Genomic DNA, 144,179 nt, shown 5'->3' with positions numbered 1-144,179 from the left:
ATTGCAAAACTTGCAGTGACATCGTTGATGACAGACATGATGATTGAGCGGGACTGGATAGGGAATGCAGCAGTTGCTGTTTAGGGTTTAGTTGGAGAGCGGCACAGTATGCCTTAGGGTTTTTTCAAATTCACGCTGCACATAATTGGTCACTAATCAGTTAGTGATATCCTTTATAGAGTTGACCTGTTGCAAAGCCTAACTCTATTAATGTTATCAGTGTTTGCAAGGAAGGGGAACGCTTATATGTATTTCTTCAAATAGGTGTAGCTAGTCTGATTCCTATGGTATTTGCAGTAGAAAAAGGGACAGGACACATCGTTATACTCTATACAAGACCTCACATACAATATGTTCTTTAACCTTGGCAAGGATATGGAATAGCCATGGCTTTAAGAGGATATTTTCTATGTACACTTTGACTAGTTTCTTCAGTCATGTCTAAATCCTTCCCTCTTGTTCCATCAGGCAAAACCCAATCAAACTTGTGAATTAAATTTGGTAAAGTGTTTTTTTTTTTTTTTGACAAGAAAATTTGCTAAAGTGTTAGTCATGGCAAACTGAATTCCTGGACCCTTCCTACCAGCCCCAACTGGAATAAATTGGAAACCATCGTTCCTTTTTATAATCTATGGCATTGTTCATAAATCTTTCTAGTTTAAACTCTTCTGGATCTTTCTTGAACCTGGGTATATTAGCACTTAATTTTCGATTGTCGCTACAGACTTCCAATTTCAAGCTAATATATGTAGTCATATACACTTAGAATTATGCGTTTGACAGACTTACAATTTCTATGTTTTGTTTTGTTTCAGATTTTAGTATGGAACTACGACGGCCCCATGGCGACTTTTGATGGTAGTGTTTAAGAATAAGTGAGTTAGAGAGAGATTGATGAGAGAATTGTGTCTTTCATAATTGAGAATATGAGCCCTATATATAGGTATTACAAAGTACATGTTCTAATGCTACAAGGAAAACTATCTTGAATAGGACTTGGAATTCTAGAACATTCTCTCCTATTACAATCATGGAACTACTCCTAGTTTCATTAGGCACACAAAGCTGATTTCCTTCAACACTCCCCCTTGTGCCGCTCAAACTTGGAAGTGACGCTTCATCTGTTGCCTCGTTAAAAACCTTGCTCGAGTGAAAAACCATGTGGGATAAAAACAAGCTCGAGGAGGAGAAAAAGAGTACAACACGTCCTTCACTCTTCGAGATCGAACATGTAGACATCATAACTCCCCTTGATGTAGATATCTCCCCCTGATTGCTATAATCATGGGAGTTCGGATAACTTTCTCAATCCGTTGCTCTTCACATGTTTCTCGAAGGTGGATTTAGGTAACGACTTAGTGAATAATTCAGCTACATTATCCTCTGATCGGATTTGATTCTCTTCAATCTTTAGAAGTGATTGTTGTTGCTGATTATAAAAGAACTTAGGCGATATATGCTTTATGTTGTCGCCCTTGATGAAACCTAACTTCATTTGCTCAATATAAGCTGCATTATCCTCATAAATTCATGTGGGTTCATCCATGGTAGACTTCAAACCACAACTTCCTCGTATATGTCTAATTACAGATCTTAGCCATATACATTCACGCACAGCTTCATGTAGAGCAACAATCTTTGCGTGATTTGAGGAAGTAGCAACAAGGGTCTGCTTTGTAGACCTCCAAGATATCGCAGTGTTTCCCATGGTAAAGACATAACATGTTTGGGAGAGACCTTTGTAAGGGTCATAGAGGTACCCTGCATCAGCAAAACTCATCAAAACATCATTATCGTTTTGATGGAGTGGAGGAGGGTGAGGCCGGTCACCCTTTGTAGTGGCAGCAGCAATGTTGCCGGCCATGGCATTTTGGACGGTGGCTCTTGAGCCAATTTGGTCCAATCTCATCCTTCCGTCATTCCTTTTCTCTTTGTAGGGATAGAATAGGCACAAATCAATCGTACCTCTTAAGTATCGAAAGATCGTCTTTACACCAATCGAATGGCGGCGTGTTGGCGCAGAGCTATGACGAGCTAACAAGTTCACTGCGAATGAGATGTCCGGTCTTGTGCATTGAGATAAGTACAATAATGCACCTATTGCACTTAAATGGGGCACTTCGGCCTCTAATAATTCTTCGTCCTCATCCTTTGGACGAAACGGATCTTTTCTGGGCTCAAAACTACGACCTATCATGGGAGTACTTACAGGCTTTGCTTTATCTTCATTAAAGCGCCTTAGGATTTTCTGAGTATATGCAGACTGATGGATCAAAATTCCATCACTATGGTGCTCGAGTTCTAAACCGAGACAAAACCGTGTTTTACCAAGATCTTTCATCTCAAATTCGGATTTCAAATATGTAGCAGTTTCCTTTAACTCATCTAGAGTTCCAATTTGGTTCATGTCATCAACATAAACTGCTACGATTGAAAATCCAGAACTTGTTCTTTTAATGAACACGCATGGGCATATTTCATTATTAATATATCCCTTCCCAATCAAATAGTCACTTAGACGGTTATACCACATCCGTCCGGATTGTTTTAATCCATATAGTGAACGTTTTAATCTGCTCTTCATTGACATTCTTCAATAGAGCGAGGTTCGATATCATCATATTCTATAATTCCTTTTGCAACATGATATGCAAATGCATCATCAATAGCCACAAAATTCCTATCCATCATCTCATGTACACTAGTGTAATTCATGGAGATCTCCCTATTCTCTGGAATTGGTTCTGTCATTGGAACGTCCCCCAATGATGTCTCTTGGACATAACCATAATCCGGAAAATTCTCATGAGATGGATTATTTATGTCGATGATTAATGGATTATTTTGTGCCAAACATGCTTTCTTTCTTGGGCGAGAATCCATCGAACCTATGGGCCTCCCGTGCTTCCTGGCAGGAGCTGTGGGCCTAGCCACAACGTCACCAAGGGAAGGGACGTTGGTTCCATGCTCAGGTATCCTTGAGATGGCATCATGTCCTCTAATTTTAGGGACATTAATCCTTGCAGGCACGTTTGCAGCAGGAATGTGTGATCTCTTCACTTTAGCGATATCAGAAAACGCATCAGGCATCGATTCTGCTACATTATGAAGATTGAGAATTCTCCGCACTTCAATTTCGGACAGTGGGATTTAGGGATCAAGATGAGACAGAGTGGGGACAGACCACGACAATTCCTGTCGTTCCTGTTGAACATTTATGTTCTTATCTCCCTCTAACGACTGGAAGACTGTCTCATCAAAGTGACAATCCGCAAATCTAGCTGTAAAAAGATTGCCTGCCAAGGGTTCTAAGTAGTGGACAATCTTTGGAGAATCATATCCAACATAAATGCCTAATCGTCTTTGAGGATGCATTTTGGTGCTCTGTGGCGGTGCAATTGGCACATAAACTACACACCCAAATATGCGTAAGTGTGAGACTTCTGGCTCATACCCAGTCACCATCTGAGACGCAGAAAAGGGTTGAGTGATAGTGGGCCTCAGACGAATAAGCATAGCTGCATGCAATATTGCGTAGCCCCAAGCAGAAATAGGGAGATTGGTTCGCACTACCAATACCCTACCGACCATTTGTAGTAGCTTAATAGCGGCTTCTGCGAGATCATTTTGGGTGTGAACATGAGGAACAAGATGTTCAACATCAATCCCAATGGACATGCAATAATCATCAAAAGTTTTTTATGTAAACTCCCCAGCGTTGTCTAATCTGATGGACTTAATAGGATGATCAGGGTGGTGAGCCCTTAACTTAATAATTTGTGCTAGGAGTTTAGCAAATGCAACGTTCCTTATGGACAAAAGCATGACATGTGACCAGCGTGTCGATGCATCAACCAATACCGTAAAATATTTAAATGGTACGCAAGGTGGTTGAATAGGTCCACAAATATCACCTTGGATTCTTTGCAAGAATGGTATATTTTCTTTAGTGTCCTTTGCATATGATGGTCTCGATCCTAATTTTGCTAAAGAGCAGGCTTTGCAGAACGAATGATGGGCTTTAGAAACAACCAATGAGGATTTTGGTTAAGCCATGAAGTCACAATGGACCTTAGAAGTAGGATTTGGAGACAAAAGAGTTGTGGTGGCGTCAAAGCCACCTTTGGGCCACAGGGGGACGGCGGTGCAGGCCATGGATGGTCGGTTTTGGAGGTCAACGGCACCGTGAGGCGCAGAGGCTCTTAAGGGTCCAAATCTCGATTTTTACTTCTTTTCGTTCTGAAAAATGGATGTCCGTGCGAAGTCTTTAATATACGGATCATCATGTCACGACCTGGGTGTCCCAGACAGTCCTGCCAAAGCCTATATGTGTCAGAATGTCATAAATCATCTCTCATAACATGATTGGATTCAATTATTCGAATAGTGGTTGCATACAACCGACTAGAACGAAACATAAGTTTCTCTAAGACTCTTTTATGTCTGTAGTTATTAGAGGTGATGCAAAGGAACTCTTGTCCATTCTCACAATGTGTTTCCACATGAAAACCATTGGCTCTTATATCTTTGAAGCTCAAAAGGGTTCTTTCAGCCCTAGGAGCGTAGAGAGCTTCAGTGACATTAATGATTGTGCCATGTGGCAATAAGAATTGAGCTGGTCCTCGACCATGAATCAATTTAGATGACTCTGCCGTCATAGTCACTGAAGATCGAGTAGGCATCATCTCAAGAAATAAATGCCTATTTCGAAGTATGGTGTGCGTAGTAGCACTATCCACGAGGCATTCTAGCTCTCCGGGAAACATACTTGAATGGATAAAGTTCAAATCAAAATCGACACTTTATTTCTATGAAAGCCAATGATTACGTCAAAGTTTCTAAATTTAATCCAAAAAGGATAATCAAGCTTAGACAAGTAGTAGTTACTCAATCCGTTTGGTAATTCCAATTTCGTTGTGACCAGGTAAGGTAAGGCGAGATTTTGGTGGAGCATTGCTCACTTTTAAAACCGTTGTCTCAGTTCAAACCTTTCCTAGACATCACAATTACTCTTGAGTACACCTAGTGAGAAAGAGTTATAACCACTGTCTTTGTTGATAGTTTTCAAATTTTTGGATTTGGCTTGAAACCAATGACGTTTATACGGTCAAATTTTTATGCTTACGAACGCTCTTAGTTCGAAAAAATCGATGCTCATGGACGCTCTTAATCCGAAGATCACGAATGCTCTTAGTCCGAAGATCACGAACGCTCTTAGTTCGTATGTAGCATGAATCCCCACGATTCCGCTTTTAGCAAATCTAACCCACATTACAGAAAGGGGGATGTAGAAGAAGGGATTTTGTAAGTCCTCCGAAGACAAATAAAAATAAATTTAAATTTCAAAAACGGGAACAACTTACTAGTGAAAACTTACTCATGAATTTCGGAACTTGAAATTCTCAATACACGCGCGTGTTGATGCAGGCGTGTAGGATTGCAGACTGCTATCGATCCTGGGTCGGGGATTGCAAACTATCTTTCAATCCCTGCTGTGTGGCCGAGATGTGCAGGATTGCAACGTCGGTTTGAAAAACTTGTTTCTTGAGAAAAGGTGGCCGGAAATTGCTAGGCTCGGCTGGAGGTGCTGCTTGCTTTGTCGGAAGAGTGCAGGTCTCAAAACAACTCCGATAAGGCTGAAATTAGGAGGTCATATAGAAGAGACAGAGACGAACAACTTTGATGAAGGAAGGATTTTGATCTGAGGTCCCGATCAAGACATTTCGGGGGGTGCAAGCAGGATGATCTACACAGGAACGAGTGTCCTGCTGTTTTGCAGGGGCAGTAGGCGGCACGCGGGTGCGTAAGAGCTGCAGGGGAAGTGTGCGGCACACGTGGGCAGCAGTGGCTAGGCTAGCTCGGGCTAGGTGCAACGGTGAAAAGGTGATGTTGAAAAGAATTTCGGTTTTTGGATTTTTGGTTTTTGTGGTTAGAACTCGTGTTGATAACGTGTTTAAGAATAAGTGAGTTTGAGAGAGATTGATGAGAGAATTGTGTCTTTCATAATTGAGAATAGGAGCCCTATATATAGGGATTACAAAGTACATGTTCTAATGCTACAAGGAAAACTATCCCGAATAGGACTTAGAATTCTAGAACATTCTCTCCTATTACAATCATGGAACTATTCCTAGTTTGATTAGGCACACAAAGCTGATTTCCTTCAACAGGTAGCTAATCTTCACTTAACGTAGAAAAGTTTTCAACTTTCAGAAAACATACAACCCAAGTAAGTCTGTGCTTTCAGTTCTTACATTTTACTCAGAAGTCAGAACCAATATTTAATGTCTCAGTTTGATATTGAATCTTTGTTATATTTCGATCAATTACTTGTGAATGAAACTTATAAAAGATCAGCAGTAAATAGTATTCTCACACAGTTCAAGTAGATATACAGAGTATTAGATGGTTAACAGTTAACACACTGAGTTTTAGAAAAGCGAACCATGGTTTTCCATCAACTGTATTCCACCACTGCTTCGAGGAAATAATAATTTATCGTGCCTCTAACTCTGTTATACTCATGTCATTTACTGAATATGATTCCAATTGGCTTGATGAAGAGTTCTCTGCTTCAAACGGATTCCTTTCAGTGAAGAAACCAGGTTGCTTTGGCACAGGCAATGATCCCTCACCGCCCAACATTAGGACCACAGATGCCATGTTTGGTCTATCTTCTGGTTGTTGTTGCACACACAACAGAGCTATGTGAATGCATCGTGACACTTCTGTTAGAGCATAGGAGCCATCCAACTTCTTATCCATTACTTCCAATGATCTTCCTTCAGTCCATAGAGTCCATACCTGAAATTATAATGAAATTATTTGTGTTGAATTAGCCATTCTGAATCTCTTATGTCTTTTGAAAGAGAACAATATCTGTAAAGCCATCTTCAACTTCACATAATTACAGAATAGTGTTGGTTGTTGAATAAATTAGGACAAGTTATTCTTTCAGCTTACATGTCCTATAAGGTTAAGTTGGTGGTCTGGATGAATGAATCCCCTGTTCTTCTTCCCACTCACTATCTCCAATACCATGACACCGAAGCTATAGACATCAGATTTGATTGAGAAGAGTCCATCAACCACGTACTCAGGAGACATATAACCACTACAAGATGGAATTGCTAAGATATGTATCGACTAACTAATTAAGATAGACTAGAATACAAGTTGAGAGTTACGTACTATGTCCCAACCACGGTCTTAGTATTTTCCGCAGTTTGATCTCCTACGAATGCTCTAGCCGTCCCAAAATCAGATATTTTTGGGTTCATATCCTTATCTAGTAAAACATTACCAGTTTTAAGATCTCTATGGATGATCCTCAGTCTAGAATCTTGATGAAGATAGAGAAGGCCTCGAGCTATTCCACCAATAATGTTGATGCGTTGATCCCAACCAAGCAATCTACTTCTTGTATCACCTACCAAGTTACTTACAGAAGTTAGTCCAATCTACAATAAATTCTAGACAAAATTTTAATATATATGGAGTATGATAAGACTGAGATTTGTATGGGTTAATAGAAGGTCAACCAAATATGAAGTAGTCCAAGCTTCTATTGGGCATGTATTCATAAATTAACATTTTTTCATCTCCTTCAACGCAGCAACCAAGAAGCTTTACAAGATTTCTGTGCTGGAGTTTAGCAATCAACATTACTTCATTCATGAATTCTTTTATTCCTTGTCCAGAACATTTTGAAAGCCTTTTCACTGCTATGTCTTCCCCTTCTTTCAACGTGCCCTAGAACCATCGTTTAAATAAGTTGAAGTATATATATATTTTCAGAGGAAATAAAAGATGCTAATCATAATATATATGTTTTGTTAGTTACTACCTTGTATACTGGTCCGAAGCCACCTTCTCCCAGCTTATAATTGTCTGAGAAGTTATCCGTTGCTTTAGATATGGTGCCCAAATCAAATTTTAGCAACTCTATATCTTCATTACCACCTTCAGTGTTTCCATGGATGTTCTTCATATATACTGAGGCAGTAGAACAGTGAAGAATTAGTACTCAATACCAATAGCTTCATGATTGTTTTCCACTGAAGAAGAAAATAAATTCTCACCTTTCAATATTTTTCAGTTGACAGTACAATATAAATCTAGTTATATCAACAAACACAGAGATCATTTCTACCTGTTAATTTCTTCTTTCGTATGTAGAAAACCAATCCTAGTATAAGCACTCCCATGACTAATAACCCAAAGCTGACTATGATAGCCACCCGCTTCTTCATGCTAGATCTCTTGTTTGTCTTTATGTCACCTGAAAGAGAAGTAGATACGGTGTGAACAAGTTTCATGATTTTGAGCATATATAACTTTAGAGTATAATCAAGTCCAGATTAAATTTCTGTTCTTTTGTATTTTGCTTTGTTTTACACTACATCATCTTTATGTGTAATGATGTGGGAAAAAGTTGAGACAAGATGTAAATGTGGATCTTGGTGTATGCATAGCTCAAAAAACGAACAAAACTTGAGAAGAAAGTTACCTAATTCTGAGGTAGCCATCTTTACAAAGAGGTCTTGCCCACCAGTATCAAATTCGTGTATGTCATTGAGTTCATCAAACCAGAGCAAACAGCCACTTCCTCCTTCCCTTACATCCAAATTTGCATAAGCAGTGCAAGTGCAGTTCTTCAAACAAGTTTTCTTACAGTCCTCAAGGGTCATTGTCAAGTCAAACCAGGACGAAGATGTGTCCGGCAATTTCACCCTTGTGAACTTCTTGAAGCCATCTTGGTAATCATTGCAACTCAATGGAGTTCTACGAAGACACCTGGTGGACGTTGAAGAATTTGGTCCGAAACCTTGTAAGCATGCACATAATCGAGGAGAATCAACACTGCAGCGAGAAAATGCACCGCACACATTATAAGCGTCACACTGATCTGCCGGAGCTGAGTAAATGACGCGATTGATATTTGTTGTGCCACTCCACATGAAGCGTTGCAAATCGCCTGACCTGTTGAGCACTAATCTTGATTCAACTGAAGTGCTCAGGAGCTCATATTTGTAGTATACTTCATTCTCATTTGACACAAAGTCAAGTTTGAACAACTGGTTCTGAGATCTAAGTTGAGGAGTTCCTGTGAAGCCAAGGCCATTCCATGACCCCAACCTGTAACGTGCTATGGAACCATTCCTAAGAACTAGTTGGGGATACCCACTACGATCTAAAGAGAATGAAAATTGTCCTGGAGCAGGATCTTCTGGTTCTTTCCAAGATGACAGAAACCTGTTTAGGCCGGTTTTTAAGTCCCATCCGATCTTCATTCCTGGTAGTAAGGTGTCACTTGGATAGTCAAAGCTCTGCCACAGAACTTTTGAGTCCTCCTCTGATCCATCTTTCACCACGAAATTGCCCGACTCCAAGAGTTGAGCAACTGGGTTACTTATGTTGCTTGAAGTCTCGTTGGATGATGACCAGATAATACTATTTTTGCCATTGAACAGAACGAGAACTCCTTGGCTAGTGAGATTCAAAGCTCCCGAGTGATCAGTAAGGGGAGTTTCTTTGTTGCACACCCATACAACTTTCTGAGGAGATATGTTATTGTACCATATTCCCACGTATCGACTCTTCGAATTACCTGGGCTAAAGAATCCCAATTCGTAGCTTCCTCCAGCTGAAACTAGGGTACTCCCTCCATCTTTGATTGATACTCTTGGATTAATGGTAATGATGTCTTGTATACTGGTAGTGTAGGTACTTAGAAGGGAGAAGATAATTGATGAGAAAACCAAAAGCATTGGAAAGATTTCCATTAGAAATTAAATTTTGGAAAACATGAAAAGATTTAGGAATTTCTACTTTGGAGCTTCGTGTTGTGCTCTAGTGATCCTTCAAAGTTACTGTTATTAGTAGGAAAATTAGAGGTTGGAGATCACGACAAAACCTTAATTATACTCCAGGTAGAAAGTCATAGGCTTTTAAGTTGGAAGTTGGAACAGGGTAATAATGGTGATTTAAAGCAGTTCTAACTGACAGTGACGATCACTGCAGCTAGTTGTTTCTGTACCTTAAAATTAAATTCTAAAAATTGATGTGCACTGAGAATTGAAAGAACAACTTATCCGGCCATTAAATGACTGCAATAAGTAGGTGGAATCTTTTTTTTTTTTCAGAAATGTAGGTGGAATCTTTAGACTTCTAAGAATGGGAAAACCAAACCTTCACCACGAACTAATTTGGGGAGTGTATTGGATATTTGCAATATGAATAGATGTAACTTTTTTGATATTAAAATATATAAAGGAGTGGATTAGATGAGTGGCTGTTATTTTTCCAAGACTGCAATAAGAACTTGCATTGTCGGTGCATACAATCCTCTCCAGTTAATTTGGTAGACTATGAATCAAATTTGATTCTTTGTTTGGTGTATTTGAATCTTGGCTATAATGACATGAATTAATTATTTGGTGTATTTGAATTTTGATTTAGTGGATGTATGGAGGATTGGTCCATGCTTACATGATTCAGTTTTCTAGTCTTTGGTTTGAGAAGAAGCCATTCTTTCAAAATTTTAAGTCTTGTGTCGGTGGTGGATTTTTAGGCCGTCGAGTCGTTTCATGTCAAATTGAACTACTAACACCATGTTTAAGTATATTGGTATTGAGAGAGATTGATGAGAGAACTGTGTGTATTATTATTGAGAATAGGAGCCCTATATATAGGGATTACAAAGTGCTAGTTCTAATGTTACAAGGAATACCAATCCGTGTAGGATTGGGAAATCTAGAACCTTCTCTCCTATTGCTACTCCTAGTTTGATAAGGCACACTAAATCGATATTCCTTCAACACTCCCCCTTGTGCCGCTTCAAACTTGGTGGTGACGCTTTATCCGTTGCCTCGTTAAAACCTTGCCAGGTAACAAAAAACCCTGTGGGATAAAAATAACCCTGGTCGAAGGACAAAAAGAGCACAACACGTCCTTCACTCTTCGAGATCGAACATGTAGACATCATAACTCCCCCTGATGTCGATATCTCCCCCTGATTGCTACAATCGTGGGAGTTCGGATAACTTTCTCAATCCGATGCTCTTCACATGTTTCTCGAAGGTGGATTTAGGTAACGACTTAGTGAATAAGTCTGCTACATTATCCTCTGATCAGATTTGATTCACTTCAATCTTTAGAAGTGATTGTTGTTGCTGATTATAAAAGAACTTAGGCGATATATGCTTGGTGTTGTCACCCTTGATGAAACCTAACTTCATTTGCTCAATACAAGCTGCATTATCCTCATAAATGCATGTAGGTTCATCTTTGGTAGACTTCAAACCACAACTTCCTTGAATATGTCTAATTACAGACCTTAGCCATATACATTCACGAACGGCTTCATGTAGAGCAATAATCTCTGCATGATTCGAGGAAGTAGCAACAAGGGTCTGTTTTGTAGACCTCCAAGATATCGTAGTGCTTCCCATGGTAAAGACATAACCTGTTTGGGAGCAACCTTTGTGAGGGTCAGAGAGGTACCCTGCATCAACAAAACCCATCAAGACATCATTGTCATTTTGATGGAGGCAGATAGGAGGACGCTGGCCACCATGAGCGGTGGCGGCGCCGGCGCCGGCAACATGGCCAGCGGCCATTCCATGGACGGGGGCGTTTTGCCTTTTGGGGTCCGATCCCAACTTTCCATCATTCATTTTCTCTCTGTAGGGATAGAATAGGCTCATATCAATCGTACCTCTTAGGTATCGAAAGATGGTCTTTACACCAATCCAATGGGGGCGTGTTGGCGCAGAGCTATGTCGAGCTAACAAGTTTACTGCGAATGAGATATCCGGTCTTGTGCATTGAGCTAAGTACAATAATGCGCCTATTGCACTCAAATAGGGCACTTCGGCCTCATGGTTCTTCGTCCTCATCCCTTGGACGAAACGGATCTTTTCCGGGCTCAAGACTTCGGCCGATCATGGGAGTACTCGCAGGCTTCGCTTTATCTTCATTAAAGCGCCTTAGAATTTTCTGAGTATATGCAGGCTGATGGATCAAAATCCCATCACTACGGTGCTCGAGTTCTAAACCGAGACAAAACCGTGTTTTCCCAAGATCTTTCATCTCAAATTCAGATTTAAAGTATTTAGCAGTTTCCTTCAACTCATCTAGAGTTCCAATTAGGTTCATGTCATCGACATAAACTACTACGATTGCAAATCCGGAACTTGTTCTTTTAATGAACACACATGGGCATATTTCATTATTAATATATCCCTTCCCAATCAAGTAGTCACTTAGACGGTTATACCACATCCGTCCGGATTGTTTTAATCCATATAGTGAGCGTTTTAATCTTATTGAAAACGCGCTCCGTGGTTTAGAGTCACTTGATTTTGGGTAATTGAAGTCCATCTGGAACCTTCATATATATCTCTGAATCTAGATCCCCATAGAGATATGCTGTAACCATATCCATAAGCTGCATGTCAAGTTTTTCGGAAACTACCAAACTGACAAGGTAGCGGAACGTTATCACGTCCATTACGGGAGAATATGTCTCCTCGTAGTCGATTCCAGGGCGTTGTGAGAAACCTTGCGCCACAAGGCGGGCTTTGTATCTTACCACCTCATTTTTCTCATTACGCTTTCTAACAAAGACCCATTTATGGCCAACAGGCTTTACATTTAGGGGTGTCTGCGTTACAGGCCCAAATACCTGTCTCTTTGTTAGTGAATCCAATTCAACCTGGATCGCATCTTTCCATTTAGGCCAATCCGCTCTTCTTTGACATTCTTCAACAGAGCGAGGTTCGATATCATCATATTCTATAATTCCTTTTGCAATATGATATGCAAATGCATCATCAATCGCCATAGAATTTCTATCCATCATCTCATGTACACTAGTGTAATTTATGGAGATCTCTCTATTCTCCTGAGTTGGTTTTGACATTAGAGCGTCCCCCAATGATGTCTCTTAGACATAACCATAATCCGGAATGTTCTCATGAGATGGATTATTTACATCGATGATTAATGGATTATTTTGTGCCAAACTCGCTTTCTTTCTTGGGCGAGAATCCATCAAACCTATTGGCCTCCCGCGCTTCCTGGCAGGAGCCGTGGGCCTAGCCACAACTTCACTACCACTGTGGACGTTGGCGTCATGCTCAAGTGCCCTTGAGGTGGTGTCGTGTCCTCTAATTTTAGGGACATCAATCCTTGCAGGCACATTTGCAGTAGGTATGTGTGATCTCGTCACTTTAGCGATATCAGAAAACGCATCAGGCATCGATTCTACTACGTTCTGAAGATCGAGAATTCTCCGCACTTCAATTTCGGACTGTGCGGTTCGGGGATCAAGATGAGACAGAGTGGGGATAGACCACGACAATTCCTGTCGTTCCTGTTGAACATTTATGTTCTTATCTCCCCCTAACGACGGGAAGACTGTCTCATCGAAGTGACAATCCGCAAATCTTGCGGTAAAGAGATCGCCTGTCAAGGGTTCTAAATAGCGGACAATGGTTGGAGAATCATATCCAACACAAATGCCTAATCGTCGTTGAGGACCCATTTTGGTGCGCTGTGGCGGCGCAATAGGCACATAAACTGCACACCCAAATATGCGTAAGTGTGAGATATTAGGCTCATACCCAGTCACCATCTGGGACGCAGAAAAGGGTTGAGTGGCAGTGGGCCTCAGACGAATAAGCACAGCTGCATGCAATATTGCATAGCCCCAAGCAGAAATAGGGAGATTGGTGCGCATCACCAATGCTCGAGCAACCATTTGTAGTCGTTTAATGGTGGCTTCTGCGAGACCATTTTGGGTATGAACATGAGGAACAGGATGTTCAACATCAATCCCAATGGACATGCAATAATCATCAAAAGTCTTTGATGTAAACTCCCCAGCATTGTCTAATCTTATAGACTTAATGAGATGATCAGGGTGGTGAGCCCGTAACTTAATTATTTGTGCTAGGAGTTTAGCAAATGCAGCATTCCTTGCGGACAATAGCATGACATGTGACCAGTGTGTCGATGCATCAACCAACACCATAAAATATCTAAATGGTCCGCATGGTGGTTGAATAGGTCCACAAATATCACCTTGGATTCTTTGCAAGAATGGTATATTTTCTTTGGTGTCCTTTGCATAGGATGGTCTCGATCCTAACTTTGCTAAAGAGCAGGCTTTGCAGAACGAATGATGGGCTTTGGAAACAACCAATGAGGATTTTGGTTGAGCCATGAAGTCACAATGGACTTTAGAAGTCGAAATTTGAGTCAGAGGAGCAGAGGTGGCGTCAAAGCCACCCTTGAGCCGCATGGGGATGCCGGTGCCGGCTAGTGGTGGCCGGACTTGAAGGGGGAAGGCGCCGTGAGGCGCAGGTGCTCCTCCTTGATCCAAATTTCGAGTTTTACTTCCTTTTGTTCTGAAAAAGGGATGTCCGTGTGAAGTCTTTAATATACGGATCATCATGTCACGACCTGGGTGTCCCAAATGGTCGTTGTGATGCCCCAGAAATTCGTATTTATTTTCCAAGGATTTTCCGGAATCTAAATTGTGATTTTTGGACGTTTCGTGGCTCGTGGATGGAGCGGAAGTGTTTCGGGCGAATAATTATTTGAAAAGTATGGTTTTAGGGGGTTGCCAAAGGTTGACTTTTTATACGTTGGGATTCTCCGAAAACTTCCTTCACGAAAGTTGTAGAGCGCGTCGTTACGAGTTCGTGGACATGTGGAACGCGAGAATCGGAGTTCGTATGAGAAAGTTATGGCTAGCGGAAGAAGTTTCCATTTTAGTATATATAGGAAAAATCAGAAAAATATATTCATTTTCCCACTTTCCTTTTCCGGAAACCACACTCTCTCTCTCTTCTCTCTCGTCCGCGTCTTCAGAGTCGAAGTTTTTCGACTGACCCGACCCGGACCCGGTCGATCCGACCCGACGTTTCCGGCGAGCTCCGGCCATCTCCGGTGACGAAATTTTCCAGACAGGATCGTCTCTGCCGTCTGGTGGTCCCTGTGGTGTTCTCTAGCGCCGATTCTCGGTGGTAGCGGCGGTAGAAGGCGGTGCAGGTTGGTGTTTTCGGACCTGGCCGGAAAACACAACTCCGGCGACTTCATGGCTTCAACGATTCCTTGGTTGAGCTCAGAGCGGCCTCGTTGATCGATCCTTGGTGGTTGTTTGGATCGATTCACGTGAAACTTCGATCAACTCGGATTGGATCACTGTTCACAGCTTGTGAGGTAGTTTTCGATCCCTTAGGCTTGTTTTCTGACTTCGATCCAGTTATGAGAATTCACAAGCATGCTTAGATGAAGCTTTTTGATGTTGGGAGTTTTGTGAAATAATGAGTTTTTGGCCGGCGGCGGTGCACCACCGTCTGTGGCGGTGTTCCGGCGGTGTTCCGGCCACTTAAGGAACTGTTTTTGGTATTATATATGTTCTACTCGTTGATACGAGCGTTTCGATATATAATATGCAAATTTTGGAGTTCGTATGGAATTGTTAGGATTTTTACCGTTTCATATCGGTGAATTTATTCGATCCGTGAGGATTTGAGCGTCCGATCGACTTGTGGTTTGGTCACATCGATCGTGGGCGTATTCCGGAGACTTTGGGAGGTCTCGGATGTGGTTTTGCCTCGATTGGCGCCACTTTGGGGATTTTAGTTCAAAACAAGGGTTTCGGACTTAAATCAAATGTGAATCGTTACTGATTTGAGATCATTGGTGAATAGGTGCTTCTAGAAGGTGAATTGGACGAGTTGTTGGTGATAGTGTACTAGTTCGGTTCTATATAGAAGACGCAGCGGGATTCTGAGGTGAGTAATCTCACGAAGTTCATTTCACGAACGGGAATACCCTTATTGTTTTGAGAGTTATTTAGTTAACTGCAAACTATAGATGGTATTAGTGGCACTTTAGAGTAGATGATTACGTGTGTGTGTATATATATTATGGGATGTATATATATACATACGTATTCATGTATTAGTAGATATATGTTTACGTGAAATATATATGTTTTGGTGGTTTGTGGATTTATGAAAACAATATGCATGAAATGATGCTTTTTATTGTTTTGGGGTGTGGCTTTTGGAAAACAAATGATTTGTGGAAATGATTGATTTCGATTTGTTTTGAAAAGCGTTGAGATTTGAGAAAAGTGTTGAGATTTGGGTATGAAAACAATAGGCATGAATTGATGCTTTTTATTGTTTTGTGTTATGGCTTTTTCGGAAAACAATAATTATGGAAATGTTGATTTCGATTGTTTTCAAAAGCGTTGTGATTTGTGTAACATTTTGGGTCCAATGCGACTCCTTTAATGTTTTGCTCCAAGGGACATTGCGGCCCGAGGATCGAAGGTCTAAGACCTTGGGCAGAATCTCAGGTGACCACGTCTTTGGCCGGACGAGTGGTTACGTTTTTCAGTTAGAGCTCTAATCTGTCTGCCATATAGGTAATTCATGGGGTAACGGGAATTGGTTATTTACAACTCATGACATTACGTATTTTTAGGGAACAAGGTGTGAGTTGCTTCCTTATTAATGGTTTTTAAGGGGACAAGGTGCAAGTTGATTTCCTTATTAACGATTTGATAGAAATCAAGGTGTGAGTTGCTTTCTATGGTACGCTTATGGTACAACTGATAGAATTCAAGGTGTGAGTTGTTTTCTATGTTTTATTGATAGAATTCAAGGTGTGAGTTGTTTTCTATGTTTTATTGATAGAAATCAAGGTGTGAGTTGCTTTCTATGTTTTATTGATAGAATTCAAGGTGTGAGTTGTTTTCTATGTTTTATTGATAGAAATCAAGGTGTGAGTTGCTTTCTATGTTTTATTGATAGAAATCAAGTGTGGGTTGTTTTCTATGTTTCATTTTAAAAGGAAACAAGGTGTGAGTTGCTTTCTTTTATTTCGATTTGAAAGGAAATTAAAGTGTGAGTTATTCTCCTTTATTTCGTGTTTTAAGGAATCAAAGCGTGAGTTGTTTCCTTATTTTTGGCGTGAGTTGTGTGTGGTTTGAGTTACTCATACGGGCTTGCAAAAGCTTACCGGGTTTGTTGTGTGGCAACCCGGTACACTATTCAAACGGTGTAGGGGTTAATCCTGCAGGTTAGGATAATCGGGGCTGAAGCGGAGGTAGCGCCTTTGCGGCTTTACGGTAGATGCCATTTTTGTAACTTTACCGTTGATTAAGGACTTCCGTTGTATAGTTACTCTGAGCTGCATTTACGTTTTATTTTGTTGTTGACAATCTATTTCGTAAGCTTTGTAATATATAACTCTATGGAGCGAGTTTATATTAACTTTGAGGGTTCAGGGCATCAATATCTGTGTAAGTTAAAGGGAAAAAGATTCCAGGTATTTTGTATTGATGACTGGACGTTCACGCATATATAATTATGGGGTTATATATATCGATTTTCATGTGTGTAAAATCAGGGGCGTGACAGTCGTGCCAAAGCCTATACGTGTCAGAATCCCATAAATCATCTCTCATGACATGGTTGGATTCAATGACTCGAATAGTGGTTGCATACAACCCACTAGAGCGACACATAAGTTTTGTCTAATACTCGTTTATGTCCGTAGTCATTAGAGGTGATGCAAAGGAATTCTTGTCCATTCTCACAATGTGTTTCCACATGAAAACCATTGGCTTTTATATCTTTGAAATAATAAAGTTTGAAAAATATGTCTACGACATGAGATAAAATAAATCGATACTTTAATAATAATATCCAATGATGACACTAAAGTTTTGTGACCATAATCTAATCCAATATAAAAATCAAATCGTAGACAAATCGTAGTCACTCTATCCATTCGGTAATTTCAATTTAGTTGTGACCAGGTAAGGTAAGACGAGATTTTGGTGGAGCGTTGCTCACTTTTAAAACCATTCTCTCAGATCAAACCTTGCCTAGACATCACAAGTACACTTGAGTATGCCTAGAGGGAAAGAGTTAATACAATAAGTCATTTTATTGATTTAAGGCATAATTGCCATTACATAATTCTTGGAAAAGTAAAGGACTATACTAATCAAAATCTGTAGCATCCTTGTGCAATTCTTTGTCAGATTTGAAGTCCGCTATGGTGAGATTGACGTTGGCATCATCACCATCTTCTTCTATATTTTCGGCAAAATTGGCTTCATGCTCTCTGAAGTCTCTAAATGCCTTGTAATGCGCAGCCAATTGTTTGCTTGCTTTGCATTGTTTGAACCAGTGCTCACTAGATCCACATCGATGACACATGTCATTGTGATTTCCTCTCTTTAATTGAGGTGCATTGTTTGCACTTGGGTGGCGTCCCCTATAGGAGTTGGCGCCATTCCCACGGCCTTGGGTGGTTCCTCCACGTCCTGGAGCCCCACGGCCTCCTCTCCCACGTTGCCATGTATTGCCACGTGATCGTCCTTCATTCTGACGAGTACCTTCCTTTGTAGGGCGGTTATATGGACTAGAACGTCCGTTGTGTCCCTTATTCTTAGGGTTTCGCTCCTTGCGCCCTCCTTTGGGTGCATTATTATAATTCGCCTCATGAACGCTCTTAGTTCCGATAGGCCTTGAATTATAATTTCTCACGAGGATATTATCATGCTTTTCAGCTACAGACATAATATTAATTAGCTGATGAAACCTCGTGAGCCGTCCAGTATTGAATTCGGTTCGGTATTGCTTTGATAGCAAAATAGCTGAGACGGGGAAGGTGGAGAGAGTTTTCTCAATTAGTTCTTGCTCTGTGACAGTTTGTCCACAGAACCCCAACATGGTTTTGAGGCGAAGAACTTCTGAATTATATTCAGCTACAGACTTGAAATTAGTAAATCGTAGATTGTTCCATTGAACTTTCAAGTCAGGGAGGAGGGTATCCTTTACATTACCAAAACGCTCCTCTAGCGCAACCCATAATTCTCTAGCATCCTTGATTGCCATGTACTCCAATCGGAGTGATTTATCCATGTGGCGCCTTATCAAAATAAGGGCAGTGGCATTATTCGTAGCCGTACGCTCGAATAAGAGATCTGGATTTGGTGCCTGAATTACGGGTAGGATCCCTTTTGAAGTGAGATGATTCTCAACATCCGTGACCCAACTATGATATTCAGAGCCAGTTGAATCAAGGATAGGAAAGTCAAGTCTTGACATCCTGAAATAAGAAGAAGAAATATATTAGTCTCGGAGTTAAAACTTCCACGACGACTAAATATTAAGATTTCCGAGCTATGCTACCAAGAAATCGATTTCCAAGAAAATTGGATTAGACCGAAACAGTGATGTTTAAATGGTCAAAATCTATGCTCATGAACGCTCTTAGTCCGTAGCTTACGAACGCTCTTAGTTCGTTAAATTGCGTGAATCCCCACGATTCCGCTTTTCAAGAATCGAACCCACGTTATAAGAAAGGTGGGATGTAGAAGAAGGGAGGTTTTCAAGTCCCCGAGAAAAGAAGAAATATTTAAATTTCGAATTATAGGAACTTCAAAACTTACTCTTTTGAATACTTACTTGGTGAAAATTCGGAGCAGATTCTGTTCTGAACAGTTTGTACTTCGATTGGTGTACAGATCTCAATATAACTCCGATAAGGCTGAAATTCGGAGGTTAGATGGAAGAGACAGAGACGAACAACTGTGATGAAGAAAGTTTTTCGATCTGAGCTTCCGAACTAGACTTTTCGAGGCTTGCAAGAAGACGGATGTGCACAGGAACGGGAAAAAGATGCAGTGGGTGTGCGTTGGCTTGTTTGCGCAGCAGTGATGCTTCGATGGCAGCAGGCTGGAACGCAGGGCTGCAGGGAGGGGGCAGCAGGGGCTGCTGTGCAAGGTTGCAAGCGCACGGGCGCGCGGGCTGCAGCGAAGGCTCGGCTAGCTCGGGCTAGGGGCTGCTTTGTGAATGAGTTTTGGTTTTCTGTTTTGTGGTTAGAGTCGTGCTAATAACGTGTTTAAGTATATTGGTATTGAGAGAGATTGATGAGAGAACTGTGTGTATTATTATTGAGAATAGGAGCCCTATATAGGGATTACAAAGTGCTAGTTCTAATGTTACAAGGAATACCAATCCGTGTAGGATTGGGAAATCTAGAACCTTCTCTCCTATTGCTACTCCTAGTTTGATAAGGCACACTAAATCGATATTCCTTCAACACACCAGAATAATTTAGGGCTTTAACCCCAAGTATTAAAGAGTAAACGTCTAAACCTTGAGCCCCAAACGGGATCCAACCATGAATTATTTGAGTAACATAACATTTCAATAGATTTGGGGTTTTCTTCTAGTGGGGTTTATATTATTTTTAGGTTTAGATTTTAGCTAGGGGTTTAAGATTTAAGAATAATTAAGATGGAGGGATTTAGCCATAATTCCTAGAGACTCACATTCATGTTTCCTCATTCCCTTTTCACACCCTCTACCCATACAAAGAACACCCCTTGGGCTTACAGTAGTGATCACCACTACAACAAAAAACCTCATTTGCGAGAAACAAATTCCTCGCTAAAAACAGACATTTCGTCGCGGAAGTACTTCCGCGAGGAAATTCTTTTCGTCTTCAATTCGTCGGAGAATGCTCGTCAAGAAAAGGTTCAGCGACGAAAAAACAATGTCCTCGTCAAACCCTTTCCGTGATGAAATCTATTTGTCTCGCTGTTATTCTATAGCGACAATTTCTTTCCTCACTCAAACCCATACTTTTTTCTTGTTAAAAAGTTCAACGATTAGAAAATAGTCGTTAAATATATTTTCCGACATACTAGATTTCATCGCGAAATTAATTATTTCCTCGCCAATGATAACTAAAATTAAAAAATGTAAATAAATAAAATATTTAAACTACTTTTTCTGCGACGAATTTTCGTCGTTATAAGCTTTGGGTGAGGAAGGTTTTTCTCGTTGTAAACTTTTTTTAGCGAGGATATTTTGTTTCATTGTACCATGTATTCTTTCAGCGAGAAAAAGTTTTCTCATTAAAGATACTTAACAACGAGGAATATGTTTTCCATCGACGTTGGAACTACAATTTTTGGGACGAAAATATTTTCGTCGTTATAAATAGCTTTGGGCGACCAAGTTTTTTTTCGCTATAAATTGTTTTTAGCGAGGAAATTTTGTTTCTTCGTAAAATGTATCTTTTCAATGAGAAAAGGTTTTCTCGATAAAGATACTCAACAATGAGGAATGTGTTTTTCGTCGGTGTATGGACTACAGTTTTTGGGACAAAAATATTTTCGTCGTTATAAATAGCTCTCAGGTTTTTGGTCGCTAAACCTCATTGACATGCATATATTAGTGAAAATGTTGACAGACAGCTAACACATTGAACATCGAAAAGAAAATATAAATCTGCGAATAAAAAAAACAAATAGGCTTTCCAAGGCTTTTAATTTTGGTCTCCATTACACTTGAACATTTGTAATGAATAATCTTCAAAAGAACACCTAGCTAACAGAGATAGCACTAAAAGAAACCATATGTGAAGAACCCTAACTATTTGAGAGATGCTACAGTGCTGCACTTCTGAATTTTTACCACCCAGCACCACTCTGCAAATGAAAAAGATAAAGAAATATGATTTAATTTTAAGGAGAATACAACAAAATATACTTTAAGCAACTTCATTATACAAAGAGGCAACATAAACTTCTGAAAACAAGAAGTAAAAAACAAAAAGCAAAAAACACTAGCAACCGCTAGCGATGACAAAATAGTACCCAGCTCCAACAATTACAGCTCTCAAAAGTTCCATCCTTGTCTCATAGACTCTTAACAAATACTGTATCTGTAAATTTGATAAATAAGGAGGTTCAGGGTTCAAATATAATTCACTTCATACACTATGCATATTTAGCAGATTTGAAGGTAGGCAACAGAGTTTCCACTGCTTAGGTATTGAAAAGGAGAAAAGAGACCTCCTGACATGTTAAAAAGGACACGATATGATGCTAAAGAAAGATAACAAAATAGTCAATATGAGAATAAGCATTGGACTTACCATATCTGAGGAAAATTGTCCTGCATTTCCCTTTGCACAATCTCTGTCATTCATGAAGAAGAATACCATAGCCCAATTATCATTAGTCACTGAGAATTAACCCACCAAAATACCAAATCACCCAAACCACACCAAAATCATAAATCCAAAAATGCAGGCACCAAATTAGAGAGTGAGAATACGAACTGACCTTGTGAAAGTTGAGACCCAACTTGAATCATGGAACTAAAATATGGTAGCACAGACCCAATTGAAACCCAGAATAACAGAGCAATTGGTGGTGCAGCCAGAGAAAAGCTTGAATCAACAACTCCTTGACCTGGACTCACAAGAAAACCAGAACAATCTTTGTTAATTTAACACTAGTATGTAACTGCTGTTTTCTCTCAAACACTATGCAATTTTAACATGGATAATAATATTGGACAAAAACATGGGGGAGATAGAAAGCTTTTTTAGGCCTCTAAAACGTTGCCCTTTCATAAAACATATCCACAGTGCCACAACGTATTATTGAACAGAAATCTTCTAGCTGCAAACAATTTAGACCCATTCATTGCATAGCCCATCTGATGAACTAGAAAAGGATTTGGATTCTCCGGTCAAGATAACTGTTTGCAGCCTTACAATTAAGGTCACCACAATATACTCTCAAGTAATTGATGTGATCAGATTAATACATTTTCCTGTAGCACACAACGATGAGATAGCCCAGTAATTAAAGGGGAACAACCTTGGACCATTCTATTTAATGCAACCACGGACGGTAACAATAAGAAACTATACCTCTCACGCTTCTTGTCTTCTTCTCATTCATGGCAAGTTTGTATGAAGAGGCGAAGGCATACCCATCTGTGTAACTATTGATCTTGAATAGTTGCCCTTCAATCTGTGTAACTATTGATCTTCAATTGGGGTGCATTTAATTGAAATAAAACCAAATATATAAACCACGACATCTCACATTTAGATTTAGCAAAAAATAAAAAGACCTTGATTAATCAAGCTATACAAGAATGAGATTCAGGGAGGAAGAAAGATGAATCTAATCCTACTTACAGATATGAGAGCTTCAAATATGGTAGATTCAGAAAGGGAGCCAGAGACGGAGCTTCAACAGGAGAACGCCGTCAGAGATGGAATAGTGTGAAAAAGATAGAACTCTATCTAAAGATTAGGTTTTTTATCTTCGTTTATTTTTCCTTTGGATCAGTGCCTTTTCTTTTCTCCCCGCCTTTGATCAAATTTGGGTTTTAAGTCCCGCTTCTCTAATTCTTTTTATTTTTATTTTTCTCTAATCCTCAATTATGCCGTTTATAAAAAATAAAAAAAATAGAATTAAGGTTTGGGGTTTGGGGTTTGGGGTTTAGGGTTTAGGGTTTAGGGTATAAGGTGTCTATTCACAAACATATAGCTTAATGATTCGAATGTTTCCTTGTATAATTTATAACTAAATACTTAAATTAAACATAATTTGCATCGTCTAGTATGTATTGCATAATATGTCCAACGTATAATCTCTCAAATTAGTGGTTACATCGTCAGAATTATATTTTATAGTGAGTTTCATGTGTGGTCCCTGAAATTGCAAAAAGGAAGACTTCCATTATTGAACAACAATTTATCCACATACATACAATATAGGTCATGTAATGAGTTATTGTCATATTATTATCTATGTGGAATGTAGTGATTCTTATGTAGGAGAGAAACAAAGTAGAGTGAAGCTCATGCAATTGTAGAAAACTGAAGAGTGAAAATAAGTCATTCATATTAATGTTTACAAACAAACGTACCAAATTAGTATCATGAAGGACCATCGATGTTTATTAACTTGTTTAGTAACTATGAAATCATTCATACAGACACGCCTTATGATTTTAGAGAAGTTCATGATATTCAATCATATTTTGAAAAGCAAAAATATGAATAATGCTCATATATGTGAATAATGAGTGTGAAATCAAATATATCATATAGCACGTTTCACACTTACAAAGGAAAAAAAAAACTGATTACAACAAATACGAACACCTAGCACATGTGGTTCGTTATTAAACTTACTTGTAGTATAATATTATTTAAATATTTATTTATAGCAGGTCAATCTATTTCTTCATCTCAAATTTTCCTATTTATTATTAACAGGGTCCTTGAGGTGGTTCGGGTAGCGTAGTAGCAACAGGTCTCTGTTCCTGTAATTAGTCAAGTACTCATATAAAATAAAAAAAAGGTCTTACAAATGCAACATAAAAATTTCAGGGGAGTTGGTTAAGCAATTGGGTATTGTTGTGGCTATCTAGGGTTCGAGTCCCTTTTGTGAATTAACCAGGCCTTTTTTTTTTGTTTTTTTTATTCTTTTTTTTTGCATCCTTTTTATTTAATTGAAACTAACTAACGTTTTCTATTTGAGTATTGTGTGCAAGGTAAGTTTAAAAAAAAAAAAAAAAAGATATGCCCACTCTTTTCGTTTTTAATACCACAAATTTTTCCCCTGCAAAACCTAGAATGACTAAATAAATAGATCCTCGCTAAATGTATCAGGGGTGAGGAAATCATTCATCGCTTAAATGATACTGTTAGCAACGACTGCTCATATTCGTAGTCATTAAATTTGGCAGGTCTTACTAAATTTTCTGCCAAAACTAATAACGATGAAATCATTATTTCCTCGTTAATTGTTTCTTTTGATGAGGAAATTGTTCCTCGTAGAACATAGACTTTTTGCGAGAAAACTATAGCTTTGTCGCCGTTAAATTTGGTGGGTCTTACACAATTTTCTGCCAAACTAATAACGACGAAATCATTATTTCCTCACTAATTGTTTCTTTTGATGAGGAAATGGTTCCTCGTAGAATATAGACTTTTTGCGAGGAAACTATAGTTTTTTCGTCATTGAATTTAGCGGGTTTTATACAATTTTCCGCCAAACTAATAATGAGGAAAGCGTTATTTCCTCGCTAATTGCTGCATTTGACGAGGAAATGATTCCTCGTAGAACACAAACTTTTAGCAAGGAAAACTAGTTTTGTCGCCCTTGAATTTGGCGGGTCTTACACAGTTTTCCGCCAAAACAATAACGACAAAATCGTTATTTCCTCACTGAATGCCGTTTTCACGATGAAACAATTTGTCACCTAAGTCTCATATTTCCTCGCTAATAACATGACGTTTCGGGAGACCAACTTATGGTCACCTTTAATGATGAACTGAAATATTCGTCGTAGAAAGTGATATATAGTGAGGAAAATATATTCCTCGTAGAAAACTTAATAGCATTTAGTGAGGAACTGAAATATTCCTCGTAAAATGTGTCATTTATTGAGGAAAATAAATTCCTCGCAAAAAACTTAGTCGCTAAAAAGACTTTCTGTTGTAGTGCACAGTGGTATACAAACCTCGATTCTGTCTTTTTTCTTTTTCTTTAGTATGTTAATCTGACTTTTAATTCAAGACATGTTTTGTTGTGTTTAAGAGATTCGGAAGAATAGTTAGATGATTTCATTGATAATAAGAATTTCTTTATATATTAGATTACAAGTGCAAAATCGTAGAGTACAAATAAAACCTAATCAAACATTAATTAGGAGATCTAGAAGATTCTACCATATTACAACTGAAACAAGTAATTGTGTTTGGGCCAGGCAGGCACATTTCCTTCAACAAAATATCAACAAAATCGTATAGTACAAAAAAAAACATAATCAAACATTAATTAGGAGATCTAGAAGATTCTACTATAATACAACTTAAACAAGTAATTGTGTTTGGGCCAAGCAAGCACACGTAATTCGGATTTCCTTCAACAAAATATCAATTTTAGTTTAGACGAATGAAATTGAACACTATTATAATTTTTTTTTTTTTATCAAAACACTCTTATAAATTTTAAAATTTTTTTTCCTAAATAAACAACTACCAATGGGCTTTTTTTGGGGTCTAAAATAAACAGCTACCTTTTCTTGTTTTTTTGATAACCAACGACCCTGTTTTTGTTTGAAAAATGCTGACAAGACTTTATCAAATATAGGAGTCAACTCCTTCTCAATTATATCACAAATAAATATAAACAACTACCTTGATTGTGGCCCATTGATAGTTGTTTATTTCAGACCCAAAAAAAGCCCGTTGGTAGTTTGCCGTTGACCCTACACACAATGAGAATCAAAAGAGTAGAGAAAGTTTACTCAAAAAAAAAAAGAGTAGAGAAAGTGACTAGTTTCTCTTAAAACTATATCATAAAAGTTTTGTTCTATTTTATTACTTATTGGGATGTTTGTTTATGGGTAGTGCCTATTGGTAGTTTGCGGTTGGCCTTACACACAATGAGAATCAAAGGACTAGAGAAAGTGACTGGTCTCTCTTAAAACTATATCATAAAAATTTTGTTCTATTTCATTATGTACTAATTGGGATGTTTGTTTATTGGTACGTGTTGCTTGAACTTGCATATAAACTAAAGGCGTGGGATTCTAATTAAAAAAGACAACTAGAAGGACACCCCCTCTATATAATGACGATTTCTGTGGAAAATTTCATAGCTCGTTTTCCCAAGTATAAACATGTTTCAAATGTTCATGCAATTCCATTTCGCACTTGTCGGTGCTTTCGCTGTGATGCTACTAGGTCATGCCCAGGATCAATCAGGTACTAATATACGTATATTTTTTCTTTTCTCAATTTGAAGGAACAAAAAGAGAAATTTAAATGAAAATGAGGAATTTAGAATTTCAAAACATAAATTATTTCGTTTGACATTCTAAACTTAAAAATTATTATTTTCTCTGTGGAAAAAAAATGAAGGAATTGACTGTCTGAATTTCTCACTTTAATTTCCATCAAAATGGGTGTCATTTCAATTTTCCTGCATAAGTTTCTTCTTATCTCTTTATTAGTTTCCAAAACAATATATATGTTTTTTAATATTTTAGTTTGTTTCAAACTTTCTTAATTTATCACACATTCTAAATTCTAAAAATTTACAACTAAACAATGAAAATTGCAACTAATGGAATTTTAATTGATGGAGTTCTAGATTCTATCATTTCAAAATTTCTCAAGACTTTAAAATTTTCTTATCCAAACACAGCGTTAACTAATCAAAACAAATAGTTTAACCATATGCTTCCAACAAAACATCATATTTTGCAAAAATGTCAATGAAATTGGTATTGAGTGTCAATTATGCATTTATTGATGGTCAATATCAATAAAATTTCTTTCATGTTTTACTGAGAGAATAAAATTTTATATTAGGTTTTACTGAGGACCAATAAAAAAACACAAACCAAAAAATCTCAGTCTAACATTTTAACTAGACTGATGCGTGAAACAAAAATAAGGGCTTGTGAAGAAAAAAGTTGTACTTTTGTTCTTTTAGGTCAAGGACTCGTGTATAACTTTCTATTTTTCCACAATAGAATTCAAGGAGAGATTTAAACTTACATAGACTTTTCACATAATGAGTGCTATTTTCTCTTACATATTAAGTCAAGACATACATAAAACGAAGGTTTCTTATGTATAATTTTCTCAGGCTTCATTAGCATAGATTGTGGCCTACAACAAAAATGGGTTATACAGAAGGCCCAACAACCATTAGATACATTCTAGACACAAATTACATTGATACTGGTGAGAGCAAGACCATATCAAATGACCATGTTCGTCTACTTCCGCAGCAGTTTCGCACCATTAGGATCTTCCCTAAAGGAACCAGGAACTGTTACAAAATAAACGTTACTAGCGGGCAAAAGTATTTGATACGAGCAAGCTTTGGGTATGGAAATTATGATGGCGAAAACAATTTACCTGAATTCGAACTATGTCTTGGAGATAGTTTGTGGGATTCTGTGGTGTTCACTTGCGATCTTGTGAATTCTATCATAGCAAAGGAGCTCATACATATCCCTGTGCGAAATTACATACATATTTGTTTGGTTGACATAAATAAAGGGGTTCCATTTATATCAGTTATAGAACTCAGGCCTTTACGTGATGAAATTTATCAGTCAGAAGTTGGGTCTTTGGCACTTATTCAGCGATGTGACACTGGTCGAATGGTAGTGAGTGACACCGGTGGAATAGTAGTGAGTGACATCATATACAGGTGATCAAAATATATTATACATAATTAAGCTTTACCGTCAAATGTTCCTCTAAACTGTTGAGACAATTATTAATTTAGAGCATTTTTAGTAAGATTAGCTATTTTAAACCAATTAGCTAAGATATATGTAAATTAGTTTTCTATATTTTAGTTAATTTTAAATTATATATATATATTTTTTAATAAAATTTTATATCACTTTTTGAATAAAGAGAAATTGTTTAAGTATATTACATAAAAAAATAAAAAAAACCTAAAAAATGAATGTTTTAAATTAACAAAAATAACAAAAGCCTCCTCTCAGAGCATCTTAACTAGACTTCTATCTTAGGTCTTTAGCTATTTCAGATAGCATGTTTAATTTTTTATTAATTTTCAAAGCTGCCCTAGACTCCTAAGGGCATCTTCAACAGTTAAAGCTATTTTCTTAGCTAAATTATCTAAAAAAATAAATTTAGTTAACAAATTTTTAACTTTTGCTCCAATAATGTTAGCTAAACGAAAAAAAAAAAAAGTGAGAGCGAGATAGTTAAAAGGTAAAATGAAGAGCTACTTAGAGTATATCTAACAATACTAGCCATTTTTCAATCAAATTTTAGCCAAAGTAGCTAAAAAGTAATTTTTTTATAGCCACTTTTATGATACTTCTGCATTACTTTTCTTTATTTTAGCTAGTTTTGAATTTATATCATCTATTGATAAAAGAAAAAATAATTTAAATGTATTTATAAATTACATGGAATAACTTAAGATGAATGTTTTAAATTAACAAAAATAATAAAAAACATTATCTCACTCTCTATATTTAAGAGTCCTTCAAGTTGTTGCTGCTATTGTTGTTGTTGTTGTTGTTGTTGATGTTGTTTTAGGTATTAAGCAAAATGTAGAATTTACCCCTATCTCTGGGCCCACTTGTTGAGTTTGTGGTTGTCAGGTCACCCTTAACGTCCAATTTGGATGTCTCAGAAAAATTTGGGCACGACTGATTAAAATTGAGAGCATGGGGGGTGTTGCTGATCAAATTGAAAGGGGATTGACTAATATGATGTTAAGTATAAACCACAGGGTAGTAAACTGAAATTTGTCCAAAAAGTTAAGGATACAACTAAATTATTTTTGTTTCTTTATCCAATATATGTGTGTAAGTGGAGTAAATGACCTTTGAAACATTAATAATTTTGTAGTAGTAACATATGTGCATATATATTTTGGCATGAGCTTATGATAATTTTGATGTTTAATGAACTTTCATTCAGCAAAATATGCATTTTCCGTTCCTTCCAGTTTTCTGATGAAATATATCTATTCAGGTACCCAGACGATGTCCTTGATCGTCTCTGGTATCGTTGTGACGAAGGTGGTTGGAAACAACTAAGTACTTCGTCCGTCATCGACATGGATGCGGTTTACCAACTCCCATCTCGTGTCATGAGTACCGCTGCCACGCCAAACGATATTTCAAGCAAATATCTGAATTTCTCCTTTACGCCTGTCATCGGTAAAAATGTATCATATTATATATATATGTGCACTTTGCAGAAGTTGAAGAGTACAGCGCCAGCTGGTCTAGAGAGCTCACTATTACCATGGATGGAAAGCTTATTTCTACGCCATTTGATCCACATTACTTGAGGACAACAACGACTAACACCACGTTTACTGCGGAAGGAGGAAAGTATTATTTTTCAATATCTACTCCGGGGACAACGTATCAACCGATCCTGAACGCCTTTGAGATTTATATGGCAAAAGAATTTTTAGTATCAGAAACAAACCAGCAAGACGGTACATAATTCTTCCTCGCACAATCTTTAATTTCAGTGTTTCAGGTGAACGATGTCATCGATGGTGCATGTCATCGATGAACACTAAAATACTCGCGTGAGAACATCCAATCATCAAATGATATTCACTTTTTCTGATTTTTGACAAATTTGAATTTAAAATGAGATTTCAAAATTAGACAGTTTGGATCATTAATTGAAACATATTGTTTGTCACCCGAACACTGCTAGGATCTCTTTTTCATTTATCAGAAGGGTAGAGATCATCTTATGAAAGGCTTTTACCATTTTTCACAGATACAATGTTTGTATGTGCGTGGTAGTTTACTTCCTTAATTACTCCCTATGGATATATTGATAATTTTATGAGATCCTTGCGTTTGTATCTAAAAATATTAGTTGAAGCAATTACGAACCTCAAGTCAACTTATAAAATCATTAAGAATTGGCAAGGAGATCCGTGCAACCCTCAAGTTTACCTGTGGGAAGGTGTGAAGTGCAGCTATTCTGATAATGACTCCGCACGAATCATATCCCTGTGAGTATAGATATATATGCAGATGTATATAGTTTGCTTAGTTAAATCACTTACCGAAATAAGCTGCACAACGTGCCATCTGCAGGGATTTGTCACAGAGTGGACTAACCGGAGAGATAGCTGCTTCTATAGCTAATCTCACAATGATACAGACTTTGTAAGTATATTCATCTTTGATATGTACAAGTCAATTCTGAGTTTCTCTTATGTAGGCAACTAAGACATGCCATATGGTGAAAGTTCAATCGACACAATTGATCTCTATCTAATTTTAACGGATTTGAGCTGCCATATATGATTTCAGGGATTTATCAAACAACAACTTATCCGGACAAATTCCAGAATATTTGTCGCAGTTGCCAAAGTTAAATGTCTTGTAAGTAATTATTTGATTGTACATAAATGTTAACATAATAACACATTTTCCAGTGAGGTTAGGGGGTTCTGTTGTATTTGAATTTTTATGGTGTTCTAAAGATTCCTGTGGAATCAACCCATAAAACTAGCTTGATAGGTCTAGAATTCCTTCTTCATATTTCAGACGTACGTAACGTAGCTTTGTAATTTGGAAAGAACTCTTCTATCCTTAGTTGCTACTTGATCACAATTTTTTTTTTTTTTGGCAAGAAGGTGTAAATTATTTATAAATATGAATCCGGCTATGATGAGAAATAAGAAATGCTTTTCTATTTTCTTTATCATCCTTGGTTCAGTTAAGAATTTCCATTGGTATGTCAATAAAACATTCCTACATGCTATTGCATCAATATCAAATTGATTGTCTTCTTCATTCCTATTACAAGTATAAGGAATAGAGTTTTTTTTTTGTTAGAACATTCATATTTGCTCATCTGACCTCTCATACTCTTTACACTTTATATTTACTTTTAAAAGGTAAGATTTGGTAAATAAATCTCTTTTTGATACCTAACTTAGCTTAGTCATATGAGAAAATGTTCCCGATCATTAAACATGAGCTTTAACACACCCATAATTGTTTATTTACCCAAAAAAAATATCATTATTGAAAAATGGTTAGAGCTTATAACTAATTAAAAATTCTTAAATACTTTTTAAAGCATAATATTTCATGCTTAAGTAAGAGTTTCTTAGACCTAGTTTTCATGTCTTATGGTTGCTGGCAATTCAGCAGGTTGTAGAATTAAATTTGCTCATTCTCTTGATCTTATTTAGATTTGGCTTATGTGTTTCGTAAACTTATTCCAAGTTTTTTTTTGGTCAATAAACTTATTCCAAGTTAGTTTAAACTTTAAACGAGGGCATCCCTCATTTCTTGATCTTGTATATTGATGAGAAATACTTTTGTCCAATCTCTGTTGCCTCTTGCATCGTAGTTTTGTTCTTATATAATTTGCCAAGTAATTATAGTTTTGTTCTTATATAATTCGCCAAGTAATTATATATGCATTTTCTTTTAATTATTTCTTCATCAAAAGCTTTCATGAGAAGGAAAATGATAAGTGTGAAATGAGATTTAAAAATAAAAGTGAATAATAAAAATAAATATGAATTGTGTTTATATTATTATTAAGCTTTGGAGAGAGTAAAAATATAAAATTTATTGTTTGTAACAATAATTTTATATGAGGACACATGTGTCATTTAATAATTAAAAAATAAGAAAGATTTAGTGAGTAGGTAAGATTTTCAAAAAAATGAGTAGATTATCATTCAGGTTTCTCCTAAAACCAATGCTTACATTCACGGAAACCAATTAATAAATGCTATATTTTGATGTTTCATAGATTTGTTAAAAGACCAGTAGTGGACCTAGTGGTGATAGATCATAAAATCCATAGTTTACATGTGCAGAAACTTGGAGAAAAATGAGCTCACAGGTTCAGTTCCTGCCGGGCTTATAGCAAAAGGAAAGGATGGTTTGTCATTGAGGTACGTACATGATGGATATTAATAATTTCTGTTTAACTGGAGCCTTAACTTGTGTTAGAATAGAAGTTAACAATTACACCAAAAATGTTCTCTTTTTAATTTCAGATTTCTTTCTCTTGAAATATAAGATGGCAGGAATTATAATATTATCATTGCCATCAATTAATAATTGTTTATTCTTTTGTACAGTTTGTGCGGAAATCCAAGTTTATCAAAGCAGGTTCCTTGCGAGAAGAAGAAGAACAAGTTTGCTGTTCCGGTCGTCGTGTCAATTATTGTAATGTAGTTGGTCTCATCCATTGCAGCAGCTATATTGTGGAAATTAAAAAAGGGTCATGGTAAGACTCCAAAAATTTATGCTAGTTACTAAAATTGCAAGATCATAGTAAATGTCCGACTTTTGGGATATACACTATACATCCTAACAATGTGATATACGAAGATTAAGGATGGTACTAAGGTCTTCTTCTTTTCTTTGGTTTATGTGGTTTAGCTGTTTGGAAGTACAGGAGCGTTGATAAGGGACATGATGTGTTTTTGAGTTTTAGAGGTGAGGATACACGCAAAGGCTTTGCACGTAATCTGTACGAAGCTTTAGAGGAAAAAGGAATCAAGACATTTTTTGATGATGAAACGCTCAAGGCGGGAGATGAAATAGCACTTGCACTTCTCGATGCAATAGAAGCATCAAAGATTTCGGTCATTATAATCTCAAAAAACTATGCTTCGTCAAGTTGGTGTTTGGGGGAACTTGTTAAGATCCTTGATTGTAAAAAGTCAAAGCATCAACGTGTTATCCCAGTTTTTTACAATGTGGATCCATCACACGTACGACATCAATCTGATAGTTTTTCCCTTCAGAAGTGGATAGACAAAAAGGAGCTTCCCGCATGGCAAAAAGCTCTTACAGAAGTAGCAAGTTTGTCGGGATTTCATTACACGAACGGGTATGTTAAATACAAAAAATTTAGGGTAAAAGTTATAAATAGTCATTGTAGTTTAGAGTGATGCTCAAATTTAACCTTGTGGTTTAAAAATATTTAATTTTACCCATGTGGTTTGCGAAACTAATTAATGTTGCTCTGAATGCTATTATTGACAAAAATCTCTCATGTGCAAGGATAAATTTGTCATTTCAATTTAAAATAGTAAAAGAAATTAAATTAAATAGTATTTGAAAAATGAAACAAAAAAATATGAGGTTGTGAAATTCTGATTTTTATTTATTTTTAATTTCATTTCCTATAAAATTTTTAATTTATTTTGTTTTCGTTTTTTTATTTTATAGAGATGACAAACTTATCTCTACACATGACTTGCACATGTGGAAGTTTTTGTCAAAATTAGCTTTTGGACTAACTTTGATCAAGTTTGCAAATCACAAGGGTAAAATTAAACATTTTGAAACCACAATGTTAATATTGAGTATCACCCCAAATCACAGGGACCATTTCTATAAAGCTGGTCGACATATATTCTTAAGCAAAACATGCATATTGGTAAATTACCAGTATATATTTTTGCATTGTTTCAACATGTATACAAATGTTGATTGGCCAAGTGTTTCCTAAATATATTTTCAAACTGACAGGTATGAATCTACAATGATTGGCGACATTGTTAAACAAATATCAGATGTCAACGAGCAAAAGAAGAAAGAAGCTGGAAACTCAGTTGATGGATTCGACAAAATATCCCCACAAGGAGTACGTGGCGGGGTCAGTCAGCGTCTCAGAAACAAAGAGCGATGGAGCTGGTGGTTCACCAGCGTAATTGGTGTCCAGAGTGCCCTTTAGATTTGATATATGATCTTCCCATGCCAGTCGACTTTTGTTGCAGTTTTTAAGTTCTGTATTCTCATAGAATTCCATTTCTGTGTGAAGAGCGCTTGGATGTTCTCTTTCATTTAATGTTAATATTGTATTTGCATATTTTTCATGTCGATTAAGTGTTCTAATCAAATAATGTAAGAGTCAAGTATTTCTTTTGTACTAGAAACGGTTACACAACACAACGTCATTGGATATGAATTTGGGTAGTCTGAGGCAGTTAGTTTAGTTTATTTTATTTCATACTAGCATTCCTACACGCGCTTGCGTATAATTTTTTTATCTACCATATTATTTGCTCCTAATTAATACATGGTTATTTCAGTTTCTTTTCTCAATAGATACTAAACAACCTTTATTATTGTAGATATTGTGTTGGTCAACTGCAAGAATAGAAGCTTATTTTGTCAAATATTTTAATGGAAACAACTACTTTTTTCTCAGTTACCTATTTTGTTAATAAATCACTTTTTTTTTTTTGGGAAGCAGTAAACCACTAATAAGATAGTACAATTTGATTGTAATGTGACTCCAATGACTTTGTCCAACTTAGACAACCACATCCCTTGTATCCGAAATACAAACTAATGTTCAATAATAATAAATAAATAAAATATATCAGCAAGGGAGATTGTCAGTTGCCCCTTGTATCTACTGTGGTTCAAACCTGGATGGTTGTTCATCATTCAGCATTACTGAGCAAAAGCATGGAATATGCAATTGCAAATGCCAAATATGGAACACAAATTGTCATTCTTATCAGGTTCCCTCTCATGAGTATTTCAAGTACGGAACTACCTCAAGAGAATCTGTAACATTGTTGGAGCTGAGATCAAACATTTCTGAGTTGTTGAACATTTGACTTGCACCTACATATTGACATATAACCATCCAAATTTTAAATTGTCACTTTCCTGATCCAAGACTGTTGATAGAAAAAAGGATTGAAATTCAAAAAAAAGTTAAAATAAGCTGGCATTGAGAAACAAGAGAATAAGAAATCTCTACTATTAGATATTGTAGATAACCATGTATGAAAAGGCCTAACAGAGTCATCAATACAAAGCTTCACCTCAACAACAAAAACCAAGAGAAGTGAGACTGGATTAGAGAGCAAAATACAAACAAAAAGCAAAAAATTCAAAGCAAGTAAACCAAAGAAAATAATCCGCAGAACTATTTTCAATTGATTTGAGGCCACTGCAGAAGGGTCTGAGACCAAACAAAATGGAAAAAGAACTAACCAGCAAGTGACCTTGAAAGGTACCACCCCCAAGACAAAAAGAGGTCATGGACTGTTGTTTATTTTCATTCACATACACTATCTGAAGAGGCATCATGGCCAATGACAGCAACTCCTTGACACAGACACATAACCTCACTCCATTTGAACGGGCGTCTTTGGATTGATCCCAATTCATTCCAAAATGCCTGCACAACCAAACTCAGTCATAACTCAACATTAAGTCATGCCTCTCATCTCTTCACATCTAGAGAAGCACTGACCTCCAATCCTGAAGAGCCCTCTTGACCTTCTTATAAGTCTCCAAACCCGAACCAACCAAAGCGCACGCATGGTTGCATAAGAAACCATTTTCTGGGAGGCCGTTATCTTCTTGGCTCTTGCAGGAAAGATAGGGACTTGGCAGCGGCTCCCCTGAACTTAGCTTCATAGTTAAAGCCACCTGACCTGGTTTAACAAGCAATTAAAGCTTTCAAATTCCTCAATAGCATAATTGAAATCATATGACGAGCAACTAATTAAGTCTTTTTTCCCTGTCAATGCAAGCCTTTTGCTCTTTAGGAGTAGTCCCAGCTCAAGAAACCATGTCTGTCAAATCATCAATAACTTCAAAAAAAAGGTTCAAATCATGCTGATGGGATTTGAGAAAAGCAATCAAATTTAAGCAAAAGCAACTAATTCATGAGGAATTCTGAGATCAAAAATACATTTCTCCAGAATGAATAAGAAAACTACTAACCAATGAAGAATTCAGTCAAAAAAATATAACCAATTAACCTTCTCTGAAAGAAACAGATAAAACTAACAACCAATTTGTTTTACGTACCTTTTAGTCTGAACCTGTTGCTGTGGGATTTGAAGGGATATGAGTAACGAATAACCCATTTGTTCTACCTATTAGTTGTCAGACTAACAGCCCATACCTGAATACAACTTTACGAAGATGGAAAAACTTTAGAGAAACAATATTCATTGGCAGACAAAACAACAAATCCAGTTTAATTTGCAAAATTCCGGCAACTTATCTAAGTAACCAAACTAAACAAACATATGGGCCAGAGAAGACTCACCTGGTTGGAACCCCTTATATAAATTCCAAATCTTCAAAATCTGGGGAGGAAAAAAAAAAAAAGGGTTAAACCTTCTATTGCAAAAATCAAACTTTAATATGTAATCTGCACAACTGCATAAGCATGCCTTACCTTTGTATTTCTCAAGTCTTCCTGTTTCTGTTTTGGTCATGACCCCTGCAAACACAAACGATGAAAATTAATCCATCATTTTCTCTCATTCATAGCAAATCAATTGCATACTAAACCAAACAGTATAAAGTAAAAGCTCAACCACAGAGTGGGTCAGGATTTGTTCAAAAACTGAGATCAATTGGAGAAAGAAACCACAAAGTTCCATCTAATTTGCAGATACCTACCTTATCTGTTTCCTAGCTTGTTCAATTTCCCAATTGCTCCTGTTTTCATCAGCGGCCTCCAATCCCTTTTTGCAGGAAACCGCAATGGGCAGTCAAAATTGAACATGGGTGAAGACGTGAAGCCATCTCCCTACTCCGCTCTAGTGTCTGCTCTCCCACGTTTCCACATCTTTTTTCTACTTTTTATTTTGCTTTTCTTTTTTGTAGTTTACCATATTAACCATCTACATTATTTCCTTCAATCTATTTCGTCCCTGGCATGGACATTTGTGAGAGATTAAATTTGGGTTTTTTTTCCATATACTCAGAAACACGCAGTATTTTGCCAACTTTCACCAACAAGTTTGTATTGTGTTCTTGTGTCTTAAAGGAAAAGACTCATAAGGGTAGTCTTTTTTAGAGTGATACCTATGTTGATTTTTGGGGTTTGAACTTTACTATTTCTTAGAAAGCCTTTTTCAAACTTTAAAAAAAAAAAACAAAACAAAACTAGCCTTCAACATGCCCAAGTTTTTCACCTAAACGGTTACTTTAACAGGCGGAATCACTGCTGCTTATTTCTATCCTAAGCTGAGAAAAAGTCTTTTTGAGAAACTGAAAATTTAAACCTAAAAGTGACACAAGATATAGGCAGAAAACAACATAGCATAAATTAATGTAAACTTTGAAATACTGAAATATTGACGGGGTGGATGAGTAATATGAAATTATTTATTTAAATATAATTACAAGCTAAGAATTCAGAACTTCATTCTTAGGTAAACAGCTAAAAGCTGTTTAGCTATCCATGAGTATGATTATAGTACTTACTTGAAATGAAAGCACATCACACTAGATCTGACAGAAAAGAAAGAGCACACGGCGACTATTATATTCTTCTTACTTCTTGAGAGAGAGTTATTCTGCTCAATTTTCTGATGCCTTACAAACTGAACCTAATGCTCCTTATATAGGGAGAAGAACTCAAACTAGAATTCAAAACATAAAAATCTACAGGACAAGTCCATTATTTTATGCTTTTGTGAGTGTTCTGGATTATTGAGGTCGATTGACGAAAAGCATATTCCTTTTGGTGAAATGTTTTTCACCTTCATCTTTTTGTGAAAAGCAAAAGCTACTTTTGTAAAAGCAAAAGTTGCTTTCGGTGCTTTCTACACCTGCTGCTTCACATATGTTCATATGTTTCAGAATTATGGCCAAGGACAAAAGAGTTGCTTTCCATCCTGACTTTCGTTCCATTTTCCTCTACATCTGTATCTGCATACATATTGTAGTAGTTGTCATTTTCAAGTTTTTCGATCCACTGTAAACATGCTAACATGGAGTCAATTTCCTTTCTCTTGAGGGATAGAAAAAGGTCACTGCTAACAACTTCAGGGTGATCATAAGCAGTGACTATGATTTTCTCTCCTGCTACCAAGAAAGTATTTTCAGTGTCTTCTTCGATGATCTTTTTGATGTATTGCAGAGACATAGCCTTCATTCATGGAATGCTAGAATTTCGTTGGTCATTATATCCTACACATGCAGGCTGAAGATATCTTCCTTGAATAATTCTCACATAATAATATGGAGAAATATACTTAACTTCACCATTTTTCTTTTGAATCCATTCTGGTGGAGTGGATCTAAACTTCAACCTAAGAATGCAGTCATTTTTCCTAACATTATTGACTATGTTAACTATGATGGGTGGAAGTCCTTTGAGATCATCATTGGTTTTAGTCCAGAGGTTATGGACAAAATCATTTTTAACAAGCCAAAGCTTGTGTTCTTGAGGATGTTCACTTTGAATATTGACCACATATCTTCCAACATAAGGTCCAGGGACGATGAAGAGAGTTGGAGGAAGACATGAAACAGAATTATGACTTCCAATAAGATTATAAAAGTCAAACCAATCTGATTCTTTTAGTGCTAAAACAGGAACTCTAGCACTTTCATGATCTTCAAGATACTGGATTTTTTCATTCTGGACAGCACTCTACTGTGTATTTTCATAAAATTCTTCAAACTGTGGTCTGGCATTTTCATGGAGTTCTTCAGCTAGAGCAAACAAAGCTGGGAACATGAGTCCATTGTTTCTTTCCTAAAAAGCATATAAAAGATGAACTAAAATAACCTTTTGGTAGTATGCTAATCTCCTACCAGTTCTAAACACAGGTTCTTCGAAGGTTTTCAATTCATAATTAAAGACATTTATAACCCCGGATGGAGTTATTTTACTTTTTGGCAAAGCAACAGCTTTAAACTGTCTTGATGAGCCTTTACCGTCTGTCTTTTGAAACGGGCTAGCCAATCCTTTATTCTGGGATTGATCAGTTGTGGCTAGTCCTTTTGGACTTAGCAAAAATCTTTTGAGGATTTTTTCTTTAGATTCCTCAACATTTGTAGGTTCTTTTCCTATTCTTCTGTTTCTGGGATTTGCGCCTTCATCGCCTTCTCTTCGACTGAACATTGCCATTTCTCTTGTAAGGGCGTCTAGAAGATAGTTCTTGTTTCCTGCAATTAATTCAACATTATAATCATATTGGTTAAGAAATAATTGCCAATTTGCTAATCTTTCTCTATCAGCAGCTTTATCAAGTTTAAAATTTTTTAAATTGTTTACTCAAGCACAATCGGTGCGAATAGTAAAGGATTTTCCAAGAAAAGCTGGAGAATTTAAAATTGTTTTCTTGACTGCCAATATTTCTTTTTCTCCTTTAAGATAATTTTGTTCTGCAAGGCTGAACTTGCCACTACAAAATTTACAAATATTTTCAATGTTAGTTCTAGGCATTTTTGCCAGAAGAACACCGGACCAGTAATTATCGTTAGCATCAGTTTGGAGTATGATTTCATCATTCTCTTCTGGTTGTTGTAGATGAGAGAGATTTTTGCAGAGGGATTTTATTTGCTTCACAATTTTTTCATCATCTTCTGTGAAGTTCCATTTTCTTTTGGAACTTGTTTTAGGGATAACATTGCTGTTAATCCTGAGATTTTGGGAATGAAATCACTTCCATAGTTGATGACTCATAAAAATCTTTCTAGACTCTTAGCATCTGGAATTTTATTTGGAAATTTCCAGATTTTCTCAAGAATATGGGGTTGAAGATTTATCACTCCATTCTTGATATTTATACCAAGAAAATCAACTTCATCTAGGATCAAAAAAGACTTTCTTTTCTCCTAGGATGATTCCACATTGAATTATCAACTTAACAACCTTATAAAGGTGTTTCATGTGTTCTCTGTTTTTGGAGAAGACAAGAATGTCATCGATACAAACGACACAAAATTCAACAACATGTTTGAAGATGTCATCTATATTTCTCTGGAAGATAAGGGGCTTGTTTTAGGCAAAAGGACATTACTAACCATTCATAATGACCTTGTGGTGTTCCAAATGCAGTGAGAGGAACACTATCCGGATGCATATTGACTTGCCAAAAACCCGACTTTGCATCAAATTTTGAAAAGACTTTAGCTCCTTACTTGAGCTATTTGACAATCGTCTTTAATGGTTTTTTTATTGATATCTCTGTAGCCAATCACCATTCTAGCTTTTCCTCTAACATTTTCTGCATGGTTTCTCACGTAGAAAGCTAGAGCATGATGAGGGCTAGTAGATGGTCCAATTAATCTCTTGTTCAAGAGCTCTTCTATGTCTTTTCTGAATTCTTTTTTATCTTCCTCTTTATATTGAGGAATAGTTTTGATATAACATATAGCATTCAAATGATATGTAGTCTCAATTCACAGACCACCGAGTCTTTTTCCCAAAATTTCTGAGGGTCGACATCTATATTCTGTTCGAGCAATTTCTTGATTTTATCCAGAGTAGAGATTTTCTGAGACTCAAGCTTATTTTGAAAGTTCTTGAGATTATGCTCATGGATGAAACTAGCTTCTTCATCTTTGCTAGTTTCTTCTTCTTCTGCTTCTTCTTCAGAAGAATCTTCGATAAGCAATTCTTTTTGTTGCTTAATTTGAAGTATAGGTTCAAATCTGGGCTTATAGGGCTTATGATCACCGTTATTTTTTTGCTATCTCTGATATTGAGTAGTAAAGTTTGGACCTACTACACTTTTTTCTTGGGTAAGTCTATCGCCCCAAAACATTCTGTCTCCTTTTCTGAAGCCCATAGTTTCTTCTTCTTGAACAAATCTCTGTTGAAGAAGGAAATCATTTCCCAACAAGAAATCTGACTCTTGGTCTTCTGATTGCCAAAGAGTGTTGATGATAAATGTTCCTCCACCAATGGTGATGTGAACATCTCTAGCTACCTTTTTCATGGTTAAATGGCTTCCATCAAACTAGACACCAGTAGCTATTCTTTTATTATCTTCTTTCCAAAGTTCTTCTGGAATTACAAATCTTTTTGCAACGGTAAATCCTGAGATTATCTACAAATGCATGTAGATGATACTTTATGTGATCAGATAATTTCAATCCAATCTCTATGTAGTTGCTGTATTTACTAGTAGAGATGATTTTCGATTGTTGAAGCAGCTCATCGTCTTGAGTTTGTTCTTGTGGTATGAATGGTTTACATTATTCTGTATTGTTTTCTAGTTCAACAAGTTCTATGTTTTCATCTACCTGTTCTTCTATCTTTTCTTCTTTTGGAGATGAAAGATTAGTTGATACCAGATCTAGAACTTCTGAATCTTTGTTTTCATAGAAATATTCTTCATATTCTTGTTCTACTAATTGGCTGATAGCGGCATTCTTTGTTTTTCTTCTTGCTTCAGCTATAAAGCATTCTTTGTGATAAGTCTTTTTTGACTCTTCACAAAACATAGGAAATCCATTCTTTTCATGACATAGACAATAGTCACAAATGAATGTACTAGGGTTAACCTGATATGAAGACATTATTTCTTCTGTCTTACTTTCTTCCCAGTTTTTTACTTTAAGAATATTCATCTATCTAGATTCTAAGCATTCTATTTCAGAGTCAGATGAGGATTCTTCTTCAGTCCTGGCAAAGTATACTGACCTGTCATCATCCTCTTCATCAGAATAAGCTATTTCATAGCCTTTCATATTCGCTATTTCTACTATCTACTCGTATTCTTCAAATAAAGTTTTTGTAGATCTTTTATGTTTTTTCTAGACATTCATTGGCATAATGTCCTTTAGCTTTACATAACCAGCATCTGCAAGCTTTCTTGCCTGGTTGTTTATTCTAATGGTTGATTTGGTGATTCTTCTTTTTCTTGGTGAATTTCTTTTTTGGATCTTCATCATGTTTCTTGAAATTGGAGCTTTTCTCAAACTTCCAATTCTTTTTATTTTCATTCTTTCTGAATCTTTTCGAGTAATATTTTTCTTTTCTTTTCTTTCGAAATTTGGATTCATGACATCCCTAGTTGGTAGGCATATCCAGTATTCCATAACAGAAGTTTTGAACTCCTTTGAGTTTTTTCTTGGCCATTTTGGCTCTAAGATTTGCTTTGCATTGTTCTTTTAGTAATTGCCTAATTCTGTCGACAATTTCTCTAACTAAAAATCTTTCAATTGGTTTTTCCACTATGCTTTCTCTCACAGTTATTCTCCACGATTCAGGAAGTTTCCCGTGTAATAGGTTTACTAGATTAGTGTTTTCTAGTTCACCTATTGTATAGTAGTATTCTTGGAATTCATTTAGATACTTTTTAAAATATCTCATGTCATAGATTTTGAGAGCATAAATGTTTGATTTGGCCGCTTCTTTGACCTTTTCACTTAGGTTTGAGAGATCTCCACAGAATTGATCGTACATGGGTACTGCAAAATCATATGATGATATCGAGTTTTGTTATTTCTTCTAACCAGTCTCTTCCTCTAGTAGTTTCTTTGAAAGACAAGTAATATTTCTTGGCTACTCCTCTAAGGGTAGTTTCAAACTGGTGCTTCAAAATTCCAAGAGTGAGAGCAGCAACCATCATGAGGCTATCTACCCATTGGTCAATAGCTTTTCTTTTATCTAGAGTTTTGTCTAGATTTAGTGATATGTCATAATTTGTGATAAGCACCCTGGGCATATTATCCTATGGGATAAATATTTGAGAATTTCTTTCTTCTTTTCTGCCTGTAGGAGCATTCTATATAGGGAGTTTCACTTTTCCCTTTTCTCTGATGATGAAAGTTTTGGAATTGGAGCTTTTTCCGTCTTCCATTTCTATATCTTGATAAGGAAGGACTTTTCTTACCTTCTGGTTTGAAAATTTTCATTTCTTTGATTAGTTGTTCTAATCGTTCAGTATTTTTGCAAGATTCTGCTTCATCATAGATTTCATAGAGCTTTTTTGCTCTAAGCATATTTACTGGTCTATTTAGATTAGCTTCTAATTCTTCTTCAGTAATTGGATCTGTTGGTTCTTCTACAACAAATCTAGTGCCACTAGTACTTGCTTCTCTTGTACTGTTGCATCTTCTGAAATTTTTATTTATCCTGATATTCTCAGGACCGACATCACTTTTTCTGTGATCATCAAATTTTAGACTGATATCTCTAGTCTTTCTACTTTCATAGATTGCCGCTTTAGCATTTTCTGGTGTTTTCTTTGGACCAGATAATTTCCATTCAATAGGGAAAGTTACTTCATTCCACGTAACTTTGTGAATTTGTTGTGAATGGTTCTTCTGACTGGTGAGAAATCTAGTAGTAAGACTTGGAATATTTGATATCCTTGTCTTAGGTTCTACTGTGGTACTCATCAGTTTATAGTATTTTCTGTATACTGTTGCAAGTTCTTGCATATTTTCTTTCATGGTTATGCCATCTGTCTTGACTCTCAGTCTCAGATAGTGAGCAGCATCTTTCAAGCTTGTTGAGAAGTTTGGGAAACAGTTGAAATATGCCACTTGATTACATAAAGATTCTTCAAGTGTTCCCAACAGACTAGCTTGAAAATATGTTAGTCTATTGTCTTGTAAGACACATAGAACTGATCAGTTTATGCCTTCTCGAGCAAGAAGTCTTATGCCAACTTGGACTTCTCCAATATGCATAAATTGATAATTTTTTGCCTTTGCTCTGGCAACTTCTTAAGGAGTGATCATTAAGAGACATGTTTCTCCTGTTGTTGAGGGGGTTGTGAATTCCAATAATTTGAAATGATAGCTATCCATTAATTCAAAGTTTCCTCTTTTATAGATTTGTTTGAAATCTAATTTTGGAATCGCGGAGTTTTTCACCTCCTGTTCTATTTTATTGTATTCAAATTCTTCTGCATTTAGGAGTTGTACTCCTTTCTTTTTCCCAATGATGCTCATCATCTTGACATCTCTTGCTACCAAGTGTTTTGGTTTTTCATACTTGATACCAGTCAGAATAGAAGAAGGTTCTAGAAAAATCATATTTGGGGTAGGATTATTCTCAGGTTTTTCTAATAGTTTGAATCCATTAGATTTCTTTGATTTTACTAGAGGCTTTTTTTTTATCCCTCAGCAAATTTTTCATAGAATCCAACATTTCTTGTTGTTCACTGATTTTGCTGCTAACACTTGTTAGCTGTTCTTCTTCCCTTTTAGGAAGTTCTTTGATATAATCTATTTTATATTCCAATTTTTCTAATTGGGAGATTATATATGGTACTTTTTTTAGATGATTTTGATATCTAGATAATTGTTTTATCAGATTCTGATGTTTCTCATCATAAAATTTTAATAGAGAGTTCAACTTCTCTAATATTAATTAAGACATCGTCCCCATTGGGGATTCCCTTTGAGCTTTTTCAGTATGCTCTGATACCAGTAGAATGCGGATCTAACCGATGCTCAAGTAATCAAGAGGTTTTTGTTCCTTTTTAAGAGTATCTTTGATATCTTGAATATTTTTCTCAACTTTGTAAATTCTTTTCTAGACTATAAAGATAATATCCAGTAGTCGGGAGTTTCTCTTTTAAGCCTTGCTCTAAAATATTTTAATTTTCTCAATTTTTCTCGTTCTTCTGCTAACTTTTTGCTAGTTCGGTTGTAGATAGCAGTAAATCTAATCTGGAAATGATTGAAATTATGAATAGAGCAGTGCTATAGACACCAAAAAATTATACCAAAAAGCAATACCAAATGACATGGCGTCTGAGTTGGCGTCTTACGTGTCATGACATTCAATTTAATAATTTCCAGCAAATTTCATTTATTTTATCTAAAAAACTAATTAGTCAGCAAAAAAGAAGAACGTAGTTCACCAAACAACCAAATCTGCTACCGCTCTTCCTCAAACAAATCAAGCAACCACATTTGCAGGATCAAAAGAGCAAAGAACTCTAGAGAATAGCTCAAAGAAATTACATAAAATATGGGAGACTGTATATATAATAGTACAACTATTTCTTTCTCCCTCTAACAATATAAGAATTCATATTAAATTTATTTGAAACTCATTTGAAACCCAGTAGAGATGGATCTAGCCATCAATTGAAAATCACCATTTCTCATTTATTCCATCACTACATATCTCTATTTCCAGCAGGATGAAATCCACCACCAATAACAGTATATAATAGATCATTATTCAATTACCAATGAACTTACTCCAAAGATATTTCTGTCAAGCTGATATTGATTTAATTTTGAGCATTCCATTGAGTCGCTCAGCTAGGCTGGATAGACAGATTTGACATTTTAATAAGAAGGGAGTATTCACCACCAACAGTGCCTATTTCGTGGCAAGGGATGTGGCATTAGGCATGATTTTAACTCCCAAGCCACCTGTTGACCCATTAAGAGGAGTTTAGAGGACTATCTGGAATGCAAAAGTACCTGGTAAAGTAGCACTCAATGCTTAGAGAATTGCTAGTAAGATATTGCCAACACGAGCTAGTTTGAGCACCAAAGGGTATACTGGTGAGTTCGGTTGCGTTCTTTGTGACCATACGCACGAAGACAGTTTTCATTTATTTGTGAATTGCCCATATGCTCAGGAAGTTTGGAGTCGGGCTGGTATGGATTGGCAGAGTATCACAGCCACATCTTTCAAAGAATGGCTTGTAGAGGTCGCTTCACAGGTCAACAAGGAGGCTATGAACAAGGTGATCATGCTTATGTGGGGCATTTGGAAGAATAGGAATGCACAGGTCTGGGATCAAAAAGGCAAGCATGCTTCCGAGGCTTATTTACTTACGATGGGGTGGTATGAGGATTTCAAGAAAAGTAATGCAAGGCCTCCACAACAATCTAGGGAGGCTAATCAATGGCAACCACCTATACGGAGAGAGCCTTAAAGATGAATTGTGACGGTGCATATCAGGCCGCTTCAAGACACGGTGATGTAGGGTGCGTGTTGCGGAATAGTGATGTCATCTTCCTTGCCTGTCAAGTACGCCCATATGCCTTGCTTACGTCCCCTTTTCATGCTGAGCTTGTAGCGCTCAGAGATGGGATAATCATGGCTCAAACCATGCAGCACTCTGAGGTAATCTTTGAAAGTGATTGTGCATTGTTGGTCCAAGCCATCCAAATGGTTTCACATGATCTCTCTACTATGAATATTTTGATTGAAGAGGTTAGACCTTTCTTACGAGATAATCCTGGGTTTTGCATTATACATGTAAAAAGAGAAGCTAACAAGGTTGCACATCTGTTGGCTTCTCATGCTATTAGGAATAATGTAAGCCAACTTTGGTTGGTAACAGCTCCCGAATTTATAAGGGATGCCATTCGAAACGATGTAATAGTTATCTAATTCAATGAAATCAAATTTTTTTTTTTTTAAAATGAACTAATTAATTAAGCCATACACAACTTTGTATTCCATTTACTCTGTTTTGGTTGATGGCCTTTTCCTACAGTTGCGTGTTAAAGTCTCTATGATTTAAGGGGTTGGTTTAGGGTTCTTCATTCCTTTTGTTGTTGTTTATCATATACATTTTTTTTCTAATTAAACAACAATAACTTTTAATTATTGATCTTTCCATTTTAAAGAATAAAAATAAACATAAGAATACATGCTAAAAATAGTTTGATGATATGGCACCTGCCACATCATTTGGTATTGATATTTGGTATAATTATTTGGGATCTCAAGCATTTTTATAATGGATAAGTGAAAACAATTACCTTCGAATATAGAGGATGAATTTTAACTGTAATTGCTATCTAAACAAATAACTTCAAGATATGGACCCACCACTCTCCATCATTAAAATTGAAAATGAAAAATACTGTTCACAGTAATAGTAAAAGATGGTGAAAGGTAGAAGGGGTAGTAATGGTATAATATTAAGTGAATTTGAAAAATTGGGAGAAAAAGGAAAAAGTTTTGTGTGAGTGGGGATAAAAATAAATTGGTGGGGTGTATGGGAAGTATATTGGTATTTTAGGGGTGTATGAGCATTCCTATTAAATTTTAGTGAACCTTTTATGGATGAATAAGGTGCAATTATTTTAAAGGGGTGAAATTTGCACTCTCTAAACTGCAAATCACACTCTCCTTTTATTTTCTTAATAATATTTTTTCTCACATTTTTATGCACTTCATAAAATACCCTCGAATCAGATTTTTTTCTGGTATTTTTCTTTTCTCTCTCTTTCTCCTCCAAACCACGACAGAATTCTTTATTTTTCTCTCTTTCTCCTCCAAACAACGACAGACTCTCTCTCTTCTACATTGAATTCCACAGATACCAACCCCAACCCTTCGTCTTTCCAAACTAGGTCACAATCCCAACTTTTCTCTTTACTATCTCACCATATCTACTCTAATATCATGTTTAATTTTTCTTTTCTTTTCTGTAATTCAATCATTGTTCTTGTTCTTTATCTTTTGGCTCATATCAAATTGCACAAGTTTCTTTTTTTATGATTTGCGGGTAATATGCTTTCTGATAAATTGAGAAATTTGGAGTCTTTATTGCTTTTTCAAATTTGAGATTGAAAAAATTTCATCTTTATGCCCAAAATCAATTAAGGAGGTTAGTATAATGGAAGAAGTGAACCTGGATTCTTGGTTGCAAATTTCTATGTCTTCAGAGGATATGAAGACTCTCCATAAGCCTTTTGCAGCCTAGCCTCATCAGGCATGTACTTGAGAATCACATCAGCCTTGTCATCCTGATAGTCACGAAGGCCAACAAGAATGATATATATCCCTAGCTACAATCCAAACCTTCTTGTGCATCCCACAGATATGGCATCCTGTTCTTTCCTCCCTTTCCCTTGTTCTTCGACATGATTACTAGTTCTACTTCTCTGGTTAGCGAAAGTGGAAGGAATTGGATGCAAGAGCACAACCTAAAAAATTAGCCTTCTTTACTAAACTGGGACTTTGATTCCTTTAAGAATTTCAATTCGAGTGACCATCCTTCAATCTGACAAAATTCTAGAAAGAGAGAAAAAAGAAAAAGAAAAAAAAAGTCGTGACTAAATTTCAGAAAGAGAGAAAAGAAAGGACAAAAAAAAAAAAAAAGGATTTGATTCAAGGGCATTTTAAGAAGTGAAAAAAGATGTGAGATAAAATATTATCAAAAAATAAAAGGGAGTGTGGTTTACAATTTAAGGAGTGCAAATTTCACTCTTTATTTTTAATTGTAGACAAAATGTATTTTTATTTTTTTTAAATATACAAATTTTTTAGGGCTCATTAGATTTGGGGCCATAGGGCCTAAAACTATCCCGCCTAGTTTGATCATCTGCCCTTGCCTGGTAATTGGTATGGCAAGAACGCTTCTTGGACCTGGGTATATTAGCACTTAATTTTTTATTTTTGCTACAGACTTACAATTTCAAGCTAATATATATATATACACACACACACACACTAACAGGTCCCACCCACTATGTGTGTGGAAAGAAGTTAAAAGTAGTGGGAAAACTTTTCGTACAGCTACCACATTTTTTTTTTCTTTTCAATTTACTATATTATCCCTATTGATTAATTATATTTCATAGTTTTTTAATATATAAAGGTTAAATTGGTAAAAAAATTCAGTTTTAGAGAGCAATCTCTCTTCTCTTAATAATAGTACTAGTTTGCAATCACATGCTCTGCATGTGTACGAAAAATTTTCGTTGTTAAAAAAAAAAATAGAAGAGTGGGTAGTTATTGCAGAAGAAATAGATTTAGCGGTAGTTATTGCAGAGAGAATTAAGTATGGGTTGTGGAAGCATTTCTTTTTAATTTTCTGAATAAAAATCTATTTTTGTAAAAGTAAAATTGAGATTGGAATTGGTCTACTCATTTAATTTCATAGCCCCTTTATATAGGGAGAGAATTACAACGGAAAAATCAATTACAATGATGACATTAAATGCCGATTGGTCCGTAATCCTTGCTGACTGATGGTAATTGCTAATTCCTTGATTCTCTCTCCGTCAATCACTTTGACGAATGCACATAACGTATTTTTCCTTTAACACTCCCCCTTGTGCAAAGTCAAAGACGAAATAGTGCATGAGTTGTTGCCTCACTAAAAACCTTGCCAAGTAACAATAAAAACCCTGTGGGACAAAAATAAACCTTGGTCGAAGGAAAAGAGCACAACACACCTTCTACATTTGAGAATGACATGTGTGTGTTAGACTCCCCCTGACGTCTACACCTCCCCCTGATCTTTACATTAATCAAGAGAGCTTGGAAAGTCTTCGCATTCCTATGCTTTTCACATGTTTCTCAAATGTGGCCTTAGGCAGTGATTTGATGAACAAATCTACCACATTCTCCTCAGACCTTACTTGATTCACTTGAATCTTGAGGAGGGCCTGTTGTTGCTGATTGTAGGAAAACTTTGGCAATATTTGCTTTGTATTATCACCCTTGATATATCCTAACTTCATCTATTCGATGCAAGCTGTATTATCTTTATAAATGGAAGTAGGCTCTTCAGTGGTAGAACTCAAACCACTAGTCCCTTGAATATGTGTAATGATAGCTCTTAACCATATACACTCACAAACCACCTCATGTAGAGCAATGATCTCTGAGTGGTTCAAGGAGGTAGCCACAAGGGTTTGCTTGGTTGATCTCCAAGATATTGTCGTGTTCTTAATGGTAAATACATAATCAGTTTGGGAACGACCTTTATGTAGGTCAGAGAGATACCCAGCATCAGCAAAACCAACCAAAACGTTGTTTGGCGTTTGAGTGTAGTGAGTGGCGCTTTCGCCATCAACATTTCCTTTAGGGATTGCAGTTCCATCTGCGGTCCCTCTTGTCGCTCTGTAGGGAAAGAACAATCCCAAGTCAATGGTTCCTTTTAGTTATTGAAAATTATTCTTGATACCATTCCAGTGACGCTGCATTGGCGTTGAGCTAAATCTAGCTAACAAGTTCACTGAGAATGCAATGTCTGGTCAAGTACATTGGGGTAAGTACAATAATGCGCCTATTGCACTTAGATAGGGAATTTCAGATCCTAACACCTCTTCGTCATCTTCCTTTGGACGAAATGGATCTTTCTTTGCATCCAAGCTAGCTTCGACCGATCAAGGGAGTACTAGCCGGATGCACTTTGTCCATGTTAAATTGCCTGACTTTTGGATATACGCAAACTGGTGGAATAGTATTCCACAAACTCGGTGTTCTAGTTCAAGGCCTAGACAGAATCGAGTTTTCCCAAGATCCTTCATCTCAAATTTGGATTTCAAATAGCTCGCGGTTTCTCTTATTTCATCAAGAGTACCTATTATGTTCATATCATTGACATATACTGCTACAATTGCAAATCCGGAACTTGTTTTCTTTATGAATACGCAGGGGAATAATTCATCGTTCTTATATCCCTTCCCAATCAAGTAGTCACTTAGACGGGTATACCACATCCGCCCGGATTGTTTCAATCTGTAAAGTGAGCGTTTCAACCTAATTGCAAACGCACTCTGTGGTTTAGAGTCACTTGACTTGGGTAATGTAAGGCCATCAGACACCTTCACATATATCTCTAAATCTAGATCCCTATAGAGATATGCAGTAACCACATCCATGAGCTGCATTTCCAGTCCTTCGGAAACTACTAAGCTAACTAAGTAGTGGAATGTTATAACGTCCATTACGAGAGAGTATGTCTCCTCGTAGTCAATTCCAGGGCGCTGTAAGAAACCTTGCGCCACAAGGCGAGCCTTGTACCTCAGGACTTCATTCTTCTCATTACTCTTTTTGACAAAGACTCATTTATGTCCTACATGCTTTACACTTGGTGGGGTTAGCACTACCTGACCAAATACCTGTCTCTTTGTCAGAAAATCTAATTCTGCCTGGATTGCTTCTTTCCATTTAGGCCAATATGCTCTTTGTTGACATTCTGCAACAGAGCATGGTTCGATATCATCGTGCTCTATGATTTCTTGAGCAACAGTGTATGCAAATTCATCATCAATGTGTATGGAAGATCTTTGTATCAACTCATACGCACTCTCATAATCCATTGAGATTTCTTAGTTCTCTGGAATCATTTCAAACATCGGAGCGTCCTCAAGTATTGATTCATGGACATAACTGTAATCAGAGACAATCTCATGAGAGGGATTCTCTACATTGATGATTAATGGATCGGTTTGTGCCTTACTCACCCTCTTCTTCCTTGGGTGAGTGTCAATCGAACCAAGTGGCCTCCCCCTCTTCCTTTGGGGAGCCATGGCCTCAACCACACCTCCACTAAGTGTGGTTGCAGTGCCTCTATCTAAGGCACCGTGTCCTTTGTTGGGCACTTCTAACCTTACAGGCACATTTGCAACTGGTATATGTGATCTCGTCACTTTTGCGATATTAGTAAACACATCAGGCATCGAATCTGCTACGTTCTGAAGATCGATTATTCTTTTCATTTTACTTTCACATTGTGAAGTGTGGGGATCAAAATGAGACAGAGTGGGGACAAACCATGACAATTCCTGTCGTTCCCTTGGAAAATCTTTTTTCCTATCTCCCCTAACGACGGGAAGACTGTCTCATCAAAGTGACAATCCGCAAATCTAGCGGTAAAGAGATCGCCTGTCAAGGGTTCCAAATAGCGGATAATTGTTGGGGATTCGTATCCAACATAAATACTTAATCGTCTCTGAGGACCAATTTTGGTGCGCTGTGGGGATGCAATAGGCACATATACAGCGGAACCAAATATGCGTATGTGTAAAATGTCAGGCTCATATCCAGTTACCAATTGGTACGCAGAAAATGGTTGGCTAACAGTGGGTCTGAAACGAATAAGTAAAGTTGCGTGCAATATTGCATAACCCCAGGCAGATATAGGCAGGTTGGTGTGCATAACCAATGCCCTAGCCACCATCTGTAGCCTTTTAATGGTGGCTTCTGCGAGACCATTTTGTGTATGCACATGGGGTATAGGATGCTCTATTTCGATCCCGATAGACATGCAATAATCATCAAATGCTTTTGATGTAAACTCTCCAGCGTTATCAAGCCTTATAGACTTGATAGGGTGATCAGTATACTACTACCAGAAAAGTACTCTTTTACCGACCACCGCTACATCTCCTCCTCCTCCTGAATCAGTTGATCCAATATTTAAATCATATCGAACAAATACCAATGATTTTAGTAATGAGACAGATGAATTTGCTAAAACACATAAGCAAAGGTGCATGATCAAATAAGAAGAGAGTCGGTCTTCGTTATGGAGTATCTGTCTTCTTGCATAAAGTTACTTTTCTTTCTCATGGACTGTTCCATTTTGGCCATTTTTGCATGCTAAACGAGTCAGGAACAACAACAGAGTCGAGGAGGAAGAGGTCAACTTTGCTTGGTGGGTGGATTAATGGCGTCTCCAGCTATGGCACCAGTTCAAGTACGTATCAATGAATTCATTACTAATGCCTTTCTGTCTTTAATATTTGATGGATCACTGAAAATTGGAAATTCTAGTTTAGAATCCCAAGAGACATTTATGAATTGATTGTGTTATGTAGGATGATGATGATGATCAATATGGTGAGATTTCCTTTAGTCCTGCTGCTGTTGGGGTCCAATTGAAGGATCAATTATCTTCTGGAAATGACTATGCTCCCAAGGTTTCTAATTTTGTACTTTTTGTTAATATTACTGCATCTAGTACAACCTAGCTTCATTCATTGACCATTTTCACATTATCTGATTATTACTGTGGTATTTCTAGGTAAGGAAACCATACACGATCACGAAACAGAGAGAGAGATGGACAGAGGAAGAGCATAACAAATTCCTTGAAGCTCTAAAACTCCATGGTCGGGCATGGCGAAAGATACAAGGTATATTGAGGAAGAGGAAAGCTTATTGTTTTCCAATTACCAATCAAACCAATAACAAAGTTAATTACTAGCTAGCTATATATAGATTATGTTTAATTGCTAACTACATGAAATCAACCCTTACAAACTTTATACTTAACTTGGATTGGAGAGTTTGGTCTTAGTTAATGGGACCAACATTTTGATTCTTCAATGCCAAGCTTGATGAAGCAGCTAGCTGGCTACCAATTTCAAAATATAGATGTCAACCCACCCTAACAAATCATGAGATATAGCTTACCAAACATTACTTCAAAGTATGTTGCAATGTCAACACAGAGTAACTACATAAATCCACATATGAACTATAATCGACTATTGTCCTCGTAGCAGTACGTCAACCCGAAAATAAATGAGTTCCACATAACATTATATGCATTCTTAAGGATATATGCATAGGAGGCCACTTCAATTAGGTTTAGGAACTTGGTTGAGAAGAGCTAGCTAGCTGGAAGTAATAATAAACTAAGGTGGCAGTTAAACAATAATCTACCTAGATTAAATCTTCAATCAATAAATTAGTTGAAGCCTCTATCCGATTGCAGCAACACCGATACCGTCACCGTCACCGATAGCACCGCCTCCACCTTGACTACCAAAAACATCACAGTTTGGAGCCCTGGGGGATCTGCTCCTTCTACTTCACCCATCGCGCATCATTGACTTCGATCTATAGCTTTTCTTCCTTGCATAGTCTTCTTCTGCTATTCTCAAGTGCTTATGGAAGGTAGGATGTCTCTGATTCGAGTATGCTCATATAGTTCTCTACTCTAAAGGTACCAACTTCTCTCTCCATTTTTTTCCCTCAAATAATTTCTTCGAGTGAGTTTGTAGGATGTTTATTTTTGGGATTGATATTGATGACTCTGAAGTGGGTATTTTAAATTCATAGTTTATTGCATATTGCTTGAGCTCAATTTTGAAATGGGTGTCTGTGCTTCGCTTCTGAATCAGAGTAATCATGTCAAAGATTAGGTTTTGTTAAAGTTGATTTGTCTTCTCCGTTCTTCCCAGCAAGTCTTAGACTTTAATTTATGTAATTGTTTATGTCTGCCATGTATACCTGGAAGCAACTAGAATAAGGTGTGTTTACTTGATTTCCCTTATTGCATAACCTTAGTAATATGAAGTCAAAAGGTTTGTCAGTTGATTTACACACAAATAAGAGGGTATGACTTGTTATTAATTTATTTTGAATATACCTTCTGTGCAATCTATATGAAAGTAGTAATCTGGAAGTGGTTTGAACGGCATGGGAATCTTTAAGAGAAACTATTTTGGAAACCAACCAAATCTGAGAGCTTTGGTGCTTCAGAAATATTAGATATTATCTTAGTTGAGTTTGCAGATATTGAATTGGGATTAAAGTTTTGAGTTGAGAAAAAGTTCATGGCCGGTGATGTGAATTGAGAAACCTATACCTGCTAAGTTGGTTTCTTTTCGGTTCCCTTGCAGATAGTAGGCAAATTAAGAAAATGCCCTTGCTAAGCTGGTCTCTTATATAACAACCTTCTCAGCTCTATCAATCTAATTACTCCCTATATATGTTGTATCTGCAGGAACATCTACAATCAATTTGTAAGTGATGAAACTGGAGGAGCAACTGTTATGCAAACAGTGATAGGTACTCCAGATGATCCCTTCCCAACAAGGTTTGTTTACTTATTTCTTTTAAAATAATGCACAGATATAAGGTGCAATACTTTTCTCTAATTTAATTCAATACCGTCTCTCTACCAGCATTGCATAATTGGTCCTTAGAGAAAGTGAAAAAGGTTGTTTCGTGCTCTTGTGTTGTTGTAAAAGTAAAGTTTGTTTCGTGCTCTTGTGTTGTTGTAAAAGTGTCACAAGGCACTGTGATTGCTAGAGGTATAAGTTCATTTCTCTTCTTCCTCGTCTGGCTCAACCGGCGACAAAAAAAGATAGAAATTTACAAATGAGACTTTGCTTGGATTAAATTCTAACTTTGAATTACTTTGTTGAATTTCATTCTAATATCCTTTTGCCATTTTACTTTCCTCTGCAGGTCCATTTGGAACTGTATACCATGGTCTGTGAGATTGATCAGTATGTTGTCTTGTTCTTTCTCTAGTTAACTTGAAATTTAAGTGGATGTGCTATTGTGCTACGACCCTTTTTCCAGTACATGATGTTTTCAATTAGTTAATGAAGACAAAAAGTAGAGTTCAAATTTCAATTATCCAGAAAAGAATGCTTCTAAACTGTCTTGCTATACATTAATATAGTGGTTTCATGCTATTGTAATGTAGGTACTTCTACGCATCAATTTTAGCTTCATGAGTATTAAAAACTGAAAAGACATGCTAAGCAGCAGCTTCAGTTTCTTCAGGTGTTTCCTCTTTGTCATCAGTCTATTTACATGTTCCACGCTCATGATGCTCCTCTAGGTAACTACTACTACAATTGTCTTTTTGTTTTAATTATGGTTTTAATAGACTTCTAGAGAGAGATATATCTATTTGAGTAAAATAATAAAGGATGTTGATTGGACTTTGGGTTTGGTATAAGCACAAGGCTGAGATAGAAAAAAGAACAAAGAAAACAATTAATCACAAGGTCGTAAGAACTTACATCCTTCTTTGTTTGCAGTGTGTTAAAATTACTTATGTATTGATTGTTCATCTTATATTTTGTTCTCTTTTACACTTGGCACATGATTTTGACAAAATACTTTATATTTCCAGAAAATATGAGGAGATCTGTGCACCCCTGGTTGAAGAATTTTGTTACATTACTTATAGGGTCCCTTATTGATAATACATGTTTTAATTAAAGAGGTAAGACTTTATCCTACTTTGAGTGAACTGTGGGATTTTACCCAATGATTGTGACTTATATGTTGTTTTATACATTTCTAGTGGGCAGTAAAGGCGCGCAAATCATATAGCCAAAATGATATTGACGAGGTGTGCATTGAAGTGGCTGATTATATACAGAGTTTGGTGTAAGACTTTTGGCTTCCATGATTTTGAGTAAGGCTAGTTTTTGCTTTGAAGCAAAGTTTGGTATAGAACATACTTTTGTAGTTGGTTGCTAATATGTTTCTAAGCTAGCCTTTGTAGGTTTTGGGTTTTATTTTGTGAATTATGTTGAATCATGAATTTGGAAAGAAAATTAATGGAAAGCTCCAATTTTTGGGTGATGAGAAATGTATTTCTTTTTCCAGCAACTAGATGAAATCGATGTCCTATGATTATCAATATATCGAATTGTAACTCAAAACCGATGTAATCAAAACTACTGCACATCGATTTCTCGATTTCTAATCACCAAACCGTAATCTATTATGAACATACAAACCACCTACCATGGAGCAAACCGATGTGTGGTCAAAACGTGAACATCGGTTTTGGAAAGCAAAAACGATTTCTTCAATGAACTAACACATCAGTTTGAATAAAAATAGCCGACGTACATAATACTATTGAACATCGGTTTACTTAATTGGAAACGATGTTCTGTCTTAAAGGAAACATCATTTCTGAATAAAAAAACGATGTAGAATAAAGATACAGACATCGTTCCTAGGAAAATAATGTGGCAACCTACATGTAAAAATGGCCACGAACAAACAATACTCATGGGAACTGATGTCTACAAGTGCACTGGACATCGCTTCTGGAATAGAAATCGATGCAAATGTTCAAGTAGGTATTGTTCGACATATACTTTTTTAAGCATAAAATGTGAAAATATGAAGAATTAGACATACCTAACATACAAAAATATGATGATTATAACGATTATACATCGATTTGTTTTTTAGAATTGATGTTGGTTGTTGTCTGGGACATCGTTTGAAAACGCGCTTATACTGATGTCTATACTTTTCTCTACACCCACTAAGACATCGGTCGAAAATTAGTTTAACATCGGTCCAGAACCGATGTCTATGAACAAAATTCTAAAAGTGTTTAAGACCAAGTAGTAGTCCAATTAAAAATGAGGCATTATGCCTTCACAACTGTCTTTGGAAAATAAAATGAATAAAGAAGATCAGTCAAGATTGAGAGCATCCATTGACTTAGCAAGTTCCTCTTTGCCATTGAAGTCTGCAATTGTAAGGTTGACGTCTAGGTCATGACCTCCTTCTTCCATATAGTGAGCCTCTTGTTCTTTAGACTCTTTATACCTCTTGTAATTGGCTGCTACTCTGTTGTTTGCTTGGCAGTTCTTATACCAATGCCCAATGAATCCACACCTATAGCATGGTTCATTGACAACTGTTTCCTTTTGCATCTTGTTTCCACGATCCTCATGTCCCTTTCCACGTGGTGCATTGCTGCCACGTGGGTAGGGATCAGCACGTCTAAACCCCCTTGCATTGGAGTTCTTTCCACCTTTTATTTTTCCCTAATTAGCCTCGGGAATTTTCTTTGTCCTAGTGGGCCTGGCATTGTTGTTCAAGAGAACCTAATTATGTCTCTCAGCCACTTGCAGTAGGCTGATCATCTTATTGAAGGTTGTGATTCTTTTGTTATCATACTCCAGCCTATACTGGTCCACTAGTATAAGCGCTGAAGTAGGAAAGGTGGAAAGAGTCTTGTAGATCATATCATCTTCTGTGATTTCCCTTCCACAGAAATTGAGACGTGCCTTTAGGCGCAACATGTCATTGTTGAAGTCATTGACCTTTTTGTAGTTAAGCAAGCGGATTCCATTCCACTGAAGGGCCAGTTCTGGGAGCAAAGTGTCATGAATGTTCCCAAAACGTCCCTTAAGGGCATCCACAGTTCTTTGGGTGTCTTCAACTGAAGGTACTCCCAGCATAGGCTAGGATCAATATGTCGCCTTAGAAACATTAAGGCATTTGCTTATCACCTTATTAGATAGTTCATCATCTTAAGGGTCGGTAATGGTGGCAGTGTAGTCTTTTGCCACAAAGGCAGTTTCCACATCGGAAACCCAACGATGGTACTCAAGTCCTTCTGAGTCCAAGATGTCAAATCCAGGTTGACTTGGATCAGCCATCTACATAAACAAGATAGAAGATATAAATTACGCAGTCATAAAGACATCCACGTAAATTATTTTCCAAAAATGTGAATTAGATTTCAAGACCAAGATTCGTAATGGTCACATTTTTTTCTTTCGATGCTATGTGAAAATGCTTTATCACAATAAGTGTGTATGGATAATGCGCATGAATTTTCATCGTCATGGCAAAGCTGATTGTATATGTTGCATTTTAAAAATAACCATAGCACATTTAAACATAGCATATATAAAAATAAACTACATGGCATGCTCAAATTTCACACATATACAACAAATTATATACTACACATAATAATTAGCAATAATATTATACATAAAATAATTAGCTCAGTGGTTAGAGCACTCACTACCTATGTACGAAGTCATGAGTTCGAGTCACCATGGGGGCAGTAGTGAAACCCTTTGATCCTCTTTAATAAAGAAGAAGAAAAAAAAATATCATACATAAAATAAAATGAAAACAATAGCATAATATGAAGGCATGCTTAGAAATAATTATATAAGCGTAAATAAAATTCACAAAACATGCTCACAATTGCATAAATGTTAAACGAAAAACACATTATGTGCCTTCGTCAAAGTGATTGATGGAGAGGAAATCAAGCAATTAGCAATTACCATCAATCAGCATGGATTACTGACCAATCAGTAGTTAATATCATCATTGTAATTGTTCTTTCCATTGTAATTCTCTCCCTATATAAAGGGGTTATGAAATGAAATGAGTAGACCAATTTCAATTGTCATTTTACTTTAACACGTTATCAGCACGCTCAGAGCCAATAGCCAAGAGAAAAAAAAACACTATTTTCTAGTTTCTTTCCGTTGAGAAAAAAAGAAACCAAAGCCTAGAAAGTTTTTTCTTCTCTGCCGCAAACCAAAAAAAAAAACCTTGCCCACGAATCTCGATCCGGCGCACATTGCAGCAGCTGGCCAGGCCTTGTGCACGTCCCAGCCCCCGCACTTGTACACGTCCTCCGCAACTCGCGCGCATCCTCTGCAACTCGATCGCAGCCTCCCACCTGCAGATCCCAGCAGCAGCGCCTCTAGCCTTGCGGGTCTAGCGCTGCACCCCGCGCAGCTCCCTGCCTGAGGACTGCCCACACCAGGTGCTCGCCTAGCCCCGCGCCCTTCCCAGCGTACTGCCACACTTCCAGATCGATAACAGCAGCACACTGGCTTACCTATTGAACAGCACACATGCATCACCGCCCAACGCCGCGCCGCCCCAGCCTCGTCTGCAGCAGCCTGCGCACCCGACAGTAGCACCGCCTTGGATCCAGCCCAACGAGCGTGTCTGCACAGCACCCCCACCACCTGCAGACCAGAAGAAGACGCGAAGAAGAATAGGAGGAGGAAGAAAAGGAGAAAAAGAAAAAAAAAAAAAAAAAAAGAGGTGACCCGGCCAAAGAAAAGGACCGAGGAAAAAAAAAAAAAAAGCAGGCCCAGAAAAGAAAAAGGGAGGGCCCATAAAATAAAAAGGTTCCAAAAAAAAAACAAAAGAAAAGAAGCCTTGCGGCCCAATTCAAAAAAAAAAAAAAGGCAGCAGGCCTTTGCCTAAAGAAAAAGGCTGGTCCGGCCCAAAAGAAAAAATAAAACAAAAACAGGCCCTGTGGCCCAGAAGAAAAAAGTACTAATTCTCAGCCCAACATATCAGCAGGCCCAACAGAACCCGAAAAAAAAAAAACATCGCTACGCACGCCTGCATCAACACCCGCGTGCGCTTGGATCGTTTTATTTTCTCAAAATCAAGTATGTTTTTTTTTTATTTATTTAATTTCATACTATGGTATATTTAATTAGGATTTTTGAGCATGTTTAGTTAAATAATTTTGATCATTTTAAGCATGCCTTGTTATTTATGTTTTACATAATTATGTTTAAGCATGTTTTAATTATGCTATAGTTTATACTTTATTTTGAACATGCCATATATGTCTTGTTATATATTATTTATGCAATTGTGAGCATGTTTTGTGAATTTTATTTACTCTTATATATTCCGAAGCATGCCTTTATATTATGTTATTGTTTATTTTACGCATGATATACTCTTGCTATTATTATATGTAGCATATAGTTTGTTGTATATTTGTGCAATTCGAGCATGTCATGTAGTTTATTTTTATATATGCTATGTTTAAATGTGCTATGATTAATTTTTAGAACGCAACATATAAAATTCCATTGTGCCATGATAATGAAAATTCATGCGCATTATACACACACTTACTGTGATAAAGTATTTTCACATAGCATCGAAAAAAAATGTGACCATTACGAATCTTGGTCTTGAAATCTAATTCACATTTTTTTTGGAAAATAATTTACGTGGATGTCTTTATGACTGCGTAATTTATATCTTCTCTCTTGTTTATGTAGATGGCTGATCCAACTCGACCTGAATTTGACATTTTGAACTAAGACGGACTTGAGTACCACCGTTGGGTTTCCGATGTAGAAACTGCCTTTGTGGCAAGAGATTACACTGCCACCATTACCGACCCCAAAGACAATGGACCGTCTGACAAGGTGAAAGCAAATGCCTTAATGTTTCTAAGGTGACATATTGATCCTAGCTTACACTGGGAATACCTTCAGTTGAAGACACCCAAAGAATTGTGGGATGCCCTTAAGGGACGTTTTGGGAACATTCACGATACTTTGCTCCCAGAACTGACCGCTCAATGGAATGAAATCTGCTTGCTTAACTATAAAAGGGTAAATGACTTCAACAAGGATATGTTGCGCCTAAAAGCACGTCTGAATTTCTGTGGAAAGGAACTCACAGAAGATGATATGATCCAGAATACTCTTTCCACTTTTCCTACTTCAACAATTATACTAACGAACCAGTATAGGCTGGAGTATGATAACAAAAGAATCATAACCTTCAACAAGCTGATCAACCTACTGCAAGTGGCTGAGAGGCATAATGAGGTTCTTTTGAACAACAATGCCAGGCCTGTTGGGACAAAGAAAATTCCTGAGGCTAATTATGGCAAAGTGAAAGGCGGAAAAAACCCCAATGCAAAGGGGTTGGACGTGCTGATCCCTACCCACGTGGCAACAATGCACCACGTGGCAAGGGACATGGGGGTCATGATATGGGCCGTGGAGGCCCTCCCAATGTATGGCGCAGATATGGTGGTGCTGGCCCTAGTGGTCATGGAAACAAGGTGCAAAGGGCACCTAAGAATCCTTCAGTCAAACAGAATAGAGTTGGCAATGAACCACGCTATAGGTGTGGAATCATTGGGCATTGGTACAAGAACTGCCAAGCAAGTAACAGAGTAGCAGCCAATTACAAGAGATATAGGGAGTCTAAAGAACAAGAAACTCACTATATGGAAGAAGGAGGCCATGACCCAGATGTCAACCTCATAATTGCAAATCTCAATGGCAACAAGGAACTTGCTCAGTCAATGGATGCACTAGATTTTGACTGACCTGCTTTATTTATATATTTTCCAAAGGCATATGTGAAGGCATAATGCCTCATTTCTAATTAGACTATTGCTTGGTCTTAAAGAATGGTTTGATGCATTAGATTTCTGAACAAGACCTTGATTTGATTATCGTTGGCTTATTAATAAATTTTGAATTTTATTCTGAAGCACTGAATTTATTCAAATTTATTTTCTATACACATATTTACATGGTTCGAAATTGCAATATAAAGATGTGAAGCAATACATCTAGAGAAAAAATTGTTAGAATGACAAGATTATCATTCTACTAAAATAGAAATACTCTAAAGAATCTGAGATATATTTAAAGTCAAAGACGCTCTGTATGCACCAAGAGCTAATCGAACTTTGTTAAGTTTCAAAGATACTTGTGCCAATGGTTATCATGTAAAAACACACTGTGAGAATGGAACTGAATACATTTATATTACCTCTAATGCATGTGGAAGGAAAAGCATTTTAGAGAAACTTATGAGTCCATCTAGTGGACTGTACCTCACTATGATTCAGATCATTGAATTCTATACTGTCACCAACAGTGAAATGTGGGACACTGACTCATACAGGCTTTGGCATGACCGCCTAGGGCACCCAGGTCGTGACATGAAGATCCGTATTTTTAAAGAACTCAAATGGACATCCCTTCTTTCGAGTGAAAAATGGGAGAAAAATCTGCCACACTGCACGGTGTCGGTTCTAGTACTGCTCAAATGCAGTCATTGCCTTCTGAAGTACCAGAAGCACTACCACTCTCCCATTACGCCTTATTGACTATTTCAAAGGCACATCACTCGTTTTGCAAAGCTTGCTCTTTAGCAAAAACAGGATCGAGACCTTCCTATGCTAAAGATACAAAACAAAACATTCCATTCTTACAAAAGATACAAAGAGATGTCTGTGGACCTATCATCCAGAATGCGGACCATTCAAGTACTTTATGGTTCTAGTGGATGCTTCGACAATCTGGTCACATGTCGTTTTAATGTTTTATTGTCCACAAGAAATGCTGCAATACTCCTAGCACAGATTATACGTTTAAGGGCTTACCATCCTGATCACCCTATAAAGTCTATAAGGCTTGATAATGCTGGAGAGTTTACATCAAAAGCATATGATGATTATTGCATATCTATTTGGATCGATGAAGAGCATCCTGTACCCCATGTGCATACACAAAATGGTCTCGCAGAAGCCACCATCAAAAGGCTACAGACGATGGCTAGGGCATTGGTTATGCGCATCAACCTGCCTATATCTACCTGGGGTTATGCAATATTGCACGCAGCTTTACTTATTCGTTTCAGACCCACAGCTAGCCAACCATTATCTGCGTACCAGTTGGTAACTGGATATGAGCCTAACATTTCACACTCACGCATATTTGGTTGAGCAGTACATGTGCCTATTGCGCCCCCACTGCACACCAAAATGGGTTCTCAGAGACGATTAAGTATTTATGTTGGATACGAATCCCCAACAATTATACGCTATTTGGAAACCTTGACAGGCGGTCTCTTTTCCGCTAAATTTGCGGACTGTCACTTTGATGAGACAGTCTTCCCGTCGTTAGGGGGAGATAGGAAAAAAGGATTTTCCAAGGGAACGACAGGAATTGTCGTGGTTTGTTCCCACTCTGTCTCATTTTGATCCCCGACTTCACAAAGTGAAAGTGAAGTGAAAAGAATAATCGATCTTCAGAACGTAGCAGATTCGATGCCTGATGCGTTTATTGATATCGCAAAAGTGACGAGATCACATATACCAGCTGCAAATGTGCCTGCAAGGTTAGAAGTCCCCAACAAGGGGCACGGTGCCGCAAATAGAGGCACTGCAACCACACTTAGTGGAGGTGTGGAAAGTAATCATAGTTTCGTAAGGCACACATAATCCTGATATCCTTCAACACTATTCTGTCTTTTTTTTTTTCTTTTTCTATAGTAAGTTGATCTGACTTCTAATTCAAGATCTGATTTTATTTTTTTATTATTATATATATATATATTTTTTTTTTATAGCTTATGGTCAACTTGGGATTGTTTCCATTTTCCATTTTCTCTTATTTTTATCCATCCTGCCCGTTACCATTGAACCGGTCCCGCAGAACCATCATTGAACAAGTCCTGGCGACGAAACTAGCTAGCGATAAAAGATCTAGTAAAAGCCATTCTTTCATGTACGAGTATTTCTAGTCAAATGATAAGACAACTGGAATAGTTCTGTGCTGTACGTTACTCTTAGACTTTTCCTGTCACAGTCTTCCAGTTCTGTACTTTAATTGTTTAGGAAAGACACCCAACTTCTGGTGAAGTTATATGGCTTCTTCAAATCAAAACAAAGAATTTTCCTTGCTACTTCTGAATCAAATTTCAACAATGTCGTAGTCTGAGATTTTAGCTAGGTAGGCACATATGCAGTAGATAACTGGCAATAAACCACGGTTCAAGTCTTGAAGAGGTTATTTTAACCACTTGTTGTTTTGATGGTTTCTAGTTCCTACCCTGATATGATCATACCCAGCTCATAGTCAACTTCTAAAATGGAGCAACACACCAATGCAATTATCAAAATGATCAAAATCAGACTTGTTAAAATGACCAATACATCAGCTTCTTTAAAATATTCAAACTTGAATGGGGTTGGTTTCTGATTGAGACGATTAGTAAAAATTTCTGAAGTTGACATTCATAGCTCTACACTTAAAGGGATTAAATTACTTTTCAGCAGCCTCTGCATCTCATTTTTTGCTTTTGCCAATCTATCAATGCAGTTGATTCCTTGAACTATTAAGCACAATTAAATGATACGCAGGAGGATCTACATGGAAACTTTTATGATATGTCTCTATTTTTCTGCATGTCACCATTCTTTATGTTCTCTGCACCATTAGACATTGTATGTGCTATCGAGTGACTTAAAGTTTCAGCCGGTAGCAGTTTGAGCTAGGATTCTGTACCCCCTGGAAACTCCAGTAATCGGTGCCTGGGGGATATGGTACAAGAAAATAGCTACTGGGACTGTTGTGTGGGTTGCTAACAGAATTACCCCCCACTTATTCAGCTGAATTTTGAAGTTTACTGACCAGGGAATTCTTGTCCTTATAAACGATGCTAACCCCACAATTTGGTCACCAATTCATCTAAATCAGCAACCACCTCGCTTTCATAGCTTTTGGACACAGGTAATTTAGTTGTGAGTGATCACAATGACCTGGAGACCACCATTGAACAAGTCCTGTTGAGAAAGCTAGCTAGCAACAAATATTTAGTATAAGGCATAATCTTTGATGAGTGTTTCTGGTAGAATGGTATAGAAATTGGAATTGTTCTGTGTGTCACTTTTAGACATTTCCTGTCACTGTTTTTCTTTGATAAGATTGGAATAAAATTGGCCTTCTCTTTTCTTTTTTTTTCCTTTTTCCTTTTCGATCTTTTTCATCTCTTGTTACTTCTCAATCAAATTGAGACTCCAATGGCATGTAGGCACAAATGCGATTTGATGGTTATGTAACCATGGCACTAGCAAACTAAGAAGATGAAAAGAGGTTCTGTAAATCAGTTTTGGTTTGATGATTTCTAGGTCATACCCTGTTAGTTGTAATTTCATACCCTAATATGCTCATACCCAAAGTCAACTTTTAAAATGTACCAATATATACAATTATCAAAATGATCAAAACTAGACTTGTTAAAAGAAAATGATAGATGGAAATTCAACTTCTTTAATCAATTCAAACTTCAATGGGGTCTCTTTCTGATTGAGAGGGTTAGTAAAAAAATTGCTGAAGTTTGACATTGCACTACACAAAGGACTTCAATTACTTCTGTAACCTCTGCATCTCATTTCCTGCTTTTCAAAATCTATCACTGCATTTGGTTCTTTGAACTATTAAGCACACTTAAATTAATTCAGGAGCTCAATGAAAACTTTCATCATACCTCTCTTTGTTTTTTGTCTGTCACCAATCTTCATGTTTTCTGCTCCATCAGACACTATAAGTGCTACTGAGTCACTTAAAGATGGCAAGACCATAGTTTCAGCAGGTGGGAGCTTTGAGCTAGGATTCTTTACCCCCCAAAATTCCAGTAATTGGTACTTGGGAATATGGTACAAGAAGATAGCTGCTAGGACTGTGGTGTGGGTTGCAAACAGAGACACCCCATTTAATGGTTCGGCTGGAGTTTTGAAGTTTTCTGACCAGAGAATTCTTGTACTTATAAATGATGCCAACACCACAATTTGGTCTGCCAATTCCTCTAAATCAGCAACCACCCCAGTTGCACAACTTTTGGACACAGGTAATCTAGTTGTGACAGATCACAATGACCCAGAAACTTTCCTGTGGCAGAGTTTTGATTATCCATGCAATACAATTCTGCCTGGCATGAAATATGGAGTAAACTTGGTAACAGGCCTGAACCGTTTCCTGACTTCATGGAAGAGTGATCAGGATCCTTCCAGAGGGGATTATACGAATCAGCTTGATACAGCTGGGTTACCGCAATTTTTACTAAAGAAAGGTTCTGTAGTGCAGTTCAGGTCTGGACCTTGGAATGGTCTCAGGTTTACTGGAATGCCTAATTTGAAACCAAATCCCATATATACTTATGAGTTTGTATATAATGAGGAGGAAATATATTACCATTACCAACTCATTAACAGCTCAGTTTCTACAAGGTTAACACTAAACCCCAATGGAAACCTCCAGCGTTTCACATGGATTGACAGAATTCAGGATTGGAGCCTTTACTTGACTGCACAAATAGATGACTGTGACAGGTATGCAATATGTGGGGCATATGGTAGCTGCAACATTAACAACTCCCCTTCTTGTGGATGCTTAAAAGGTTTTGCTCCGAAATCCCCCGAAGACTGGGAGGTGGCAGATTGGTCACATGGCTGTGTACGAAAGACTCCACTGGATTGCCACGATGGAGAGGGTTTTCTAAAATATTCTGGCATTAAATTGCCAGATACACAGCATTCCTGGTATAACAAGACAATGAACCTCAAAGAATGTGAACAGGTTTGCTTGAAGAACTGCAATTGCACAGCTTATGCTAATTTGGATATTAGAGGAGAAGGAAGTGGGTGCATACTCTGGCTTGGAGAACTGATTGATACTCGAGAATTCTCTGATGCTGGGCAGGACATATATATAAGGATGGCTGCCTCTGAGCTAGGTAAGGGTTTACTAACTTTCTAATCACAGAAAATTAGGCATCCAGATATCATGGATACTAATTCATTCTTAGAACTTACTTAGATATTGGTTTTTTGTGGTAATTCTAATTTATACTTGAACTGGCAGTGACATACAGACGCTTGAAGGGAAAAACAAAAGTTAAGGTCATAGTTCTATCTTTACTAGCTGTGGGGATAACTCTTCTAGGCCTATGCTTGATACTACATTTATACAAGAGGAAGAAGAAGAAGGAAAAAAAGCAGATTAAGAGAAAATTGGGTAACTTATTTCTATCTGTACCATACTGATACCAAATTTGATCACAGCAGAAATAATTCTTTGATAATACATTTTAATTGTAGGAAATATGTTGCATACTCCAGAGCAAGACAGCAATGACCAATGCCAAGATGAACATCTAGAGCTACCATTATTTGATTTTAGTACTATAGCAGATGCCACCAATAATTTTTCTGTTGCTAACAAGCTTGGAAAGGGCGGTTTTGGTCCAGTTTATAAGGTAGAAAATAAAAACAATGCTGAGGAACTACTCAATGGATGGCACCATTCAGTATGCAATTTTATTTTCACCAATTTCAAAAAATGCACTTGGCATTTGTGCACATCATTTGACTGTCTGTTTTGTTCTATTGTATGTCCACTAAGAATGATGGAACAATTATTGATGATATAAAGTTATGTTCTGGTAGCACTATAGAGTAATATGAGTACTTGACAAATGAAAAACTTTATGTGTTCAGTTATTACCAGTGAATTATCCTCTTCTGCAGATAAGGTGGATCCTTTTTTAGCACGACAGGTTTTCAGTTTACTGTTGGTCTGATTTTAGCATGAAAATGAATAATAACAAGAATAATATCCTACAGGGAAAACTGATGGAAGGGCAAGAAATAGGGGTGAAAAGGCTTTCAAGAAGTTCGAGACAAGGAATCAAAGAGTTCAAGAATGAAGTATTATGCATTTCCAAGCTACAGCACCGCAACCTTGTGAAGCTTCTGGGATGTTGCACTGAAGGCCAAGAAAGGCTGTTGATATATGAATACATGCCCAACAAGAGCTTAGACTTCTTCATATTCGGTTTGGCTTTTTATTCACCCTTTTCTTTTTAGCTCTAACTAACTTATTGTGTTTTATTGGCTAGTAATTATTTTTCAAAAACAGCCATCCAGATTTTCTAACCTTATCCTTCAAAACTTGGGCAGATGAACAGCAAAGTATAATTCTGGATTGGCCTAAGCGTTTCCACATTATCAATGGGATAGCTAGAGGGCTACTTTATCTTCATCAAGATTCCAGACTGAGGATAATCCATCGTGATCTAAAAGCCAGCAATGTCTTACTAGACAATGAATTGAATCCAAAAATTTCAGATTTTGGCATTGCTAGGAGTTTCGGAGGAGATGAAAGTGAAGCAAATACGAAGAGAGTGGTTGGAACATAGTAAGGACCATAAATACATGTTGTAGGTCACTACTTACTACAGTTACATATGACAGTAATTTATAACTATGGTTTGCAGCGGTTACATGTCTCCAGAATATGCAATTGATGGTGTCTTCTCGGTGAAATCTGATGTTTTTAGCTTTGGTGTTTTGGTACTTGAGATAGTGAGTGGAAAGAAGAACAGAGGATTTTCTCACACAGACCACAAGCTTAACCTTCTTGGACATGTAAGTGTTATCATTAAACAAGTGTACTTTATCCCTATTAGTTAAATTTACCAAATGCAGTAATTAATATCCTGAAACAGGCCTGGAGGCTCTTCAAAGAAGGCAAGCCATTTGAAATGATGCATACATCTATAAAGAACAAAAACACAAGCAGTATGTCCGAGGTATTACGATCAGTCCACGTGGCTCTATTATGCGTGCAACAAAGTCCAGAAGAAAGGCCTAGTATGCCAAATGTAGTTCTCATGCTAAGTAGTGATATTACATTGCCACAGCCTAAAGAACCAGGCTTTTTCACAGAAAGGCATCTGCTATCTATGGCTTCCTCATCAAGCCAGCGTGAAAGTTCTTCGTCCAACAGACTATCCATTTCACTAGAGGCTCGATAGAGTTCACTTTTACTCAAGACTAATTATGTTTAGCCCACATATGATGACCCTCCGACTATGTACAATGTTATCGCATTTTAAAACTTCCTGCAGAACTATGAGGTTGTATTCCTAAATTTTTTTTTGCTGGTTTATCACTTCTGCTGATGAAGATGAAAATCACTAGCATTATAAGATTCCGGTTAGTATTTAGAGTGAAACTAACTGGAGAATTTAGACAATAATGGATAACTGAAATTCAAATGCTCCCGACCTTTTAAGATTGTTTCCCCTTGAACCAATTTGCTCTCTTGATTTTGTGGCCTTTTCTTTTCTTTTTCTATTTTTCCCTCAATGCTGGTGTGCTCATAAAGGCTCAGTCCGCTACAAACAGGATATACATACTTGATATGCGGGTTGGAATTATCTAATCAAAAGCAAAGCTAATTAATTTGATGGCTAGTGCCTACAACATAAAAGACACAGCTTTGACAATACAAGTCTCAGATATACCAACCCATATAATGTGAATACAGGAGTTGTTAAGAACTTAAGATAAAGGGAGTTGTTATCAATTGAATCCCAACAATAAATACCTCTTGATGTAATTGACAGTTGGAAGACTTACAAAATGCAACTGTCTTCTCTTCCATCAAGAACTATCACCAATTCAAAGTCAGTTCGCATGCAGAATGCGTGAATCTGAAATATGAACAAGGATTATCTAGCTTCTACCATCGTAATAGTAAATGTGGTTCCTGTGTGACTTCTTCCTTCACCTATGATGGTATCAATGTCTACAGAACTTCTTTCTGTGAAGAAACCAGGCTCCTTTGGTTGAGGCAATGCTACACCCTCATTGCTCAACATAGGAAGCACTGATGACATTTCTGGTCTGTCTTTCGGCAGCTTTTGAACGCACGAAAGACCCACTTGAATGCATCTTAGCACTTCGAACTCAATGTATGAGTCCTCCAATCAAGGATCTAGTAGTTCCAAACCCTTATCTTTGTTCCACAGTAGCCAAGCCTGGGAAAATTGCAAATTTTATGTTATTTAGCAATACACACGAAAACTGTAGGTTCCAAGTAGACACAGACTCAAACATAAGCATAAATTTCTTACGTGTCCCAGAAGACTGTGATAGTGGTCTGGATGATGAAACCCTCTGTTCTTTCTGCCACTTATTATCTCCAACAGAATCACTCCAAAACTGAAGACATCAGATTTCACTGAAAACTTGCCATCAATTGCATACTCAGGAGACAAATAACCACTACATGCGCACAACAGGATTTAATTACTTGATCATAACTTGAAACAAAGTCATTCATGATATAATATATATGATACTGCAGCTTACTATGTGCCAATTACTCGTTTGGTTTTAGCTTCACTTTGATTGTTTCTGAAAATTCTTGCTATGCCAAAGTCGGATATTTTGGGGTTCATCAGCTCATCGTCAAGTAGGATGTTGCTACTCTTAAGGTCCCTGTGAATGATTCTGACTCTGGAGTCTTGGTGGAGGTAGAGTAATCCTCTTGCAAGCCCCATGATAATGTCAAATCGCTTTTGCCAACTCAACACCACCTTTCTATTTTGATCTGCACAAGTCATCCATAACATGAAGTTTAACCCTTCTAACAGAAATAAAGCCTCATAGGATTCTGTTAGTTACATAAATTGCACTAGTCAAAAAAAAAAAAAAAACACATGAATGCAAGAGTTGAAAGATAAAAACTCCCAACCGAAGATGAAGAAGTCCAAGCTTTTGTTGGGCATGTACTCGTAGATTAGCATCCTTTCTTTTCCTTCAATGCAGCAGCCCAAAAGCTTAACCAGGTTCCGGTGTTGAAGATTGGCTATCATCGTAACTTCATTCTTAAACTCTTCAACACCTTGCCCAGAGTGTTTTGAGAGTCTCTTTACTGCTATTGATTCTTCTTGTGTTAGTTTGGCCTGAAAACGTAATGCAAGTATATTAGCTCAACTCTGTAGAAGAAATGGTCAACTATATATCAGCAGGTTACCTTGTAAACTGGACCCAAACCTCCCTCTCCAAGTTTATTTCTGCTGGAGAAGTTATCGGTGGCAGTTGCAATAGTATGAAAATCAAACTGGGGCAACTCCAAGTCCTCCTTACTAGCTCTTGAACCTGTAAAACAAAGAAGAACAATAAAATAAATAAAATGGACGAAGACCATATTATAAAAGCAATGAATATGCATGAATACTTACCCCGTTTGTTTCGTCTCTGCTTCAGAATTACACACCAACATAACAAACCCAGAAAAAGAAGCACAGAAGCTGCTGATAGGACAGAGATGAGTACTACTCTGTTATTCTTCTTGCTGGCAAGTGTGGTAGCACCTAAAGTTCAAATAACAGATAACATTTTGTATCATGTTTAAGGAAAAGAGAATCAAGAGAGATTGATGAGAGAATTGTGTGTTTCATATTGAGAATAGGAGCCCTATATATAGGGATTACAAAGTACATGTTCTAATGATACAAGGAAAACTAATCCGAGTAGGACTAGGAATTCTAGAACCTTTTCTCCTATTACAATCATGGAACTACTCCTAGTTTGATTAGGCACACAAAGCTGATTTCCTTCAACACTCCCCCTTGTGCCGCTCATACTTGGTGGTGACGCTTCATTCGTTGCCTCGTTAAAAACCTTGCTCGAGTGAAAAACCCTGTGGGACAAAAACAAGCTCGAGGAGGAGAAAAAGAGTACAACACGTCATCACTCTTCGAGATCGAACATGTAGACATCATAACTCCCCCTGATGTCGATATCTCCCCCTGATGTCGATATCTCCCCCTGATTACTACAATCATGGGAGTTCGGATAACTTTCTCAATCCGATGCTCTTCACATATTTCTCGAAGGTGGATTTAGGTAACGACTTAGTGAATAAGTCCTCTATATTATCCTCTGATCGGATTTGATTCACTTCAATCTTTAGAAGTGATTGTTGTTGCTGATTATAAAAGAATTTAGGCTATATATGCTTGGTGTTGTCGCCCTTGATGAAACCTAACTTCATTTGCTCAATACAAGCTGCATTATCCTCATAAATGCATGTAGGTTCATCCGTGGTAGACTTCAAACCACAACTTCCTCGAATATGTCTAATTATAGACCTTAGCCATATACATTCGCGCACAGCTTCATGTAGAGCAATAATCTCTGCATGATTTGAGGAAGTAGCAACAAGGGTCTGTTTTATAGACCTCCAAGATATCGCAGTGCTTCTCATGGTAAAGACATAACCCGTACGGGAGCGACCTTTGTGAGGGTCAGAGAGGTACCCTGCATCAGCAAAAACCCATCAAAACATCATTGTCGTTTTGATGGAGGGAATGAGGAGGATGGCGCTTGCCACCATGGACGGCGGCATTATGCCTAATGGGGTCCGATCCCATTCTTTCGTCATTCCTTTTCTCTCTGTGGGGATAAAACAGGCTCATATTTATCGTACCTTTTAAGTATCGAAAGATTGTCTTTACACCAATTCAATGGCAACGCGTTGGCGCAGGGCTACTTCTAGCCAACAAGTTCATAACACATGAGGTGTCTGGTCTTGTATTGTGTTAAGTATAATAATGCGCCTATTGCACTTAGGTAAGGCACTTCTGTCGATTAATACGTCTTCGTCATCATCCCTGGGACGAAACGTATCCCTTTTGGGGTCAAGACTACAGACGGTCATGGGAGTGCATCTTGACTTTATCAAAATGCCAAAGCATTCATTGACATGGTATACAAGTTCTAAATCTAGACCAAAACCATGTACTCCCAAGGTCCTTCATCTCAAACTCGGATTTCAGGTGTTCAGCTATTTCCCTTAACTCTCAAGGGTTTCAATTATGTTTATCAACATAAACCACAACAATTGCAAATCCGGAACTTGTCATGGAAACACGCGGGCATAGTTCATCATATCCCTTCCCAATCAAGTAGTCACTTTAGTGAGCATTTCAACCTCATTGCAAACGCGCTCCGTGGTCTAGAGCCACTTGATTTCGGTAAATGAAGTCTCCAAGAACCTTCATTATATTTTGTATCTAGATCCCCATAAAGATACATAGTGATCACATTCGTAAGCTGCATGTTCAGTTATTTGAAAACTACCAAAGTGACAAGGTAGCGGAGTGCAATGACATCCATTACGAGAGAATATGTCTTCGTAGTCGATTCCAGGGCGTTTTGTGAGAAGCCTTGCGCCATAAGGCGAGATTACCATTTCTTTTTCTCATCACGCTATCTAACGAAGACCTATTAATGTCAACAGGTTTTATGTTAGGAGGTGTTGGCATATACTTCCTCTTCGTTAGTGAATCCAATTCAACCTGGATCGCATCTTTCCATGTAGGCCAATCCGCTCTTTGTTGACATTCTTCGATAGAGCGAGGTTCGATATCATCATATTCTATAATTCGTTTTGTAACATGATATGCAAATGCATCATCAATAGCAAGAGAATTTCTATCCATCATCTCATGTACACTAGTGTAATTCATGGAGATCTCTCTATTCTCTGGAATTGGTTCTAACATTGGAGCATCCCTCAATGATGTCTCTTGGACATAACTATAATCCGGAATATCCTCATGAGATGGATTTTGAATATCTATGATCAATGGATCAAGTTGTGTCAAACTCGCTCTCTTCCTAGGGCGAGAATCCATCGAACCTATGGGTCTCCTACGCTCTCTAGCGAAACTGATGGCCTATGACACCATTATGCCACCTTGTGGCGTCACAATACCATCATCCATGGTGGTGGTGTCGTGCCCATCTCTTCTGGGTGGCGCCATGTCTTCTTGAGGGGACATCTATCCTTGCAGGCATGTTTGCAGCAGGTATATGTGATCTCGTCACTTTTAGGGGATCAAGATAAGACATAGTGGGGACAAACCACGACAATTCATGCCGTTCCTGTTGAACGTTGACGTTCTAATCTCCCCTTAACAACGGGAAGACTGTCTCATCAAAATGACAATCCGCAAATCTAGCAGTAAAGAGATCGCCTGTCAAGGGTTCTACATAGCGGACAGATAGTTGGAGATTTATATCCAACATAAATATATATATATATATATATATATAAATGCATTTGTTGCACTGACCCATTTTGATGCGCTTGTGGCGGCACAATTGGCACATAAACCGCACACTCAAATATGCATAAGTACGAGATATTAGACTCTCACCCAGTCACTAGTTGTAACGCAAATAAAAGTTGAGTGGCTATGAGTCGTAGACGAATTAGCATAGTTGCATGCAATATTGCATAACCACAAGCGGAAATATTATCATAAGCAGCATTATGATTGGACGATAGAGCAACATGTGACCAGCATGTCTATGTGTCAACTAACACTATAAAACATCTAAATAGTCCGCAAGTTGGTTGAAGCGGTCCACATAATCCCCTTGGATTGTATGTAAGAATGGAAGATTTTCTTTAGTGTCATTTGCATAGGATGGTCTAGATCCTAATTTTGCTAAAGAGCAGGCTTTGCAGAACGAAATATGGGCTTTAGAACCAACCGATGAGGATTTTGGTTGAGCCATGAAGTCATAAGTGACAGCAGAAGTAACAAGAGGAGGCCAATTAGGGGGTATGGCGTCAATGCCATATAGTGGCCGCAGGGGGTAAGCAGCGCCGGCCATGTGTGGTCAGTTTTGCACAGTCATGGCGCCGTGAGGCGTAGGTGCAGCTCCTCGAACCAATTTTTGGTTCTTACTTCTCTTCGTTCTGAAGAATGGATGCCCAAGTGAAGTCTTTAATATACGGATCATCATATCACGACCTGGGTGTCCCAAACGGTAATGTCAAAGCCTATATGTGTCAGAATCTCATAAGTCATCTCTCATGACATGGTTGGATTCAATGATGCAAATAGTGGTTGCATACAACCCACTAGAGCGACACATAAGTTTCTCTAAGACTCTTTTATGTCTGTCGTCATTAGAGGTGATGCAAAGGAACTCTTGTCCATTCTCACAATGTGTTTCCGCATAAAAACCATTGGCTCTTATATCTTTGAAATAATAAAGTTTGAATTTAAGATATGTCCAAGCATGAGATAAAATAAATCGACACTATTAATAAAATAGCCAATGATTATATCAAAGTTTCGTAACCATTATCTAATCCAAAAGAAAAATCAAATTTTAGACAAATCGTATTCACTCAATCTATTGGGTAACTCCAATTAAATATGACCAGGAAAGTAGGAAGAGATGTTGGTGGAGCGAGGCTCACTTAAATACCACTAATCTCAAACTAGTTTCCTAGACATCATACTCAGTTGGATGAGCCTGGTGAGAAAAAGTGAATCCAATAAGTCATTTTATTGATTAAGGCATAATTGCCATTACATAATTCTTGGAAAAGTAAAAGACTATTCTAAATAAAAATCTGCAGCATTCAAGGTTCTAAAAAACGCTAGGCGCTAGTCGGGCGGTGACCCAGGGACTAGCGCCTAGGGGCCTAGGCGGGGACTAGGCGGTTTTTTTTTTTTTTTTAATTTTTAAATTATTTTAATGACATATAATAATATAAATGACAATATTTAAAGTCTAAAAATTAATTATAAATATAAAAATAGTCAAAATATAGAATAAATTAGGGTTTATGACCGCCTAGGCTCCGCCTAGAACCGCCTAGCCCGCCTAGCACCGCCTAGTCCCCGCCTAGCACCGCCTAGCACCACCGCCTAGCCCGCCTAGTCCCCGCCTAGCCCGCCTAGGCGGCCGCCTAGTAGCCCAACGCCTAAGGGAAACGCCTAGGCCAAAATCGGAGCGGTTCCTTGCCGCCTAGGCCGATTTTTAGAACATTGGCAGCATTTTGTATTCATCGCCAGATTTAAAGTCTTTTTGAACTTGATGTCTTGATCACCATGATGTGGCTACCTTCTTAGGTACATTGCAAATTCAGGTCCATTGATCAAACGTTCCATATCAGAAATAGACACCATAAAGAGAATTCTGCCTTGATTGAGGCGCATTGGGGCAATATCCATAGTCCCTAGGACTGGTGGCATTGGAAAGTGATGACCATGGCCAACGTTGGCTCCATGGTTTCTAACCCTTCTTCCCTCAAAGTAACGCCTCCTACAGTTGTACGATTGTCTCCTTGGGTGATTACCTTCTAGAGCATTTTGATAGTATGGATTACGACGTCGATGGTGACTTTCTCTAGCCATAGGACGATGCTCTTGATGGCTATCTTGAAGCCTATCAATTTCTCTTTTCACAAGCTCGTTGCCATGTCTTTCAGCAGTGGCCATAGCTTCAATAAGCTGTTGAAAACTTGTGATCCGTCTAGCATTTACATGAGTCTGGAATAAATCAGAGGACCTCATAGCATAGACGGGGAAGGCATTAAGGGTTTTCTCAATCAATTGGTCTTCTGTGATCGTCTTTCCACAGAGACGCATCATTGCTCTGATGTGGAGGGTTTCCGAATAAAATTGCATGACTGTGTCAAATTCAGAGAAGCGAAGATCTTTCCATTCTGCTTCTATATTTAGAAGGATGGAGTCACGAACATTGTCATATCGTTCGTGAAGCGCTTGCCAAAGCTTTATAGTGCTATCCTCATTTATGAACTCAAACTAGGGGTCACTATCCATGTGACGTTTCATGAAAGCAAGTGCCCTGTAATTATCTTTCTCAGTTTGAGGGTCTGGAGCTGTTTCTATAAGACAAAGCTCTTGGATAGTATGCAATAAATCACGGGCAATAAGGTCGACATCAATGACCCATATTAAGTACCTTTTGCCTGCATAATCCAATGGAACAAAATCGAGTTTGTTCGTGTTTGACATCCTGAAAGATGAAACAAGAATAGGTTAGTTTCGGAGTCAATGCTTCCACGAAAACTAATAATAAGATTTCCGAGCTAAGCTACCAAGAAATCGATTTCCAAGAAAATTTCTATTAGACTGAAACAATGATGTTTATATGGTCATAAATCGATGCTTACGGACGCTTTTAGTCCGAAGCTTATGAACACTTTTAGTCCGTAATATTTCGATGTTCACGAAAGCTCTTAGTTCGTGGTTTACAAATGCTCTTAGTTCGTGGTTTACGAACGCTCTTAGTTCGTATAGCGTGAATCCCCACGATTCCGCTTTTCAAAGAATCGAACCCACGTTATAAGAAAGATGGGATGTAGAAGAAGGGAGGTTGCAAGTCCCCGAGAAAAAAGAAAGAAGAAATTTAAATTTCGGAAAGCGGGAACTTTAATTTAAAACTTACTTGTTGAAATTCGGAGTAGATTTGCTTCCAAACAGCTTTCACTTCGATTAGTGTACAGGTCTCAAAACAACTCCAATAAGGCTGAAATTTGGAGGTCAGATAGAAGAGACAGAGATGAACAACTTTTATGAAGGAATTATTTTGATCTGAGGTCCCAATCAAGACGTTTCGGGGAGTGAAATCAGGCTGATTTGCACAGAAATGAGCGTCCTGCTGTGCTGCATGGGCACCAGGCGTGCGGTGATGCTGCAGGGGCAGTAGGCCGCACACGGGTGCATAAGGGCTGCAGGGGTAGCGTGTAGCGTAGGGGCGAACAGGTGGGCAGCAGCGGCTAGGCTAGCTCGGGCTAGGTGCAACGGTGGAAAAGGTGATGTTGAAGAGAATTTCAGTTTTTGGATTTTTGGTTTTGTGGTTAGATATCGTGCTGATAACGTGTTTAAGAAAAAGAGATTGATGAGAGAATTGTATGTTTCATTATTGAGAATAGGAGCCCTATATATATGGATTACAAAGTACATGTTCTAATTATACAAGGAAAACTAATCCGAGTAGGACTAGGAATTCTAGAACTTTCTATCCTATTACAATCATGGAACTACTACTAGTTTGATTAGGCACACAAAACTGATTTCCTTCAACATATCACACATTGTGATCTTTTTAGTAAATATCATGCGTCTCTTTCTTCTGTACTTCTGTATTTGCTTATTTTATTTGTATCTCAGCAAGATCTTCATGCATTTAGTATATTGAACCATAAACAAAGTTCAGAAACTATGGACCTTTTTTCTGGGACTTGGAAGTTGCAACATACAATTCAAATTCAATTAACATACAACATGAATAAAATAAGACTACAGAAACTAGCTGTTCCTAAGTAACGCCCCAAGAAAATACATACTAATGTTAAAGGATTAGGGACTGTATGAAAGAAAATATTCACTTGCCTAGTTCAGAAGCTGGCATCTGAATAAAGATATCTTGCTTACCAAGATCCTCAACAAACTCCCGCATATCACTCAGATTTCCAAACCACATAACACAACCACTGCCTCCACTCCGAATATCTGAATTCGAATAAGCTATGCAGGAACAATTCTTCAAGCAATTTGCCTCACATTCCTCCGTGCTCATGCTCTTGTTCACCAAAATATCCAGCAGGTCTGGCGGTTTCACATTTTGCAGTTTTAGAAACCCTTCTCCCTTTTGGCAATCTAGTGTCGTCTCCCTTTTGCAACCACCTGTCCTATTAAGCACCACCCACTTTTTCGGTGATTTAGGAACAAACCCCTGCAAGCAATCGCAAATTGGTACCTTGTTAATTCTGCAAATGCCATTTGCTCCATACTCCCCATAATTTTTACACTGATCATCCAGAAAAATATACATAAGGGCCCATTCTGTGCTTCCCTTATTCAGCACTAGTCGCTGCATCACACCCAATTCAGACAACTGTAGTCTTGTAGTAATAGAGCTTTCAGCAGCCTCAAACGTGTAATATATCTCATTGGTATTGTACACAAAAGTTGGCTTTATAACTGTGTTAGTATTGTTCGAAACATAAGAGCCAGGGAATCGAAGACCATTCCAAGGTCCAGTATGGAACCTTTTGCTAGACCCTTCTGCAAAAACAAACTGAGGCAACACATCATTATCCATCCCATAGGTATATGCCCCAAGAGATGGATCAGTGGCATTTTTCCATGAAGTCATATATTGGTTGAGGCCCCTTTTGAAGTTCCATCCCAGCTTCATCCCCGCTAACAATATTGTGTCTGATGGGAAATCAAAACTTTGCCACACATAGCTTTCAGAACCTGTCATAGCACTGTCTCTAACAACAAAATTTCCAGTCTCCAAAAGCTGTGCAAGTGGATTTTCTGGGACTCTGGAAGAATTGGAAGACCAAATGGTGTTGTTCATCTGATTTGAAATGACTAGACCGCCATTTTTGGACAATTTCAAGGCTCCATGTGAACCAGGAATTGGATTTTCTCTATTAGCAACCCATACAACAATATTTGGAAATTTCTTGTACCAAATTCCCAAGTACCAGGCTCCAGAGTTGCCGGGGGAGAAGAGTCCCAATTCAAAGCTTACGCTAGGCCAGGGACTTTAGCACCGAGAACCGGTAGAACAGGACCGAATCGGACCTGAACCGGCGGTTCGGTTAGGGTTTTCCTATTAAAAACATGTTATTTTTGTAGAGCCAAACCGGTTTCGTGTGTACGGTTCAGTTCCGGTTCGTCTATTGTTGAACATAGTAGAACCGACAGAACCGAGATATGCTGGCCTAGGCAAATAAAAGCCCATATATTCAAGTAATTCAAGCCCTATTGCCCTAAGCCGAGGCCTGTTTCATTTGTAACTCGGCCTAAATGTTCCATGCCTTCGAGTCTTCTATCAAACACGACCGCAGTCTTCAATTTATGTTCCTCACTCCTCAGTTCATCTACTTCATCCCCAATTCCGGATCTGGCTTTCAAAGTCAAAATTGATCTTCCCCAATTCAAAAACACAAAACTCATAATCTCATATCATCCCAGTTCATCTGTGCTTCGAAATCCTAAATCCCAAATCCAAATCATCCCAGTTCATCTTCATCCCAAATCCAAATCATCCCAGTTCATCTTCATCTGTGCTTCGAAATCCTAAATCCTAAATCCCAAATCCCAAATCCAAATCATCCCAGTTCATCTTCATCCCAAATCATCAGCATATGGCTTCGAATTCAAGTACTCGTAGTCCTGGAAATGAGATTGTACCTGCAACACAGCAAGGAGAAGAAAGTGAAGAAGGTCAATCGCATCATCATACCACCAGGAAGAAAGGTGCTGCAAAGAGAAAGAGTTTTAGGCATTAAACATTAATGCATTCTATAGTTCTAAAATGCATTGTTGAAGTCTTGAAGATAGTAAGAGACTAAGAGTTGAAGTGAATTAGCTCATGAACTTTCCAACTTTGGTGTATTAAAATTTAAAACTACATTCTGTATGGATTATCTTGTATTAAACATTTTTATATGTGCTGGAGTGTGCAGGAGTCTGGAATGGCTGGGAAATTGTAAAATTGCAAGCCTTTTCTTGTTATGAACTGGAACCGGAAACAGCTAATAACTGAACCGAACATAACGATTCGGTTCCCAAACGGTTCCCACAATGAAAAACATCCTAACCGAATCGGAAAAGGCTTTTCGGTTCCGGTTCCGGTTCTGACAAAAAATGACATTTTTAGAATCGATCCCAGACCTAGCTTGCGCTGGAAGAAACCAAGGTATCAAAGCCGGTTATGGATTGTGATGGAGATATTGTATCAGCTGCGGTGCACAAATTCAATACTAAAATTGGAGTAGAGAGGTAAAGACGATGAAAGAAAGGCCCTTCATCTGTGTTTTTTGCCAAAAAAAATATGGAAATGTGACGAGACATTTTGGACCTTTTATTGAAATTTGCATCCACACTGACACTTGGAATTATGTGATTACATAATGTTATCTATTACACACTGTAGAATATCATTTCAAAGTCAAACTCCCTCATGAGCCTAACATTATAGAAAAGGTCCGATATTCGTGATTAGATATGCTGTTATTTGTTTTATAAATTTTGTGTTTGTTGATGCACTTGATGAAAGTTTATTATTGACAGTCACAGAGATTACAGAATATTAAATGGTACAAAATCTGAAGAATAAGTTGACTCACGATCACGTTTTTTATGTCTGCAGGAAAATCTTGGTCTTGGAAGACAGCACCTCTATTAAAGCAGCATCAACAAAGTTGTGCATTTAAAGTATGAAAGGAGCTAAAACGGAGGCAACAACTTTGAATTTCCTACTTAGTCAAATCCACCAAATACAAAAGTAAATTATCAATATATTAAGTCAACAAAAATTATAACTGATGCCAAAACCTGCTACCTAATGGTCCAATTCAGAACATAGGTGATGGCACGCGTTAAGATTAGGAGGATACCCTAAACCCTACTGTATGCCAATGCCGAAAACCTTAAAGGTAGTTTCTCTGATCACAGTACATCCCAGTAAGCCCAATTTCTTATATCTGTTTCAACATGACAGTAGTATAGAAGCTTCACACTTAGATATGGAAAATGTTGGTTTATTGCTTGGTAGCTCTGGTGAAACTGTTAGTGATGGAACTAGCCACCACCTCTAGCCATTATCAATGTTGTTGCAATTTGGCAGCAAAATTAAAGATAAGCCCAGGTATACTGTTGATGCTCCTAATGTACAACAACAATGAACACTTGCGAGGTGAGTAAATAGTGTTCTGTTGGAGAAGATGATGCTGCCAACAATTATAACCGCTGCCAAAAACTTATACGATGTTGAAGGGGAAAATTAGTTTGTGTGCCTATTCAAACTAGGAGTAGTTACATGATTGTAATAGGAGAGAATGTTTTAGAATTCCTAGTCCTATTCCGAATAGTTTTCCTTGTATTATTAGAACATGTACTTTGTAATCCTTATATATAGGGCTCCTATTCTCAATAATAAAACACAATTCTCTCATCAATCTCTCTCGAATTCTCTCTTCCTTAAACACGTTATCAGCACGAGTTCTAACCACAAAAACAAAAACCAAAACTCGAAAACTTTCTTCATCACCGTTGCACCTATCCCGACCACCTGCTGCCTCCTGCAGCTCCTACCGCATGTCTGCTGCCACCTACGGCGCTCATGGCTGTCGGCCTGCGCGCCCGTGCGCATATAGCCCTGCACTGCTGCCCCTGCAGCTTTGCGGTAACACGGCTAGCACAGCTAGCCTTCGGACCTCTCGCCCCCACGCACCAAGAAGCCATCCCCGGCCTTCCTACCTTCGGCAGCCCACGCAACCAATCATCTCCGCAGTTGCTATAAATCACCAAGCCCACCTAGTCCTCCCAATTTGACCTACATCACCTCCAAGTACAAGACTTCAAGGTTTCAAGCTTCAAATTAACCAAGTAAGTTTTTATAATTAAAGTTCCCGCTTTCCGTACTTTAATTTCTCTTTCTTTTTCTTCGGGGACTTGCAACCTCCCTTCTTCTACATCCCACCTTTCTTATAATGTGGGTTCGATTCTTGAAAAGCGGAATCATGGGGATTCACGCTATTAACGAACTAAGACCGTTCGTAAGACTTCGGACTAAGAGCGTCCGTAAGCATCGATTTATGACCATATAAACATCATTGTTTTGGTCTAATCCAATCATTCTCGGAAATCGATTTCTTAGTAGCATAGCTAGGAAATCTTATTGTTTAGTTGTCGTGGAAGTTATTAACTCCGAAACTAATATATTTCTTCTTCTTGATTTCAGGATGTCGAAGCCGAAGCTTGACTTTCCTATACTTGACTCAACTAGCTCGGAATATCATAGTTGGGTCACAGATATTGAGAACCATCTCACTTCAAAAGGGATCCTACCAGTAATTCAAGCACCAAATCCTGCGCTTATTTTTTAGCGTACGGCTACAAATAATGCCACCGCTCTCATCTTGATGAGACGCCACATGGATAAATCACTCCGATTGGAGTACATGGCAATCAAGGATGCTAGAGAATTATGGGTTGTGCTAGAAGAGCGTTTTGGCAATGTCAAGGACTCCCTCCTCCCCGACTTGAAAGTTCAATGGAGCAATCTACGATTCTCCGACTTCAAGTCTGTAGCTGAATATAATTCAGAAGCTCTACGCCTCAAAACCATGTTGGGTATCTGTGGACAACCGGTCATGGAGCAAGAGCTAATTGAGAAAACTCTCTCCACCTTCCCCGTCTCAACAATCTTGGTATCAAAGCAATATCGAACTGAATACAATAGTGGACGGATCACGAGGTTTCATCAGCTAATTAATGTTATGTTTGTAGCTAAAAAACATGATAATATCCTCGTGAAGAATTATAATTCAAGACCTATCGGAACTAAGAGCGTTCAAGAGGCGAATTATAATAATGCACCCAAAGGAGGGCGCAAGGAGCGGAACCCTAAAAATAAGGGACAAAACGAACGTTTTAGTCCATATAACCTCCCTACAAAGGAAGGAAACCGCCAAAATGGAGCGGAAGCAAGTGGCAACAAGGGCCAACGTGGGAGAGGAGGGCACAAGGCCGCCGGCCATAGGAGTGGCACCATTGTCTAACAAGGACATCAATCTCGTCCTCATGCACAAGATGCATCTCAATTCAAGGGAGGAAATTGTAATGATGCATGCCATAGATGTGGATCTATTGAACATTGGTTCAAACAATGCAATGCAAGCAACAAATTGGCTGCACATTATAAAGCTTATAGAGAAGCAAGAGATCAAGTGGCACATTTTGCCGATGAAGAAGAAGATGAGGGTGATGATGACAACGTCAATCTCACCATAGCGGACTTCAAATCTGACAAATAATTGCACAAGGATGCTGCAGATTTTGATTAGTATAGTCCTTATTTTGATTTTCCAAGAATTATGTAATGGCAATATGCCTTAGTCAATAAATGACATTTGTATTAACTCTTTCTCATGTGGCGCATCTAATGAAGTATGATGTCTAGGAAAGTAATTGAGATTAGTGGTACTTAAGAGAGCCTCGCTCCACCGACATCTCTCTCTACTTCCGTGGTCATATTTGATTGGAGTTACCAAACGGATAAAGTGACTACGATTTGTCTAAATTTGATTTTTATTTTGGATTAGATTTTGGAAACTTTGATGTAATCATTGGCTATTATTAATAAAGTTCGATTTATTTTATTCAATGTCTTGGACATATTTTAATTTCGAACTTTATTATTTTTCAGTATGTTTCCCGGAGAGCTAGAATGTCTCGTGGATAGTGCAACTACACATACCATCCTTTGAAATAGGCAACTGTTTTTATGGATGACGTCTTCTCGATCTTCAGTGATTACGATGGCTAGATCATCTCAATTAATTCATGGTAAAGGACCAGCCCAATTTATGTTGCCAAATGGCACAACTTTAAATGTCACCGAAGCTCTTTATGCTCCTAGGGCAGGAAGAACCCTATTGAGCTTCAAAGATATAAGAGCCAATGGTTTTCATGTGGAAACACATTGTGAGAATGGACAAGGGTTCCTTTGCATCACCTCTAATGACTATGGATATAAAAGAGTCTTAGAGAAACTTATATGTCGATCTAGTGGGTTGTATGCAACCACTATTCGAATAATTGAATCCAATCATGTTATGAGAGATGATTTATGGGATTCCGACACATATAGGCTTTGGCATGACCGTTTGGGACATCCAGGTCGTGACATGATGATCCGTATATTAAAAACTTTGCACAGACATCCATTTTTTATAACGAAAAGAAGTAAAAATCGAGATTTGGACCCTGAAAGAGCCTCTGCGCCTCACGGCCCCGCTTATCCCCAAAACCGGCTATCCATTGCCGACGCCGTCGTCCCCCTGCGGCCCAAAGGTGGCTTTGACGCCACCACAGTTCTTTTGTCTCCAAATCCTACTTCTAAAGTCCATTGTGACTTCATGGCTCAACCAAAATTCTCATTGGTTGTGTCTAAAGCCCATTATTCATTTTGCAAAGCCTGCTCTTTAGCAAAATTAGGATCGAGACCATTCTATGCAGAGGACACTAAAGAAAATATACCATTCTTACAACAAATCCAAGGTGATATTTGTGGACCTATTCAACCACCTTGCGGACCATTTAGATATTTTATGGTGTTGGTTGATGCATCGACACGCTGGTCACATGTCATGCTATTCCACAAGGAACGCTGCATTTGCTAAACTCCTAGCATAAATTAATTAAGTTAAGGGCTCACCACCCTGATCATCCTATTAAGTCTATAATATTAGACAACGGTGGAGAGTTTACATCAAAAACTTTTGATGATTATTGCATGTCCATTGGGATTGATGTTGAACATCATGTTCCTCATGTTCACACCCAAAATGGTCTCACAGAAACCGCCATTAAACTATTACAAATGGTCGCTAGAGCATTGGTAATGTGCACCAAACTCCTTATTACTGCTTGGGGCTATGCAATATTGCATGCAGCTGTACTTATTCGTCTGAGACCCACTGCCAATCAACCCTTTTCTGCTTCCCAGATGGTGACTGGGTATGAACCTGATGTCTCACATTTACGCATATTTGGGTGTGCAGTCTATGTGCTAATTGCGCCACACAGCGCACCAAAATAGGTCCTCAAAGACGATTAGGCGTTTATGTTGGATATGACTATCCAACTATTGTCCGCTACTTAAAACCCTCGATAGGCGATCTTTTTACTGCTAGATTTGCGGATTGTCACTTTGATGAAACAGTCTTCCCGTCGTTAGGGGGAGATAAGAACATAAATGTTCAACAGGAACGACAGGAATTGTCGTGGTCTATCCCCACTCTATCTCATCTTGATCCCCGAACCACATAGTCCAAAATTGAAGTGCGGAGAATTCTTGATCTTCAAAACATAGCAGGATCGATGCCTGATGCGTTTTCTGATATCGCTAAAGTGACGAGATCACATATACCTGCTGCAAACGTGCCTACAAGGATTGAGATCCCTAAAACTAGAGGACATGACGCCACCTCAAGAGTACATGATCATGGCGCCAACATCCCCTATATAGGTGACGCAGTGGCCAGGCCCACGGCTCCTGCTAGGAAGCGCGGGAGACCCATAGGTTCGATGGATTCTCGCCCAAGAAAGAAAGCGAGTTTTAATCATCGATGTAAATAATCCATCTCATGAGAATACTCCAGATTATGGTTATGTCCAAGAGACATCATTGGGGGACGCTCCAATGTCAGAACCAATTCCAGAGAATAGAGAGATCTCTATGAATTACACTAGTGTACATGAGATGATGGATAGAAATTCTATGGCTATTGATGATGCATTTGCATATCATATTGTAAAAGGAATTATAGAATATGATGATGTCGAACCTCGCTCTGTCAAAGAATGTCAACAAAGAGCGGATTGGCCTAAATGGAAAGATGCGATCCAGGCTGAATTAGATTCACTAGCAAAGAGACAAGTATTTGGGCCTATAACGCAGACACCCCCAGATGTAAAACCTGTTGGTCATAAATGGGTCTTTGTTAGAAAGCGTAATGAGAAAAATGAGGTGGTTAGATATAAAGCCCTCCTCGTGGCACAAGGTTTCTCACAACGCCCTCGAATCGACTACGAGGAGACATACTCCCCCGTAATGGACGTTATAACGTTCCGCTACCTTGTCAATTGTAGTTTCTGAAAAACTTGACATGCAGCTTATGGATGTGGTTACAGCATATCTCTATGGGGATCTAGATTCAGAGATATATATGAAGGTCCACATGGACTTCAATTACCCAAATCAAGTAGCTCTAAACCATGGAGCGCGTTTTCAATAAGATTAAAACGCTCACTATATGAATTAAAACAATCCGAACGGATGTGGTATAACCGTCTAAGTGACTACTTGATTGGGAAGAGATATATTAATAATGAAATATGCCCATGCGTGTTCATTAAAAGAACAAGTTCCGGATTTGCAATCGTAGCAGTTTATGTCGATGACATGAACCTAATTGGAACTCTAGATGAGTTAAAGGAAACTGCTAAATACTTGAAATCCGAATTTGAGATGAAAGATTTTGGGAAAACACATTTTTGTCTCGGTTTAGAACTCGAGCACCGTAGTGACGGAATTTTGATCCATCAGTCTGCATATACTCAGAAAATTCTAAGGCGCTTTAATGAAGATAAAGCAAAGCCTGTGAGTACTTCCATGATCGGCCGTAGTCTTGAGCCCGAAAAAGATCCGTTTCGTCCAAAGGATGAGGACGAAGAATCATTAGAGGCCAAAGTGCCCTACTTAAGTGCAATAGGCGCATTACTGTACTTAGCTCAGTGCACAAGACCGAACATCTCATTCGCAGTGAACTTGTTAGCTAGACATAGTTCTGCGCCAACACGCCACCAACTATACGATATTCGTAAAGATGAATTTAGCCCATCTTGTACCCAAAAAAAGTTGAAGTTAGCTTATCCTAATGCTTTAATTTATTAATGCAGTTCTATTATACATTCACATATATCTAAAGTCTTGAGTATGAGTTTTCTACTTCGACAAAGCTTTCATTTGTTTCAATTTTCTGCGGAAAGAGTCACCTTCAACTCACGGTATGCCATGATGCTAGTGCTCCTCTGATGTCATCAATTAATTGAAAATTTAAGAGAAAATTAGATAGAAACCCAAAAAACAAAGCTCCTATTAAGAAAAACTCATCCCTATATTTTCTTTTAATCTACACCCAATTCACATAATTGAACCTTCCTTATAGGTTTTAAACCTATAATTAAGATTTTTCACTTTTTTGCCCTTCTGATTGAATAAATAAAATATTTCTCAAATATAGCTATTGACTATTTTTTGAATTTAAATATTTAGAATTTAATACAATCAATTTAATCCTTAATTTTTCTCTTATTTAAAACTATTAATTGCCTTAATTATCCTATATTTCTTGCTTTCGGAGATCTATATATTTGTAATTTTTTAATAAATATGTTTGTGTATCATCAGATTATGTTATATTCCTATTATATCTCGACATGAGTAAACATCCTCTTATTAAGGTATGTTATTTTCTTATCCGTTCTAATAGGTGTAGTTATACAATCATTCCATATTCATTAATTTTCTAAAATAGTCGAGTTAATGTAATTAGACCATGTAAAATGTACTTGATGTACATTGATTGCATTAAGATACTTTTGTTTTCCGCCCCTACATTTTTTACACATAGATGCCTGATTCTATGGGGTGGTCGATGACCACATAATAGTTATGTGTAACTGTAGAGTTTGTTTAATATATAATTATCCCTTAATTTTGGCACATTGAATAATTTTGAATATGCAAGAGTTTTTGCACTATAATTTAGCAAACTCATTATTATCATTCATTGTTTTACAATTGAAAATGAACTCTACAATATTAAGAAATTTATTTCTAATATCAAGGTAATTTAAATACAGATTCTTTTTGAAGGAATAATCCTAAAAATTTATTGAAATAGGGACAATGAGTACAACCGTAAATGATGTTTATCCAGTATTGAAATAAACAATTTTCAAATTTGTTTTTACAATTGAAATATAAATTTTACATTTTTGAACCTAATATAAAGAACATTATAACACTTCATCCGTCATCTCGACTAGCACTTTGCAATGTAGTCTTCAAAAATCTCCCAACTTCTACTTCTAGTGCCCTGCATGTTGTGATTCCTTATACAATTGCAAATTACCTTCATAGATCTATTTCAAAGGTAAAACTCTATTAGGATTTACATACATATATCCAAAATATATTATCTAAATTATAGGTATATTAATTGTCAATACTATAGGTTATGGAATAAACAACCTATGATATAGAGTCACACAAATAATTTAAAACCACAAAAACAAACATCTAAATCATAGGTATTACATATTAAAGCAATCTAAGTATCAGGTTATTAGAAATAACGATTCTATTTTGAAGAAATGTAATCAAATTTTGTACCAGATTCATAAATTGAAATTTCTAATTACTAAAAATCCATCCAATTCAAGCTTTACACAAAATCAAGAGATTAACAAATATATTATACTAAATAAATCTGATGCATAGGTAATTTGAATTACGAATACGATATATGTACCTATTTGAAAATGATGAAATAAACCTCATGAATAGGTCGTTTGAAATCAGATGCAACTTTGTGAAAGGTCTCCACCCAAAGAAAAAAAATGACGAATGAATTCACTAGCTTTTATATATAGGCAGAAACATACCAAAAATTCATCATTATATCATAATAATGAGATTAATGTAAACACCTAAAATTAAGTACTGATTAAAACCTAAAGTGAAGGTAATACCAACAATAACGTCAATCAAACTCCATACTATTTGCTAGATGATTTTGACTATTAATCCTATTTAAAAGGTGAATGAGGAATTTGATAGTGGCAGCTTTAGTAATTCTTAACAACATTGGATTTTAATATTTATCATATTTAATATGTTTTTTTTATTTTGAATAAACCTAATTAATAGGTTTGGGTGTATATTAAAACACTCTTATGGATGAGTTTATTCTAAAAGGGGTGTGTGAATTTGGGTGTAAAATCAAATTCCCCAAAATTTAAGCACCTATTGACTTCTCATCTTCTTCTAGAGTACTCCCATTATTGAAACTTGGGTTAGTCTCGCAAAAATTCTAGAGCCACTAAATGTACATGATTGCAATAAATTACATAGTTTATATCTAAATCATCAAAACATACATCCAACTCAGGGTCCAGACCTCAATCATCGAGCTTCCATCGTGGTAATGGTAATCATGTTTCCTGTTTTGCTTCTTCCTTCACTAATGAAGGTATCACCATCCATGGAACTTCGTTCTGTGAAGAAACCAGGCTCCTTCGGTTCAGGCAACATTGCTCCCTCGTTGCTTAACATGAACACCACTGATGACATTACTGGTCTGTCGATGGGCCGCTTTTGCACGCATAATAGACCAACTTGTATACATCTTAGTACCTCAAACTCAACATATGAGTCCTCCAAGCATGGATCTAATAGTTCCAAAACCTTTTCTTTGTTCCATAGTAGCCAGGCCTGGGACATTTGCAAATCACATTCCTTTAGTCACACACATATATGGAAAAACTAAGGTTCAGAATAAAGACACATAATCATCTAATGCCTTACATGTCCCAGAAGACTGTGATGGTGATCTGGATGATGAAACCCTCTGTTCTTTCTGCCACTTACTATCTCTAGCAAAAGCACTCCAAAACTAAAGACATCGGATTTCACTGAAAAGTGCCCATCAATTGCGTACTCGGGAGACATATACCCACTGCATGTAAACAATACAATTTAAGTAACTGATCATATTTGGAAATCATGAATTTGTTTTGGTTGTTGAAGGCATTGATAATCTATGTACGTTACTATAACTCACTACGTGCCAATCACTCGTTTTGTCTTTGCTTCAGTCTGATCAAGTCCAAAAATTCTTGCTATGCCGAAGTCAGATATTTTGGGGTTCAGCTCATTGTCGAGTAAAATGTTGCTACTCTTGAGGTCCCTATGAATGATTCTCAATCTGGAGTCTTGGTGGAGGTAGAGAAGTCCTCGTGCAGTTCCAATTATAATGTTGACTCGTTTTTGCCAATCAAGCGATTTCTTTCTATTTTCATCTGCGCGCACAAGTCATCAATCATGTCAAATTTGGTTAAATTTTCTTTTGCTGAGACATAAAAAGAGCCTAATCATACCACTGTTCAATTGAGTAAACTACAATGAAAAGTAGTAAAAGAAACGAGGTTCCAGACCGAAAATAAAGCAGTCCAAGCTTTTATTAGGCATATACTCATAGATTAGCATCCTCTCTTGTCCTTCAATGCAGCAGCCCAAAAGTTTAACAAGATTCCTGTGTTGAAGGTGGGCTATCATCGTAACTTCATTCTTAAACTCATCAATACCTTGCCCGGAATCTTTTGAGAGTCTTTTTACTGCTACTAGTTGTTCTTGTGCTAGGTTGGCCTGAAAATTACTGTAAGTTTTAAGATTACATTGATAGACAATGAGATCAACTGTCGATTTCTTACCTTGTAAACTGGACCAAAACCTCCCTCCCCAAGTATGTTTGTCCTTGAGAAGTTATTGGTGCCTGCTGCAATTGTATGAAAATCAAACAGTGGCAACTCCATGTCTTCCTTATTCGATCTTGAACCTATATAACAGGTAAAAAAGGAAAAGAGATGTATCAAATTAATTTGCAAAGTGCATATGAATAATCAAAGGGAACTGTCCTTTTTATTGCTTGGTAAGATTTGCAGAAGCAAATACAAGGTATTCATAAAGGCCACCGGACAGGACATGAACATGAAAGGACTGTGTAAACAGTTTCACCAATTATATTTTGTTTCCACAAAACATTAGGCAAGGTCACTATGCTTACCCCTCTTCTTTCCTTTCTTCTTCCAAATTATAAGCCAACATGACACTCCCAGCAAAATTAGAACACAAGCTGCTGAGATGACCGCTATGAGCACTATTCTTTTCTCCTTCTGACCGGCATGACCTAAAGATCATATAATGTTTAACACTCAGATATTAGTCAAACGTCTTAACTGTCTCACATAATTACTCACTAAAAGTGTAGTGTAATTGCAGTCATCTTCTTTGACCTGTTTCAGCAGTTTTTCGTGCATTAGCATGTCTAAATGGAAGCATACAGAGCGTAACAAAATTTTGATCTTTTTCTATTTGAGTCTTACATGCAATTTGAAAGCAATAAACATATGTTATTGATAAAAATGGGATTGCAGAATCTGGCAATTCCTATTGGATGTCCGATGTGCTAAAACCTTATGTTCATGATTAAGGACTTGGATACACAAATCAGGAGATTGAAGCAGAATACTGAAGTACCTAGTTCTGATGCTGGCATCCTAATATAAATATGTTGCTCACTTTCATCAACAAACTCTCGGATATCAATGAGGTCTTTAAACCACATCAGACAGCCGGTGCCTCCAAGACTGTAGTCTGAATAAGCATAAGCAATACAAGAACAATTTTTCAAGCACTCTGCCCTGCATTCCTTCTTGTTCAGGTTCTTGTTGACCCAAAAATCCAACAGGTCTGGCAGTTTTACATTTTGAATTTTCCGAAACCCTTCTCCCTTCTGGCAATCCAGTTGTATCTTCCTCGTGCACCCACTTGTCGTATTAAGCACCTCCCACTCTTGCTGGGATTTCGGAATAAACCCCTCCAAGCAGTCACAAATGGGTGAGTTGTTAATTCTGCAAATGCCATTTGCGCCACACTCCCCGTAACTATCACATCGATCATTCAGCAAATTATACATATCGTTCCATTCAGTGCTTCCTTCATTCAGCACTAACCGCTTCATGTCGCCCCCTTCAGTCAGCTGCAATCTTGTAATATGAGAATTGTCATTAGTCTCATACGTGTAATACAACTCATTTGTATCATACACATAACTTGGTGTTATAATTTCATTGTTCGAAACAGGAACACCAGTAAACCGAAGACCATTCCAGGGCCCACTTCGAAACTCTTTCTCCGATCCCTTAGCAAGAACAAGCTGAGGCAAAGCAAGATTAACAATCCTATAGGTATACTCACCAAGAGATGGATCACTAGCATTTTTCCAAGAAGTCAAGAACTTGTTGAGCCCGGTTCTGAAATCCCATCCAAGCTTCATCCCCGCTAACAATGTATCCGATGGGAAATCAAAACTCTGCCATACATAACTTTCCGAACCCGCTGTAGCCTTGTCTCTGACAACAAAATTTCCAGTCTCCAAAAGCTGTGCAACAGGATCTTCAACTACTGTGGAAAAATTAGAATACCATACAGTGTTGTTCATCTGGTCTAAAAGGACCAAAGTACCATTTTCGGTTAATGTCAGGGCTCCATCTGAACCTGGAATTGGGTTTTCTCTGTTGGCGACCCATACGGTTATATTCGAAAACTTGGTGTACCGAATTCCAAAATACCATGCTTTAGAGTTTCCGGAGGGGAAGAGTCCTAATTCAAATCTTCCACCGGAAGAAACCAAGGTATTGGAGCGGGTGATGGATTGTGTTGGAGATATAGTATCAACTGCACTGCATAAACTGAACACTAAGACATGGAAAAGAGAGAAAAATAAGATGAAAGGAAGGCCCTTCATCTGAGTCGTTCTGCTAAGAAATGGAAAGCAGAAGGACACCAGTAGTTTTGGACTTATTGCATCATCCTTTGCAGAAGCAGCAGGCCTTAATCCAAGTCAAAACTAGCAATGTGGGACAAATTTACTTCGAAAATGATGTTAGTTACCCTCATGGGGTGGTAATTCTCCCACTGGAGCCACCATTTTTGACTTTTACACAACTTCTCCACTTGGGAAATAAATAGCCTTAGACCGCTCATACTGTTGATACAGTTCGAACCGAATTCAAGGATTTCACCGTTCTGTTTTGAATTTTCCCATTGTTCCATAACTGGTGAATTTCTTCAAGCATATGGTCAGAAAGTACTGGCTTCTAGCAATCCATGTACGCTAAAATATAAGCTTCTTCACTAGTATAAACCATTGCAGTACAAAGAAACTCAATTCAACACCACCAAACCAAAAACTTGAGCCCAACGTACCAATTATGAACTATTACTGCAGTCAATTGGGTTTACCTGATCACATTCTGACTGATTTGAATTTTGAACCAATATTCTAGTTTGGAAAGAATCCATGATGCATGCCTAATGCCATGTATTATGCTTGATAATCTAAAATATACACATTTGAGGTATCAAATTCAATACATATAAGACTTTCTATATTTTATTCAGGGATAAAATGTCAGACAAGTGACTTCAGATTACTTCTTCTCAAAAAAAAAAAAAAAATTGACTTCAGATTAAAGCAATCTGTCTATTCTGTTCTAGTTATTCATTCGAATTTCTATTCTATTCCCAGCCAATACAGCTTTCCAACCGAGCTGGGAGTTCTAGAGAGCCAGAGATAAAGGGGATAACTTATTCAAAAGTCCTGCCTTGCAGGGTAGTTCTAGAAAGGTGGCTTTCAAAGTCAACAGGAAATGTTCCAGTGTAAAATGATGAAGCTCACAATCTCCTTGGTCAAAAAGACAACACAAGATGCCGGGTTAATTAATGCAATATGAGATTGAGAGGATGTAAATAAGAGATAATTAGAAGTCCAATCAATATCAAAGATATTAAGTAGCTGAATCCAATTTGAAGAGTCTGCTTTTGTTCCTATTTCATATGAATATATTATATAAAAAGTGTGTATTAGCTTACCAGTCACCACACCACATATTCTTGATTTTCCCTGGTCAATTATGACAGTGCAAGTTGAACATTTTTAAAATTAAAAGCAGAATGAGAGAAATTAATGTGTAGGCTTGTATTATTAAGTAAGGATTTCCATTGAACCATAACAACAAAAAAGAAACAGAGAGAGGTTTTTGTGATTATTATTGTTATAAGCTAGAGACCAAGAATGGAAAGTCCTGCATGAAGCTTGTCCAAAGACTCCAAACCCAGAAAAGCAGCTGTGTCTCCTAAAAAACAAGGGAGGTGGCTGCAACCCTGCAAGGTCCAAATAAGTACTCAACTCCTTCCTGTATCATTTTTTCCGGGAAGCTATATTTTTCTGTCATAGAACAGAGATGAAGGGTCTTTTTATTATCTTCTTCACCTCGCTATTCTATTTTACGGTCTTGAATCTGTCCACTGCAGCTGACACCCTAGCTGCATCGCAATCCATAGTCAGCTCTGATACCTTGGTTTCTTCCAGCCAAAGCTTTGAACTGGGACTTTTTTCCACAGGCAACTCCAGAGCATGGTATCTAGGAATATGGTACAGGAATTTTCCAGATATTGTTGTATGGGTTGCAAACAGAGAAAATCCACTTGCAGATTCTTATGGAGCCATGATGTTGTCCAAAAATGGAAGTTTAGTCCTTTTAGACCAAATGAATGGAACTATTTGGTCTTCTAGTCCTTCCAAAGAAGCTGAAGATCCTGTTGCACAGCTTTTGGAAACTGGAAACCTTGTTGTAGTAGACAAGGCTGTGACAAGTTCCGAAAGCTATATATGGCAAAGTTTTGAATTCCCATCGGACACACTGCTACCAGGAATGAGGCTGCGATTGAACTTCAAAACAGGCCCAAACCAATTCTTGACATCTTGGAAAAATGCTAGTGACCCGTCTCTTGGATTATATACCTATAAGATCGATCACCTTGTGTTGCCTCAGCTTGTTCTTGCTCAAGGATCAAAGAAAGAATTCCGCAGTGGACCTTGGAATGGTCTTCGATTTACTGGTCTTCCTGTTTCAAGCAACGAAATTTTGAAACCAAGTTATGTTTATAACACAAATGAGTTGTATTATATCTATGAGGCTAATGACAATTCTATTATTACCCGATTAAAGCTGACTGAAACAGGTGAGATGCAACGGCTAGTGCTGAATAAAGGAAGTACTGAATGGGGTGTTATGTATACTTTGCAGAATGATCGATGCGACAATTACGGGGAGTGTGGTGCAAATAGCATATGCAAAATTAACAGAACACCCATTTGTGAGTGCTTACAGGGGTTTGTTCCAAAATCACAGCAAGAATGGGAGGTTCTTAATAGGACAAGTGGTTGCAAGAGAGAGACCCTATTGGATTGCCAGCAGGGGGAAGGGTTTCTGAAATTTCAAAATATGAAACTTCCAGACCTGTTGGATTTTTCAGTGAACAACAGCATGAGCTTCAAGGAATGTGAGGCAGAGTGTTTGAAGAATTGTTCTTGTGTAGCTTATGCTAAATCAAATATGAGTAGTGGAGGCATTGGCTGTCTGATGTGGTTCGGGGAGCTTATAGATATGCGTGAGTTCGTTGATGAAGTTAGTGATCAAGATTTATATATTCGGATGCCAGCTTCAGAACTAGGTAAATAAATATTGTGTTCTCATAGTGTTAGTTCTTGATTTTCCAGAGTAAAGCCTTAATTCTGAAAGATTAGTACATAATCTGTAGAGGAATCCAGTGAAACAGCTATGTTGTACATTCCAATTTTATCAAATGAATAGGTTTATTGATTCCAAATTTTATGTTGCAAAGCTAAAACTGAAAGGTCAAAACTTTTTTGTGAAAATGAAATAAGTGGAAAAACACCAGATGGGAAGAAAGTAATGTGTAAAATTCTGAATGGTTAAATATTGAATTAGTTATGAAACTAACCTTTTATATCAAATGCAGGCAATAGTACCAGTCAGAAGGATAAAAGAGTAGTATTAATCTCAGTGATATCAGCAGCTTCTGTACTTCTTTTTCTGGGTCTCTTATGCCGTTGTATCGTTCTGAATAAGAGAGCAAAGAGAAAGGGTAAGTATACTTATGCACCTTTGCAAATTATTTTTGTGCAAACCTTGAATCACCAACAAAGAGGCTAAAATATATTGCACAACTTAGAACATGTATAGGTCCAATTGGCTTCCTGGCAAATCATTTTATACATTGACAAAAAGGACAATGTTATTAAACGTCATTATGCAGTTTGCAATCAAATTCATGCATTGTCACTGAATTTCTGTTTATTCAGTTTCAAGATCAAGCAAGGAAGACATAGAGTTGCCACTATTTGATTTTCATACAATTGAAATCGGCACCAATTACTTTTCCTGGCAAAACAAACTTGGAGAGGGAGGTTTTGGTCCAGTTTACAAGGTAACAAGACAATCATTCACCTTATTGTCCATGAATTCAAGCTAATATGCTTACACTACATTTTCAGGCTAACCTAAGAAAAGAAGAATTAGTAGCAGTAAAGAGACTTTCAAGAGGCTCTGGACAAGGTCTTGAAGAGTTTAGGAATGAAGTTACAATGATAGCCAATCTCCAACACAGGAATCTTGTTAAACTTTTAGGCTGCTGCATTGAAGGAGAAGAAAGGATGCTAATCTATGAGTACATGCCCAACAAAAGCTTGGACTTCTTTATCTTTGGTATAAGATTCTACCCTCATTATTCTACTACATGATGATATATATCCAGCTCTAGTAAAGGAATTGAATAGAGTCCTGTGTGGTATCTCTTTGTCATAGGGTAGGAAAACTGAACTAAAAATTCATGAGATTGATAACTTGTGTAGATCAAAACAGAAAGAAGCTGCTTAACTGGCAAAAGCGGTTTGACATTATCATGGGAATTGCACGAGGACTTCTCTACCTCCATCAAGACTCAAGATTAAGAATCATTCATAGGGACCTTAAGAGTAGCAACATCTTGCTAGACCGTGACCTGATCCCAAAAATATCCGACTTTGGCATAGCAAGAATTTTCGAACACGATCAAACTGAAGGAAAAACAAAACGAGTAATTGGCACACAGTGAGTCATATATAACAATACTATGTAGAACATGACTTTCCGTCTTCATTTCCAACAAGTACTTAAAAATTTTCTTTTGCACGCAGTGGATATATGTCTCCTGAGTACACAATTGATGGGAAATTTTCAGTGAAATCGGATGTGTTCAGTTTTGGAGTGCTATTATTAGAGATAGTTAGCAGCAGAAAGAACACAGGGTTCAATCAGCCAGATCACAACCACAATCTTCTGGGACATGTAAGTTATTTTATGGTTTTTTGAATATGTTTTTACCAACTTACTTGGAGTTTCATTCATGTGTATGACTAAAGGCCGTGATTTGAAATTGTTACAGGCATGGCTACTGTGGAACAACAACAAGGGTTTGGAACTTATAGATCCATGCTTGGAGTACTCATACGTGGACAACGAGGTGCTAAGATGTATTCAAGTGGGTCTATTATGTGTTCAAAAGCTACCCACTGACAGACCAGCAATGTCATCAGCGGTGTTCATGTTGTGCAATGAAGGAGCAACATTGCCCGAACCAAAGGAGCCTGGTTTCTTCACAGAAAGAAGCTCCATAGACAACAAAACCTTAACAGGTGGAGCAAGAAGCCACACAGGACTCACACTTACTATTTCGACATTGGAAGCTAGATAGATGATTCAAGCAAGGAGCTGTTGAGTAAATGTAAATTTCAGTTTTGTCTCTGAACTCATACTTCAGATTCATGCATTTTCATGCAAACAGAGACTTAAAAACCCTGACTTGAATTAAATTGAGGACCACCCATTCTCATACTCATCAGAATATACGCATTGCACTCTGGTTTATCAATCTTGTTCGTTGGTTACCAGTGATCAGCAAGAAATCTTTAACATGGGAGATTAAAGCAAGCTTCTTTCTTTGAGAATTCAAGCCAATTCTTTACCTTTCTACTAACACTGACAGACACAAGGATCACAAAGACTATGAATCGCCTTTGCATTTCAATATGGAAGGTTGAAGCTGTCAGAGAGTAGGACACAGCCACAGTACCATTTTCATCAGCGTTGCCAAGAATTCACACGCGGCTTTGTTCCACAACTGGGGCATTTCTACAAACATACGGTGAGCAGCCAATAAGTTCATACCAAAATACTGCAGAACAATGCATATAGACTTGGCCACACACAAATAGAATTCCCTTTACCAAGATAATTAAGACCAGAAGAGTTACCCGAAAACTACCCCATGGAAAATGGCGGGATCCAAGCTCTCTACGCACAACACCAGCTATTCCGATATGCAGAGTAAAAGAACGAGCATGTAATTTTCACTGATTCTATACACCCAAAAAGGGATTTTCATTTTTTTTTTTTTTTTGGTAGATGCCTTTGTAAAAGTAATGACACGTATACGAGTATAGCCGTTGTGATCCATGTTTGTCTAAAATTTTCTCTCTGTATTGGATGCAATTCACACTAAAACTTTTTGTTAATTGCAGTCTTATGACTCATCTGTCATATATGATTTCTTTTTATTTTAGTTTTATCCAATTAAATGCGTACTTTTGCATTCCTACTGTACCCTTTTGTAACAAATTTTCATAGATTGTCTTCATAAATCACATAATGAAAGAAGGTCAAACAAGATTTCATGGAATACTAAATTTAATTTATTTTTAAAATATTGTTTTCTAAAATTACTATTTTTAATCAAATTAATTAACTCCTATTCTGTTTGAGTCTGATTGTCAGAAATTGGTGAGGGATATTATGTCTCAGGAGGAGGATGCTTCAGGATATGGAGGTATTGTGGAGGTTATTTTTCTTCATGATTCCTTACCTAGGTCCTCTTTTACTCATGTGTATAGAGAGTCTAATTTTGCGGCTCATATGTTGGCTAAATTGGCTCTTAATTCTAGTTTTGATGTTTCTTGGAGTGGTCAGATTCCCTCTAGTCTTAGCAACTATGTTGCTACCAGGGTTCTAAAAATCGGCCTAGGCGGCACTCCAGCGTTCCGATTCATGCCTAATCGATCGAGCTAGGCGTCTGGCCGACTTGCAACCTGTGATGCCCCGGAAATTCGTATTTATTTTCCGAGGAATTTTCGGAATCTAATTTATGGTTGTTGGACGGTTTCGTGGCTCGTGGATGGAGCGGAAGTATTTCGGACGAATTTCTATTTGAAAGGTATGACTTTAGGGGGGCTCAAGGTTGACTTTTTATTCGTTGGGATTCTCCAAAAACTTCCTTCACAAAAATTGTAGAGCGCATCGATACGAGTTCGTGGATATGTGGAACGCGAGAATCGGAGTTCGTATGAGAAAGTTATGGCCATTGGAAGAAATTTCCATTTTGGTACAAATAGAAGTTTCCCAAGTTGGAAACTTACTATTTTCATTATTTCCTTTTCCGGAAACTATTTCCTTTCTCTCTCTTCCCTCTCGTTCGCACCTTCAGAATCGAAATTATCCGGCTGACCCGACCCGAACCCGGACGATCCGACCCGACTTTTCCGGCGAACTGCGGCGGTCTCCGGCGACGAAACTTTCCAGATCAGTTCGTCTCCTCCGTCTGGTCGTCCCTGTGGTGTCCTCTAGCAACGATTCTCGGTGGTGGCGGCGGTAGAAAGCGGTGCAGGTTGGCGTTTTCAGACCCGATCGGAAATCCTTGTTCCGACGTCGGCGAGGCTTCAAGTCTTCTTGGTTGAGCTCAGAGCAGCCTCGTTGATCGATCATTGGTGGTTGTTTGGATCGATTCACGTGAAACTTCGATCAACTCAGTTGGGATTACTGTTCACAGCTTGTGAGGTAGTTTTCGATCCCTTAAGCTTGTTTTCTCACTTCGAGTTAGTTATGAGAATTCACAAGCATGCTTAGATGAAGAACTTTGATGTTGGGAGTTTTGTGAAATAATGAGTTTTTGGCCGGCGGCGGTGCACCACCGTCTGTGGTGGTGTTCCGGCCACTTAAGGAACTGTTTTTGGTATTATATATGTTCTAATCGTTGATACGAGCGTTTCGATATATAATATGCAAATTTTGGAGTTCGTATGGAATTGTTATGATTTTTGCAGTTTCATACCGATCGATTATTCTGTCCGTGAGGATTTGAGCGTCCGATCGACTTGTGGTTTGGTCACATTGATCGTGGACGTATTCCGGAGACTTTGGGAGGTCTCGGATGTGGCTTTGCCTCGATTGGCGCCACTTTGGGGATTTTAGTTCAAAATAGGGGTTTCGAACTTTAATCAAATGTGAATCGTTACTGATTTGAGATCATTGGTGATTAGGTGCTTCTAAAGGTGAATTGGACGAGTTGTTGGTGATAGTGTTAGTTCGGTTCTATATAGAAGACACAGCGGGAATCTGATGTGAGTAATCTCACGAAGTTCATTCACGAACGGGCTTACCTTTATCGCTTTGAGAGTTATTTAGTTAACTGCAAACTATAGTTGGTATTAGTAGGCATTCCTGAGCGGATGACTACGTATATATATATATATATATATATATTTACGTGAAATATATGTGTTTTGGTGGTTTGTGGATTTTGAAACAATATGCATGAAATGATGCTTTTTATTGTTTTGGGTTGTGGCTTTTGGAAAACAAATTATTGTGGAAATGTTGATTTCGATTTGTTTTGAAAAGCGTTGAGATTTGTGTATTTAAGGAACATTTTAGTTCGCGGGTGATTTATTTAAATATAGTTTTTACCGGGAGTAATTGATAGGGGTCAATTACGGGGAATCTTTCATTTTAGATTCGTGTAACATTTTGGGTCCACTGTGACTCCTTTAATGTTTTGGTATTTATACCGCGGGTCCAAAGACTTACGAGTTGAGGATCGTGGGTGGGAAAATCGGGACTTCACGCCTTTGGCCGGGTTAGTGAATACGATCAGTTAGAGCTCTAGTTTGTCCGCCGTGCTTGTTTATTCATTTAAACGTGTAAGTTTATCTCGTGATTTGAGTGAGTTTATCTCGTGCTTTGTTTCTTGATTGAAACGCGTTTGTTTATTCATTTAAACGTGTGAGTTTATCTCGTGATTTGAGTGAGTTTATCTCGTGCTTTGTTTCTTGATTGAAACGCATTTGTTTATTCATTTAAACGTGTGAGTTTATCTCGTGATTTGAGTGAATTTATCTCGTGCTTTGTTTCTTGATTGAAACGCGTTTGTTTATTCATTTAAACGTGTGAGTTTATCTCATGATTTGAGTGAGTTTATCTCGTGCTTTGTTTATTGATTTAAACGTGATTTGAGTGAGTTTATCTCGTGCTTTGTTTATTGATTTAAACGTGATTCGTGTGAGTTATTCTCGTGATTGGTGTGAGTTGTGTGTGGTTTGAGTTACTCATACGGGCTTGCAAAAGCTTACCGGGTTCGTTGTGTGGCAACCCGGTGCACCATTCAAACGGTGTAGGGGTTAATCCTGCAGGTCAGGATAATCAGGGCTGAAGTTGGGGTTGCATACTTGCAGCTAAACGGTATGAAGCAAATTTTGTGACTTTACCGTTATTTGGACTTCCGTTGTAGTGAGCTCTGAGGAGCATTTACGTTTTATCTTGTTGTTGACAATTTAATTCGTAAGCTTGTGTAATATATAACTCTATGGAGTGAGTGTATATTAACTTTGAGGGTTCAGGGCATCAATATGTGTGTAAGTTAAGGGGAAAAAGATTTCAGGTATTTGTATTGATGACTGAACGTTCACGCATGTATAATTATGGGATTATATATATCGATTTTCATGTGTGTAAAATCCGGGGCGTGACACAACCGCCTAAGCGGTATTGGGCGGCTGGGCGGTTCTAGCTGGGCGCCGATTAGGTGTTCTGAAAATGATTTTTTTTTTCTTTAGTTAAGGGCTTAAGGCTGAGGTTAAAACGAAATCGCTGAAATATGGTACCCAATTCCCAAATCGTGAAACTGCTGCAGCCATCGAAGCAGAACCCTAATCTCCCACCGGTCGCCATCCCCATCGCCACTCCTTCAGTCCATCGTCATCGCCTCTCTCCAAGTCTTCAGTGAGTTCAGTCATCGACTCGTCGCCGTCGCCTCTCTTCAAGTCGCCGTCGACTCATCGCCATAGCAGTCTGGGTTCAAATTTTAAAACGACGAAGTAGCCGCTCTCTGGCTCTGTTTTGCCCCCTCTGGCTCTCCTCTGTCCTTTGACTCCTCTCTAGCTCCAGCTCCAGCCTCGCCTTCGTCCAATTGAGAAGTCTTCAATTTCTGGGTAAGTTGAATTTCTTGGTTTTGATTTTTGAATCGATTTGTTGTGGGTTTTAATTCCCTCCACGATTTCTCACTCTTTCATGAATTTTTAGGTTTTCATTTTGAAGTATCGAGCTCGTCAGCCTCACCTTCAAGTCTTCAACTGGTTGCCTTCGAGTTCTTGGTGCGATTTAGAAATTGAACTGGGTAAGTTACTGCCTTGAATTAGATATATTGAGTTTGGTTGATTAGGCGTGTTGGATTTAATGAATAATGAATATACTTGATGCTTCTGGGTTTGTCATTCATGAATTAGGCAGTTTTGATGTATTGAGTTTGGTTGTTTTTGTGATTCATGAATTGCAGTTTGTATATGTGTTTTGACTCTAAATTGCAGACTTGCAGTTTGGCTAAGTTTTGTAGTTTGAGTTTGTGTTTTGAGTCTTTTGACTCTGAATTGCAGTTTGGGTTTGATTGTAGTTTAGAGCCTAGGAGAAGTTGTAGACTTCAATAAATTAGAGAACTTCATGACGAGGATTTTGTATCGGACGAAGAGGAAGAAGATGAGATGAATTTTGAGTTTGAGTCTAATGAAGAGGGAGTACTAGAGGGATATGGAGAAGAAGAATTTGAGGATTAGGCTTGGAAGAATCAAATTTGCAATTTTTTCAGCTTTTTAAGAACTCATTTTTGATTTCTTGTTGAACATTTTATCTATATTTTGAGTATTTTAGCTTTCTAATACATTTTATATTTTTATCTATATAATTATATGTTATAAAAATAAAAATAAAAATGAAAAAAAAAAAAAAAAAAAAAACCGCCTAGTCCCCGCCTAGGCCCCTAGGTGCTAGTCCCCGGCCTTCCGCCCGACTAGCGCCTAGCGTTTTTTAGAACCTTGGTTGCTACCCATTGTATGATTTGAGTTTATCAATAAAAGCTTGACGTTCTTCTCTCAAAAACAAAAACAAAAAAAACTCCTTATATATTGATTTAAGCACTTAACAATTCCAACTTTTTGTTCTTTTTTTTCCCTACCTAATTATCTCTTTTTTTCTCTCCTTCCCTTGGCTATCTTCTTTCCAACACATACTAGTTCTTCTTCTTTTTTTCTTTCTTTTCCTCTCATACCAATATTTTTTGCACGGCTTCTCCCTTCTTAGTTCATTTTATGTCTTACTAACATGACTTCTTCAATTCGCAATTGCCTTTGTTATAAATTTGGTAAAAAAATTTTGCTTATCTTTGATATAGAATCGATTATAGTGTTAGTCAACCTTTGTCCTAGAATTTATGTTTGAATTTGAATCTCTATATCTAAAATTCTCTCCCACTTTCTCTCTCATAGTTTTTATCTTTTAACTAGATAGAATGGTTCTAGTTGGACCTCCAAATTTGATATTTGGACATCTCCTACTTATTAAACCTCCGATTCACTTTTTTCAATACTTAACAATCACACCTCCTTAATTTTACCAAAACACCCTTGAATAATCAAATTTGTATCTTCAACAATTTGTTTTTTTTTTTACCTCTAACAATTCAACCACGAAAAATTTTGTGAGTGAGCTCTCTACATTTTTGGTGTACTTTTAGTGACCGAACCAGAAAGTAAACTTGGAGGGGCCGAACAAGTAGACAATTACAAAGATTTTTCTGTTAATATCAAATTTAGAGGTCCAACTAGAACCACCCAATTAGATAAGGTTATGTATGTACATATTTATACCTTTTGATTAAATTGGTAATATATTTTATGCTTTTTTTTTTGTGCTTCGTATATATAAGTAGATCAAATCTCTACTATATATCTGAAACACCTATAATATAATGTAGGTATATAAGTATTCAATATTTCTATGTTTGAATCTTTGTTCATTTGTATGTATAGGGAGGTCAAATCTCTACCATACATCTTTAAATACTTATAATGGAGGTATATAAGAATACATTATATGTTTGAATTTTTGTTCTAATATTTTTCCTCCTATAATATAGGTAAAGGCCTGCTCACCTAAGGCATAGTTTTTAAGGGACTGTAAGGGACAATGGATCCCAACCACATGTATTAAATATAAAAGCAGAAATTATAACAATTTAAAACTGTGTTTATTTTCAGCTGTCAGATTCACTTGTCCCTTACAGTTCCTTAAAAACTATCCCTTAGGTGAGCAAGCCTAAATATAGGTATATAAGTATTCGATACTTCTAGACTTACATTTTAGGTATATTGATTGAGTTTTTCTATTTGAACCTCCAAATTTACTCACTTGACCTCTATGCTTTTTACACCTCTTATCAAATTTTCAAATACTAAATTTGCTCACTAAACCTCACTAAACTTCCTCAAATAACCTCACTCATATAATTTGCAAACAAATTATTATCTTTAAAATAAAAAATTAAGTCATTTCAATGATTTAATCACTCTATAAATCTTAACTAAATATACATTTCTTAATTAAAGTTCAGTTTCAAAAATTAATGTCTAATCAGTAAGAAAATGCCATGAACTATTATGTTTTTTATTTAAAAAATTTCTATTTTAGCTGTGCAAAATTAAAAAAATGAAGAAATCATTTGTTTTTATTCTCAAAAAAAAAAATCATTCGTTTTTTAATGTTTATTTTTTTTCTGTATTTTTTGTACCACATGATTAATTATTTAAATTTTTTTTTTTTTTTGAAAATATAATAGATTGACTTAGATTTAGGTCATAAATCATAAGAGGAATTATTTTGTTTTCCCTCACCAATATGCGTTCAACATATATATCATACATTTTTATTTCACATGATCTTAATACATTTTTATATATTTAATTCTTATTAAATATATATGAATAAATATTTAATTCTTATTAAATATATATGAATGCTTTAATGAGTATGTAGTGAAATTGGAAAATGAAAATAGATAAGGAAAATAATAAGGAATACAATCTAATATTATTGAATCGGAAAGTCTACATAAAATAAATGTAATATTTTTTGGTATAATTATTGTCCTTAATAGTCATTTTATAGTAGGTTATATATGTCATTTAATAATTCAAAATAGAGTGAGGTCAAGTGAGCAGATTTGGAGGTCCCAATAGAAACTCTCATATTGATTTCATAGGAGTGCATTTAGTCTTATATGTTTGAAAATTACTCAGTGATGAATTGTAGATTTTGGAATTTAAAATTTAAAATTTAAAATTTAGAAATGAGCTAATATTGTGATTCAATTAGTGAATTTGAATTAATTACCTTATTTGGTTGCAAGGGTAAAATTGACTATTAAAAAAAGTAAATGAACCGCAATTAATAAGAAAAGATGCACGGACTGCAACCAACTTTTATATAACAAAACGGACTTGGATTGAAATACCTCAAATTTAAAAATATAGGAAACAAAAGTGTTTTATTAGCTAAAACACGTGATGCCTAACTATATTTCTTGGTAGTAAGCATTTTCAATTGTAAATTTGTTCTAACGTAGTTGAGGTATTATTACTTTGACAATTTGTTAATAGTTTAAAAAGACACTAACATAAAAATTTGTCCTTGAGGAGATATATAAAATTCGCCACTACCTAAGAAAGCTCAATGATCTTTTCTAACCACAATGGATTAGCACAAATAGATCATGATAAGAACTCAAACATAATAGTACAATGTACTAATCTGTGACACCTCACATGAGCAGAAGAACAAGATAGCAGAGCTTTCATCTATTGTAGGAATTTTCTTCTTCTCACTCCTTTTAACTTCGAATGCGTAATAACCTCGAACTTGGAATGCGTAACAACCTCAAAAGAACCATTTGTTATTGGAACATCTTCAAGAGTGAAGAATACCACATGTTGGAAAATAAACCAAGCCTTAAATGAGTTGTCTCACCTACTTATTAGATATTTAGTTATGTATTTTAGTTTACCCTTGAGAGTTCTAGTTGGGGGAGTTCTAGTATTTTGTCTCTTTGGCTTCAGAGCCAATTTTGCTTTGGACTCTTCACCTATTGCACATCCCTCTAAATAAGATTGTGCCTCTTGTATATTGCTGTGTGAGATTCAATAAATATCTTCCTTGTTGCTCCAACAGCTTGATTTTCTCTTGGATTCATTATTGTGTGTGTGATAGATTTGTTAGAGTTCCATATTTGTTGTTGTGATTTGTTGTTGTGAATTTTGCTGGTGTTGTGATTCTACATCTAGTATTAGAATGGTGTAGCAGAGCAAGTGTAGCAATCGATGGCGAACCGAGGGAATGATTTGGTAAACAGCGACAACAAAATCCTTGCCTGACCCTTGTCCTCCCATTGCAATAATAGAGCACAGCGGAATGAAAAGATAAAATTGAGTAGGCCAAAAAAATTAACGGTAGAAGCGCGCTTAAAGGGAAAAAGGTTAAAATCCAAATTTTAGGTTTTAAGGTTTGCGAATATCAATCACAAGAATACAGACAGACAAATCCCAATTAATGGGTAGAAAAAAAAATGGACAAAATACTGTTTACTCCCTATACTTATAGGGTCTCTACATTTCAATCCCTGACGTTTCAATTTCACCTAAAAAGTCCCTGAACTTTCCAATTTCACCAAAAAAGTCTCTGCCGTCAATTTTCAGTTAAAAAGTCTGCACACTTGCTGACGTGACACTATTTCAACAGTAAAATGACTATTTTACCCTTACTGACCCAACAAAAAAAAATCTCTTTTCTCTTTTTTCTTTTTTAACTCTTTTTTCTCTATTTTTTTAATTTGTTCTCTGTTTTTTTTCCTATTCTTTTTTTTTTTTACTCTTTTTTCTTTTGATTTGTTCTCTTTTTTTTTACTCTTTTTTCTCTATTTTTTTTAACTCTCTTTTCTCTTTTTTTTTTTAAACTCTCTTTTCTCTTTTTTTATTTTTATTTGTTCTCTCTTTTTTTTTAACCCTCTTTTCTCTCTTTTTTATTTGTTCTCTCTTTATATATATATATATATTTCTTTCTCTTTTCTATTTACCTCTTCTTCCTCTTCCTCCTCTCTGCTCTTCGGCCTTCTTTTCCTCCTTCCTGATCGCAGCTCCAGTTTTCGGCCACGCCTGGAAACCGGAATGGTCGGGTTCTCTTCCCTTCAGATTTCGGCCCCTTCGTGGTGTCGGAGCTATATCAGAAGATTTCTCTTGACGTCAATAACGTTTCTTTAGTGTTGGTTTGCTGAGATGATGAGCCAATAGAGATTCGAAGAGGATAAGATATTTGAGTTTTCCTTTAGAGAGAAATGTTTGAACAGTTTTGGCACCGAAGAAAGGGAGGTGGAAGGTGAATTGATTTGATTTGGGTGTACTCCGATTTGGTTTGGAACCGCTGTATGGAGAGGGGTGATTGGGAGAGGTGGTGATGCTTGCTGGCATGACGGGGATGATGAATGGATGGTGGAATGGCCAGCACTTGCTTGGAGCGGCGGGCACGCCAACGGTGATTAGGAGAGGTGGTGATGCTCGCCGAAAACTGGAGCTGCGATCAGGGAGGAGAAAAAGAAGGCCGAAGAGCAGAGAGGAGGAAGAGGAAGAAGAGGTAAACAGAAAAGAGAAAGAAATTAAAAAAAAACAAAAACAAAAGAGAGAGAACAAATAAAAAAAGAGGAAAAAAGTTTTTAAAAAAAAATAGAGAGAGAAAAGAGTTAAAGAAAAAGAGTAGGAAAGAAAAGAGAACAAATTAAAAAAAGAGAGAAAAGAGGGTTAAAAAAAGAGAGAACAAATAAAATAAAAGGAGAAAAGAGAGTTAAAAAAGAGAGAAAAAAGAGTAAAAAAAAAAAGTAGGAATAAAAAAGAACAAATTAAAAATAGAGAAAAAAAGTTAAAAAAGAAAAAAAGAGAAAAGATAGTAATTTTTTTTTTGGGTCAGTAAGGGTAAAATAATCATTTTACTGTTGAAATAGTGCCACGTCAGCAAGGTAATAGACTTTTTAACTGAAAATTGACGGCAGGGACTTTTTTGGTAAAATTGGAAAGTTCAGGGACTTTTTAGGTGAAATTGAAACGTCAAGGACTGAAACGTCGAGACCCTATAAGTAAAGAGAGTAAACAGTATTTTGTCCCAAAAAATTAAGAGAAATTAAATTAAGAGAATTGAGAGCAATGAGAGAACAAAGAGACAAAGTCTAATACGAATGTTTGCTCTGATACCAACTTAAGAATAAGAATGTATTTGAGAGAATAATGAGATAATTTCATTCTTCTCACTAAGAGGTATTTATACACCCATGTTACATATACTAACTAGGTAAGTACTAATTATAATTAAGATAATGTAATTCCTAACTGAATACAATAAGTACATTCCTAATAGAAGACGAATATTGTTAGTAGGATACGTTGACTCACGCTAACATAATTTTCCTCAATGTCTAATTGGTAAATTTGATGAGAAATGAAACTTCCAGCATTAGAGATCACAGATGGAGCTCTTCTTCAAAATCATGGAGTACACAGAGGTGGTGATCAATGGATTTGCAAATCTGGGAGACAAAGCAAATCTCACACAAAACCAGAGACAATAATTGATTTGAAATAGGAAGAAAGATAGCAGAGCCCTGATGTATATATATGCAGCAATTGGTTCTAAAGTCTATGAGAAGATTGCACATGTTACTACATTGAAGGAAGCATCGGATTATCTAATCAATAGCTATGTGGGGCGAGATAAAGTAAAGAAGGTGCAGTTACAGACTCTACAGCTACAGTTCGAGCTTCTTCAGATGGAGGAAAAAAGAAAGCATCTCAATTACTTTGCAAGAACCTTAGCCATTGTCAATCAAATGAAAGCCAATGTGGAGGTTATTAGAGAGCTTCAAATTATGGAGAAAATTCTTCGAACCTTAATGGAGCAGTTTGAAGGAAATGTCCAACTATTGAGTAGTCACAAGACCTTAATGCTATGAAGGTGGATGATTTAATGAACTCCTTGCAAGCCTATGAACAGAGGTTGAATGAAAAGTCTGAGATGTTAATTGAAGAAGCATTGTAGACTTTAAGCTTCAAAAGGGAGAAAAATCGGTAATCCCGCTGTGAGTCAAGCTCAACTAAGAAGAATCAAAATTCAAGTTACAAGAGAGGTTCGCAGGGTAGATTTGGAGCAACAAAATGAAGAGGAAGAAGCTTTCATTGGAGTCAAGGATGAGATGGATCAAATGTCCAATGCTTTAATTGTCACAAATATGATCACTATAAAAATGAATGCAGCTTGAGAATAGCAAAGAACAAGCTGTTTCATGCCAAGTTTTTCCAGGGGAAAATAGCAATGAAGAGACTCTGTTGATGGATTTCAGTGTTATGAGTAATGGTGAACACATGCATCAAATGGTACTTGGACACAGGTTGCAGCAATCATATGTCTGGTCACAAGGAGTAGTTCGTTGAGCTAAATGAGTTGATACGGTCAGAGATTATATATGGGAATGTTGCAAAGATGCAAGTTCAAGGAAAAGGCAAGATTTTTAACTAGCTGAAGAATAAGATGTACAACACCATATCAGATGTATACTATGTGCCTGGGTCACTACTTGGTTAGTATAGATAAATTGTCAGAGAATGGTTATGATATTAGAATACTTAGAGGAGTTTTCACCATCAGTGATCTCCGACGGAAACTAATAACAGAGGTAACCATGGCTTTTAACCACTTGTTTCCATTACATATGCAGTATGATAAGTTACCTTGCTTCATTTTTATGGCAAATAGTGATAATTGGTTATGGAATATTCGTTTTGGGCATTAAAATTTCAATGCTTGAATTTCCTTACAAGAAAAAATTTGATCTCATAATTGCCTCCAATTCATGTTCCAAACCAAGTTTGTGATATAAAAAAAAAAACACATAGATACCTTTTCAATAGGCTTTGAGAACTATAATGCCCCTTAAAATTATACACTCTAACTTGTGCTCTGTTGAGGTTCCTTCACATGGTGGTGGGAAATAATTCGTCACTTTTATTGACAATTTTAGCTGGAAGACATGGGTGTATATTTTTAAAGAACAAGTCTGAAGCATTGATAACTTTAAAGTCTTTAAGGCTTATGTTGAAAAACAAAGTAGAGAAAAAATAAAGGTGTTGAGAACTAATTGAGGTCAAGAATATATTATTTATGATGACTTTTTGATGAAAAATGGTATCAAGCATCAGCTAACAACCCGGTACACGCCTCAACAAAACAGCATAATGGAGAGGAAAAGCAAAACCATTATGGATATGACGAGATACATGTTGAAATTTAAAAATCTGCCCAAGTATTTTCAGGCAGAAGCTGTTTCAGTAGAATCATTGATGCAAGTGCTCCATTTGAAGTGTGGAGTGTTCAAAAGCTCAACATTCAGCATATGAGGGCTTTCGGATGTCTCGCATTCGCTCATGTTCCAAATCACATAAAGAAGAAGCTTGATGATAAAGCTGACAAACATAATTTTATTGGCTATAGCACGGTGACAAAGGGGGTACAAGCTTTACAATCAAGAGACAAAAAAAGTAATAGTCAGCCGAGATGTCACTCTTGATGAGCAAAGTGTTGGGGATTGGTGCTTAAAAGAGAACAAAGCAGCCACATTCATTCCATTGGAGGATGATTCAATTGATGATGATCAGTTGATTGATAATTTAGAAGCTCAGCTAACCAAGTTCCAGAAGCTGAGCCTCCACAAGAAGTTGCATCAGCAAGGCCTCAACGCAAGCGTCGTTTGCCACCTTACTTAAAAGACTATGAGTTGAACATTGCAAGTAGCACATCAGATGAAGAAATTGTCAATTTTGCCTTCTATGTTGATGATGATCCTCTTACTTTCAATGAGGCTTGTCGTTAACAACATTGGGTCAAGGCAATGGATGATGAAATTCATGCTATTGAAATGAATGACACATGGGACTCACTTCACTTCCCGGAAGGAAAGTCAATCACTGGATTCAAATGGGTGTATAAGACAAAGTACAAGCCAAATGGAGATGTGGATCACTTTAAAGTGAGATTGGTACCAAAGGCTACAAGTAGAAATCAAGTATTGACTATCCTGAAGTTTCTTCTCCTGGTGCTAGGCTTGATACTATTAGAATAGTTATTTCCCTTATTGCTCATAATTGTTGGAAAATATTTCAAATTGATGTTCAATCGGCATTTTTAATGGAACTTTTAAGGAGGAGGTTTATCTTGAGCAGCCACTTGGTTATATGACAGCATGTCAATCAGAGAAAGTGTATAAGCTGAAAAAGGCTTTATATGACCTTCAACAAAAGCTCCAAGGGCATGGTCCACCTAAATTGATTCTTATTTTATAGAGAATGATTTTGAAAGGAGTCCATATGAGCATACTATATATGTTAAAAGTAAATTGCAGGAACATGTTGTTATTATGTGTTTGTATATGGACAACCTTATTATCATAGGCAATAATCTAAAGCTAGTTAGAGAAATCATGGAGGCTTTTGGCATCTCATTTTGAGATGACTAATATGGGGTAGATGTCTTATTTTCTTGATAGCGAAGTGGTGCAAACTGAAAAGGGGATTTTTATCTCACAAAAAAAGTATGGTGGAGACATTCTCAAATGCTTTAAGATGGAGCTTTGCTAGCCAATTTTGACTCCAGTTGAATGGAGATTGAAATTGAAGAAAGATGGTAGTGGTGAGTTTGTTAATCACACACAGTACAAGCAGCTTGTTGGGAATTTGTGCTACTTGACGGCTACTAGACCTTACATCACATTTGGAGTTGAACTGATAAGTAGATTTATGGATGCTCCTCGTCAATCACATATCCAAGCAACAAGAAGAATACTGAGATATATCAAAGGAACTCAAAGTGATGGATTTTTTTATGCAGCCCATTGTCAGAATGAACTTGTTGGGTATACAAATATTGATTTGGCAGAAGATAAAAACGCAAAGAGCACCTCAGGTCATGCTTTTGATATTGGTTCTAGAGTTATGTGTTGGTCATCAAAGAAGTAGCAAGTGGTAGCTCTTTCATTTACTAAAGCAGACTATGTTGTAGCAAATAGGTGTGCTACTCATGCAGTTTGGTTGCGTTGAATTCTTGATAATTTCCACCAAGAACATAAGGTTCCCACAACAATTTTATGTGATAACAAATCTACAATCTCATTGTCAAAGAATCCATTTTTTCATGAGAGGACAAAGCATATTCGTGCCAAACATCACTATATATGAGATTTGGCATAAAAAAGAAGAAGTTGCAATTCATTATTGTCCACTTGGAGATCGATCAGGTAGCTGATATATATAGGAAGCTTCTCAAAGCATTAGCTTTCTTAAAGCTAAAGAAGATGATGGGGATGATAAAGTTTGAAGATCTTGGCTTGGTTTAAGGGACACTATTAGAAAATAAACTAAGCCTTAAATGAGTTGTCTCACCTACTAATTAGATATTTAGTTATGTATTTTAGCATGGAGTGTTCTAGTTGGGAGAGTTCTAATATTTTGTCTCTTTAGCTTTAGAGCCAATTTTGCTTTGAACTTTTCGTCTGCTGCACATCCCTCTATATAAGGTTATGCCCTCTTGTATTTTGTTGTGTGAGATTCAATTAATGAATATCTTCCTTGTTGCTCCAGTAGATTGATTTTCTCTTAGTTTCATTACTGTGTGTGTAATAGATTTGTTGGAGTTCCATATTTGTTGCTGTGAATCAGCTGTTGTTGTGTTTCTACATCACATCAAAAAAATGACAAATGAAAATGTATAACTTCCTATAAGGGTGGTTTACTCACAATAACATTAATGTTTGTTGTGATGAAACTCAACATCTAATAGGTAGTTAAGTTTCAAGATTATCGATGCAGTACAAATTAGTCAATCCATAATAGGTTCTTAAGATCATGACAATGGTTCTCTATTTTTTTATTGGTAATTATTTTGGATATAAAGAGGATTTACTTTGATTTTTGCTTGAATTTACATCGATCGTTGGTAATTATTGTGGTGTCGTACACCTCCTAATTTGCTCTTTCTTAGCTCTAATTTCAAGTCATCGTTGATTTGTACTTAGGCCTAAAATTGTTGAGATAACATTTTTAAATGATGTTTTTTTTTTTGAATGGTTTTAAATGATTTTTATCAAGGACTAAAATTTCGATATTTTCGCCGATATTTCGTTTTGTTTAGTTCCCGAAATTATCGTCACATACCATCATAATATCGTGAGATACTTAAAACATTTCGCGAAATATCCCGATATTTTCCGAAATGTGCGATATTTTGCCGAAATTTAGGGAATATTCCAAAATATTCCTCAAAGAAAATCAAACAAACCTTGAACATACACAGGTTTCGAACCTGTGACCTTCCAAAATAAGGCCAAGAAAGGCACCAAGCCCCCAGCCAACTCAACTGACTGCTGGTTTTGGTTCTAATTAATACACTTTTTTTTCTAGGGAAAATGTCCATTTACCCAAATTTGAGCAACACTAACCCTACTCATCCAAACATCTTATGAGATTGCCCACTTACCCAATAATTTACATATCTTTTGTCCTAATACCCAATTAAGTATTTTTTTTTTTTATTGTTTTCTATTTATTTTTAGGACAATTTTGCCCTCTCCTTCTTTGTCACTTAGAGAGAGAGTCATCGGAGACTTCGCGGGACTCCGGTGGCCGGATTCCGGCAACTGGTCATCAGAGTCCAGCCACAAGACCGTGACTGGATTCTGGCAACCGGTCACCGGAATTCGTCCACCGAACCGGTCACCGGAATCCGGCGTCTGATTTTATTGCCCCCCAATAATCTTATTACTAGCCCCTAATAATCTTATTATTGCCCCCCAATAATCGTATTATTACCCCCAATAATCTTATTATTGTCCACCAAAAAAAAGTTTATTGGGGGCCAATAATGTTTTATTAGAGGCAATAGAAGCTTTAAAAACTTTAAATTACTTTAAAATAATCTCATGCATTTCTTAGTGATCCATAAACCATTGCTATTTGCTTTTTTCCCATGAAATAAAACAAATACAGCAATAGTGAATAGTATATACTGCGACTCACTAAAGACCAAGATTACACTGCCAAAGTATCAAATATATACAAGAACATGGAACAAAAGACTCCAAGCTCATCCCTAACCCAACTGCTACCCACCACTAACATATTTAAATATTCAAAAAACTTCTTTTTGCTTCAAAGACTTAGGTTTTGTTACCGGTCATTGAAAATTGAGTAACAGAGCTCTCATACTCCAATACAACACGTGTAAAAGTACAGCAGCCAAGCACAATAAACTGATCATCGTTCGTCGAAATCACTCTTACCAGAGACATCGCAATAGCTTCGAAAAGAAACCGTCTTGAAATAGCCTGTTCAAAACCACCATAGCTTGGCCGCCGTGCATCGAGTCCTTGTTCCTCAATGACTGAGTTTATCAAGAATATGAATTTAGCAGCAATCTGGATTATGAACAATGCAAAAGAAATGGAATTGTGTACATTATTGAGCATAGGGATGAGAATTTCATCGAGAGGCTAATTTCTCCAAGCGGCGTCGTTTAGGTACTGGTGGAGGAAGCGGAGGGAGTTGTCGAGCAAGCCTGAGACAGAGACATGGCAGGTAGAGTTGTCGAGGAAGAGGAGAGAGTCACGAAACGGCGTCGTGTAGCTTTTGGGGGCGGGTGGAGAGGAGAGAGGCCATTACTCTGCTGAGCGTGACTGACGCCATTGACTTCGGTGATGAATCTGATAACTCCGACGAGGTGGAGTGGGGGAGTAGGAAGTGGGGCTTTGTGGTTCCATTGGATTGAGAATTTTCGCCGGTGAGGATCAAACCGGAGACAAAAGAGAATCATCGGAGGGATTTGCAGAGATGATGACGGGCACAATTCCGGCGACCAAGCCCTCATAGTCTTGAGAGAGAGAGAGAGAGAGAGACAGCGTCGTTGCTTTAGGGTAGGAGAGATAGATAGTGGCACATTGTAATTTAATAAATGAGTTAAACCTAAAATTGTATTTCTACCTTTAAATTGGGTAAGTGGAGTAAGTGAGCATTTGTTAAGCCTAAATTGGGTAAATGGTCAGATCCCTTTTTTCTATTAGAATGTATTTTCCATGGAAAATATTACTGATTCTTTTATTGAGAATTAAGTTAAACTTTTAAAATATAATTTTGAGCAATTTTGTATTTTTAATTTGTTGACTTTAAAATTTTTAAATAGTTTAATGCTTTACGGTAAATACTTTTGTCACGTTTTCGTAATATTAATTCAGTTGTATTTGATTGAATAGTTTTACAACTTTACTAAATCTCTAATTATAATTGGTACTATATATTTTACTAGCGGCAACATACGCACTCTAAATTACTATAATTCACTATGAAATGAAGGTTGTTCACCATTTTTTTTTTCAAATATAATAGATAATGGAACAAAGAAATAGGTCACAAGGTTTCACCTAAAATTTCAATAATTTTCTCTCAATTTCCACCTTTTTTTTGAAAATTTATCAATATCGATATTTCCGTCGAAATTTCTATTTCTCAGAGTATCGATATTTCCTCGATACTCGATATTTTGGTCATTGATTTTTATTGTTCTTGATTTAATAAATAATATTTAATATAAAATAAAATAAAATAAAAACTAACTTTTAAAAAATAAAAAATAAAAAATAAAATAAAAACATTTAGCGCACTCCACCCTTATATATGCCAGTGAAAATTGAACCCATGACTTTCACAATGTTGGAATTATAATTTTCCAACAGGTCACAGCTCACTGACAAATAAAAACTAACTTAAGATCGAATGAGTCAAGTCAAGCCTAACTCAAACTTAGGCTCGTTATATAATTGATCAGATGAATGATGTCTAGCTTGAGCTTAAAAATAATCAATCAAATTGACTCTGAGGCCGAGCTTGACAAGTCAAACTAAACTTGCTTTAAATCCCGTTAAAAAACATATAAGCCAAATTTAAACATGGTAGTACTCCATCATTTACAAGGTGCGTCTAGGCTACGCCCGGCGTATGGTATGCCCTTGTGGGTCCTACTCGCGCGGCTTATTTCTGTCCACAATTTTTGAAATATAAGATCTGTCAGCTTAAATGCCGTTATCAGTAAAAATTGATTCCGTTATGGTAAAACAAATCTTGCAAAACGACAGAGTACGTAGACGATACTGATCGAGAACTTCTCAACACAACCCATTTTCTATTTCTCTGGGTAACTCTCTGCAGTCTGCATTCTTGAAAATTCCTTTAGTTTCAATTGGAGAGTTTAGCAGGAATTTATGACTGAATCATTCAAAGAATTTCCACACTAATTTTTTTTTTTTAACATAAACCCAATAAAAACCACATAATTCCAAAGTTTTACATAAACATCCTAAAGATCACCGCCTTCTCATTCATAGAAACTGAAAACTACATGAACATCAAGATCACGAATCAATACCATGAAAATCATCAGACACTTGGGATCTTAACTGTGTCTTCAAAGTTTGGATCCTTGGCATTGATAACTTCTTTCTGAAGACCCATCTCGGCTGTAGAGTAGCCCAAATCACCGACCCAAGTGAACTTGCTGCCATGGCCACCTTTCTTGGGCGATCCATTCATGCCCGATCCTGATTTCATGTCCTTCTTCACCTCATCCTCTCTCACATTTCCTCTGTGACTCTTCCGATTTCCACTATTCCTCTTCATCTTCTTCTCTGTGACTGAATCTTGGAACCATAACAGATCAAGACCATTCTTATTGATAAACTAGAGACTTCCCTATCACCATTCTCAGCCTCAAGAACCGATCGACACATACCTCCAACCATTTTTAAATATGAACTAGGGTCGGAATTCAACCAAGGGAAGCCCAAATAGCCACCGTGAAAAGGAATTTTGGTGGCGGCCGAAACCACTCCAACTACCCATTCTTCCAAATTTAACCAAATTTGAAAACCAATTATAGAAAGACGTAGAGCATGACGAGATGATCGTTTTTCATACCTCATACAGCATTGATTTCAGCCGGAGTGGCCGAAATTTGCAGAACATTCGCCAAAAAAACTCGAAGCTTTCGAACTCCGAATCTCCTCCTCCAGCCGACGGTTGAACTAAATAGTGTCGAGGTCATCTTTGCACTATCAATCTGAACCATTTGCCACAGGGAAACTGCTAGAAGAGGGACAAACTTCCGGGTCTTGTCGGGTTCCTCACGTGAAAGATCAATGGGTCAAGATAAGCCTGGCATTTGAGCCTATGACCCGCAAACCCGCTCGAAACCTGCACGGTAAAAGCCCGTCCGAACCCGTCCATTTATTAAATTCGTGCTAAAAAAGCCCGCACGCAAAAACCTCGCAAATAAACGGGCCTTGCGTGCTAAACCCACTGGAACCCATGGAACCCGTTTGCTTCCAAACAAATCCATTTCGCCCCTTTCCGTCTTCACCAAAACGGAACCCTCTCCCATTCATTTCCGTCACCCAAATCTCAGCTCTCTCTCTCTCTCTCTCTCTCTCTCTCTCTCTCTCTCTCTCTCTCTCTCTCTCTCTCTCATCTCTCTCTGCGCGCCCAATTTCTCAAGGTATTGCATGGATCTGTCTTTTGCTTTGGGTTTTCTTCGATTCCTTGCAGTTTTTGTATCTGGGTATTGCATTTTATAATCTGAAATCTGTTTTGGTGTAAATGGTGATCTGGGTTTGCTTCAATTTCTGGATTTGGGCTCTGTGAATGGCTGTTTGTGTTTTGAGATAGAGCCATTTTGATGAAGTGGTTGTATTTTAAAGCTTGTGCTAGTCCCTATCTTCCTTGATTTCTGGCTTGTTTTTGTTGTTGGGGTTTGTTTTGTTGCTGTGAAAGTGTGGGAAGAGAGCTTAGAAACTGAAGGTTTGAATTTTGTCCTTGTTTGCACTAGGACTCAATATAGCTAGAACTGCATACTGAACTAGGCAGGACTTGAAATTTTTGCTTTTGTTGAACTTATGTGCTAAACATTGTTAATAGAAGGTTTTGTTTCTCTGGTTTGAAGTATAAATTTCTGTTATTTTATTTTATTCTGAGAATTGAAGATTTGGAGGCTTGCTCTATTTTTGGGATATACTGTGTGTTTACCCCATTTCTGGTTTGGTTGAGAAAATGTAGGAAAATAAGTCAATGTTTTGAATTTTGAAGTCCAGTATTCATTGTCTCTTGTGAACTGAAGTTGGAATCTCCATCTTGTTATTGCCTCCTGTGATGCCCCGGAAATTCGTAATTATTTTCCGAGGATTTTCCGGAATCTAATTTATGGTTGTTGGACGGTTTCGTGGCTCGTGGATAGAGCGGAAGTATTTCGGACGAATTTCTATTGAAAGGTATGACTTTAGGGGGGGCTCAAGGTTGCCTTTTTATTCGTTGGGATTCTCTGAAAACTTCCTTCATGAAAGTTGTAGAGCGCGTTGATACGAGTTTGTGAATATTGGAACGCGAGAATCGGAGTTCGTATGAGAAAGTTATAGCCATTGGAAGAAATTTCCATTTTGGTATAAATAGAAGTTTCCCGAAGGAGAAACTTACTATTTTCATAATTTCCTTTTCCGGAAACCATTCCTTTCTCTCTCTTCTCTCTCGTTCGCACCTTCAGAATCAAAATTATCGGGCTGACCCGACCTGAACCCGGACGATCAGACCCGACTTTTCCGGCGAACTGCGGCGGTCTCCGGCGACGAAACTTTCCAGATCAGTTCGTCTCCTCCGTCTGGTCATCCCTGTAGTGTCCTCTAGCACCGATTCTCGGTGGTGGCGGCGGTAGAAGGCGGTGCAGGTTGGCGTTTTCGGGCCCGGTCTGAAATCCTTGTTCCGACGTCGGCGAGGCTTCAAGTCTTCTTGGTTGAGCTCAGAGCAGCCTCATTGAATTATCCTTGGTGGTTGTTTAGATCGATTCACGTGAAACTTCGATCAACTCAATTGGGATTACTGTTCACGGCTTGTGAGGTAGTTTTCGATCCCTTAAGCTTGTTTTCTGACTTCGAGCTAGTTATGAGAATTCACAAGCATGCTTAGATGAAGAACTTTGATGTTGGGAGTTTTGAAATATTGAGTTTTGGCCGGCGGCGGTACACCACCGTCTGTGGTGGCTTTCCGGTGGTGTTCCGGCCACTTAGAGAACTGTTTTTGGTATTATATATGTTCTACTCGTTGATACGAGCGTTTCGATATATAATATGCAAATTTTGGAGTTTGTATGGAATTGTTATGATTTTTGCAGTTTCATACCGATCGATTATTCTGTCCGTGAGGATTTAAGCGTCCGATCGACTTGTGGTTTGGTCACATCGATCGTGGACGTATTCCGGAGACTTTGGGAGGTCTCGAATGTGGTTTTGCCTCGATTGGCGCCACTTTGGGGATTTTAGTTCAAAATAGGGGTTTCAAACTTTAATCAATTGTGAATCGTTACTGATTTGAGATCATTGGTGATTAGCTGTTTCTAAAGGTAAATTGGACGAGTTGTTGGTGATAGTTTTAGTTCGGTGCTGTATAGAAGACGCAGCGGGAATCTGAGGTGAGTAATCTCACGAAGTTCATTCACGAACGGGCTTACCTTTATCGTTTTGAGAGTTATTTAGTTAACTGCAAACTATAGTTGGTATTAGTAGGCATTCCTGAGCGGATGACTACGTATATATATATATATATATATATATTTACGTGAAATATATGTGTTTTGGTGGTTTGTGGATTTTGAAACAATATGCATGAAATGATGCTTTTTATTGTTTTGGGTTGTGGCTTTTGGAAAACAAATTATTGTGGAAATGTTGATTTCGATTTGTTTTGAAAAGCGTTGAGATTTGTGTATTTGAGGAACATTTTAGTTCGCGGGTGGTTTATTTAAATATGGGTTTTTACCGGGAGTAATTGATAGGGATCAATTACGGGGAATCTTTCATTTTAGATTCGTGTAACATTTTGGGTCCACTGTGACTCCTTTAATGTTTTGGTATTTATACCGCGGGTCCAAAGACTTACGAGTTGAGGATCGTGGGTGGGAAAATCGGGACTTCACGCCTTTGGCCGGGTTAGTGAATACGATCAGTTAGAGCTCTAGTTTGTCCGCCGTGCTTGTTTATTCATTTAAACGTGTGAGTTTATTTCGTGATTTGAGTGAGTTTATCTCGTGCTTTGTTTCTTGATTGAAACGCGGTTGTTTATTCATTTAAACGTGTGAGTTTATCTCGTGATTTGAGTGAGTTTATCTCGTGCTTTGTTTATTGATTTAAACGTGATTTGAGTGAGTTTATCTCGTGCTTTGTTTATTGATTTAAACGTGATTCGTGTGAGTTATTCTCGTGATTCGTGTGAGTTGTGTGTGGTTTGAGTTACTCATACGGGCTTGCAAAAGCTTACCGGGTTTGTTGTGTGGCAACCCGGTGCACCATTCAAACGGTGTAGGGGTTAATCCTGCAGGTCAGGATAATCGGGGCTGAAGTTGGGGTTGCATACTTGCAGCTAAACGGTAGGAAGCAAATTTTGTGACTTTACCGTTATTTGGACTTCCGTTGTAGTGAGCTCTGAGGAGCATTTACGTTTTATCTTGTTGTTGACAATTTAATTCATAAGCTGGTGTAATATATAACTCTATGGAGCGAGTGTATATTAACTTTGAGGGTTCAGGGCATCAATATGTGTGTAAGTTAAGGGGAAAAAGATTTCAGGTATTTTGTATTGATGACTGAACGTTCACGCATGTATAATTATGGGATTATATATATCGATTTTCATGTGTGTAAAATCAGGGGCGTGACACCTCCAATCCTGCTTGATTCGTTATTTGTTTCTACTTGATTCATTAAAAAAAATTAAAAAAATTTGTTAACGGGTTTCAATGGAAAACCGGCAAACCCGTCGGGTTTAGCCCGCGAAACCCGTTAACTTAACGGGTTTTTACTTGGTCGGCCCGTTAAAAACCTGGCCCGTTAAGAACCCGCACCGTACCCGCACTATACCCGTATGTTGCCATGCCCAGGTCGAGATGCTTCTGAGTTCTTCATAATTGATTCGATAATTATACCTCAACTGAACTGAATTCAAACGGCTGTGATGAAGTGGTGGAGAGATGGACGACCCAGATTGCACCATTTCAAAATTCTTTTTCATTTAGTAATTTCTATAATCCTGAAATTTTCAAAAATTATAATAAATAGCTCGGGTTTCCTGAAAATTTTCTGATAATAACCATAGACTCGTCAAGTTGTTTATTTTATTATTGAGTCTAAAATTTGAAGATTTCACTTTTAAAAAAATTTTAAAAATATTCTCAAACACCTTAATAACCATCAAGATTGTAAAATAATCTCGGAAATCTCAACTTACCTCATTGAACGTTTGTGGCGCTCACAGAGTCTAAGAAATTCCTATAGAAAGTTGGCATCCCGACTATGTAATTTGTACTATTTCAACATAATTAGATTGAAAAAAAATAATGGAAATAGACTTTTTGAATAGAAGAAAATTCTACTTTAATTAAAGGATTAAATACTACTTACTCCCTATACTTATAGGGTTTCGTCGTTTCAGTCCCTGACGTTCGAATTTCACCTAAAAACTCCTCGAACTCTCAATTTCCTCCCAATTAGTCCCTGCCGTCAACCTCCATCCAAATTATCAGTTAAATTGTTGACGTGGCATTCTTTTCACGTGAAAATTTCTATTAAACCCTCACCTACTTTTTTTTAATACTTATTTTTTTTCTTGTCTCTATTTTTTTTTTCTTGTTCTATTTTTCTCCCACTCTCTCCTCTGTTTATCTTCATCTTCTTCTTCCAAAAACAAACCCAGTTCTCTCTCTATTTCCAAACCTTCGACAACGCCAACGTCAGGTTAAAGATTTGAATTCGACCCATTTGAATTCAATGTCAGGCTAAAGATTTCATTCAACCCAAACAAGCAACAAACAAACTAAAACTCAAAATTGATAAAACAAACAAGCAATTAGTGAACAAACTTCAAACCTAGCCTTTCTAGGCAACAATAGAAACTAGATACAGAGTAATTGCAAGCGGCTACCGTTTAATCACAAATTCAAAAGCCGAATTCAATCACAAATTTGAACATCAATACCATTTACCATCATAAAACCCAGATCAGCGACAAGGTTAGATTATCATAAAACCCAGATCGGACTGTTGCTGGTATTTTTGCAGAAGCACTCGAAGATCCCAATCCAAAAGAACCCGAATTGAAACCTTAAATCCCCAAATCAACCACAAAAGAATCAAACTTTGGGAATCAACAATGATTTAGATCAAGAAATGCAACTCGAAAAAGAAGAAGAAAAACTTACCAAGCTATCGAGATCAGAGGAGTCTCCGGTTGGGGAAGCGAAGATGAAAGTGAGGGAGAAGAAGAAGAAGATGACGGTTGAGGCGGTAATGGTGAGGGCTAGTAATCTGAAAGACGAGCTTCACTGGAAGTCATTAACTCATGGCCGGTCTGGAGGAGAAAGGCAAAGACGCGGCTCCCAGACTTTGCCTAATACCCTGCCTTGTCGCGCCGCCACATGGCATCATACCTTGTGTCCTTCCACCGTTAGATCACGGATCAGCGCCGACACATTGAAACCCTTAGCCTCCTTGTTGTCCTTTGAATCAATTGACCGACCACTTGCTGCCTCATCACCTCTACACCACTGCATCCGAAACAACCTCCCATACCAGATCAGATCAAAACGATCTGATTGATGAGAAGAGGAGATTACAAGCAAGGCCGCAATCGGAACCACCAAGCGCAATCGCCGGAACCTAGCGCCTCGCTTATAAGTCTCCATCCTATGGCAACGATCTCTACCCTAGCCAAGAGAGAAATTAGAAAGAATGCTAGGGAAGATGCGCGATGGTCTGGAGACAGAGAGAGAGCAAGAAGACGTAAAAAGAAAAAGAGAGAGAAAAGAAAATAAATAAATATATAAAAAATAGTAGGTGAGGGTATAATAGACATTTTCGGGAGAAAAAAAGACACGTCAGCAATTTAACGGATAATTTGGATGGAGGTTGACGACAGGGCCTAATTGGGAGAAAATTGAGAGTTCGAGGAGTTTTTAGGTGAAATTCAAACGTCAGGTACTGAAACGACGAAACCCTACAAGTAGAGGGAGTAAGCAGTAATTTTCTCTTAATCAAAATAAGTAAGCATTTTAATTTTAGTATGTTATCGACAGTTTAATTTCAAATCTATCAATTTTCAATAATTTTTTAAATCTTACAAAATCCTTATATGCTTATTTAAGTTGTCTAGCATGTTTATTGGTTATAGGGCAAAATATACCGTCCAAGATGAACAAGGTGAAAGGAATAGAATTTGACAATTTCGACGGTTGGATGTGATCATGGCAGGGAAATATGGCTATGGCAAAAAATTGACATGTTTTCATCATCATTTTGGCCTCGATCCACGTGGTCAACCTTAATTTCTAAATACTCATCAAACTAAAACGATCATAACCACTCACTCGCAATTACTCATCTCGATCCATCAATGCTCACACTCTCACGAGAAAAAGGTGCATCAACCCATGTGAAAAATTCAGGATGTTTATCTCCCAGTAATTCGGCTCCCCTTAGGGAAGCATAAACGTATAAAACGAAAGCCAACCGGGTTAATTTTTTTACACAGTACCTATTAATACATGTTAAATACATGGGTAATGCCATATCTATCGATTTCCATTTTGTATTATTTGAATCTCACAAAATCCATATATGCCTACTAGTGTTGTATAGCTTGTTTATTGGTTGTAGAGAAAAGTATACATTCTAAGATGAACAAGGTGAAAGAAATATAATTTGACAAATTTGACCGTGGACATGATCAGAGTAGGGAAATATGGTTATGGTAAAAAAATTACATGTTTTCGTCATTGTTTGGGTCTTGATCCACATGGTCAACCCTAAACTCAAGATACTCATCAAATGAAGATGCTCATAATCACTAACTTGATCACAACTTATTTTCTCGATCCGTCAGCGCTAACACTCTCGTAGGGACGAGATGTATCAATTCTTGTAAAAAATTGGAGAAGTTTATCTCCCCATGATTCAGCTCCTCTTAGGGAAGTATAAGAGTATGGTTGACCCTTTTTATCTATATGAAAATGAGGTCCTACCAGGTCAATTTTTTTACTCCGTACCTATTAACACGCATTAAATATATGAGTAATGTCAATTCTATCAATTTCCAATGTTGATTGTTTGGATCACACAAAATCCTTATATACCCACTAATGTTGTTTATCCTGTTTATTGGTTGTAAGGAAATATATACATTCCAAAATGAATAAGGCGGAGAAAATAGATCGAATTCGACAAATTTGACGTTGAATGTGATCAAGGCAGGGAAATATGACTATGGTAAAAAATGTATATGTTTTTGTCATTGTTCCGGTCTTGATCCGCGTGGTCAACTCTAACCTCTAAACACCTATTAAACTAAAACTCTTGTAACCACTCCATCGCAATTTTTTTCTCGATCCGTCAGCTCTCACTCTCATGGGGACTAGTTGTATCAACCCATGTAGGAAAATCGGGACATTTATATCTCTGTGATTCGGCTCCCCTTAGGGAAGTATAAGTGTGTATCAGGTTAACCCTAATGACCAATATGAAACAATGGCCAACCGAGTTAATTTTTTTACATGGTACCTATTAATACGCGTTAAATACATGGGTGAGAGCTGAATCAAGTCTCACTCTCGTGGGGACTAGTTGTATCAACCCATGTAGAAAAATCGGGATATTTATATCTCCGTGATTCGGCTCCCCTTAGGGAAGTATAAGTGTGTATCAGGTTAACCCCAATGACCAATATGAAACAATGGCCAACCGAGTTAATTTTTTTACATGGTACCTATTAATACGCGTTAAATACATGGGTAATGCCAAATCTATCAATTTCTAATTTTAATAATTGGGATCACACGAAAATCTTATATGCCTACTAATAGCGTCTAATATGTTTGTTGGTTGTAGGGAAAAGTTTACATTCCAAAATGACAAGCAGAAGGAAATTGAATTCTATCAAACCGGCCGTTGGATGAGATGATTGAAATATTTTATGTTTGTTTTAAAAAAAATCAACCAATTTCATCATCATCTTGACTTCGATCTATACGGTCAACCGATGATACATTTATACCACTATTTACTAATTATATTTCTCTAAGACATAAGATATAAAAAAAAACCAACCATTGGATGCAATGATTGCGATATTTTGTTCTCATTTTCAAATGTTATCTACTTTTGACTTTGATTTAATAAGGATCCACTCGGTCAGCCACAGTGTCTTCATTATTATTAATACTAAAACATAATTTGTAAATTTGTCACTAATACGATTAGAGCGCTTTTTATGACCATTTCTCATATGGTACCCATGTATAAAAACTCTAAAAACTTGATCTTCATGGTGAAGTCTTTTTTTTTTTTTAAAGCTTTTTGGAACCCAACCTAGCTGGGAGGTTCAGCCCCACGATGGTTTGGGTGGAGGAGAAGGAGAAGAGAGACAGTAGTTAGTCACGTCAAACCAGACTCTGAACTAGATTTACCATGGAAGTTAAACTAGATTTACCAATGTTGTTGTTTAGGGGGTTAGAGTACCTGGCTATCCCTGCCGTTAACGCCCGTCACAGGCGTACGCTACGCCCGGCGTAGCCCATAATTGTGCTCATTTACAACCCTATATGAAGTTAATTCAATTTTCAAAGTGCAATAAAGATGAATAGACCCAAAGCGAAATGTAGTCACGCGCAATTTGAGGTTATTGATCCAAAAATTTTATTGGGGAATCAATGGCAGAGTTAGAATTTTAAAATGGGGTGGGCTAAAAAAATATTTTTAATAAAAATTTACTAATGTTTTAATTTTTTTTTTTTTACTTTTACAAGTAACATGTTTTATTCCTTCCTTAAATTATACCTCATCATATATTATAGAAATTCTACAATGTATTAATGTATGACATGCATATAATTATCTTAAAGTGGAAAAATGAGTCCTCAAAATAATAATATTAGTCCTCAAAGTGGTAACATGAATCCTTAAAGTGGTAAATTTTCTTAGTTACCACATGAATTCTCAAGTGGTAAAATGAGTCCTCATAGTGGTAAAAATAGTTGATGTATAAGAAAGGTTAACATACCATAGCCTTACCCCATACATTAAATACATATTAAATAATCAAATAGCTAACTGATAAAAAAAATCAACATTAAAACATTTGATAGAATTTCGATAACAAAAGTCTGAGACAAAAAAACATACCTATTCATATTTTATCATGCGCTCTTGAATAGAACCGAAAATCTTTAATTATTGAATCTATATCATAATTCTCAACCAACTCTTTTTCTGACCTAATTTATCCAAAAAAAGCAAGTTTTTTATGCGAGTATGTCTCTTAAAGCATAATAGAAAAAAAATATATAATAAAATACTTCAAGCAAAGAGATAACATACATATGCCAAAAAAATAAAAAATATATATATAGGCTAAGTTTAGAAATTTGGGTGGGCTACATTTTAATATTTAATTTTTTTAAACTGAAATTAAGCTACAAATTAACATTTTTTCAATGTAGCTACGCCTTTATGGGGAATGTTAAACAGCGACAAGCATGGCCCGTGGCCCACCATTATACCGATACTGTCCCAACTTAACCACCCGATAGGTGTTGGGTTTTAATCACTTATAAGTTATATTTTATTTATCACTTTTTCAATGTGGGATCTTTCCTCTCCAGCACGCCCCCTCACATGCAACCTAGCTCTAGGTATGCACGTGGAATTAATTGACAAACCCGATTCCACATTGGAAATCAGGTCACAAGTCCCACATTAAAGACTTGACCAATCACATAACAATCTAAGGCCCACATTGGACACTTGGCAATAATCCAATCGGAAACTTCGGATGGCCAATTTAACGAACCCAAAATAGGTCCATGATTGGAGAGGAGATTGGTGAATCAATTAATGAATGAACCCATATTCAGGTCCATGATGACGAAGCAATTGGAGAGAGACCCGCTTTGATACCATGTTAAACAGCGACAAGCGTGGCCCGTGGCCCACCATTGTACCAATACTGTCCCAACTTAACCACCCGATAGGTGTTGGGTTTTAATCACAAAATGGCTCAGTACAATTGGGTGAGATCTACCCACTTATAAGTTATATTTTATTTATCACTTTTTTAATGTGGGATCTTTCCTCTCCAACAGGAATACATGATGATTGATGACAGCAGTAGAAGAAACACGAATGAAAATTTGAAAACTGGGAATAAAAGGAGAAATATTAAGTAGAAATATAAATTAATATGATCTTGACGAAAACAGTATAATGGCGAAGAAACACGAATTGAAAATTTGAAAACTGGGAATCCATGTCGGTGACGTCATTCATGTCATGATTGTTGTAATCAAAGGTACTCCGGAGTATCAAAATCTCTGGTTAAATCCTGATAAGATTGCAGCGTCTTCATCAAAACTATATCTATCGGCTCGGCTCCATGGATGATCTGCTTGTTTTAACAACTTTTGACTTTTAGTCTTTGTACGGAAGCCTCTTTTTTCTTGAGGTGGGAATTGGGTTGTCTTATAATACAAAGGGTATATTGTGAGATTTTTTTTTTTTAAAGGATATTCCAAATGTATTTTTGTTTGATCAAAAATTGAAACCCGACGGTAAAGTTCCAGATTAAAATGTTATAAAAAAATAATAATAATAATAATTGGGAGCATCTGAAACTCTATTTCTCTAATGAATGAATTAGTATGAGAAAAAATCATTCTCAGAAAAGCTTGTTATTATTATATGAAATAAGAATAGGAATGTATTAGATTTACATTGATACTATTTACTAATTCTCAATAATTCTTTGAAATAAGTTTCTAGTCTCCATGTGGAGCTTGTTTTCATTCTTAAACTTGCTTGTGTTAGTAAACGCATGAAAAATCATACGTAAGAGTAATATTCCTTTTTTTTTTTTTTTTGAGAATAATAAGAGTAATATTCCTTATCTGCATATTCACTCAAAATAAATTTACATGTCAAATGTTTTGTATAGCAGCTTACAGTGCATAGCCCTAGCTAGCCAAGGATTACTGCAATCTTTTCATCTTGTGCCATGATGAAAACCTAATAAAAACATACAAGATATTCTATATTTGTAATTATTATTATCATCTATACTAAACCTCTAAAGTTTTGTAAACAGTAACATGCCATGTTGATTTATTCATTTACCCCTGTTTGTTTATTTATTACGAAACTGTCATCCTAATAGCAATATTAATTTACCATTTTACCCCTCCATTCCAATTAAATTACCCACATAATCGAAGCATAAAATTTACACCTTAATTAAATTATAATTAAGAGTGAGAAAAAAGAAATTTTGATCCCATAACTCACCCCGTTCATATGGTGTGTTGGCAATTTCTAGTGATGACTAAAATTGAAAAGACAAGCAAGACTAGCTACGAGTAGAGAACTCAGTTCATATACTTGAAATCAATAAGATCACTATGATTTGAATATACGATATTAAATGGAGTGATGTTATCAAGGTCGAATTTGATGAAAATAATCTCGCGAGACATGTCCAGTACAGTAGTACTCATGTAAAATGTTAGTGACATTGTGGCTTTACTTTAACAGGGAAAAGATGAAGGAAGTTGCATTGAAATTTCGTATTTTGTTCGACTGATGTAGACAACCAAATCAATGACAACATTACCATTATTTCATGTCTCACCATCAAAAATTTAACTTTGAATAATTTCTCCTAGATCAAGAGACAAAATCACAACGTAACAATTCTAACTCTTAAAATTAATTTGAAAAATTGGCCTAGCAAGAAACCTGGAAGTCCCACCACGTACCACGAACTTCAAAACATTACAACAACTTTAAAATTTGAGCTCTTACGTTTATGAAAATGAAATAAGATGTTGTATATAAGCAGGTTGAGAGTGTTATCTCATTCACAGAGCAAATGGTATTTGAGCTTTGTTGAACGTTCATCAATAATGACTTTTAAAAAGAGAGAATTCTACACCTATATGTGTATATTTTAAGAGATCTAGGTGTTAATTTTCTCCTCAATATTAGATGAAATAATCTCCAAAAGCCAAAAAATACATGAAAAAAAAGTTTAATGATATTAAGACATGCAGTTAATTAATTAATTTGATGCAGTTAATCTGTAATTTCCTTTCCTGATTAAACTACTGAGCTAAGTTAATTTATCTCTTCTTGCTAGCGCCCCAATTCCCACACCAAACTACATACAGATGCATATATATCAAATCATTTAGATCGCATGCAGCAGCTTCCAGGAAGGAGAAGAGAAGGTCATCACTGAACCGAAGAAAAAGAAACGAAGCTACAGCTTACAACACATATTGCTAACAGTTGAAAGGAGCTAGCTAGCAAGAAACTCACCAAAACTATTATTTTTACTTTCTTGTGATCCGTACCTCACTACTGTTTGGCCGCCTCCTCATTCCTCGCTTATTAAATAGCCCCTACCCGCACTCCCATATTCTTCATCTCTCAAGTTTCAGAAGTTGGAAATGATGGCCACAGTACTAGAGCATCACATCAATAACGCCGCAGTTGAGTTCGTGGACTACTTTCCTTCCATGATTCTGCGGCTCGGAGAAGAAGCGTTCATCGCAGAGCTGTGCAGCGGGTTTCGGCTGCTGATGGATGTGGAGAAAGGGCTCATCACGTTCGAAAGCTTGAAGCGGAACAGCCTCTTGCTGGGGATTCATGACATGGGGGACGATGAGCTTGTGTGGATGTTGATGGAAGGTGATCTCGATGGAGACGGGGCTCTCAGCCAGTTGGAGTTTTGCATTCTCATGTTTAGGTTAAGTCCAGGTCTGATGGATGCAGGACCTAATAAGCAGGTTTGGGTGGAGGACATTGATCGTCGTCGTCGTCATGTAAATGATCAGATACATGTAGGGTTTCAATGATGTTATCGTATATGCAATTAGTTTTCAGCGTCTTCTTTCTTGTACGTTCTTTTATTAATAACTTCGATCAATAATAAATTAATAATCCAATGTCCATCTTTTTCTGCTAATAAGGAAGATCGATCATTTCTACAATACAATATCTGTTTGATTGATGCCAGTAAATTAATAAGTTATTGTCAGAAAATTCGTTAACATCATCAGCTAAAAGTGCTGACATATTTCCTTCCTGAGTTGAAGAACATGATCATACTTGATTACCTTCTAAGGCCATGGAAGGCAGCAATTCGGTCATAATGGATGTATGGAACCACTGTAAAATCAGTTCCATTGGTAGCACCGTTTTATAGGACATTAATTAGGAACAGAACTCGATCACTAGCTCATACTCATGTGCCTATGAGAATCCCTGGCTTCACGTACTTCTGTGCTTTGGAGGTGCACTAGGCTAATTCATATTTCTAAGATAAGAAACAACATTCCAGTCAATGATGATAGACTAAAGGTCATGATTATTGTGCGCACTTGTCTAGCATATTTTCAAAATCAATTCCAACCTCAAGAATGATGATGAACCCTCTGTAGCTACAATCAACCAATACCAGTGCAAAATAAACGAAAAGCGTTTTTCTTGTCTACAATTCCAATTAATTAAAGACAGTCCCACTCCTCAAGCAATTAAATGCCAATATTCTTGGCCTACATTATCCAAAGTCGTGCATGTATTCATGGTAGAGATTCACCTACTTTTAAGTCCGGCTTTCATGTGAAAACTATTCAATTATTGGTGCCCAGCCAGTTCAGCTTACTTTATGAGTTTTTGATAAAGACTGTAAAAATAGATGAAATATTTTGTGGAATCTTTTCTGGTATATTTTGTAAGAAAGACATTTATAGCTGGAGACCTAAATATATATAGTAGTATCGATGGAAGAAAAGATCCTCAATATAATCACTCCTTCAATCACGACATATAAAAAAATTTTAAAAAATGACTTTCTCTTAATTTAGAGCATCTTTAGCATACTCTCTATTATGGCTCTTTAACTCTTTTGGAGAGCATGTTTAGCTTTTTATCTATTTTAGCAGCTACACCAGACTCCTAGGAGCATCTTTAACAATGCTAGTCATTTTTTAGTTAAATTTTAGCCAAAGTAGATAAAAAGTCATTTTAGCGACTTTTTAGCTAGCCACTTTAGAAATACATATGCATCAGTGCTCTCTATTCTGGCTAGTTTTAAATTTATATTATTTTTTAAATGAATAATAAATAGTTTAAATGTATTTGTAAATTACATAAAATAGCTTAAAATGAATGTTTTAAGTTATAGAGAGCCTCATCTCGCTCTCTATATTTAGGAGCGAGATAGCTAAAAGTTATAATGGAGAGCCACTTGGGAGTCTTGTACAACTGCTAAAATAGATAAAAAGCTAAACATGCTCTCCAAAATAGCTTAGGAGCCAAAATAGAGAGTCTGCTAAAGATGCTCTAAGTGGCTTTTTATTATAACTTTTAGCTATCTCGCTCCTAAATATAGAAAGCGGGATGAGACTCTCTATAATTTAAAACATTCATTTTAAATTATTTTATGTAATTTATAAATACATTTAAACTATTTAATATTCATTTAAAAAATAATATAAATTCAAAACTAGCTAAAATAGAGAGCATTGATGCAGACGTAATTCTAAAGTGGCTAGTTAAAATGACTTTTTAGCTACTTTAGCTAAAATTTGACTAAAAAATGGGTAGCATTGCTAAAGATGCTCTTAGGGACATGACTTATCTCTACTCGATCAACAAGAAAAAGTGCATATCAGAACATGACATATACACAAGATAATAGACCTAACCCCATGTAATTGACTAACTTCCAATACTCTCCCTCAACTAGGAAATCTATCGATGAAATATACAACCATACCTAGAGACTAAGATTTCACTGAAACATGCATTTAAAACATGAGAGCACTTTTTTTTTTCCTGAAGGTAGGGGATCAACGCCCCTAATTAATCAGTCCTATTATTAATGAGCAAAACATCTCTAGACCTCGGAGGCTACATAACACCTAAATTCCGGTCAAGTTACATTAGAAGTATAATAAATATCCCCATAGAGAACATACAGAATAATAGCAGGAGTCTAATCTAACCAAAACTCATCAAGATTAGATAAATTACTAGCAAGCTATGAAAACCTGTAATGGCCACGCCATTTGTTTCACTAAAATATTTCGCAATTGTATAGAATTGAAAGCATACAAATAAGACTTACAATCCTCTACAATTAGACATGTAAATTGACCGGATTTGGAGCGGCTCAACCTAAATCCGAATTCGTTTTGTAGTAAAAATTGTAAACTCAACCCAATCCGTTAACCCTGTAGATTTTTTATAGTTCAATTCAAATCTGTATCCGCCGAATTAATGGATAACAGATTTACTAATCCGATTCATTTATAATAACGAATATTTTTATATTTTAATAAAAATATTAATTTTTTATCATGATACTTGATGAAATATTAATAAAATATTATATATTTATTATTTTATATTTAAAAAGTAATATTTATTGTTAATATTGTATAGTTAATATTTTGGAAAATAATATTTTATTAATATGAAAATAATATTTAATTATTATAAAAACTGACCGGATCATTAAGGGATCCGGATCAAATTTTAATCCAAACCCGTTCAATAACCACGGATATGGGGCGGAGACAAATTGAAATTCGATCCATTTATAGGTCTATCTACAATGTGACATACATCAAACAAGTCTTCATTTGTACGTGTAGTTGCTGCTGCAAGAGCTGCGCAGCCATACTCTATTTCAACATTATTCCCACCTTGGTGGATACTATAAGGAGTCCAGCCCTCAGCGCCTTTGCTTCCATATCCAATGCAAAAGCAACATGATGCGACGGTCGAGCTAATGCAACCAAGCAGGTCCCCTTATCATTCCTATCCACCACTCCAACACCACCCTTACCTCTGTCAAATGAAAAATGCCCCATCGACGTTAAGTTTCAACTAGCTGGGCACAGACCGGACTTAGAGGGTCTTGCTAAATGAATCCAGCAAAAATCTAAATACATGCAGCATTTATAAAATTATCCTATACTTTCCTAATATACCCCTATTAATCATGTTTGTTTCTCAATTGTATGCAAACAATGGCAGTCTTTCCCATAATTCTATCGTCAACAAAGCAGTACACACAACCATAAGCTACTTCCACTTCCATGGCTCATGATCCCGTGCACCGTCTCCCGAGTTGTGCAACAGTCACTACTAGAGAAAACCCATTCAGGGACAAAATCAGTTTGTCTCCAAAAGTTGAGAATTCGTCCCCCAAAAAATTAGAGACATAACCGATTTGTGGCTAAAATCGTCTCCTAATGGTCGTCCCAAATTATTAAAGGCAACGGCTGATAAATTCCGTCTCCTATTGGATTTGGAGAAGAAATTAATATTGTCCCCTATTCAATGAAATTTCATCCCTGAATTTCTAAGATTGGCGGGAAAGTTAATTATAAATAGTGCAATGTGAGGAATAGGGGACAAAATTCAGTCCGTATCCTTTTATTTTTAAATTATTCACATTTAATTTTAATTTTCAATAAATTATTGAATAATAACAGGCAAAAAATCTAGTTTGTCACCTATTAAATAGAACTTTTATTTTTTGAGGAAATTAAATAGAACTTTTTTTAACAAAAAAATTCAATTATTATGGATAATCTAGTGATAAACAAAGGCATAATATCAATTTTTTTCCACTACACCAGCTAACATGAGTTTATAAAAATGCAAATATATATATGTTCAAATGTTTGCTGCTATGCTATTTATCAGGTAATAACTAATATACATGATAATCTTCTCCTCGTAAATAACTGATCACATAAAAACTCCCATTCTGCCATTTGTCTTTTACCCCATAGTGCGTGGCTGAGAGTCTGGTTGTGGCTGACATGCCATTGATGACTTCCTCTTCTTGTCAACATCCTACTAACCAGCAATAAAAAACAAGAAAATAATGCACTAAGTATTAATAACTGTCACAATATTAATCTAAACAAGAATATGTACAGTAGACATCAAGAATGAATATCAATACAAAAAATTGAGTAACGTACTATATCTATCTTTTGCAACTTAGGATGCATATAGTGAAGGACCAACTAACACATTCATATATTCAAAGATATGCCATAAAACGTATTACAAAGAAAAATTATGCCATAAAAAAGTAAAACCTGTAAATGAAAACTCTACCTTTCCATTGTACAATTGATGTGTTAGTAGGACTTAAAGCAACACTAATTGGCTACCTACAATGAAACAGCCCATACAAAAATAGATATTTATTTTATAATTATGCTAGGTTTTAGAAGACAAATAGTTTCTGTAATTCTGAAACATAAAATAAATAGAGAAGAAGGAAGAAAAAAGTAAGTAGGAGATACTCATTATATAACTTCTAGGAAACACTCATTATATTCACCTAAAGCATTCTTACCTAAGTTATCTCCAAGATGTCTACAATCACAGCAAAAAAAAAAAAAGATACTCAGAGATACCAGCCTGCAAATACATAAGGGCAACAAATAGAAAGCTAAGTTAAGCTTTTTCTCATGTCAAATGACCATTAAAGAAAACAACTATTATAAGCAAATTCATTTCGAAATCTAAATGACACCGCAAAAATAACTTGTATAGTACCAAACTGCAGTTAAGCTTTTCAAATCAGAATATTTAATTTGTCCTAGTAACAAATAGTCTATGCCTTTCTTCCTAGGACTATGGAAGGAGGGATCAGTTACATCATGCATAGGTTCTTTATGAGGAAACAAATAAAGAAAAGTAATAAGCCAAGCACTATTAGTATTAGCCTCGTGAACAGAACAATATATATATCTAGCTAGAATGCCTTGTTATAACCCAAATATTAAACTTCTTATTCCACAACAAAAAGATTCCACTAGAGTTAATTTCATGATCATCTTAGGGTTGGTAATCCAGAATATAGAATAGTTATGTGGGCAACCAGCAACCTTCCTTCAAACACCAATCAATAAGGTTAGTCAAGAATTGAAAACAGTAATAATTAATACCATAACTCAAAACAGCATTACAGTAGTCCACAAAGTAAATAGTTTTGCCAAAATCATTATGCAAAAATGCAAAATAGTTGCTCACAAACGCAATATCATACAACACCATATTGAAGGAGAACTGGAGAACCCATCATTAATCAAAGTAGCCAAATAGAACCCATAAACAGAGAAAGATGAAATTAAAGAGACTGCGGTTCTTGGCAATAAAATTGATCGAATCCTCCCCTTGGATCTTTCCATTTGATGACGAAGGCGGCAAGAAGACAAAACCCTAGCAGAGCTCTTTTTTTCGCCTTCTTCTCTAATATCTGTTTTTTTGAGTTAGCCTAAAAGAGATTTCTGTCCTTAATACCTTTAATAAAAGATCAAAGGATTCTTTGTTATTATTTTTTTTTTTTTGTGATTTGTAATTTTACTTGTTTATCCTTTTTCATTAACATGATTTTCATAGTATCTCTATAAGGGGTATTTACGTAAAAAAAACTTTATTTTGGCTAACAAACCTTTTTATTTTAATAAATTAATTAATTAAAATAAAAGAGTCCTAATACGCTATGAACAATTCTTAGATTCACCCCAGGGTGAATGAGCATATTCACCCTATTGTCGATTAATATATTTTTACTTAATATTCATATAAAAGAATCCTAATACACTAATCTCTTTTCACATATAAGATTATCTAGAATCCGGACTTTCAAAAAAGTTCTCTTAGCTAGGTTCTTAGTAGCAGTCAGCAATGCAATTGTTTTCTAGTTGCCTCTCTAACATCAAAAAACAAAATTAAGCAATACCAAGCTAAAAAAAGAATGAAATTCTGCAACATTGAAAACCCTAATTAGAGATTTAGGGTACTAAATGAGGAGATAGAAAATCAGAGAGGCGAGATAGATGAGAGGGATGGTATAACAGAGACACCGCTGTTGGGAGGTGTTGGTGTTCCGAGGTTCGTATGGGGAAGTCGCAAAGCAATGGTTGTCATATAGTTCAAAGAACGTAGACTAGGGGAGAAGAAAAATAAATGGAGAGGCTATTATATGTGAGATTGAAACTAGATCATTTCCATCACAATCAGTCGCTACACACTCTTTATTTTTGCCAAACCCCGCCCAGATGAAAAGTTAAAAAAGAAACAGAAAAATATTGCAAACAAAATTAGGGACGAAAGTTTTTGCTCCAAATTTTTTTCATCCAAAATTTGAAATTCAGCTCAACTAACCGCTTAAATTTTACCAATTATTTACAAAATCTAAAATGCATAGGAGACAAAATTAAATTTCGTCCCCAATTAAATTTTGGGACATATATTTTTTGTCTCTAATTGAAACTTATTTGCCTCTAAATAGTGTCAAATTGAGAGTTTTGAAAACAAAATTTTTAGGGACAAAACAAATTTTTTCGTCTCTAATCATGTGTTTGGGAGACGAAAAATTGGTCCGTCCCGAAAAGATTTGTCTCCAAATGGGTTTTCTCTAGTAGTGAGTCAGTTAAAGAACGTTGGGAGCTGGGGGCATTGAAATGGGTATACTCGGAAAGTTATGGATAAAAAGTGAGTAACGGGTGTGATTAGATTTTTGTTGGGTTTATTTAGAAAGACCCTAAGTAAATTAGGGTCTATGTTCTTAAAAAAAGCATTTAATTGTATGTTTTTGATAAAACATATATGTCTAGAAAAGAAAATATCATTGTACCAAAAAAAGAATATCAAATTGTTAATTACATTTAGTTCAATTAGGTTGCAAAGACCTAGCCGCCCTTGTGCTGGGGTTACTTTCTTGAGCAAGAAAGACAATTTGAGCGCCCATGGATTTGGATGTGCTTAGCCGAAATTGCAGAGGAATCTGCAATGTTGCAACGACGAGGGCTCTAAAGGATTTGTGCTCTCAGAATCGCCTACAGATTGTATTCTTATGTGAAACGAACATTAGAAGAAAAGATGATGTTGAAAGTCTACGTCGAGCGTTAGGGTTTGCTAATGCAGACGAGGTATTGAGCGTTTGTCAGGCTAGGGGCTTAGGGCTTTTCTGGAGCGATGATGTAAAAATTCAAATTGGTACCAAATCGGCACATCATATCGATGCAGTGATAGTGGGGGAGGCTGGGTTGCCGTCATGGCGGTTGACCGGATTCTATGGCTACGCTCGTACTGGTGTGAGGGATAGGTCATGGCAATTGCTGCGCGACCTATCTGACCTTGATACTCTGCCTTGGGTGGTGATAGGGGACTTTAACGAGATCTTGAATAGTGGGGAGAAGATCGCCGGACCGGTGAGACCGGAGAAGCAGATGCGTGGATTCCGGGAGGCGCTAGGGTACTGTGAGCTATTGGATCTAGGGTTTCAGGGATCAATGGATACGTGGTGGAACTCTGATACTTTATTGCGATTGGACCGAGCTGTATGCACTTATTCATGGGTCGACATTTTTAACCATGCTAGGGTTCTGCATCTGGCGTCGTCTGATTCTGACCATGTCCCAGTATTGTTACGAGTGAGTACAGCTCCTATGATCGCACAGACTAGGCCTCACCATTTCAAGTTTGAAGCGTTTTGGTTGCAGCATCCTGCTCGCGACAGAATTGTGAAGGAAGCCTGGGGTACAAATATGGTGGGTAATCCTATGTTTTGTCACTTTGTGCTACGCAGAAACTCATACATACTAGGATTCACTTGACCAAATGGCAAAAGGAGGTCTTCAAAGGCAGGCAGCTACAGATGTTGGGAATCCGTGCTCGGTTCGAAGAGCTACTAAATGTGCTCCCATCGGTGCCTGTACAAGATGAGAAGAGAGAGCTGACAGATAAGCTTCAGCACTTATTGTTTCAGGAGGAATTGTTTTGGAAGAAACGCTCGAAAATTACATGGCTCAAGGAAGGGGATCGAAATACCTGCTTTTTTCACCAGAAAACAGAGAATAGGAAGCGCAAGAACTCTTTGCAAGGTTTATTTGATGACAAGGGGTGGTGGTAGGAGGATATTGAGGGAATTGAAAATGTGATCACTGCCTATTTTTCTAAAATGTTTAAAGCATCGGAAATCGATTTTGATGCTTTGAATTTAACCCTGGAGGCTATTGCTGCTTGTGTTACTCAGGAGATGAATGATCAGCTATGTGCAACGTATACCAAGGAAGAGGTGCGTGTTGCCTTTTTTCAAATGTACCCTACTAAATCCCCTGGTCCTGATGGGATGCCTCCTCTTTTCTTCTAACACTATTGGGATTATATTGGAGACAATATTTTTGCAACATTTCATAGTTTTCTTCAGACAGGCCAGTTATTGAAGCAAGTGAACTTCACTCACATTTGCCTTATTTCGAAAGTGAGTAATCCAAAGAACATGTCTCATTTGCGGCCCATTGCCCTCTGTAACGTGATCTACAAGATTTGTTTGAAAGTTATTGCTAACAGGCTGAAGCTAATTTTACCAGAGGTGATCTCCCCTTTCCAAAGTGCTTTTGTCCCGGGTAGGCTAATTACTGATAATATATTAGTGGCAAATAAGCGGGATGGGGATGAAGGTTTTATAGCTTTGAAATTGGATTTGAGCAAGGCCTATGACAGGATGGAATGGATCTTTCTTGAAAAGGTGATGATTCGTTTTGGTTTTGCAAGAAGTTGGATTTCTTTGGCTATGCAATGTGTGCGCACGGTGCGGTATTCTTTCTTGATCAGAGGTAAACCACGGGGATTCGTTACTCCTAGTCGTGGGTTACGCCAAGGTGATCCATTGTCGCCTTATCTTTTTCTTCTGGGAGCGGAAGGTTTTTCCGCTTTACTACAGTAGAGGTTGGCAGCCGGCTCCCTACCAGGTATTGCGGTATGTGCTAATGCACCTTCAGTAAATCATTTATTGTTTGCGGACGATAGCATGCTATATGCACAAGCATCTCTAGAGTCATGTGGTGCCATACAGGAAGTCCTAGACATTTATGGGAGAGCCTCAGGCCAGGTTGTTAACTTTGCTAAGAGTTCGGTGGTGTTCAGCAAAAATGTTCTAGCCGCAGTACAAGATGACATATCTGGAGTTTTAGGAGTGGAGGTTGTGGATTCACATGCAAAATATTTAGGCCTACCCACTTATGTGGGTAGAAACAAAACTGCTACTTTCAAGTACATCAAGGAGAGATTGTCAAAAAAATTCACTTCTTGGCAAGGCAAATTGTTGAGTGGCGCAAGAAAAGATATTCTGATCGGGGTGGTGGCTCAAGCGTTACCTAATTATGCCATGAGTGTTTTTCAACTTACTAATAGTTTTTGTGATGATCTGGAATAGCAGTGTGCACGATTTTGGTGGGGGAGTACATTAGATAAAAGGAAAATACATTGGAAGAATTGGAATGCTCTTTGCAATCTGAAAGAAAATGGCGGATTAGGCTTTCGAAGTCTATCCAATTTTAATTCTGCCATGCCTGCCAAACAAGCTTGGAGGATCTTGAATCACCCTTCTTCGCTTGTTGCTAGGATCTATAAAGCGAGATATTTTCCGGATTCTTCTTTTTGGGAGGCCATACCTCATGCATCTCCCTCGTATTCGTGGAGGAGCATTTTCTCCACTCGGGAAATGCTTAAAGAAAGTTGTTATTGGCAGGTAGGTACAGGGGAAAATATTAGTATTTTTTCTGATAATTGGGTGGTGGCATTACCTTCTGGACGACCTCTCTTTTCGGGGTTGGCTGAGGTTGAGTGTCGAAAGGTGAATGAGCTGATGAGTGCAATTTGTAGGTGGAATTTACCTTTGTTACAGGAGGTGTTTACGGCAGAAGAAGCAGCTGCAATTGCTGCCATTCCCTTGAGTAGGAGAGCAGTGAATGATCGGCTCTATTGGAATCTATCAAAGGATGGAAACTTCTTAGTTAAGACAGCGTACAGGTTTGCTTTTTCGAGATCTTCCAGCTATCATCCATTGTAGCTCTCAGTGGGTTCAGGTTTTTGGAAAAAAAAAACTATGGAAAGTGGTCATTCCCAATAAAGCCAAAATCCATGTTTGGAGGGCATGTTTGGACATACTCCCATCACTAGGTAGTTTGGCTTCAAAATGAGTGGTCTTGGACTCGCATGTGTGTGTGTGTTATGCAAGTCTCACATTGAGACGACTCTTCATTTACGCAGGAATTGTCCCTTTATAAGGATGGTATTGCAAAAGAATGCCTTGCTTCACCGGGTATGTTATAACCCTAGCAGTCTGTTGGGGGGTGTCCTTAGCTGGTTGAATTGGTGTGCTAAAGAATTGTCGTTAGCTCAATTTGGTGAACTCTTGGTCTCTCTATGGGGGATTTGGAAGGAAAGAAATGATCGAGTTTGGAACCAAAAGAGGTGTGAGGCTAGGGATGTTAGTCTGGGAATTGTTTCCAGGCTGCAGGAGTTTAGGCTCCACAATTTGAAGATTTTCCAGCCCAAAATTACACGCAGAGCAGTGTGGAGATCTCCCCCAATGGGGCTGGTTAAGATTAATGTGGATGGTGCCTTCCATCATGCTACTAGGAAAGGTGGCCTGGGTTTTGTGATCAGAAATGAGTCCGGGATGATGTTAGAATGCAAAGCTGCACTAGAGTTTGTGGGGGAGCACGAGTTTGGTCCAGCTATACTGGAAACCGATGCTATGGAGGTTCACCGTCAACTTTCATTGCATGACACTACTAATCCGTCTTTACTGGGCAGGATATATGATGATGTAGTGGCTCTATTGGCAGTCCAAAATGTTGTGCAGGTACTACACGTAGGTCGGCAAGGTAATGGAGTAGCACACTTGTTGGCTACCCATGCCCATTCCCTTTGCTAGAATGCTTTTTATTTTTCAGTCCCAGAATTTTTACAAGCTGCGATTGCAACTGAGTTTTGTATTGTGTAAGTTTGTTTCTTTCAATAAATGGCTGACCTCCCTTGATTAAAAAAAAATTACATTGAATTATCTTATTCTAGTGAAGCTTTAGTGTTATCTGCTGCACATTAAATAAGAAAGCTGAACTGTAAATGGGAACTCAGTACTCTACGCCGTAAGGGTGGACAAGATGACATTGAAAAATAGACAACCGCTCTGAACTAGCTTAAGTTACCACACGTTAAAATATCAATTAGTTCAAGTAACTCAAAACAGGTTGCACAAATTGACGCATATCAATAGAAATGTTGGATCATTAAAATTCAGGAAGGAAAGAGATAACCCAATGTAATATCTCTTCTCGAATTAATTAGGGCTAAATACAAGATTTAGGTACTTGCTACCTTCCTTTACCTATTACGCTACTCCATGATTAATTAATTAGGGTTGAATACAAAAAATTTTGCATTTGGGCCCTAGACTTTTTACAGTAGCAGTGTTAATAAAGGAAAAAGTTGTGGTATTAACTTAGGAACTAGATCTTCAGAAACCAATTCAATCATTAAACCTTGAAGGTGGTGGGAAGAAGCTCCCTGGTACGCACCAGTGATGCTGTGTACGATCTTCTGGGATGCTTTGGCCTGCCTTCCTACCTTCCTGGAACTCCTCCTCTTCTTTCCTTCGCTACCCTACCTTTGATTATTTGTCTCTTTCTCGTATATGTTATCGATCAGTACCTTACAAACTTAGAAGCTCCATTAATTAAGGTTACATACTGATCATTTTATTCACGTGCTCTAGTGTACGATTCAATTTGTCTATCACTCTGCAAATTTTCAGTTTCCGTTTGGGTTCAACTTTTGATATATATATATATATATATAGTGCCCTCTAGTGAGGGATTCTTTTTTTGGTCTTTTCTAGAGATAGGGCATGAAACTAACTTTTCGATTATATTTTGGCATTTCAACCGTTCAGTTTTTAGGTCATAATGTATAGATTACTTCTGCAATTTTTTAGCCAAATCGATGATCGTGAAGGTATCAAACTAGATTAAATTAATGAACGAACCAAATCTGTCAAACTTGAACCGTTCAAACTTATAATCTTAAGTCACGGTTTTGAATGCCCTAATGATAATCAATTTAGCTGAAATTTTGCAGACGTGATCTACACATTAGGACCTAAAAACTGAACGGTTAAGATGCCAAAATATGATCAAAAAATTGGTCTAATGCCCTATCCCTAGAAAAAAACAAAAAAAGGGATCTTTTAGTGGAAGGGCTACACACACACACAGATATATATATATATATACACACACACACACACACACATTTTTCTCAGGTGCGGATGTCTATACGGAAATTTTGGTACGGATTTCCTGTTTTCACCCACTTTCCGATCACATATTTTGATCTTAACCGTTCAGTTTTTAGGTCCTAATGTATAGATCATCTCCACAAAATTTCAGCCAATTTGGTGATTGTTAAGGTATCCAAAACTGCAATTTACACAAACGGACCTAATCTGTCGAACTGGATGACTTAACGATCACCAAATTGGCTGAAATTTTGCAGAGATGATCTATACATTAGGATCTAAAAACTGAACGGTTAAGATGTGAAAATGTGATCGGAAAGTGGGGGAAAACGGGAAATCCGTACTGTCCGCAAGATACGGAAGTCTGCACCGTAGTCGGAATGTGTGTGTGTGTGTGTGTGTGTGTGTGTGTGTGTGTGTGTGTATAAGAACGAAAATGTTCTGAAGAGGACGTCTGCACTGTCGCTAAAGTGCAGACATCGACGCTGCAGCTCTGCTTAGGTCACGACGGCTCGGCGCTGCTTGCCTGACAAAGGTCAGGGGTCGGACGGACCAGTTTGCAATCGGGTGGAGTCATCGGCGACGAGATTGCAGCGCTGCCCAGAATCCTTCAACCTCGATCCCTACCTAGAAGAGGTTTGGGATGCCTTTTGCCTCCGTCCAGCAAGCCCCGCGCTGCTGCTGCCACCTAAAACGCTGCAGAAGCATCGACGTCCGCACTTTAGCGAAGTGCGAATGTCCACTCCAAAACCCCCCTGTATATAAGAAACTCATAAGATTTATACACAATCTATATAGAAGTTTCATAATGTCACCTAGTCGGGCTATAGCATAGGGTAGCCACCCCGTAGCTCCGCCCTTGGTACAAGTACAAGGTGGAAGATCCATTCGCATCTAATTAAGGGTGAAGAACTTATCAACTTATCATGAATAAAGCAAATTGGAATAATATAGTACTTTTTTGTTAGGTATGGAGAAGAGATGGAGCATGTTTATGCAAGTCAAATGGCCGGCCGGAAGAGGGGATTACTTGAGGAGAACATCCAACAATCACCATAAAACTTTAAAATTACAACATGAACGTCCATTGTTATATATATGATTGTGTGACTAAAAGTTATTTTACATATAATTTTATTATTATGATGAGTACATATCTATGTGTACTTAATTTACACAAATATCAGAGTAAATATTTGGTACATACAAACATACAGTCTATGAGAAAGTCTAATCACACTGATTTCAGTGAATATTAGTGTGAGCATATTCTTATGTAGGACTCAATCATTCAATTCACACGGATATCTGTATCTACAATTTAAAATTCATTTATTTATTATAGTGTGAAAGTCAATGTTTTAAAATCTGTGTATGTTGCTTCTTTTGCTAGTAGTAGACTTGGAAATGAAAATTAAAAAGCAAGATAATACACACACACATGCGAGTATCATAGACAACCTCATATGATATTTGCGTATACTCCATATATATACTAGAGTCCTGTTCCCCTGGTCAGCAACTGATCAAGGATCATTTGATCAGTCACCGTCCGATTGAAATCAGACGGCTGACAGAACTTATCTCAAATTTCATCACTTATCTGTCAGCCGTCCGATTTCAATCAGACGGTGATTGACCAAATGATCCTATTACATGCATGCTTCTCTTTCATTTTTCTATTACATATATAGTGCAAGCAATGTTACGATGGATCGAAACAGTACATTAATTCATAATTCATTGTCGAACTCGATAACC

The 144,179-nt window shown here is 37.2% G+C and overlaps 8 protein-coding genes and 2 long non-coding RNA genes across 17 annotated transcripts; 3 read left to right on the top strand and 7 right to left on the bottom strand.

The window, feature by feature from the left end:
- Positions 1-6,287: 6,287 nt before the first annotated feature.
- Positions 6,288-9,848, bottom strand: LOC112163864 (G-type lectin S-receptor-like serine/threonine-protein kinase At4g27290). Of its 2 annotated transcripts, none has more exons than XM_024300128.2 (7): positions 8,510-9,848; positions 8,153-8,281; positions 7,847-8,001; positions 7,542-7,752; positions 7,192-7,429; positions 6,964-7,114; positions 6,288-6,804 (listed from the first exon to the last, which is right to left on the bottom strand). In XM_024300128.2, the coding sequence occupies exons 1-7, from the start codon at positions 9,783-9,785 to the stop codon at positions 6,496-6,498; spliced, it is 2,469 nt and encodes an 822-aa protein (XP_024155896.1). In that variant the 5' UTR covers positions 9,786-9,848; the 3' UTR covers positions 6,288-6,495. The 2 variants fall into 2 exon arrangements, with proteins under 2 accessions (XP_024155896.1, XP_024155897.1); XM_024300129.2 differs by having other exon boundaries at positions 7,847-7,995; positions 8,510-9,846.
- An 11,830-nt stretch (positions 9,849-21,678) lies between these two features.
- LOC112163873 lies at positions 21,679-23,146 on the bottom strand. Its single transcript, XM_040505818.1, has 6 exons — positions 23,050-23,146; positions 22,777-22,879; positions 22,181-22,309; positions 21,991-22,033; positions 21,832-21,910; positions 21,679-21,777 (listed from the first exon to the last, which is right to left on the bottom strand). Exons 2-6 carry the CDS (start codon positions 22,805-22,807, stop codon positions 21,679-21,681), a joined length of 381 nt encoding a protein of 126 aa, XP_040361752.1. The 5' UTR covers positions 22,808-22,879; positions 23,050-23,146.
- Positions 23,147-36,481: 13,335 nt separating this feature from the next.
- Positions 36,482-37,012, bottom strand: LOC121049491. The gene is made up of 3 exons (XR_005800464.1): positions 36,834-37,012; positions 36,607-36,651; positions 36,482-36,514 (listed from the first exon to the last, which is right to left on the bottom strand). It is a non-coding gene; the product is annotated as an uncharacterized LOC121049491 (long non-coding RNA).
- A 28,394-nt stretch (positions 37,013-65,406) lies between these two features.
- Positions 65,407-68,865, top strand: LOC112163863 (G-type lectin S-receptor-like serine/threonine-protein kinase At4g27290). Its single transcript, XM_024300127.2, has 7 exons — positions 65,407-66,696; positions 66,825-66,977; positions 67,061-67,218; positions 67,586-67,796; positions 67,922-68,159; positions 68,239-68,389; positions 68,470-68,865. Exons 1-7 carry the CDS (start codon positions 65,433-65,435, stop codon positions 68,776-68,778), a joined length of 2,484 nt encoding a protein of 827 aa, XP_024155895.1. The 5' UTR covers positions 65,407-65,432; the 3' UTR covers positions 68,779-68,865.
- A 1,254-nt stretch (positions 68,866-70,119) lies between these two features.
- LOC112203619 (G-type lectin S-receptor-like serine/threonine-protein kinase SD1-1) lies at positions 70,120-73,584 on the bottom strand. Its single transcript, XM_040505817.1, has 4 exons — positions 73,536-73,584; positions 70,788-70,912; positions 70,499-70,716; positions 70,120-70,336 (listed from the first exon to the last, which is right to left on the bottom strand). Exons 1-4 carry the CDS (start codon positions 73,582-73,584, stop codon positions 70,120-70,122), a joined length of 609 nt encoding a protein of 202 aa, XP_040361751.1.
- Positions 73,585-77,977: 4,393 nt separating this feature from the next.
- Positions 77,978-78,961, bottom strand: LOC112203617 (G-type lectin S-receptor-like serine/threonine-protein kinase At4g27290). The gene has a single exon (XM_024344554.2). It carries the CDS (start codon positions 78,959-78,961, stop codon positions 77,978-77,980), a length of 984 nt encoding a protein of 327 aa, XP_024200322.2.
- Positions 78,962-88,214: 9,253 nt separating this feature from the next.
- LOC112163866 (G-type lectin S-receptor-like serine/threonine-protein kinase At4g27290) lies at positions 88,215-92,827 on the bottom strand. 3 transcript variants are annotated; one of them, XM_040507056.1, is made up of 8 exons: positions 91,505-92,827; positions 91,032-91,154; positions 90,679-90,803; positions 90,403-90,613; positions 90,030-90,267; positions 89,774-89,924; positions 89,347-89,680; positions 88,215-88,329 (listed from the first exon to the last, which is right to left on the bottom strand). In XM_040507056.1, exons 1-7 carry the CDS (start codon positions 92,772-92,774, stop codon positions 89,372-89,374), a joined length of 2,427 nt encoding a protein of 808 aa, XP_040362990.1. In that variant the 5' UTR covers positions 92,775-92,827; the 3' UTR covers positions 88,215-88,329; positions 89,347-89,371. The 3 variants fall into 3 exon arrangements, with proteins under 3 accessions (XP_040362990.1, XP_040362991.1, XP_024155900.1); XM_040507057.1 differs by having other exon boundaries at positions 88,225-88,283; XM_024300132.2 differs by lacking the exon at positions 88,215-88,329 and having other exon boundaries at positions 89,205-89,680.
- Positions 92,828-94,029: 1,202 nt separating this feature from the next.
- LOC112163865 (G-type lectin S-receptor-like serine/threonine-protein kinase SD1-1) lies at positions 94,030-98,494 on the top strand. Of its 5 annotated transcripts, none has more exons than XM_040507052.1 (8): positions 94,030-95,545; positions 95,855-95,980; positions 96,198-96,322; positions 96,390-96,600; positions 96,747-96,984; positions 97,071-97,221; positions 97,319-97,657; positions 97,919-98,494. In XM_040507052.1, the coding sequence occupies exons 1-7, from the start codon at positions 94,273-94,275 to the stop codon at positions 97,625-97,627; spliced, it is 2,433 nt and encodes an 810-aa protein (XP_040362986.1). In that variant the 5' UTR covers positions 94,030-94,272; the 3' UTR covers positions 97,628-97,657; positions 97,919-98,494. The 5 variants fall into 5 exon arrangements, with proteins under 5 accessions (XP_040362986.1, XP_024155899.1, XP_040362988.1 ...); XM_040507054.1 differs by lacking the exon at positions 97,919-98,494 and having other exon boundaries at positions 94,031-94,199; positions 94,401-95,545; positions 97,319-97,767; XM_040507053.1 differs by lacking the exon at positions 97,919-98,494 and having other exon boundaries at positions 94,031-94,199; positions 94,343-95,545; positions 97,319-97,767.
- A 31,010-nt stretch (positions 98,495-129,504) lies between these two features.
- Positions 129,505-130,226, top strand: LOC112166861 (calcium-binding protein PBP1). The gene has a single exon (XM_024303783.2). The coding sequence runs from the start codon at positions 129,739-129,741 to the stop codon at positions 130,144-130,146; it is 408 nt and encodes a 135-aa protein (XP_024159551.1). The 5' UTR covers positions 129,505-129,738; the 3' UTR covers positions 130,147-130,226.
- A 3,660-nt stretch (positions 130,227-133,886) lies between these two features.
- LOC112201430 lies at positions 133,887-134,964 on the bottom strand. The gene is made up of 3 exons (XR_002936747.2): positions 134,679-134,964; positions 134,435-134,490; positions 133,887-134,164 (listed from the first exon to the last, which is right to left on the bottom strand). It is a non-coding gene; the product is annotated as an uncharacterized LOC112201430 (long non-coding RNA).
- Positions 134,965-144,179: the final 9,215 nt, after the last annotated feature.

Source organism: Rosa chinensis, chromosome 5, assembly GCF_002994745.2.
Source record: "Rosa chinensis cultivar Old Blush chromosome 5, RchiOBHm-V2, whole genome shotgun sequence".
NCBI classification, from domain to species: domain Eukaryota; kingdom Viridiplantae; phylum Streptophyta; class Magnoliopsida; order Rosales; family Rosaceae; genus Rosa; species Rosa chinensis.
The sequence above is the reverse complement of the archived record's forward strand: the minus strand, read 5'-3'. Positions and strand labels throughout refer to the sequence as shown.

What these genes read in the sequence shown, in the direction of transcription:
- LOC112163864 (XM_024300128.2), bottom strand. Translation starts at nt 9,785, where the DNA reads ATGGAAATCTTTCCAATGCTTTTGGTTTTCTCATCAATTATCTTCTCC. An exon ending in GATGGCTACCTCAGAATTAG is followed by an intron (nt 8,282 to 8,509) that starts GTAACTTTCTTC and finishes CTTCTCTTTCAG; the next exon opens with GTGACATAAAGACAAACAAG. An exon ending in CTTGGACTACTTCATATTTG is followed by an intron (nt 7,430 to 7,541) that starts GTTGACCTTCTA and finishes GTAACTTGGTAG; the next exon opens with GTGATACAAGAAGTAGATTG.
- LOC112163873 (XM_040505818.1), bottom strand. Translation starts at nt 22,807, where the DNA reads ATGAATGAGAAGAAGACAAGAAGCGTGAGAG. An exon ending in GACAATTTTCCTCAGATATG is followed by an intron (nt 21,911 to 21,990) that starts GTAAGTCCAATG and finishes TTAACATGTCAG; the next exon opens with GAGGTCTCTTTTCTCCTTTT. An exon ending in ATCTGCTAAATATGCATAGT is followed by an intron (nt 21,778 to 21,831) that starts GTATGAAGTGAA and finishes TCAAATTTACAG; the next exon opens with ATACAGTATTTGTTAAGAGT.
- LOC112163863 (XM_024300127.2), top strand. Translation starts at nt 65,433, where the DNA reads ATGAAAACTTTCATCATACCTCTCTTTGTTTTTTGTCTGTCACCAATC. An exon ending in CTTAGACTTCTTCATATTCG is followed by an intron (nt 67,797 to 67,921) that starts GTTTGGCTTTTT and finishes AAACTTGGGCAG; the next exon opens with ATGAACAGCAAAGTATAATT. An exon ending in AGCTTAACCTTCTTGGACAT is followed by an intron (nt 68,390 to 68,469) that starts GTAAGTGTTATC and finishes ATCCTGAAACAG; the next exon opens with GCCTGGAGGCTCTTCAAAGA.
- LOC112203619 (XM_040505817.1), bottom strand. Translation starts at nt 73,584, where the DNA reads ATGGCGCCACCCAGAAGAGATGGGCACGACACCACCACCATGGATGAT. An exon ending in CACCACCACCATGGATGATG is followed by an intron (nt 70,913 to 73,535) that starts GTATTGTGACGC and finishes TTTGTTTTACAG; the next exon opens with GTTCAAGAGCTAGTAAGGAG. An exon ending in GTTTGGGTCCAGTTTACAAG is followed by an intron (nt 70,717 to 70,787) that starts GTAACCTGCTGA and finishes TTACGTTTTCAG; the next exon opens with GCCAAACTAACACAAGAAGA.
- LOC112203617 (XM_024344554.2), bottom strand. Translation starts at nt 78,961, where the DNA reads ATGAACAACACCATTTGGTCTTCCAATTCTTCCAGAGTCCCAGAAAAT.
- LOC112163866 (XM_040507056.1), bottom strand. Translation starts at nt 92,774, where the DNA reads ATGAAGGGCCTTCCTTTCATCTTATTTTTCTCTCTTTTCCATGTCTTA. An exon ending in GATGCCAGCATCAGAACTAG is followed by an intron (nt 91,155 to 91,504) that starts GTACTTCAGTAT and finishes TATGATCTTTAG; the next exon opens with GTCATGCCGGTCAGAAGGAG. An exon ending in AAACGAGTGATTGGCACGTA is followed by an intron (nt 89,925 to 90,029) that starts GTGAGTTATAGT and finishes GTTTACATGCAG; the next exon opens with TGGGTATATGTCTCCCGAGT.
- LOC112163865 (XM_040507052.1), top strand. Translation starts at nt 94,273, where the DNA reads ATGAAGGGTCTTTTTATTATCTTCTTCACCTCGCTATTCTATTTTACG. An exon ending in GATGCCAGCTTCAGAACTAG is followed by an intron (nt 95,546 to 95,854) that starts GTAAATAAATAT and finishes TATCAAATGCAG; the next exon opens with GCAATAGTACCAGTCAGAAG. An exon ending in GTTTTGGTCCAGTTTACAAG is followed by an intron (nt 96,323 to 96,389) that starts GTAACAAGACAA and finishes CTACATTTTCAG; the next exon opens with GCTAACCTAAGAAAAGAAGA.
- LOC112166861 (XM_024303783.2), top strand. Translation starts at nt 129,739, where the DNA reads ATGATGGCCACAGTACTAGAGCATCACATCAATAACGCCGCAGTTGAG.